A 144,179-nucleotide genomic window follows, 5' to 3' on the forward strand; every position below is an offset into this window, starting at 1 on the left:
GAAAAATATATTTGCCGTTTAGTGGTGTAGTTTTATGTTCTAAAATCTTTTGTGTTGTGTATAAGTGTAAAAGAATAAGGGCCTATTTGCAGTTCAACAGTGCAGTTATATGTTCTAAAGCCATTTTGTGGAGTGTTTAAGTGGAAAAAGGAAAAATATTTTTTCCGTTCTGCGGTGCAGTTATATGTCCTAAAGCCCTTTTGTGGAGTGTATAAGTGAAAAAATATATATGCCGTTCATCGGTGCAGTTATATGTTCTAATGCCCTTTTTGTCATGTTTTAGTGGCAAAAGGAAAATATATTTGCCATTCAGCGGTGCAGTTATATGTTCTAAAGAACTTTTTTGCAAGTATTAGTTGCACAAAAAAGTATTTGCCTTTGTGTGGTGAAGTGAGTAAATTAAAGCCATTTTTGGCGTGTATTAGTGGGAAAAAATGGGCTTATTAGCCATTGTGTGGCGAAGTGAGAAAATGTACAGACTTTATTGGGGTGTTTGAATTTTCTTATTATTAATTTATTTGATCATCAGTATGTCAGACAGAGAAGTGCCAGGCCCTGCACAGGGGAGTGAATTTTTCTGGTGTAGGCACAGGTCGCAGCAGAGTAAGGGGGCGTGGCAGCAGGAGTCACAGCGAGAGGCCTGAGCTCCACTGGTCTACTGGGCAACCAAACTGAATTTGTGGCCGTAACTAGCAAAGTTTGCCTTGGAAAATCTGTCCTGCCCGGCCAATAGTGTTGCATCAGAGCAGGTGTTTAGTGCGGTGGGGGCCATAGTTACCTTAAGAAGAACTCGCCTGTCCACCTAAAGTGTGGAGAGACTGACCTTTGTCAAGATGAATCAGGCGTGGATTAGCCAGGATTTCCACCCACCAATGCCTGATGCATGAGACTAGATCATCCATGGTGCCACACAAACACTTTGACAAAAGAGACTGGCTTCTTCTGGCTACCTGCTCTGCTACTATTCTGATGCTGCCACCCGCCTGATGCCACACATCTGATACCAAGTGCTCCTTCTTTCAACCCCCCCTCTTCAGCTCGTACTTGTATTGCCACCCACCTCCCCACTCTGTCACCGGGTTACTCTGTGGTCTCCTGATGCTGCTGCCATCTCCTCACTATGTCACCTTGCCAATCTTTGGTCTCTTTATGCTGCTGCCACCTCCCCACTATGTCACTCATTCCCTCTGTGGTCTCCTGATGCTGCTGCCACCACCATACTATGTCACCTTGCCATGCTGTGGTCTCCTGATGCTGCTGTCACCTCCACACTATGTCACCTTGCCACTCTATGGTCTCCTGATGCTGCTACCACCTCCCCACTCTGTCACCGGGTCACTCTGTGGCCTCCTGATGCTGCTGCTACTTCCACACTATGTCACCTTGCCACTCTGTGGTCTCCTGATGCTGCTGTCACCTTCACACTAAGTCAACTTACCACTCTTTGGTCTACTAATGCTGTTCATGGCACCTCCACACTGTCATTGTGCCACTCTGTGGCCTCCTCTTGATGCTGCTGCTGCCGCCACCTCAATACTCTGTCATTGTGCCACTCTATGGCCTCCTGATGCTGCCGCCACCTACACACTCTGTCATTGTGCCACTCTGTGGCCTCCTGCTGCTGCCACCACCTTCACACTGTCATTGTGCCACTCTGTGGCCTCCTCCTGATTCTGCTGCCACCTCCAGACTCTGTCATTGGCCACTCTGTGGTCTCCTCATGCTGCTTCCACCTCACCACTATGTCATAGGGCCACTATGTAGATGTCTCCTGCTGTTCCCCCCTCCCCACTTCATGACTGGGCCACTATTTTGCCTTTCAGCCTGGCTGACATCATCATTTATTTGACCCTTCTTTTTATCTGTCAGAAGCAAGGAAAAAAAAGAGACGCACAATGGATCCTGATTGTGTGCCAGCTGTAAGGCCAGTATGGTCGTATCAGAATTGGCTTGTGATTTGGTAGCCAAAAGCAGGAGTGGGTACAAAACACAGAAGACATGCAAATATTCCATTCATGTGTCATCTATGTTTTGGATCCACTCCTGTTATTTTGGCTTTAGCAATACTGATTGATTACTGACCAAATGCTGACCGAGTGCAGGCGGATGCTTAACAGACAGGATCCGTTATTTGGGGGCTATTGTTCTGATTGATCAGAGGAAGGGCAAAATAATGAGTGACGTCAACACCAACTTACTGCTGACACCCTCTTCACTCTGTTGGGGGGCTCTACTTGTATAAGCCTTTAATAGAACAGGTTCTGTAGACATCTATGTGGAATCAGCTGACGACGGTGTAAAAGGAGTGCACTTCTTTTTGGCGCTAACATCGACCTGTAAGGCTGAGATCATGCTTGAGTTATTTAGCCAGTTTTGGCCCTGTGACTGCCCAAATAAGTGAAATGTGCAGTGATTCTAATAGTGACGCCTGTCATCTGCATGTCATATTGACTCACAGTATTATTTCACTACCACAGCAGACTCCCTATGCATGTTACTGCAAGGCACAGTGTTTTACACCACTATAAAGGTTCTCTGCAGCCAGGAAATAACAGTTTTTTAACGCGATTCACCATGAATAAATTGGGATGAAGCCTAATTTTTCCGAAAAATTTGGCAAAGCGGCCGAATCTAATTTTTGAAAAATGTGCTCATCTCTAGCTACCACATCAGAATCTCTTTTGTCACATTGATGCTGTTTACTAATTTTCCCAGATTTCTATTTTAAAGTGGTTATCTCAGGGAAACAACCTCTGTTCATATACCCTATCTGGGCTTATAGATGTAATAGATTTCCCCTGCTCACGTTCCCCTTCTTTGCTTTAGAACAAAAAGTTGTGGGTTTTGAATCATCCTATAAGGCTGCAGAGGTTAATACGCCAGTGTCTAAAGCCAAACACTTCTAAATGCTGAGCTACTGTAAGCTTAACCAGAGCATGCAATCCATTTTTTAACCCACAAATCTCAATGAGCATATAGGAAGAAATATATTTAATTTTCATTATTTAAAGACATAGGGGGGGATTTATTAAACTGGTGTAAAGAAAACTGGCTTATTTGCCAGTTGAAACCAATCAGATTCCACCAAACATTTTCCAAAGGAAATCTGAAAAATTAACCCCTTAAGGACGCAGGGCGTACCGGTACGCCCTATTTCCCGAGTCTTTAAGGACTCAGGGCGTACCGGTACATCCTAACTTTAAATAGGTATTCTGGCGCCACGGGGGGTAATCACAACGGGATGCCGTCTGAAATCATTCAGCCGGCATCCTGTCACAACGCCAGGAGGGGTCATGTATCAATACAGACCTGCGGTTTGCTGCGATTTCTGCAGTTTGGATCAGAAACGTTTAAAATGCCTAAAATGCAGATTTGCACCCCTGCATGATTTATGCGGGCGGGTGGTGCAGGGGGGGTGTCGCAGGCGGTGCGGGCGTTGCGGGAGGCGGGAGGTGCGGCAGGCGGGATCGCGATCCCCCGCCCGCCTCCCCTTGAAAATTTGTTGGCTTCTAGTGGTTATACCAGGGTGTCAGCACATTGCTGACACCCTGGTATAAACGGCTGACATCTGTGCAGATGTCAGCCGTTTAACCCTTTCCATACCGCGGTCCGTATGGACCGCGGTATGGAAAAGGTTAACTGTCATCGGTCAGGGAGCTCCCTCCCTCTCCCATCTGGGGGCTGTTGTGCCTTTGCAGCCCCCCGATGGAGAGGGAGAGAGCCCCTCAACAGCCCCCCGCAGCACCCATGCTCACCCTTCCCCGTCTGCTCAGTTGTGGCAGACGGGGAAGGTTCCCATGGCAACAGGACGCCTTCTCAGGTGTCCTGCTGTCCATGGTGCTGAACAGATCTGTGCTAAAGGCATAGATCTGTTCAGTGTAAGTAAAATACAGTACATAACCCTATATGGTGTTCTGTACTGTATAATACAGACATCAGACCCACTGAATCTTCAAGAACCAAGTGGGTCTGGGTCAAAAAAATGTCAAAAAAAGTGAAAAAAGTTAAGAAAAAAAAAAAAACATTTATCACTGAATAAAAAAAAAAAAAAAAAAAATACACTACACATATTAGGTATCGCCGCGTCCGTAACGACCTGATCTATAAAATGGTCATGTTACTTTCCCCGCACGATGAACGCCATAAAAATAAAAAAATAAAAACTATTAGAAAATTGAAATTTTGCCCACCTTACTTCCCAAAAAAGGTAATAAAAGTGATCAAAAATGTCGCATGTACGCCAAAATAGTACCAATCAAACCATCATCTTATCCCGCAAAAATCCTACCCTACCCAAGATAATCGCCAAAAAACTGAAAAAACTATGGCTCTTAGACTATGGAAACACTAAAACATGAAATCATTGTGTAAAACTTACATAAATAAAAATAAAGTATGCATATTAGGTATCGCCGTGTCCGTATCGACCGGCTCTATAAAAATATCACATGACCTAACTCCTCAGGTGACCACCGTAATTTTTTTAAAATAAAAACGATGCAAAAAAAGCAATTTTTTGTCATCTTACGTCACAAAAAGTGTAATAGCAAGCGATCAAAAAGTCATATGCTCCCCAAAATAGTGCCAATCAAACTCATCTCATCCCGCAAAAAATTAGACCCTACTTAAGATAATCGCCCAAAAACTGAAAAAACTATGGCTCTTAGACTATGGAGACACTAAAATATTTTTGGGGTTTTAAAAATGAAGTCATTGTATAAAATTTACATAAATAAAAAAAATTGTAGACATATTAGGTATCACCGCGTCTGTGACAACCTGCTCTATAAAATTACCACATCATCTAACCTGTCAGATGAATGCTGTAAATAACAAAAAAAAAACGTGCCAAAAAAGCTATTTCTTGTTACCTTGCCGCACTAAAAGTGTAATATAGAGCAACCGAAAATCATATGTACCCTAAACTAGTACCAAAAAAACTGCCACCCTATCCTGTAGTTTCTAAAATGGGGTAACTTTTTTGGAGTTTCTACTCTAGGGGTGCATCAGGGGGGCTTCAAATGGGATATGGTGTCAAAAAAACTGTCCAGCAAAATCTTCCTTCCAAAAACCGTATGGCATTCCTTTCATTCTGCGCCCTGCCGTGTGCCCGTACAGCGGTTTACGACCACATATGGGTTGTTTCTGTAAACTACAGAATTAGGGCCATAAATAATGAGTTTTGTTTGGCTGTTAAACCTTGCTTTGTAACTGGAAAACAAATATTAAAATGGAAAATCTGCCAAAAAAGTGAAATTTTGAAATTGTATCTCTATTTTCCATTAAATCTTGTGCAACACCTAAAGGGTTAACAACGTTTGTAAAATCAGTTTTGAATACCTTGAAGGGGCATAGTTTCTTAGATGTGGTCACTTTTATGGAGTTTCTACTCTAGGGGTGCATCAGGGGGCTTCAAATGGGACATGGTGTCAAAAAACCAGTCCAGCAAAATCTGGCTTCCAAAAACCATATGGCACACCTTTCACTCTACGCCCCGCTGTGTGGCCGTACAGTAGTTTACGGCCGCATATGGGGTGTTTCTGTAAACGGCAGAGTCAGGGCAATAAAGATACAGTCTTGTTTGGCTGTTAACCCTTGCTTTGTTAGTGGAAAAAATGGGTTAAAATGGAAAATTAGGCAAAAAAATTAAATTCTCAAATTTCATCCCCATTTGCCAATAACTCTTGTGCAACACCTAAAGGGTTAACAAAGTTTGTAAAACCAGTTTTGAATACCTTGAGCGGTGTAGTTTATAGAATGGGGTCATTTTTGGGCGGTTTCTATTATGTAAGCCTTGCAAAGTGACTTCAGACCTGTAGTGGTCCCTAAAAATTGGGGTTTTTGTAAATTTCTGAAAAATTTCAAGATTTGCTTCTAAATTCTAAGCCTTGTAACATCCCCAAAAAATAAAATATCATTCCCAAAATAATTCAAACATGAAGTAGACATATGGGGAATATAAAGTCATCACAATTTTTGGGGGTATTACTATGTATTACAGAAGTAGAGAAACTGAAACTTTGAAATTTGCACATTTTTAAACATTTTTGGTAAATTAGGTATTTCTTTATTCAAAAATTTAATTTTTTTGACTTCATTTTACCAGTGTAATGAAGTACAATATGTGACGAAAAAACAATCTCAGAATGGCCTGGATAAAAAGTGTTTTAAAGTTATGAGAACTTAAAGTGACACTGGTCAGATTTGCAAAAAATGGCCAAGTCCTTAAGGTGAAATAGGGCTGAGTCCTTAAGGGGTTAAAGGTGGAACCTGATTGGTTTTATAGGCAACTAAACCAGATTTCCTTTTCACCAGTTTTTATAAATCTACCCCATAATATTCCTCATTATACAGTATATACAAATCATGAAGTCATGAACTTGATTTTGAAAACTGCTGAGTGACCGATTCCTTTAGTGCAGCTCAGAATTATCCATGGAAACCTGACACAATATTTTAAGCAAGAAATAATATTTTTTTTTAAATGTTGGGTCAGCGGTTTTTAAGCATCTTTAATATCTATAGAAGGACAAAGTAATTCAGCTCTTTAGTGGTCCAAGCTCACTGATTTGATATTCTTATAGGCATCTTTGAGCAAATGCTCCAGTGGCAATGCTCCATGGGAAACTAATATGCATAGTCCTATCTCCCAGAGAAAGAGAACTGTCTTTCTAGTGCCATCTAGTTAGCCAGCTAGAATCATACTCCATACCACTGAAGAGCAAATGCCCCAAAACAACAGTCTGTGAATAAATACTGCATATAGTTTAGCTATTTTTCTTTGTCATGTTCTCAGTCTTGTCCGATCTTGACTCAAAGGGAGCCAATTTTAATAGGAGGCATAAGCCTGCCTGATGCCGACGGGACTGAGGTCTGTTTTTATTTTTATTTTGCATTGCTATAGAAGCTGGAGCCACAGATGTTTCAGCAGCAAACTTTTCAGTTTTCCTGAGAAGTTGCTTAGCGATCGTGACCAAATAAATAAGGAAAGAAAACATTTAAATCAGCTCCTCTAAGTTAAAGGGTATATAGAGGAGCTGTAATCTTACCTAAAGTGTCTTTTAGTGTGTGTATTTGCATTCTTTTTAGGAAATTTAGGATATACACTGATGCTACAGCTGCCTTCCACACACACAGTACAAATCATTGAGACCCTACATCAGCTGCTTTCTTAAACTATAACAGTAGTCTAGGTCTTAAGAAAAAGGCTTGATATAACTTGGGTTGGACGGCACTCCTCTTGTGTCATTCGGTATGGTGCTCAATGGTAGTGGAAGTAATGTAATAAAAGTAGACCACGGCAACATGCTGCAAGTAACTAAGGCCGTGAACAAGGTCCCGTGTTAGGACTGAAACGTTGGCCAGTTTGCATTTATTACTCCTGGATGCTGATAAAAATGAAATGAAAATATAATATTCAAAACTACAAATACGAGTGCCGTGGTCTACTTCTATTAAGAAAAAGGCTGACATGGCAGGCTCCCAGCTTGGCGCATGTACATGATAACCGTTTTTGCGCATTCCTTCTCGTCAACAAATCCTCTTACCTATCCCAGACATCTACATTGAAATGTGTGTTTGAGTGTCTGTGTTTGTGTCTGTGTGTATACATGTATATAACTGATTTAGGGCGGGTTCCCATCAACGTTATGTATTATCAACAGAATTCATAAGACGGAATTCATAAGATGCTAAGGGGGAATCATTATAACTATGTTATAACGGTAACCAATAACGGAATTAATAACGTTGATGTGAACCTGCCCTTACCTGTCAATAATAATGTAAATAAAAGTTACGTTATATTATACATTTTATGCGTGAGGGATAGCAAGTTTTAATTGGAGGGAGGAGGTACAAAACTAAAACGTTGTGCCTGGTGAAGAAAAATCAAGGTATACCTAGTGAAAAAAAGTGATGCAGCTGTATTGAGATTTAGAAAGGTGACTGCTGAAAAACACTTTCAATTTGGTGCAATATGCAGAAATGATGATGATACTAAAGTGAATATCAAATTTATGACCAGTTCTGATTGACATATGAATGTACTCTTCTGACACTTGTTATAATATAGAGGCAGTTAAGGCTACAATAGTTGTCAGTATGACATGATTTATTGGCTTCTTTGATGGAATGAGGCAAATCAAGAAAAATTTGTGTCATTTAAATGAAGTCAAATTCTTTCTCACTGCAGAGTGACTTATATACTCTGTGTAATTATGTCTACAACAGTATCTGAACTAATAGCATGTCAACTACAGTAAGAACAGTTATACACAAATAAAAAATACACATACATAGACACGTAAGTACAGATAGGCCACATATACACATAATCTGTTATATTACCTTACTATTTTGTTTACCTTCTAGCTGACTAATATAGTGGTCCGATCTTAATTTCATTGATACAGAACTCCATATCTGCTGCATAAACCTGGATATAATGATAAAACTCTTACTCTTTTCTTACACCACTAGAGGGAGCTGATTGCATACCGTTTATATATTGAACTCAATTATAAAACATTATGCAGTTGTCTTATAAACTCCTCCTAATAATGACTGCAGGCAAGATTTTTTTATTTTTTATTTAACGGGAATCTGTCATGTCTTGCAAGCCCTATAAGGTATAGTACTACATGAAAAATATTGTTGCTGATGACTTCAGTATTGTATGACATGTGGATGCTCGCCCCTCTTTTCTTGCTGGTCCTGGTATACATTGAGAAGACTGCCAAGTAACTGCACATATTTGAGAGAGGACTCAAGGATAAGTCTTCTCAATGTATAACAGGACTGGTTTGTGGATGCACAATGGGGGAATTGGGCTGTGTATTGGCAAACAAATGAATGATCTGAAATAAGTGGCAGCAATATTATTCATATTTTATAGCACATAATAGATCTTGCGGGACCTGACAGATTCCCTTTGAGGCTATGTCTATGCAAGAGGTTTGGAGCTCTGTATTAGAAAAAATAAATTAAATGAATGAAATTAAATAAAATGAATTAGCCAAGAATCATGGAGCTAAAATAGTAGTAGTGTTTTAAAAGATAGACATTCAGCAAACTCTTTTTTTTATAACGCAATTGTGCAGCTTCTGATTTCTGTTGCTTCACCCAAGCTTGCAATGGTTGGACTGAACCACTAGGAATCAGCAATAATATAGATTTAGCATGAAACAATTCCATTGTAGGTATATCTGTTGTCATAGACCTGATTTGGTGGCATTAACAAGTCAGTTTATTTCCAGGAATCCTGTCTGCCAATCTTTGATCTTTATCACTTTTGCTAAAGATTACAAGTGCTTATGTATCATTTTTAGAGGAACCCTGTAGTTGCTTTTGAAAAGCTAAGCACATCCAAAGCTTTTATCTTTAATATCTCCGGTCTATATCGCTGCGTGTCATAGCACTTATTGATCACTGAAGTTGACAGCACTCTGAGACATGAAATGAGATGCCTATCATGGTTTGAATACAATAATGTCTAAATTTGCAGGAAGATCATTCTTTGGAGGATTCATATATTTTGTATTACCAGTAACTGAATTCTGTTCCCCAAAAGTTTCATAATATATTGCTTATGGTGAGTGATAGGTCATTGCTTGATGTTAGTTCACTCAGTCTACAAGTATTAGTACAAAAATATATTCCCATGGTCAAATAAAAATGTCAAGATCTATAAGAAAACTTTTTCATGGAAGACTGAGTTCTTTAGTACAGAGGTTATTGACTGCATTGTATTATGAGGTGGGCTGCTTTTGGAAACCCTTCTGGGGAAATATATAAAGCCTGGATTATTACTGGTTTTCAAAAACCATTGAAAGTATTATTCTATTAATTTACAAACAAAATGCAATATTTTTTTATTACTACCATGAACAGTTTCAGAATTTTACAGCACCTTATAGCTTCTATCATCCTAAAATATATACTTTTATGTTTTATTATAATTTTTACATTTTATTATTATACTTATTGTGTTGTACATGTTTCAGCTAAACAGTATACTTACAGAGGTTATCCACCCCCTATAATGACCCTTCCCCCAGTGCCCTGGCCCCTCATATACATTATACTTAACCCGCTTTCCTCCGATTACATGCACAGCCACCGCTGCATCGTGGATGACGCTAGGGAGGCCCATCCACATCGCGGCCTGCTATTGGCTGCTTCCCCCGTCACCGGATGTTTTGATGGGGAGAGGCAGAAGTGGCCATGCAGGGATCTGGAGCGATGTGGGTGTTGGGGAGCAGATAAGTATGCTCTAGAGGAGGGGCCCAGCATTCTTGGGGTCATTATAGGGGTTGGATAACCCCTTTAAATATATCACAATGGTGCTTGCAAGTTTGGGAACCATCATAATTCTTTATATTTCTGCATAAATTTGACCTAAAGCAACATCAGATTTTCACACAAGTTCTAAAAGTAGATAAAGATAACCAAATCAAATGAATGAGTCAAAGATATTTGTTCATTTATTTATTATTGAGGAAATTATGCAATATCACATGTTTGTGAGTGTCAAAAGTATGTGAACCTTTGTTTTCATCTTTCCGGTTACTGTTGATTAGTAGTGATGAGCGGCAGGGGTCATATTCGAATTCGCGATATTTTGCGAATATTTTTTAGAATATTCGTCAAATATTCAAAAATTCGAAAATTCAGGAAATTTTTTTTTCTTGAAAAAAATCGGCAAGGTAATGACTGTGTAATATGCGAATTTTAATAATTCGAATTCGAACTTAGAACTATTAGACAAAGAAGATTATAGCACTATATTAGCTAAATTGCTCTATATTCGATTTTTCGAATATTCTCTATATTGCTATAACAGTTTTTTCGAATATTCGTAATATATAGCAATATAGCGAATATTCGAAAAAAACGAATATAGAGCAATTTAGCTAATATAGTGCTATAATCTGTTTTTTTATAGTTGTAATTTTTTTCCAATCTGAACTTCAGATGAGAAAAAAATTACAACTATTAGACAAAGAAGATTATAGCACTATATTAGCTAAATTGCTCTATATTCGTTTTTTTCAAATATTCGCTATATTGCCATAACTTAGTTTTTTTGAATATTTGTAATATTCTAAAACAAGAATATATAGCAATATATAACGAATATTCGAAAAAAACGAATATAGAGCAATTTAGCTAATATAGTGCTATAATCTTTGTCTAAAAGTTTAAAAATTTGCAATAAAAATTCGAATTAGAATTACGAAAATTCGTAAGAAGGCTGCAATATACTTGACTATAGGAGTAGTGATGAGCGGCAGGGGTCATATTCGAAAATGCGCAATTTTTTTTTCTTGAAAAAATCGGCAAGGTAATGATTGTGTAAATCATTACCTTGCCGATTTTTTCAAGAAAAAAAAATTGCGCATTTTCGAATATGACCCCTGCCGCTCATCACTACTCCTATAGTCAAGTATATTGCAGCCTTCTTATTGGCCCACAAGTTAGAAGCCCCCTGCTACTCGGGGACTTCAACCTCTGGGCCAACTCCTCCCAGGACCCCATCACCACTGTCTGCATCAGCCAACTGGAAACAGTAGGTCTGCAACAACTGATAATGGCTCCCACACATGTTTTAAAAAAAAAGAAAAATCAAAATAAAATCGGAAAAAAACCCAGAATAAAATCGAATATTCGAAATATTCGAATATATATAACTCTATTCGAAATATTCGCGAATTTTTGAAGTACCTATATTCACAATAAAAATTTGAAATTCGAATATTCGCGATCAACACTATTGATTAGTCCTGCACAGCAGCTTGGAGGAGTTTTAGCCCATTTCTCCATACAAATTTGCCTCAACTCTGTTATGTTAGGCCTATTTGGTTTTGAGTATCTCAAAACCAGAATTAAACAAATATGTTTTGATTTTGCACATCAGTATGCATCAGTTCCATTAGGATGCAGTTGTGTATACCTTTCCTTTAGAATTTGCTGGTATAATTCATTGTTCCATTAATGATGGCAAGCCATCCTGGCCCAGATACAGCAAAACAGCCCAAACCATTAGGCTATCACCACCATTAGAGATTATCAAAGTTATCAAGAATTTGATTCTACTGCTTCACTGAATTTTACAAACAAATTTGATTTGTGATGAATTATCATGAAGCACATTCCTTTGTATGTAGCGGGCCATCACTGAACCCGTCAGATGTTGTGTTCATCGCTGATTGCGGCAAATTAGATTAAAATGAAGGTCTTTCAGTGGCTAATCCAGTTAAAAAAAATACTCACCCTATTCATTTTATCACAGAGAGACCATCCCGGTCATTTTTATTGAATACATGTTTCATGAATGGAATTAAGTTTTTATGCTTGAATGCCGTCTTTTTCTTTCTCTAAATATAATGGTTATTACTAGAGATAAGCAAAGTTTAGAAAAATTCTATTTGGTTCATTTGCCAAACTAAGACAAGAAATACGATTAGTTCTCAATTAATTTGTCACAAATCATGATAAATCAGGTTTACACAGGCCCAATCTCAGTGTGAAAGCTTGGAAGTTAAACTGCAGCAAAAGTGAATCGCCTTGTGCATTACTTTCTAGTGCACCCACATTCATAGTTAATCTATTCTGTAGATATTGTGCCGTCAGTAGTACAGGCAGGTGTAATTTATTGCCATCTACTTCATTGTGCAGTGCACCAAGATTCATAGCTTCACAGCCCTTCTGTTAAACACAAAGAAAAGCATACAAAGGCCTTCAATAAAGCAAAAAACAGGTATGTATCCCTGCAGGAGCTGTGTCCAAATGGCTCCTTAGTGGGAAAAAAATAAGAAACGGAGGCAGCACCAATAAAATAGTGGAGAAAAATAATTTTCTTTTAATGCATGTTGTGACAGTGCAAACATGCTTTTTTTTATAATTAACAATTTTTTATTGTTTTTTTTCAAAAAGTTGTATATATCAATACAAATAGTAGTCAAAATACAGTTTTTGCATATGAAAAATTACAAGCATAGTTGGCAGATATGTACAGTACAGACCAAAAGTTTGGACAAACCTTCTCATTCAAAGAGTTTTCTTTATTTTCATGACTATGAAAATTGTAGATTCACACTGAAGGCATCAAAACTATAAATTAACACAAATGGAATTACATACATAACAAAAAAGTGTGAAACAACTGAAAATATGTCATATTCTAGGTTCTTCAAAGTAGCCACCTTTTGCTTTGATTACTGCTTTGCACACTCTTGGCGTTCTCTTGATGAGCCTCAAGAGGTAGTCACCTGAAATGGTCTTCCAACAGTCTTGAAGGAGTTCCCAGAGATGCTTAGCACTTGTTTGCCCTTTTGCCTTCACTCTGCGGTCCAGCTCACCCCAAACCATCTCGTTTGGGTTCAGGCCGGTGACTGTGGAGGCCAGGTCATCTGGCGCAGCACCCCATCACTCTCCTTCATGGTCAAATAGCCCTTACACAGCCTGGAGGTGTGTTTGGGGTCATTGTCCTGTTTAAAAATAAATGATGGTCCAACTAAACGCAAACCGGATGGAATAGCATGCTGCTGCATGATGCTGTGGTAGCCATGCTGGTTCAGTATGCCTTAAATTTTTAATAAATCCCCAACAGTGTCACCAGCAAAGCACCCCCAGACCATGACACCTCCTCCTCCATGCTTCATGGTGGGAACCAAGCATGTAGAGTCCATCCGTTCACCTTTTCTGCGTCGCACAAAGACACAGTGGTTGGAACCAAAGATTTCAAATTTGGACTCCTCAGACCAAAGCACAGATTTCCACTGGTCTAATGTCCATTCCTTGTGTTCTTTAGCTCAAACAAGTCTCTTCTGCTTGTTGCCTGTCCTTAGCAGTGGTTTCCTTGCAGATATTCTACCATGAAGGCCTAATTCACACAGTCTCCTCTTAACAGTTGTTCTAGAGATGTGTCTGCTGCTAGAACTCTGTGTGGCATTGACCTGGTCTCTAATCTGAACTGCTGTTAACCTGCGATTTCTGAGGCTGGTGACTCGGATGAACTTATCCTCCACAGCAGAGGTGACTCTTGGTTTTCCTTTCCTGGGGCGATCCGCATGTGAGCCAGTTTCTTTGTAGCGCTTGATGGTTTTTGTGACTGCACTTGGGGACACTTTCAAAGTTTTCCCAATTTTTCGTTACTGACTGACCTTCATTTCTTAAAGTAATGATGGCCACTCGTTTTTCTTTACTTAGCTGCTTTTTTCTTGCCATATTACAAATTCTAACAGTCTATTCAGTAGGACTATCAGCTGTGTATCCACCTGACTTCTCCACAACGCAACTGATGGTCCCAACCCCATTTATAAGGCAAGAATCCCACTTATTAAACCTGACAGGGCACACCTGTGAAGTGAAAACCATTTCAGGTGACTTCCTCTTGAAGCTCATCAAGAGAATACCAAGAGTGTGCAAAGCAGTTATCAAAGCAAAAGGTGGCTACTTTGAAAAACCTAGAATATGACATATTTTCAGTTGTTTCACACTTTTTTGTTATGTATATAATTCCACAATTGTTAATTCATAGTTTTGATGCCTTCCGTGTGAATCTACAATTTTCATAGTCATGAAAATAAAGAAAACTCTTTGAATGAGAAGGTGCGTCCAAACTTTTGGTCTGTACTGTATGTGAAGGCCAGCTAGGACAGGTTTTAGTTAAATACAGTTAACAAAATAACCATAAACAAAGAGAAGACATGGGTATTTAGAATAAGCTACTATATTGAGGTTTGAACGTGTGACACAGTATGGGCCCTGTAGCATGATGCTGTAGGGGGATTATCAGAGAGGGGGGTTAGGAGAATTTCCTGTAAGTTTTCCAGGGGGACCATATCCGGAGGAATGTAGCTCTGGATCGTAGTTCCCAATGGGAGAGTTCCTCAAGCCTATATATCTGGTTGACCTTGTTAATCCAGTGTTCTTCAGTGGGGACCTCAGGGGAAAGCTGAAAGGATGGCAGAAGTATTCTGGCTGCAGCCAGTAAAATGGATAAGAGGGATGCTTTGTGTGAGTTAACTCCTCCAACTCCAAGAGTAAGCAAAGTTACCTCGGGGGTGCAGGAGAAAGAAGTCTGGCAAATTCGGTTTCAGGTGTTAGCAATTTTAGACCACCAGGTCTTGATAGGGCCGCAGGACCACCATATATGGAGATATGTACCTTTTTTCTTCTGACATCTCCAAGACATATCTGGAGAACCAGGTTTGTAAATACAAGTCTTAACTGGGGCCCTATACCAGCGTGATAATACCTTGTAACTATTTTCTTGGATGCGAATGTATCTGGAGATCTTATGGGGGGTAACTAATATTTTCTCAATTTCAGAGGTCGACAAGGATCGCTTTAAGTCCCTCTCCCATGAGCCAATGACAGCAAGTTTTGTGCTGGAAGGAGGAGTCTTAAGAGACATATATTGTGGATATTGTTTTGGGAGGGGATAGCAAATTCCCCATCAGCCTCTCAGACCAGCTGGTCTCTCCCGAGGGGAGAGTTTTTTTTTTTAATAAGCAGGAGAGTTTCTGACTTTAACTATCTCATAAGGAAATAGTTATGAGTAGGTATTTCAAGCTTTGAATAAAGTTCAGGGTCTGGTAGTATACAACCGTCTTGGTCCAAAAGTTCAGAAATGGGGATCATAGAAGACCTTAATGGGATAAGGTAGATTTCTCTCAGTTCTCTAGGAGCTAGAGCTAGGACATCCTTTACAAGTAAAAAGGGGGAGGGTAGTGTCAAAGCCTCTCTACTGGCCGAAAACCACCTCCACACTTTCAGAGTATTACGAATCATGGAATTGGGAATAGAGTTGGGTGTCTGAGGTGGCTTGTCAGCCAACAGAAGGGCCCAGACAGGGTAGGGGAAGAAGGAGTTTTCCAAAATCAACCAGGTTTTGTGGGGGGGGGCATCTGATCCAGTCAACTGCTCTGGTAAGCTGAATAGCTCTCATGCAGGTTTCCGGGTCAGGTAGCCCGATTCCTTCATAAGCTTTGGGTTTAGTTAGAGTGTCGAAAGAGATACGTGGGCTCTTCCCCTGCCAAATATATCTACGGATTAGTTTATTTAGGGAAATTAAGTAGGTATTGGGGATCTCGATAGGGAGAACTGGCATCAGGTAAGTCAATCTCAAGATTACCAGAGACATGAGGATGTTCTTCCTTCCAAACCAGGACAGGTATGGAAAGTCCAATGAGTCCAGCTGGGCAGTTATCAAAATCAATAGAGATTTTTAGTTTAGTTTAAATAAGTCTGACAAATAAGGGATGAGTTTCGCTCCAAGATATGTCAGTTGTTGGGTGTGCCAATCAAATGGGGAATTTGTCTGGAGGGAAGAAAGAGCCAGGGGGGAGAGGCCAATATGAAGTACTTGGGATTTGGAGGGATTGACTTTGAAATTTGATAGTGAGCCAAAGTGAGTAAGTGTCAGCAAGATAATATTTATAGATTTACAGGGGTTAGTTGTGAGAATCAGTAAGTCATCTGCAAAGGCAGCAAGTTTGAATTCAAGTCCATCTACCAGAAGGCCCTCAATCTCGGCATCGTGTCTGAGGGCTTGCAGGAGTGTTTCCATCACCAGGACAAAGAGGAGAGGGGAAAGAGGGCACCCCTGCCTCATCCCGTTTCTAATTGGGAAACACGGATGCCAAAGGGTGGGTATACATAGAGAATACAGAGTTAATGTAACTCTCTGTAATCTGGAATCTAGACTATGCTAGCTTGATATAGGTCCAGTCGACCCAGTTAAATGCTTTTTCGGCGTCCGTGCAAACCAGGGGGATGGATTTGTGGGAGGCATAAAATAGGGCATTTAAGACCTTTGTGGTGTTATCCTTCCCCTCTCGTCCCTTGACAAAACCTACCTGATCATGGTGGATCAGGCTGGGCAGAAGGCTTTGTAGTCTAGCAGCTAGCATTTTGGCTATAAGTTTAAGATCGACATTGGGTAGGGAGATAGGGCGATAATTAGAACAAAGGGATTGGTCTTTGCCTTCCTTGGGGATAATTGTAATGAAGGCTCTAGCCATGTCTGTTGAAACTGGATTTTTAAGCATTGTGAGGTTACATATTGGAAGTAGGAAGGGGAGGAGGGAGTCCCTGAAGGCTGAGTAGTAGGATAGGGGTAGGCCATCAGGACTGGGGCATTTAACCTTTAGGGGTTAATTTAATGGCTAATGTTAGTTCAGATATTGTAAATGGCTTAATTAGAAAACTACTTTGGGAAACTGTACGTGATGGGAGATTGAGAGAATCTAGGAACAAATTGATATTGGCCTCTCTCCCCAGGAGGGGATCCGGGAGCACCGAGGGAGGTAGGTTATATAGAGATTGTTAAAAAAGTTTAAACTGCTCAGCAATCTCCTCTGCTTTAACGAGTAGAGATCCCTGTTGGGATTTAATGCTCTGGACATAGCGGGCGTCTCTTCTCTGTTTAATTCTTTGCATCATGAATTTTGAAGCTTTGTTGCCATGAGCAAAGAATTTTTGTTGAGCGGATAGAAAGAACTTGGCTGATCTTTCATTCAGAAGGTTTTTCAATTCGCTTCTAAGAGAAGAGAGGTCCGTGAATTGTTGAGCAAGCAGGGATTGTTTATGGGCCTTTTCTAATATATGTATTTTTGACAGTAATGAAGATAGTTTTTTCTCAGATTCCTTTTTAATAAAGGAGCAAAGGCCAATTAGCCTACCTCTGATGTAGACTTTGTGGGCATCCCACAAGACCTGTGGGAACACATCTGGGATGTTGTTAATGGAAAAATATTGCATATTTGGGATTTATACTTAGCATTACCCAGCAAGGACTCATTAAACCTCCAGTTAAAATTCGTACCTGATTTGGGGGAAGGGTGAACATTGCAGAATATTGGGGAGTGATCTAAAAGCGTCAGGTCCCCAATCTCGGCTGAAGAGCAATATTGTAGGTGTTCTTTAGAGATAAAGATGTAATCTATTCTGCTATACGAGTTGTTTGCTGAGGAGTAAAAAGAATAATTAAGTGCATTAGGATTTAGGCAACGCCAAGCATCTAAAACCCCTAAGTTAAAAAGTTTGGTAGACCTGTACGCTAGCTCCGCCCCCCCCAAACATGCTTTTTAATCCCTTCTGTTAGCATCCTTTTTTTTTAAGAAAAAAATTCTGTTCTTCTGATGGATCATAAGAATAAAAAAATAAACAGTGATGTCAACACAGACAAAAATGGACAATAGTGGCCCCATAACACAGTAGGGATGGTGACCAACAGCAGTGGCAGTAACAATGAACAGGGACCAACAGCAGTGGCAGTGACACAGGCAATAGTATCCTCATGACAGAGTACGAAGGGGGGGGGGGGTCAGCAACAGTGACAATAGTTGCCCCATGACAAAGTGGGGAGGGGGGGCGGCAGCAGTGGCAGTAATAGTGACAGTAGTGGCCCCATGACAGAATGGGGGGCAACCGCAGTGACATACAGTAAAGATGAGCAAATCGAAGCTGACAGAGTGGAATTCATTTAGAACTTCAGGAAAAATGTAAGATGCAACAAATGCTAATTTCCTTGCGCTTCGTTGTAACAAATCAAAATTTTCCTAAAATGGCGACTACATGTGTGAGGACTGAGGACATGTGGCAAGGAACTCTGGGAAGGTGGGATCACCCAGGTTGACATCAGCAGGCAGCCCTGTGATGTCACAGCCCTATAAATACAGCAGCCATTTTAGATTCTACCATTTTCCAGTGTTCAGAGTGCTGGAACAGACGTGTGAAGGTGCTGGGGACAGCAAGTGGAAAAAAGATTGTGGAAAAAAAAGACAGAAAAAATGATTTATAAGTGCAGGGAAAGGATAGGGATAAATAATTTCACAGCATCTTAGTGCGGGAATAGAAGCCAGAAGGTGCTAGGGACATTGATAGGAAAGAGCAGGGAACGATTATTTGGGGATGCAAATAGTCATTAGACAGCTCTGTCATTCCTGTTATTTGTTATTGGGCTGCAAGTGTTATGTTGAAAAGCCTTTATAGGTTTATATCTTAGTATCTTATTCAGTACCACAAGAAAAATGTATACGCATTTCACTTCTGCAGTAATTTCTTGTGAAAGCATATAGGGTCGCATTTCAGTAACATAGTAACATAGTACATAAGGCCGAAAAAAGACATTTGTCCATCCAGTTCGGACTGTTATCCGACAAGTTGATCCAGAGGAAGGCAAAAAAACAAACAAACTGTGAGGTAGAAGCCAATTTTCCCCACTTTAGGGGAATAAAAAAATCCTTCCCGACTCAAATCAGGCAATCAGACTAACTCCCTGGATCAACGACCCCTCTCTAGTAGCTATAGCCTGTAATATTATTACACTCCAGAAATACATACAGGCCCCTCTTGAATTCCTTTATTGTACTCACCATCGCCACCTCCTAAGGCAGAGAGTTCCATCGTCTCACTGCTCTTACTGTAAAGAATCCTTTTCTATGTTTGTGTACAAATCTTCTTTCCTCCAGACGCAGAGGATGTCCCCTCATCACAGTCACCATCCTGGGAATGAATAGAGGATGGGATAGATATCTGTACTGTCCCCTGATATATTTATACATATTAATTAGATCTCACCTCAGTCTTCTTTTTTCTAAAGTGAATAACCCTAATTTTGACTTTAGTTGCCCTCCTCTGGACCCTCTCCAGCTCTGCTATGTCTGCCTTGTTTACAGGAGCCCAGAACTGCACACAGTACTCCATGTGTTGTTCTGACTAGCGATTTGTAAAGTGGTAGGACTATGTTCTTATCACAGGCATCTATGCCCCTTCTGATGCAACCCATTATCTTATTGGCCTTGGCAGCAGCTGCCTGACACTGGTTTTTGCAGCTTAGTTTGCTGTTTATTAAAATTCCTAGATCCTTTTCCATGTCAGTGTTACCGAGTGTTTTACCATTTAGTATGTACGGGTGACTTGCATTATGCCTTCCCATGTGCATAACTTTACATTTGTCAGTGTTAAACCTCATCTGCCACTTATCTGCCCAAGCCTCCAGTCTATCCAGATCCCTCTGTGGTAGTATACTGTCCTCTTCATTGTTAATTACTTTACACAGTTTAGTGTCAGCTGTGAAAATTTATACTTTACTATGCAAGCCTTCTACAAGATCATTAATAAATATATTGAAGAGAATAGGGCCCAATACTGACCCCTGAGGTACCCCACTAGTGACAGTGATGCAATCTGAGTGTGTACTGTTAATAACCACCCTCTGTATTCTATCACTGAGCCAGTTACTTACCCACATACAGACATTTTCTCCCAGTCCGAGCATTCTCATTTTATATACTAACCTTTTATGCTGTACAGTGTCAAATGCTTTGGAGAAGTCCAGTTATACGACATCCATCAATTTGCCGCTGTCAAGTCTAGAACTTACCTCCTCATAGAAACTGATTAAATTAGTTTGGCATGACGGATTCCCCTCACAAAGCCATGCTGATATGGCGTTATTTGCTTATTTCCGTTTAGATGCTCTAAGATAGCATCTCTCAGAAAACCTTCAAACAGTTTACCCAGGCTCTGTTTTTGGACCCTTTTTGAATATTGGCACCACATTTGCCATGCGCCAATCCTGTGGGACATTCCCTGTCAGTATAGAGTCCGCAAATATCAGAAATAAGGGTCTGGCTATGACATTACTTAATTCCCTTAGGATACAGGGGTGTATGCCACCCGGTCCCGGCGATTTGTCTATTTTAATCTTTTTAAGTCGCTGATGTACTTCTTCCTGGGTCAGACAGGACACTTTTAATGGGAAATTTATTTTTACATTCTGCATGTCATCTGACAGTTTATTTTCCTCAGTGAATACATTGAAGAAAAAAATATTTAACAGCTTTGCTTTCTCCTCGTCGCTCTCTGGGACTCCCTCCTCATTACTCTTAAAAGGGCCGACACCTTCAGATTTATACTTTTTAACATTTATATAATTGAAGAACATTTTAGGGTTAGTTTTACTCTCTTTGGCAATTAATCTCTCGGTCTCTAGTTTGGCCGCTTTTATTTGTTTTTTACATGTTCTATTTTTTCCTTATAGTTTTTCAGTGCTTCCGTGCTACCCTCCTGTTTAGTGATTTATATGCTTTCTTTTTGTCATTTATTGCTTTCTTTACAGTTCTATTTATCCACATTGTTTTTTTTTTCTTCCTTAACCTTTTATTATGTACCTCTCACAATGAGATTTAAGGATGCTTTTAAAGATATCCCATTTTGTGGCTGTATTTTTATTTTTGAGGACTTTGTCCCAGTTAGTTAGGCCTATGGTCTCTCTTAGTTGGCTAAATGTAGTTTTTTTGAAGTTTGGTATTTTTGTTCCTCCCTGTAGAAACGCTCTTTTAAATGATAATTGGAAGGTTATTACTGTATGGTCACTATTTCCCAAGTGTCCCCCAACCTGCATGTCTGTTGTTCTGTCAGGCCTATTGGTTAATACTAAGTCCAGTATGGCCGTCCCTCTAGTCGGATCCTGAACCAGTTGGGAGAAGTAATTGCCTCTGGTTATCTCCAAGAATCTGTTTCTTTTATGAGATATACAAGTTTCAGTTTCCCAGTCTATATCTGGGTAGTTGAAGTCCCCCATAATAACCACCTCATTATCATTTGCCACCTGGTCTATCTAGTTTAGTAGTAGATTTTCTGTGGACTCTGCTATACTAGGTGGTTTATAGTAAACTCCTATTAGTAATTTATTATTGTTTTTAGCTCCATGTATTTCTACCCACAGTGACTCCACATGTTCATGTCCCTCACTTATATCTTCACGGAGTGTGGACTTTAGACAAGACTTTACATAAAGGCAAACTCCTACCCCTCTCCGGTTTTGGTGATCCTTTTTAAACAGACTGTAACCTTGTACATTAACTGCCTAGTCATAGCTATCATCCAGCCATGTCTCAGTTATTCCCACTATGTCATAGTTCTCCTCACACATCACTAATTCCAGTTCCCCAGTTTTATTGAAAGCATATAGGGTCGCATTTCAGTAAAAAAAGAAAATTATATAAGCACTGCACTGTTACAGTTATTTCTGTTGAAAGCATATAGGGGCATATTTCAGTAAAAAAAAAAAATATATACGCACTGCATTGATGCAATTATTTCTGTTGAAAGGGTATAGGAGCGTATTACAGTAAAAAAATATATGCACACTGCACTCTTGCAGTTATTTCTTTTGAATAGGGGCGTATTTCAGCAAAAAAAAAAGAAAAATATATATGCACTGCTTTGTTGCAGTGATTTCTGTTGAAAGCATATAGGGGCGCATTACAGTAAAAAAAGAAAAATATATGCGCACTGCACTGTTGCAGTTATTTCTGTTGAAAGCGTATAGGGGCGTATTACAGTAAAAAAAGATAAATATATACACACGGCACTGTTGCAGTTATTTCTGTTGAAAGCGTATAGTAGTGTATTTCAGTAAAAGAAGAAAACTATATATACGCACTGCACAGTTGCAATTTTTTCTTGTGACAGCGTATAGGGGTATATTTCAGTACTTCAAGAAAACTATATACGCACTTCACTCTTTAATTTTGTCAAAGCATATAGTGGGTAATTTCAGAGCAACAAGAAATATATATTCTCAGTGCACTGCTGCAGTGATTTCTGTTAAAGAGTATGGGGGCGTATCTCAGTACTTCAATAAATATATATACACACTTCAATCACACATCTTGAATTTATTTCTGGTCAAAGCGTATAGTGGCCTATTTCAGTCCAACAAGAAAAATATATTCTCAGGTCACTTTTGCAGTTATTTCCGGTGAAAGTGTATAGGGGGCGTATTTCAGTAATAAAAGAGAAATATATGCACACTTCACTCTATTATTTGTATTCTGGTCAAAGCGTATAGTGGCCTATTTCAGTCCAACAAGAAAAATATATTCTCAAGTCACATCTTCACTTATTTATGGTGAAAGCATAGAGGGGTGAATTTCAGTACTTCAAGACAAATATATAGGCACTTCACTCTTTAATTTTTTTCTGGTCAAAGCATATAGTGGCCAATTTCCATGCAACAAGAAATACATATTCTCAGTGCACTGCTGCAGTGATTTCTGTTCAAAGCGTATAGGGGCATATTTCATTACTTCAAGAAATATATATATGTACACACTTCAATCAGATTCTTTAATTTTTTTGGGTCAAAGTGTATAGTGGCCTATTTCTATCCAACAAGAAGTATATATTCTCAATTCACTGCTGCAGTTATTTCTGGTGAAAGCATACAGGGGCATATTTCAGTACTTAAAGAAAACTATATACGCACTTCACTCTAATTTTTTTTCTTCTGTTTAAAGCGTATAGTGGCCTATTTCAGTCCAACAAGAAATAAATATTCTCAGTTCACTGCTGCAGTTATTTGTCGTGAAAGCGTATAGGGGCGTATTTCAATACTTCAAGCACTTCACTTTTTATTTTTTTTCTGGTCAAAGTGTATAGTGGCCAATTTCAGTGCAACAAGAAATACAGTGGAGGAAATAATTATTTGACCCCTCACTGATTTTGTAAGTTTGTCCAATGACAAAGAAATGAAAAGTCTCAGAACAGTATCATTTCAATGGTAGGTTTATTGTAACAGTGGCAGATAGCACATCAAAAGGAAAATCGAAAAAATAACTTTAAATAAAAGATAGCAACTGATTTGCATTTCATTGAGTGAAATAAGTATTTGAACCCTCTAACAAAAAAAGACTTAATACTTGGTGGAAAAACCCTTGTTTGCAAGCACAGAGGTCAAACGTTTCTTGTAATTGATGACCAAGTTTGCGCACATTTTAGGAGGAATGTTGGTCCACTCCTCTTTGCAGATCATCTCTAAATCCCTAAGGTTTCGAGGCTGTCTCTGTGCAACTCTGAGCTTGAGCTCCCTCCATAGGTTTTCGATTGGATTAAGGTCCGGAGACTGACTAGGCCACTCCATGACCTTAATGTGCTTCTTCTTGAGCCACTCCTTTGTTGCCTTTGCTGTATGTTTTGGGTCATTGTCGTGCTGGAACACCCATCCACGACCCATTTTCAGTTTCCTGGCAGAGGGAAGGAGGTTGTCGCTCAGGATTTCACGATACATGGCTCCGTCCATTTTCCCGTTTATGCGAATAAGTTGTCCTGTGCCCTTAGCAGAAAAACACCCCCAAAGCAAAATGTTTCCACCCCCATGCTTGACGGTGGGGACGGTGTTTTGGGGGTCATAGGCAGCATTTTTCTTCCTCCAAACACAGCGAGTTGAGTTAATGCCAAAGAGCTCTATTTTGGTCTCATCAGACCACAGCACCTTCTCCCAGTCACTCTCTGAATCATTCAGGTGTTCATTGGCAAACTTCAGACGGGCCTGCACATGTGCCTTCCTGAGCAGGGGGACCTTGCGAGCCCTGCAGGATTTTAATCCATTGCGGTGTAATGTGTTTCCAATGGTTTTCTTGGTGACTGTGGTCCCTGCTAATTTGAGGTCATTAACTAACTCCTCCCGTGTAGTTCTAGGATGCTTTTTCACCTTTCTCAGAACCATTGACACCCCACGAGGTGAGATCTTGCGTGGAGCCCCAGAGCGAGGTCGATTGATGGTCATTTTGTGCTCCTTCCATTTTTGAACAATCGCACCAACAGTTGTCACCTTCTCTCCCAGCTTCTTGCTAATGGTTTTGTAGCCCATTCCAGCCTTGTGCAGGTCTACAATTTTGTCTCTGACATCCTTGGACAGCTCTTTGGTCTTTCCCATGTTGGAGAGTTTGGAGTCTGCTTGATTGATTGATTCTGTGGACAGGTGTCTTTTATACAGGTGACTAGTTAAGACAGGTGTCCTTAATGAGGGTGACTAATTGAGTAGAAGTGTCTAACCACTCTGTGGGAGCCAGAACTCTTAATGGTTGGTAGGGGTTCAAATACTTATTTCACTCAATGAAATGCAAATCAGTTGCTATCTTTTATTTAAAGTTATTTTTTCGATTTTCCTTTTGATGTGCTATCTGCCACTGTTACAATAAACCTACCATTGAAATGATACTGTTCTGAGACTTTTCATTTCTTTGTCATTGGACAAACTTACAAAATCAGTGAGGGGTCAAATAATTATTTCCTCCACTGTACATATTCTCAGTGCACTGCTGCAGTGATTTCTGTTCAAAGAGTATAGGGGCATATTTCATTACTTTAAGAAATATATATATATACGCACTTCAATCATATTCTTAAATTTTTTCTGGTCAAAGCATATAGTGGCCTAGTTCCGTCCTACAGGAAATATATATTCTCAGTTCACTGCTGCAGTTATTTGTGGTGAACGCGTATAGGGGCGTATTTCAGTACTTCAAGAAAACTATATACTCACTTCACTGTTTAATTTTTTTCTGGTTAAATCGTATAGTGGCCTACTTCCGTCCAACAAGAATTATATATTCTCAGTTCACTTCTGCAGTTATTTATGGTAAAAGTGTATAGGGACGCATTTCAGTACTTAAAGAAAACTATATACTCACTTCACTCTTTAATTTTTTTCTGGTCTAAGATATAGTGGCCAATTTCAGTGCAAAAAAAATATATATTCTCAGTGCACTGCTGCAGTGCTTTCTGTTAAAAGCGTATTGGGGCGTATTTCAGTACTTCAAGAATTATATATACGCACTTCAATCTTTAATTTTTTTCTGGTCAAAGTGTACAATGGCCTATTTCAGTCCAACAAAAAAAATATATTCTCAGGTCACTTTTGCAGTTATTTCCGGTGAAAGCGTATAGGGGCGTATTTCAGTAAAAAAAAAAAGAGAAATATATACACACTTCACTCTATAATCTTGTTCTGGTCAAAGCGTATAGTGGCCTATTTCCATCCAACAGGAAATATATATTCTTAATTCACTGCTGCAGTTATTTCTGGTGAAAGCGTATAGGGGCGTATTTCAGTACTTTAAGAAAACTATATACGCACTTCACTCTAATTTTTTTCTGGTCAAAGTGTATAGTGGTCTATTTCCATAGGGTCGTATTTCAGTACAAGAAAAATATATTATCAGTGCATTTCTGCAGTTAATTGTGGTGAAAGCATTTAGTGGACTATTTCAGTACAAAAAGAAAAATATATTCATCGCTTTTAGGGTTGTTTTAATTTCCGTTTAATTTGTTTAGTTCAGCTACAAGTATGTAAGGCAGAGAGGTGCCAGGCCATTCACAGAGGAGTGACAGAGGCCTGAATGTTTCTGGCAAAAGCAGAGGTTGCTTAACAGATTAAGGGGAAGTGGCAGCAGGAGTCACAGTGAGAGGCCTGAGCACCCAGTGTCACCTGGCGGTCGTCTCCCACTGCTTCCATCCTGCTCTCTCATGGGCATGCTGCCACCTTTGCCCCCTGTTGAAAACATCTTCATCTACATCTCTTTGGTCATCACTTATATCACCCTCATCTGTCTCTTGCACAAGTCCCTGACCTATTGCAACATGTACTCCCACCTGACTGTCATCATCGCTAGTTGCACGCCAAGAGGAGTCCACAGTGGACCTCGCCCCCAAGTCCGCGCTGGTCTGTAACTGCATACATTACTTTGCTATCAGAAGGAGCAGCAAAACCAAGAGGCAGGTTCAGAACAGGTGAGGGCACAGAGGCAGTTCCTGGACTGTGGCAACTAAGCATGGTGTCAAAGGAACCCACTGACTTCTGGCTGTGTGTATCTGTTGTCACTTAAGATTATGTTGAAGAGCAAGTCAACCATTTCAGTACAGCTGAATTGTTGGTTAAAACACGTCTGCTGTTTGACAATGGCAGCTGTGGCCTGTTGCCATCAGCCCTTCTTCTGCTTCTACTTGTGTCTTGTGTCTTCTACAGCAACACTTTTGCCACTGCTCATTCCTTCATGAGTTCTTGCTATGTATATACCTATGCTCAACTCACAGTGAAATGGCAGAGACCGTGTGGTATGAAGTATTTGTAGGGCTGTGATATCACAGGGGGGTGGCAAACAACTGATTGGCTGGGTGGATGGCATTATGGGTGATTTTGTTTTCCCGGGCTTCTTACTTACACTGTGTAATATGTGCAGCTGCCATTGTAGAAAAAAAATGATTTGTTACCATGAAGAGTGAGGAAATTCAGATTTGTGGCAAATCAAATTTTTCCTAAACTTTGGATCGAATTCCACTTTGGATGCTTTGATTCACTCAACACTACATCTTACCAAAGTTCTATTTTGTTTCATCTGTCCACAAAACATCGTCCCAACAGTCTTCGACTTGTCCATGTGATCTTTAGCAGACTGTGGACAGGCAGTGCTCTTTTGTGATTTAGAGAATCAGCTTTCTTCTTGCAGTTCTTGCTGTTCAGTGTTTTTCTGATGGTGGACTTTGTGACCTTGCACTCACTATTAAATTGTTCCTGATGTGATCTTAGTTGGTTGGCCACTCCTGGGGATGGTAATAATTAATATGGTGTTTATGCTGTATCCGTCATTGCTATGTTTAAGATAATACAACCGGATCCTTTCATAACGGATGCAGATAGTTGTATTATCATTAACGGTAGCATTTTTGCTGATCCCTGCCGGATCAGGCACAAAATGCTAGTGTGAAAGTAGCCTTATTCTTATTCTTCTTATTCATTATATCCTTTTTCTATGGCTTATTTGCATTATTTAATATCATGTATGTTTCTTTGTATCTTGTTAAAATACTCAGTTAAGCAAACTACAGAGTATTCGCTTTGCAATTGTGTATGAACCTCTTTATTCTTGCAACACTACAATTGACTGTATAACAATTATGTTGGATAAAAAAAAAAATCCTAGATGTTAAGGCTGATGAACGTTAATGTTTACTACTACATGTAAACATGCAAGATATACCATGCTATTCACAATATTCAATATATAAATTGTTCCTGTCCCAACCCAACTATTTTGTGGGTAACACCTACTCCCACTATCTCATTTGTCCTACCAAATCATTTAAAGTAATAACATGATACGTAATGTATCCATATGAGGCTCAAAAAGAATATAACTGATCGGATGTCTTCTTTAGAGATGGAAGTATAGCGTCTCCACTTCCAAGGATGGCCGGGAAGCTAAATGATAAAAAAAAAAAAAAGGAAAATATACACAGACAATATGTAATACATTAAATATGTAAAATGTAAATACAATATTTATCGTTTCTTCTGTGGTTTACGGTCTTCATTTAGCAGGTAACAGCTCTCTGGGTTTATCAGTTAACTCTGTTAGTCCGACCACATGAAGGTATCCTATGTTCAATGATTTCTCTTTGTTTATGAAATCCAATTGTACCTGGCAATAGTAAAATGTTTATTTATGGGAGGTGGAAGTTTTACTGCTGACCTGGTATTTTCATTGTCTTCTAGTGTCCTTGGGTTCACAATTCAAAGTAATATCTGATCTTTAGTACGTAAAAAATTCAAAACAACGTCAGATCTTTACTAAGCAATTATTCATGTGTCATATCGATGGATTATCTGTCAAGAGTATTTCAAAACCCAATCTGAAGTCGATAGATAGAAAAACAGATGTAACCATTTCTGGGGAAAGCTATAAACCTGTGGGGTTGTTAATCATCTGTCCCATATGTATTGCATCTGATGATGGAATTTCTATTACTTTATAAAGCTCTAAAAGCAGAAGCTTAGCAGTTTGTGCATAATCTAGTTTTCCAGTCTACTCTAACTTCAGGTGTATATGGATATCAAGTATTTTATCAAAGTAAAATTTTAATAATCACAATAAATTAAAATTATAACATTTAGTAAAATACATATACAGTACATTAGTTGAAAAGAGAAAGGAGTGAGCACTCACAACATCTGGACCATAGGATACAGGGATATATTTGTTTATTTAGTGGGACCTGTTGTCCAATGGGTAAAACATTCACATATATACACTCAAATGCAATAAAACTAGTAGTTGGTACCAACACATAAAATACACTGATAAAAAGTAAAAGTTCTAAGGGTGCAATCCTTGTATCGTTAGTGTTCAGAATTGGCACTTTGAAACACCTAAAAACTTGCAGTAGATGAACCACTATGGGTATTGGTGGTACCGCAAACCGCAATCGGGATTGAAATGTCCCAAAAGATATCTATGTCTTCAAATGGTATTTGGTCTCCTCGTGCATATAGATGTGTATTTCAAATGCTATAGCAAGAAAAAGGTCTCTCCAAAGTTATTTTGTGTAACCGCCCAGAGCGGTAAAGTTTGTGGGCCACTTTATGCTAAATTAGCAGTTCAGGGTCCTACCTGTTTCCAAGTGTTACCTCCCACTAACACGTCCTTCCACGAGGAGCGAGTGATGCCGGCTGTTACGGCGTCTCCCGTCGCAAGTCTCGGGTTGATGACGTCACTGTATCGCGGGATCAAGCAGGCAGGAATAGTACCTTGGCAGTGGCATCTGTAACTGTATCTTGGAGCGGTGTTTATAATAGGAGATTTTCTTATCGCATGGCCATGCAATACTTTTAATCGAGGTCCAGTGGATTAAATGGGCGCTTTTTTTCCTGTCACCAGACGCGTTTCGGGGCGTCTACACCCCTTCCTCAGTGGTTAAAGCGCAATTCCTCCATCTCCACCTTTTATAGTCCATTCGGTAGTCTAGAAAATCTGGATTCTGGATTATTTAAGTATAATTACTCCATTGCGGTTTTCATGCGGTATAGTTGCGTTTTTTCCGACCTAGTTGCGTTTTTTTTAAAACTAGGCTGGAACATTGCAGGGTTGTACCATACCGGGTTTTTAGATTAAAATAACACTTTAATGAACATAAAAACGCAATATATATAGAAAGACACAGTATATGTAAAAATATAAATAAACATACATCTCAATCATACAAATTTCCCTGTATTCAATCGGTCGAAAGGTCTATATTTCTGTTACAAAATATTAATTACATAACTATATAAAACCTAGCAGCAATATTAAGCAACAATGTCAGATTATAGGGTTCAGAGGGTAGGGTTAGTACATTCATTGTTTAAAAAGTTAGAGATTAGCAAAGTTTTGAAAAATTTGATTCAGCAGCTTCGCAGAATTTTGAAAATAAATTTGATTAATTACAAATTAATTTGTCATGAATTGTTATGTTAAAACCCCATTCAGCCTACCAATCAATAGGACTGTTTTTAATAGCCTCTTAGACATAAGTGCACTTGTCTAACTACCGTTAAAAACAGTAATGCGATGACATCACCACATGATCATGCTTGGAGCATGCAGTGCACAGGTCCTTCAACAGGTCATTTCCACTCAAGAGAGGAGTGAACTGTCTCTGCGAGAGCAAGTGGATACGTTTTTTTTTTCTCTTTCTAAGACAACTTTAGCCACCATTTTAGGGAAAAAAATTTGGATCGAATTCTGCTTTGACTTGCTCAACGCTACTTAGGAACAAAAGGAAGTAAAGAAAAACACATTCCACTTGCATAGAACATTGTTTCACAACCTTTTTCAACACTGGGAAACCCCTGGACAGAATACATGACACCTACAATCATTGTTGTACCAAAATTTTACTATAAAATGAAAAAAAAAATATGACTTTTTAGTGTGAACCCTGAGCTTTCTTCCTCTTGCACAAACTTTTAACCTGTGGACTAAGGCTAGTTTTGCATCTGTGGCACGTAGATCTGGCTGCCTGATCTGGTAGACAATGCTGGGAATCTCCTGGACAAAAAGCGCGTCTCCTCATTTTTACTGGAATGCGGCCGGATCTCTGCCAGACCCTATAATATTGAAAGGGGCTGGCGAGCATTCAGTTTTTATCTGGCAGTGCCTGATCTGGAGAATTCTGAAATTATTTTCTCTGCTGGAACAGCCTGCCAGAATACATGCCGCATATATGAAACTAGCCAAGAAAACTCTTTTAAATCCCAGATCAACCTAATAAAATCCCTATTAACAGATCAGACCAATAACAACCTCACTAACATATCAGAGCCCAGATAAAGCCAATAAAAACGCCACTGACATATCAGACCCCAGGTCAAACCAGTAAAAACACTACTGACATATCAGATCTAAGAGCAGGATCCGACCCACCTAGAAGTACTGTATCACACCTCAGATCAGAATAAAAAAACAAAAACATATAGCTACCTAACTTCTGCTATCTCTCAATCCACTTCCCCTCTTCAGAGTTGCTCCCTAAACAATTAAGTGGTTACCTGGATTGTCAAAAACAGTTTTAATTTTATTTTTATTTTTTGCTGAAGCAGCAACTCTTTTCCATGATCTATGTCAGTGTCAGTATTGTAGCTTAGGCTACTTTAACATATGTTTTGCTATCCAGTTTTGAGATCTGGCACTGGCATCGGATCTCAAAGCACAGCAAAATGCATCAGTTTGAAAAATACAACCGGCTACATCCGTTCAGAACAAATGCAGTTGTATGATATAGAAAATGAACATGCTAGCACTAAAACCATTGTAAGTCAATGTGCGCCAGATCCGCTTTTTTCGCATCTGAAAAAACAGGATCCCGTACCATTGACTTGCATGTTTTTTGGTACCAGATCCGGCATGTTCAGTTTCTCATGCTGCAAAAAAAAAAAATGGTGCTTCTAGCGGTTTTGTGTCCGGTGTGGGAACGCAATAAATCGGAACAGAATGCATTCTGGTGTACTCCTTCCCATTTTGTTCAATTTTGTCCCTATTGACAATGGGGACAAAACTGAAGTGTTTTCCTCTAGTTTTGAGATCCTCTGCTGGATGTCAAAAACGGAAAGGAAAACGCAGATGTGAAAGTAGTGTTATTCAAATTTAAGTGAGCAGTAATACTAGACACAATACAAAGGGGGGGGGGGGTTTATCAAATCTGATATGTCAGGTTTGTAGTATAAAAATCACTGCAAGCGATGTTGCGTGCAACATTTTGTGCATTTTTTTAGACTTTGGTGACATTTTGCAACTTTTGAGGAGTTTCACCACTTTGAAAAGAGGAATCAAAAGATGGTTAGGATTACAGATGAGAATACTTCTACACCTCATCTATGATGTGCGAAAAGTCGCAAAAAAGTTGTATCTCTGAGCCAAGCAACCCTCTGGCATGCCTTAACTGACATTGGCGAAACCACATCATACTTGTGAAAAATTTTATGAAACCAAAAGCCATCTTCAGAAATGTGGGCAAAGCAACACTAGCCTAAAAAAATAGCCGCAAACACACCTACAATGATAATCCCCCAGCCAAAGTGTTTTCTCTAATTCTGGAAGAACTGTGTAGATCAAGATCTAAGCTGAAATTGCAAGGAATTAGAGCCCTACAGGTGTTCATTCCAGTATTACCTCTGTTCTCTACAAAAAAGTAATAAAACATCAAGCACATTTCTGCTTATAAATATATGATAATTTTGGCTGTAGTATCAGTTTGGTTTTTGTATTTAAAACAAATATATTAAATTTGACAGTGACTGTCGGCTTATTAGTGCTAAAAGCCTTTTGTAGTTATTCATTATAACACCTATTCTAGTCGCTCATTTACATACTGAAATTACATATCACACATATTTTAATGCGTAAAAGACTCCTCTTATTCTAAGACTTTGCTGTCTTACGGTATACAGTACTAATTCTTCACATGAATAGAGAGGTTAAACCATAGGAAAGAATAAAAGCACTTATCAGACATAAAAAAAAAAAAAATATTAGAAACATCATTCTTGTAAAAATGCTATAATGTTCTTTATTTGTGTGATTTATGGTGGATATCTACTGTCAGGAAGCATGTGTATATCTATAGAAATAGAATGTTAAAAAAACGCATGCGCTAAATAATTTGTTCAAAAAATACATTTAAAGTTTTAAATAGGATCCCTAAATATGAAAACCTGAAACTCATGACTTGATGTTATGGAAACAAGTAAACAATTCATAAACAGTGTGCACGTGGTGCACAGATTCAGGTATAGTCACCCGATGTCCATAATTGTATTCTAGTTATATGAAGTTCATGTTGTTTAAAGATTTCCGTTGAATAAAAAGTAATATTAATATCGTAACATATAAAGAAACAAAATTACAATGATGTGTTTGTAAAAAACTGTTAAATTCATAGTCTTGATTACGGCCCATTGGTTCCAGGTTCTGAAGCCTGTGGATACAGTAGGCCTCCTGCTTTCTTAACAGTTTGTTTCTGTCCCCTCCTCCGAGCAGTTGTGCGACATGCTCAATAATTTGAAAAAGTAGTTGTGCAATTGTGTGGTTGGTGTTGGCGGGCTATTTAAATGTTCATTGCATGGTACGGATTGTAAATGTTTAAGGAAGGCTCAGGTTTGACATTATTGACAATACAGCACAATATGCATCATTTATACAGGTGAGTGCCGGTCTTTCATGTTACTGTCTGCACGGGACACCTTCCCTAAGACATGAGCACCACGCCATTGCACACCGGAGTGCTGACTGATTCACACAGAAAACTATTGTAAGGTTTTCAGTATGAGCACACATGGACCTCTGTCACACAGACTAAATGAGCACCTTTGCTTACAATGGGGATCCCATCCGGTGAATTTCGAAGTAGGAATTGGAAGAAAATCAAAACACCTGGTATCACTGAAAATGCACTCTGGAACCTTAGCAGAGTATCACCGAATGCAGAGGATACCACATTGCTTACATGTCAACTTGAGACCAACTCTATTCAGGGATAAGCTGGACAAACCTTATCCTTCATCCTTTTTACTTTCACCTCTTCCTGTACCCTCTACATTGGGAAAACAGCTGATTCATGTGACTATCTGCCACAATCCCATAGACTTTGAATGTACTAATCAGTGAGACCCCTTGCAATTTTACATTTATTATCTATCTTGTTGATAAGCAATAAATGCACTTTGTGGCAAATTCCCTTTAATAGTTTACGGAAGTTTTGTGAAACTAATTTTTATGTATTAAATATAATGATATTCATTACAGAAATGCATATAATTTTATTTTAAGAATTATAAGTAAAATGTAGTCTATCTGTAGTATGGCAAATAAAACATATTTGGATGAGTTACTTAAAAGTATTTTTATTGAGTGTACCATAATAATAGTATGAAAAGAAGGTAGGCTCAAATTTAAAGATGGCTGGCTTAGAGTCTGTGATCATTTTGTGGCTTAGAAAAAAAAACCTCACAAGACTTATGATGGTCTTAGGGTACTTTCACACTTACGACAGACGAATCCTGCAGGCAGTTTCGTCACCAGAACTGCCTGCTGAATCCGTCAAAACGTATGCCAACTGATGACATTTGTAAGACTGATCAGGATCCTGATCAGTCTTACAAATGCATTGAAATGCCGTATCCGTCTTTCCGGTGTCATCCGGAAAAACGGATCAGGCATTTGTTTTTTTCAAATTTTGTTCAGTCTGTGCATTCAAAATGCTGCAATGCTGGTTCCAGCACTAATACATTCCTATGGAAAAAAATGCCGGATCTGACATTCCGGCAAGCGTTCCGGATTTTTGTCCGGAGATAAAACCGTAGCATGATGTGGTATTATCTCCATCCTGAACAGTCAAAAAGACTGAACTGAAGACATCCTAATGAATCCTGAACGGATTTCTCTCCATTCAGAATGCATGGGGATAAAACTGATCAGTTATTTTCCAGTATAGAGCCCCTAGGACGGAACTCTATGCCGGAAAAGAAAAAAGCTAGTGTCTGTGAAGGTTCTCATTTATCCAGGTCATGGTATATATCTGTAAAGAATAAATCAAGGCAACTGGACGTACTGTAGATTTCTTGAAAACGTTTCACTCGTTCTTCCAACGAGCTTTCTCAATTCTGAGTGATTGTACAGCATTATACGTGGCAGACAATAGATGTCTAACCCCCCTATTGTCTGCCACGTATAATGCTGTCTTGACACCTTTTTCTGGGAAGTCTTTATCACCTACTGACTCAAATTAGGATAATGGAATCAACACCTTTGACCCAATGCTGGGTCTAATTACCAGATGTGGATTCAGTTACATATTTATTCCCAGAATTTTTTGTACAATCACTCAGAATTGAGAAAGCTCATTGGAAGAACGAGTGAAACGTTTTCAAGAAATTTACAGTACGTCCAGTTGCCTTGATTTATTCTTTACAGATAAAAAAGCTAGTGTTTAAGTACCTTAAATCAGAAGAGTAGAATTACTGAAACTCACAAATATTAGCTATTATAAGAGATGAGCGAATTTCCCAAAAATTGGATTAGATCGGTCCACCAAATTTTCCCCAAAAATTCTGTTTGATACAAATTTATTTGTGTCGAATAGCATTAATAAAAACTGCTATTTCCTGGATGCAGAGAGCATTTAGGGTGTTGAACACTGTGCCTTGCAGTAACATGCACAGGGAGTCTGCTGTGGTAGTGAAATAATACTGTGAGTCAGTATGACATGTAGATGACAGTTGTCGCTCTTAGAATTACTGCCCACTTCACTTATTTGGGCAGTTACAGGTCCAAAACTGACCAAATAACTCAAGTGTGAACTCAGTCTTACAGGTCAATGTTAGTGCCAGGTATAAAGAACTGTGCAGAGGCCCAAAATCCTACTATAGTATGAAAAAGTGCACTTCTTTTACACCAATTCACTAATTCCACATACTGTAGATTTCTACAGAACCTGTTCTATTAAATGCTTATACAAGTAGAGCCCCCGACAGAGTGGAGTGGATGTCAGAAGCAAGTTGGTGTTAACATCACTGATTATTTTTCCCTTTCTCTGATCCATCAGAACAATAACCCCCAAAAAACAGATCTTGTCTGTGGATCATCCGCCTTCACTCGGTCAGCATTTAGTCAGTAATCCATCAGTATTGCTTGTTCTGTCTTCAAACACATTCACACAGTGTGCAGTCTGACATTCAGCATAAACAATTCCTGTCTTCCAAATAAGAGGACTGTTCTTTGTAGTCTAACTTGTTTATTGGCAAAACAGGAGTATTTGATGGTAAAACTATAAGAATACAAATAACATGAATAAGTGTATAGCATAGCATGTACTGTACCATTTGCATAACACTGAAGCACATGGTAAAATGGCTGCCTAACATAAGATTGCATGGCTAGCTAACAGAAGTAACTCCCTGAGTGACAATTATAACTAACTAAACAGCTCTGCATAACATAATGTCCCTGAAACAAAGATAGATCTCTCACCAGTAGTTTTGATCAAGCACCAAAGTGCTCGGATGTTCGGGTCGAACACCTCGGAATGCTCTGGTGCTCGGTAGGATGTCAATGGGAGAACCCAAGCATTAAACCAGGCACCCCCTGCTCTGAAGAGGGAAGGGTGTCTGGTTCATAGGAAAAGGTCAGAAATTGATGAGATGCATCTTGGACTCCCAGGTCGTTGCTGGGAACGATGTTGTGTGTCGAGTAGTATGCCATTTTTACAGACTGACAATAATACGCACAAAACTGAAGATAAAATCAATTTTAGAGGAAAAATTGTTAGGAAACATTCTTTTCTGTATATTTACTTCTATATAAAGTGCAAGTGCTGCCAAAAATTACAAGGAAGAGGCACTGTGATACAACCTGTATATCACATAATGGAGGGCCTCATTCACATTGTGGTGCAATTTTTCAGGTAGTGGGACTCTTACGCTCATAAAGCCTATGCACTAAGTGAAAGGACTTCCAAAACATTCAAGGAACCAGTGCTCCAATACACCCTTTATTACACATAAAGGAGGGCATCATAAACCCTTGAAAAATTATGATCGATGGCCTGCTGGTGACCCTCAAAATATTAGGAGCAAGGGCCTGCTAGTGACCCTCTAAAACAGGCATCTCCAAAGTCCGGCCCTGATAAGGCCCCACAGATATGTTGCCCAAATATAGATCTTACGGCCCCCCCAGTGAGTCCCCAAGCACGGCTCAGGACTCCTGGGATCTCTCCCCGAGGGACTTGACGTCATCAGCCGGCGCTGGGAGAAGGAAAACTGAAATCCGAGATCTCCCGAGATTTGGGCTTTCCTTCTCCCTGCGCCTCTCTAAGTGACTCTCACCTGCGTTACATTTTGCGCATCAAAACTACGGCCTTTGAACCAGACCTAGTCTATGTGCTGCAGTCCAGATCTCAGTTTCACCCTTCACATTATTGCAGGCAAGTTTTTTTGTAAATTAAGATGAATACATTGTAAAATCTCAGTTAATGTCAGTTGATCTAAATCAATTATAAATATATTTGAACACATGCATACTTGGTGTTATGTTCCTGTTCACATTCTTTTACTTAAAAGTTGACAGACAACCTTTATTACTTTGTGCAATGTACTTTACAATGTTCCTGACATATTTCAGCTTCCTGTTTTTTTAAATATTAAAGGCATAGTGATTTAACACCTGTTTAGATTTTTCTGAAAATGTAAAGTATAACTTTGCATAAAATAATTAATTTGTATTTAATTTTAATGGTTCAAAGAATGTCAGGCAAAATGGTCAGCCCGCGCACATGTTCACTTCATCAAATCTGGCACACTGACCATCTAAAATATTACGGGTGAGAGTCTACTGCAAAGCTGACGCTAAAACATTAGAGGCGAGTGCCTGCTGCTGATCTGAGCATCGAAAAAATTATGGGCAGGTGCCTGCTTCTGAGCTGACCATTGAAAATGAAAAAATTATGGGGAAGTGCCTGCTGCTTAGCTAACCATTGAAAACATTATAACAAACACATAGTGCAACAGCACTCTGTGTTTGTTAGATGTATATTTGCAGCCACATTAGCAAAGTGCACCTGCGCATTGGGATTTGCTGACCTCTCCCCCCCCTTTTTTTGTGTTTGTAGTATTATTTTATATGAGTAGTGGCTGACTCCTATATACTGGGTCGTGCAGTCCCTTAGCCTCTTCTGCCTCACAGGCTGATTTTAATTAGCATGAGTATATAGTCTGCTCAGCATGCATGCTGGTATTTATAGTCCTTGGATTCCATGAAGGCCATTTTGGCTCCACACAGATATGAATCAACAGGGGCCCAGCATGCATGTGGGACCTGCACGTCCTGGATTTCATGGTCGCTGTTATGGCACCCAACAGGTGAGATTTAGTGTTAGGACCCGTCTTAGAGATCGCCTTGGCGTGCGGCAGACGGGCTCAAATGATTTTGTACAAAATGTATTTGCTAAGCATCTCTAAGTTATTCGCATAGCATTTACTATGTAATATACTTTTGTACTGCACCTTTGGTTTGTAGAGTGCTGTTGCACTATGTGTTTGTTAGATGTATATTTGCAGCCACATTAGCGATGTGCACCTGCGCATTGGGATGTGCTGACCCCTCCCCCCCATTTTTTGTGTTCATTGGAAACATTATGGTTGAGGGCCTGCTGGTTAACTTAGCCTCAAAAACATTATAATAGAGGGCATGCTGATGAACTGACTCTCTAAATGATTGTAGCTGAGGGCCTGCTGGTGAGCTGACCCTGTAAAACATTATGGTTGAAGGCCTGCTAGTGAGCTGAGCCTCTAAAACATTATATTTGAGGGCCTGCAGGTGAGCTGACCCTCTAAAAGATTGTAGGTGAGGGCTGCTGGTGAGCTGACCTCTACAACATTAGGAGCGAGGGCAGACTAATAAGCATGTTGATATGATGGAAGAGGAGGAGGAGGAGAAGGACGAAAATAAGAAGATTGAACCATATACCCTTTTATGTGGTGGAAGGGGTGCATAGGAATACAGTGTATTCAGTACATTATAAAAAACTAATTTGAAGTGCCGTAAAAGGCTTTAGGATGATCGTAACCATAGATGCCTCAAAGGCTTTCGATACTATAGAATGGCCCTTTTTGATTGGTACATTGTGGAAAATGGGATTTGGTGACAGCTTTGTTTCTTGGATAAAGTTATTATATACGGAAATTTCCGCAAGGGTGATAGTAAATGGAGAATATTCTGATAACATATATATTGGTAGGGGGGTTAGACAGGGATGTCCCCTTTCTCCTCTGCTATTTGCTATAGTTATGGAGCTGCTGGCCGATATGATTAGGCAAGACAAAGATATTGCAGGGTTTAGGTATGGTACTTACGATGAAAAAATTGCCCTGTATGCGGATGACATCATGCTGTTTGTGGGTTCACATGGAACGCTTTCTAAGATTTTTCAAGTATTTGATCAGATTGGCAAATATGCTGGTCTTAGAATAAACTGGTCTAAATCAGATTGTGTCCCGATTGATCCTCTGAACAATTTTAGACCGGGGATGCTGGAAATCAAGATGATTAATGAACCGGTTAAATATTTAGGTATCCAGATCACCCCAAATCCTAGGGATTATGTACTGCTGAATCTGGTCCCAAAAATACAAGAAATGAAGAAGAAAATAGAGGTTTGGAAAAGATTGAATGTCTTGATGGCTGGTCGTATCTCTCTGGTGAAAATGTGTTTACTACCCGCTCTGAATTATATTTTGTGGAATACACCGGTCATGATCCCCAAGAGATTTTTTAAAATAATAACTAGTTTATTAACAGATTTTATATGGCGTGGGAAAAAAACGAGGATAAAGGCACAAATATTCAGGAGAAGGAGGGTGGATGAGGCTACTTTCACACTAGCGTTCGGGTTTCCGTTCGTGAGCTCCGTTTGAAGGAGCTCACGAGCGGACCCGAACGCAGCCGTCCAGCCCTGATGCAGTCTGAATGGAGGCGGATCCGCTCAGACTGCATCAGTCTGGCGGCGTTCAGCCTCCGCTCCGCTCGCCTCCGCACGGACAGGCGGACAGCTGAACGCTGCTTGCAGCGTTCGGGTGTCCGCCTGGCCGTTCGGAGGCGTGCGGATCCGTGCGGATCCGTCCAGACTTTCAATGTAAGTCAATGGGGACGGATCCGTTTGAAGATGCCACAATGTGGCTCAATCTTCAAGCGGATCCGTCCCCCATTGACTTTACATTGAAAGTCTGGACGGATCCGTCCCAGGCTATTTTCACACTTAGCTTTTTTTTGCTAATATAATGCAGACGGATCCGTTCTGAACGGAGCCTCCGTCTGCATTATTATGAGCGGATCCGTTCAGAACGGATCCGCCCGAACGCTAGTGTGAAAGTAGCCTTATCAGTACCAGATTTGGAACTCTATTTTATTTCTAGTTATATACAAAATATGATAACATGGAGCAACATGCAAAGATACAAGAATATAATAGCAGGGATTAATAAAAGATTGGAAAAATGTAATATTTTTCAAATACTGGAAGCAGGTACTCTGATGCAACAGGACTGTAATAAGACACCTCTAATTGTGTTGATGGCTATAATTTGGAAACTGATAAGATGCTAGGAAAAGGGGCACAAATAACCGCCCTACCGCAGCCCTTAGATAATATTATCAAATTAACACCAGGGAAGAAATTGGTTTCAAGAATATATCAATGCTTGCTACACCAAATGACCAAGAGAAGAGCAATTGATAGTTTAAGGTATAACTGGCAAAGTGACCTATATCTCAACGGGAAGACTTTTGGGAACTGGCCATACAGGCCAAAATAAGGTCTCAAGGAATTTTTCTCATAGAATTATTCAATTTAATATACTGTATCGCCTATATTAGTCTCCTAAGATGTTAATGAAGTGCTATAAGTCCAAAAAGTTTAAGTGTCCAAAATGTGTTGAGGTAGGAGCGGATGATATACATGTATTATGGACCTGCGTAAAAATCCAAGAGTACTGGGAAAAGGTATATGTAAAAATAGAGGAATACCACAAGTTTAAAGTGCCAAGGCAATTAGAAAAATGTATCTTGGGGGTGATGGAAGGAATGGATGTCCCTCAACACCGAGAGCTAGCTTCCAAACTGCTATTCCAGGCCAGGAGGTGCATTTTTGGATGCTGGGGGGGGGAGTGCTGCTCCCACTGTCAAAGAGTGGGAGGGCTCCATTGGTGTTTCGCTTGCCAGGGAGGAATTTCATTTGGTAGGAAAGAAAAAAATCTGATTCGCTAGCTTATGGCAGAAATGGTTAAATAAAAACTGACATGTCTTGGGGCGGATGAGTAGGGACCGGGGGCTGTGGGGGAGGTGGGGTGATAGAGGGTGGGGTGATGGAGGATAGGTTGCTCTTGGAAGGAGCAAGCGGCGCGCAAAGGGTGTGTGTGTGTGTGTGTGGTGGGGTAATATATATAAATGTAATAATTGAATATGAACAAATTTTGTTATGGATGTAAAAATGCTATCTATTGTTCTAAAACTATAAATGGTTGAAAAAATGTAATAAAAATGTGTATATATAAAAAAAAAACGCTTTCCTCTGGTGGAGTAGAGAAGTCAGGGGCAATCCAGGCCTTGTTCATTTTTATAAGAGTCAACCTGTCAGAATTATCAGTTGACAGATGGATGCACTTATCAGTTATTATGCCCCAAGCAGCACAAAATACCCCCTCTGACAAAACGCTGGTGGTAGGGCAGTCTAGCACCTCCAAGGCGTAAAGGTCAAGCTCAGGCCATGTGCCCAATTTGGAGAAACAGAAGTTGAAGGGGGAAGACCCATCAGTCAGTACGTGTAGGCGCGTGCACACATACTGCTCCACCATGTCGCACGTTCCAGTGATGTCCACGATCCAATTGGATATCTTTGCTATCAACTTTCGATGTTCTTTTATGTGCCTACCATGGTGATCATGGATAACGGGGAATCAGGGTTCCACGCCAGAGAGGGAGCATGAGAAAGGGATACCACTTCCAAGGGAGGTCAATGACTGAAATGTGATCGAGCAGAACTGTAGGACAAGTTATTGAAGCAGAAGCATCCAAGTAAAGGAGGGGGCGAGCTGCAATTACCCACTCCCAACTCGGGGAGGTAGTGACGATAAATAACAATACAGGACTCTTAAGATGCCCTGTTATTGGAATGATTAATAAAAAATTACAGGGAATGTCACTGGGGTACTTTGGATTTGAAAACATTAGACAGGAGAGGCCCTGCTGCCGCTTTGTCGACTCTAGATAACTTCTACCTGATAGCACGTCCCGTGACATCCACGATCCAATTGGATATCTTATCTATCAACTTTTGATGTTCTTTTATGCGCCTGCCATGGTGACCATGGGTGATGGGGAATCAGGGTTCCATGTCAGAGAGAGAGCATGAGAAAGGGATACCACATCCAAGGGAGGTCAATGGCTGAAATGTGATTGAGCGGAAATGTGGGACAAGTTGTTAAAGTAGAAGGATCGAATAAAGACAAATTTTTGAAATTTAAGCCCCTGTCACCTATGCAGAGCAGGGGTTTTTCATCGGCAAAAGTAAGTTAATGTCACCCACCAATGGAACAGACAAATTTTAGAAATTTCGGTCTCTGTCAACTATGCAGAGCAGGAGTTTATTCACTGCAAAACTGTGTTCATGTCACCCAAGAATGTAACAGACGCTTTTGCACCCTGCTCCCTCTTTTGCTGTGCTTGTGACTCTGTGCGACCACCGCCTCTTCCTCCAAACTGCACACGTCACTCGCATGACCTTGATTCTATGTGGGGTCTAGTACCTCATTATCCTCCACATCATCTTCTACCCGCTCTTTACCCCTGCCCTCCTTGTCAGTCTGCAGACTGCAGAAAGCCACAGCAGTTGGCACATGTGTTTTGTCATCATCCGAGACGTGCTGCAGTGGTCCTCCCATGTACTCATCCTGAAATATAAGTGGTTGGGCATCGCGGTGCACTCAATCTCTTCCACTTCTGGGGCAGGGCTATGTGGATGGCCCACGGAAACTCTGCCAGCAGAGTCATCAAAAAGCATAAGAGACTGCTGCATGACTTGGGGCTCAGACTGCTTGGCTGATTTGCAAGGGGGTGAGGTAAAAGACGGATGGCCATGGGCTGCAGGTGCCAACTCTGATCTTTCAGCAAGGGACTGGGTGGGAGACAATGTGAAAGAACTGTAGGCACTTTCAGCCACCCAATCTACTATAGCCTCTACTTGTTCTGGCCTCACGATTCGTAGAGCCGCATTCGGCCCTACCAAATAACGCTGAAGGTTCTGTTGCCTACTCGCACCTGAGGAAGGTGTTTCACTTGTGCATGTAGCTGGCACAGATCGACCACGTCCTCTACCTGCAACAGGAGCTCCACCAACACCAGCATCACCACGACCGGGGCCACGTCCCTTATTTGACTCTCTCCTTATTCTTTGCGCTCACCCACGAAACTAATAGATGGTTTATGTCAGGCGACAATGTAACCGCCAATAGTCAACAAATAAGTTCACTGACAGTAAGGTAGTGGCGGTATCATAAAGAGGAAAAAAATTCTTGAGGTCACACAACAGTGTGACAGGCGAATTTTATACAATTACTTCACAGTCCCAAAAATTTTTTGTCAACCAACAATGTAACAGCAGTATTGACTGTTTGTATTGGAATGTCAGAAATACAGCAAAGGCCCCAAATGTAGTATCTTGCACAACATGGTTGTTTTTAAAAAAAAAAACTGAATCTAACAGCAGTATTTACCGCTTGTATTGGACTGTCACAAATGCAGCAAAGGCCGCAAATGTAGTATCTAGCGCAAAATGGGTGTTTTTTTTTTAAACCAGAATATAACAGCAGCATTTAATGCTTGTATTGGACTGTCACAAATGCAGCAAATGCCGCAAAGGTACTTTATGGAAAAAAAAAAATATATTTTTTTCACCCACAGTGAAAGAGATGGATTTACTGATTCTATTTCACTATCAGATTTGCAGTGCAGGCCGCAAAGTTATTTTATGGAAAAAAATATATATATTTTTTCACCCACAATTAAACAGATGGATTTAACAGATTTTCTTTCACTATTACAAATCCAGTGCAGGGTGCAAATGTTATTTTTAGCAAAAAAAAATTATAATTTGTCCCCACAGAATCTAACAGATGGATTTACTTGAATTGGACTTTACAGAAGAAAATGTGAATATGTCACCCCCTGGGTCCCTGAACTCACAGACGGATTCCTTATATTATTTTCCCTTACCCTGGCACATATGCACTGCAGGTGCACTTAAAAAATGGGTATATGTTGCCACTGAACTAAAAGAACAGGGTTAAATTATTGTCCCTGGCACATATGCAGTGCTGGTGCACTGAACTTGCACAAAATGGCGGCTGACGCCCACCTAACAGATGGATAAAACGTATTTTTCTGTGTCCACCCTATTCACCATACAATGGCAAATACTTTTTTTGTGTGCCACTAATACACACCAAAAAGTGCTTTAGAACATATAACTGCACCGCTGAACGACAAATAATATATATTTTTTTGTTACTAATACACGCCGAAAAGACTTTAGAACAGATAACTGCACTGCTGAATGGCAAATAACAATTTTTTTTCTGCCTCTATTACACCCCAAAACGGAACAGCAAATAATATATATTTTTTTGCCACTAATACATGCCAAAAAGGGCTTTAGAACATATAACTGCACCACTGAACGGCAAATAGGCCCTTATTTTTGGTCCACTAATAAATGCCACAAAAGACTTTTGAACATATAACTGCACCGCTGATTGGCAAATAATATATATTTTTGTGCCACTAATACACGCCAAAAAGGGCTTTATAACATATAACTGCACCACTGAACGGCAAATTATATATTTTTTTGCTACTAATACACGCCAAAAAGGGTTTTAGAACTTAGAACTGTGCGGCTGAGTGAGTGTAATCAATTAAGTAAATCCATCTGTTATATTCTGGAGGGACAAATACGTTTTTTTTTGCTAAAAAGTACATTTGCGCCCTGCACTGCATTTGTGATAGTGAAAGAAAATCCGTTAAATCCATCTTTTTCACTGTGGGTGAAAAAAAACATCATTTTTTTCCCCCATAAAGTACCTTTGCGGCCTGCACTGCAAATCTGATAGTGAAATAAAATCAGTAAATCCATCTGTTTCACTGTGGGTGAAAAAATCAAATATATAAGGGAACGCTTCCCTTCTGACAATTTCTAGCAGCAATTGTACAGTCTAATACAGCCTTAAGTCTCCTCTTCATCTCTATCAGTCTTTCTTGGCAATCAGAGGGTCAATCTCAACAGAGGCAACTCTTGTTAGACTGGAGCCACCACTGCAATCACTAGAAACTTCTGGCAAAGCAGATTTTTCGAGGGTGAAACCATGTCAACCATGACTTTGAGACAGTCAGCCTCTATAGAAATAGCACATCCCAACAATATTGGTGACCTTATGCTCAGATCTTCTACAAAAAATTTAGACTAGAACCTTCAGAAATCACAGGTGCATATCCATGAAGCTCTTATGCTCAGATCAACACTTGAAACCAATCATAGAAATACAAAATATTTGCAATACAGCAATATTCATCCAGATCTAATAAATCTCTTTATTATTACAAATTAAATACAAAAAGACCATCATAGGTAGGGATGAGCGAACCCGAACTGTATAGTTCGGGTTCGTACCGAATTTTGGGGTGTCCGTGACACGGACCCGAACCCGAACATTTTCGTAAAAGTCCGGGTTCGGGTTCGGTGTTTGTCGCTTTCTTGGTGCTTTTTGAAAGGCTGCAAAGCAGCCAATCAACAAGCGTCATACTACTTGCCCCAAGAGGCCGTCACAGCCATGCTTACTATTGGCATGGCTGTGATTGGCCAGTGCAGCATGTGACCCAGCCTCTATTTAAACTGGAGTCACGTAGCGCCGCACGTCACTCTGCTCTGATCAGTATAGGGAGAGGTTGCAGCTGCGACGTTACGGCGAGATTAGGCAGTGATTAACTCCTCCAAAAGACTTAATTCAGTGATCGATCTACAGCTGTGGATCATTTAACTGCTGCTATTCAATTGCTCACTGTTTTTAGGCTGCCCAGAGCGTTTTTCAGTCACTTTTTTCTGGGGTGATCGGCGGCCATTTTGTGTCCTGTGGTGCGCCAGCACAAGCTGCCACCAAGTACATTTAACCATCAATAGTGTGGTTATTTTTTGGCTATATCCTACATCAGGGGCAAGCTGTCACCAAGTGCATTTAACCATCAATAGTGTGGTTATTTTTTGGCTATATCCTACATCAGGGGCAAGCTGTCACCAAGTGCATTTAACCATCAATAGTGTGGTTATTTTTTGGCTATATCCTACATCAGGGGCTTGGCTGTGCTTGCTATTTTATTGAGGGGTGAAATACAATTGCCAAAATAGCAGTACTCTAAATCTGGTGTTTCAGCTGTGGCCAGCCAATTGTAATACCGTCTGCTGTCTGGCAAAGGATATATTTTTGTTCAGGGTTGAAATACAATTCCCAACTTAGCAATTTCCTAAATTAGTGGTTTCTGATGTATCAGGGCTACTTTAAATCTATTCATTAAAAGGGTATATAAGATTCAAGGTGCAGATAAGGTCATTCTCAATAACTTCACACACGCTACTGTGCAATTCCAAGTCTAATTCTGTGTGTAAACGTATACCTGTCACCCAGCGCCTAAATAATAGGCCTCAAATTTATATTCATCTAAATCTGTGGTTATTGCTATGGCTGTTCAAGTTATTTAGTGTCCGTCAAAGCAAAGTTTTTGTTCTGGGTTGAAATACAATTCCCAATTTAGCAATTCTCTAAATTAGTGGTTTCTGCTGTATCAGGCCTACTTTAAATCTATCCCTAAAAGGGTATATTAGATTCAAGGTGCAGATAGGGTCATTCTCAATAACTTCACATACACGCTACTGTGCAATTCCAAGTCTAATTCTGTCTGTAAACGTATACCTGTCACCCAGCGCCTAAATACTAGGCCTCAAATTTATATTCAGCTAAATCTGTCGTTACTGCTGTGCCTTTATTAGTGTAATACGGTACCTAAATAGATAGCCAGATAGTGTTAGGTGTCTGTAAAAAAAGGCCTGAATTTGAATTCAATACATCGGGCCAAATAATATTTTTCTTATTGTGGTGAACGGCAACAATAAGGAAAACATCTAGTAAGGGACACGGACATGGTCGTGGTGGTGTTAGTGGACCCTCTGGTGCTGGGAGAGGACGTGGCCGTTCTGCCACAGCCACACGTCCTAGTGTACCAACTTCCTCAGGTCCCAGTAGCCGCCATAATTTACAGCGATATTTGGTGGGGCCCAATGCGGTTCTAAAGATGGTAAGGCCTGAGCAGGTACAGGCATTAGTCAATTGGGTGGCCGACAGTGGATCCAACACGTTCACATTATCTCCCACCCAGTCTTCTGCAGAAAGCGCACAGATGGCGCCTGAAAACCAAGCCCATCAGTCTGTCACATCACCCCCATGAATACCAGGGAAACTGTCTGAGCCTCAAGTTATGCAGCAGTCTCTTATGCTGTTTGAAGACTCAGCTGGCAGGGTTTCCCAAGGGCATCCACCTAGCCCTTCCCCAGCGGTGGAAGACATAGAATGCACTGACGCACAACCACTTGCGTTTCCTGATGATGAGGACATGGGAATACCACCTCAGCACGTCTCTGATGATGACGAAACACAGGTGCCAACTGCTGCGTCTTTCTGCAGTGTGCAGACTGAGCAGGAGGTCAGGGATCAAGACTGGGTGGAAAACGATGCAGGGGACGATGAGGTCCTAGACCCCACATGGAATGAAGGTCGTGCCACTGACTGTCACAGTTCGGAGGTAGAGGCAGTGGTGAGACCCAGCCAACAGCGTAGCAAAAGAGGGAGCAGTGGGCAAAAGCAGAACACCCGCCACCAAGAGACTCCGCCTGCTACTGACCGCCGCCATCTGGGACCGAGCACCCCAAAGGCAGCTTCAAGGAGTTCCCTGGCATGGCACTTCTTCAAACAATGTGCTGACGACAAGACCCAAGTGGTTTGCATGCTGTGCCATCAGAGCCTGAAGCGAGGCATTAACGTTCTGAACCTTAGCACAACCTTCATGACCAGGCACCTGCATGCAAAGCATGAACTGCAGTGGAGTAAACACCTTAAAAACCAGGAAGTCACTCAGGCTCCCCCTGCTACCTCTTCTGCTGCTGCCGCCTCGGCCTCTTCTGCTGCTGCCGCCTCGGCCTCTTCTGCTGCTGCCGCCTCGGCCTCTTCCTCCGCCTTTGGAGGAACGTTGGCACCTGCCGCCCAGCAAACAGAGGATGTACCACCAACACCACCACCTCCGTCACCAAGCATCTCAACCATGTCACACGCCAGCGTTCAGCTCTCCATCTCACAAACATTTGAGAGAAATCGTAAATTCCCACCTAGCCACCCTCGATCCTTGGCCCTGAATGCCAGTATTTCTAAACTACTGGCCTATGAAATGCTGTCATTTAGGCTGGTGGACACAGACAGCTTCAAACAGCTCATGTCGCTTGCTGTCCCACAGTATGTTGTTCCCAGCCGGCACTACTTCTCCAAGAGAGCCGTGCCTTCCCTGCACAACCAAGTATCCGATAAAATCAAGTGTGCACTGCGCAACGCCATCTGTGGCAAGGTCCACCTAACCACAGATACGTGGACCAGTAAGCACGGCCAGGGACGCTATATCTCCCTAACTGCACACTGGGTAAATGTAGTGGCGGCTGGGCCCCAGGCGGAGAGCTGTTTGGCGCACGTCCTTCCGCCGCCAAGGATCGCAGGGCAACATTCTTTGCCTCCTGTTGCCACCTCCTCCTTCTCGTCTTCCTCCTCCTCTTCTTCCACCTGCTCATCCAGTCAGCCACACACCTTCACCACCAACTTCAGCACAGCCCGGGGTAAACGTCAGCAGGCCATTCTGAAACTTATATGTTTGGAAGACAGGCCCCACACCGCACAGGAGTTGTGGCGGGGTATAGAACAGACCGAGTGGTTGCTGCCGGTGAGCCCCAAGCCCGGCCTGGTGGTGTGCGATAATGGGCGAAATCTCGTTGCAGCTCTGGGACTAGCCGGTTTGACGCACATCCCTTGCCTGGTGCATGTGCTGAATTTGGTGGTGCAGAAGTTCATTCACAACTACCCCGACATGTCAGAGCTGCTGCATAAATGGCGGGCCGTCTGTTCGCGCTTCCGGCGTTCACATCCTGCCGCTGCTCGCCTGTCTGCGCCTAAGCGTAACTTCGGCCTTCCCGCTCACCGCCTCATATGTGACGTGCCCACCAGGTGGAACTCCACCTTGCACATGCTGGACAGACTGTGCGAGCAGCAGCAGGCCATAGTGGAGTTTCAGCTGCAGCACGCACGGGTCAGTCGCACTGCGGAACAGCAGCACTTCACCACCAATGACTGGGCCTCCATGCGAGACCTGTGTGCCCTGTTGCGCTGTTTCGAGTACTCCCCCAACATGGCCAGTGGCGATAATGCCGTTATCAGCATTACAATACCACTTCTATGTCTCCTTAAGAAAACACTTAGGGCGATGATGGAAGAGGAGGTAGCCCAGTAGGAGGAGGAGGAGGAGGAGGAAAAGGGGTCATTTTTAGCACTTTCAGGCCAGTCTCTTCGAAGTGACTCAGAGGGAGGTGTTTTGCAACAGCAGAGGCCAGGTACAAATGTGGATAGCCAGGGCCCACTACTGGAGGACGAGGAGGATGAGGAGGAGGTGGAGGAGGATGAGGATGAAGCATGGTCACAGCGGGGTGGCACCCAACGCAGCTCGGGCCCATCACTGGTGCGATGGCTGAGGGGAAACGCAGGACGATGACGATACGCCTCCCACAGAGGACAGCTTGTCCTTACCTCTGGGCAGCCTGGCACACATGAGCGACTACATGCTGCAGTGCCTGCGCAACGACAGCAGAGTTGCCCACATTTTAACGTGTGCGGACTACTGGGTTGCCACCCTGCTGGATCCACGGTACAAAGACAATGTTCCCACCTTACTTCCTGCACTGGAGCGTGATAGGAAGATGCGCGAGTACAAGCGCACGTTGGTAGACGCGCTACTGAGAACATTCCCAAATGTCACAGGGGAACAAGTGGAAGCCCAAGGCCAAGGCAGAGGAGGAGCAAGAGGTCGCCAAGGCAGCTGTGTCATGGTCAGCTCCTCTGAGGGCAGGGTTGGCATAGCAGAGATGTGGAAAAGTTTTGTCAACACGCCACAGCTAACTGCACCACCACCTGATACGCAACGTGTTAGCAGGAGGCAACATTTCACTAACATGGTGGAACAGTACGTGTGCACACCCCTCCACGTACTGACTGATGGTTCGGCCCCATTCAACTTCTGGGTCTCTAAATTGTCCACGTTGCCAGAGCTAGCCTTTTATGCCTTGGAGGTGCTGGCCTGCCCGGCGGCCAGCGTTTTGTCTGAACGTGTATTCAGCACGGCAGGGGGTCTCATTACAGACAAACGCAGCCACCTGTCTACAGCCAATGTGGATAAGCTGACGTTCATAAAAATGAACCAGGCATGGATCCCACAGGACCTGTCCATCCCTTGTGCAGATTAGACATTAACTACCTCCCCTTAACCATATATTATTGTACTCCAGGGCACTTCCTCATTCAATCCTATTTTTACTTTCATTTTACCATTATATTGCGGGGCAACCCAAAGTTGAATGAACCTCTCCTCTGTCTGGGTGCCGGGGCCTAAATATATGACAATGGACTGTTCCAATGTTGGGTGACGTGAAGCCTGATTCTCTGCTTTGACATGAAGACTGATTCTCTGCTGACATGAAGCCAGATTCTCTGTTACGGGACCTCTCTCCTCTGCCTGGGTGCCTGGGCCTAAATATCTGACAATGGACTGTTCCAGTGTTGGGTGACGTAAAGCATGATTCTCTGCTATGACATGAAGACTGAGTCTCTGCTGACATGAAGCCAGATTCTCTGTTACGGGACCTCTCTCCTCTGCCTGGGTGCCTGGGCCTAAATATCTGACAATGGACTGTTCCAGTGTTGGGTGATGTGAAGCATGATTCTCTGCTATGACATGAAGACTGATTCTCTGCTGACATGAAGCCAGATTCTCTGTTATGGGACCTCTCTCCTTTGCCTGGGTGCCTGGGCCTAAATATCTGACAATGGACTGTTCCAGTGTTGGGTGACGTAAAGCATGATTCTCTGCTATGACATGAAGACTGATTCTCTGCTGACATGAAGCCAGATTCTCTGTTACGGGACCTCTCTCCTCTGCCTGGGTGCCTGGGCCTAAATATCTGACAATGGACTGTTCCAATGTTGGGTGACGTGAAGCCTGATTCTCTGCTATGACATGAAGACTGATTCTCTGCTGACATGAAGCCAGATTCTCTGTTACGGGACCTCTCTCCTCTGCCTGGGTGCCTGGGCCTAAATATATGACAATGGACTGTTCCAATGTTGGGTGACGTGAAGCCTGATTCTCTGCTTTGACATGAAGACTGATTCTCTGCTGACATGAAGCCAGATTCTCTGTTACGGGACCTCTCTCCTCTGCCTGGGTGCCTGGGCCTAAATATCTGACAATGGACTGTTCCAGTGTTGGGTGACGTAAAGCATGATTCTCTGCTATGACATGAAGACTGATTCTCTGCTGACATGAAGCCAGATTCTCTGTTACGGGACCTCTCTCCTCTGCCTGGGTGCCTGGGCCTAAATATATGACAATGGACTGTTCCAATGTTGGGTGACGTGAAGCCTGATTCTCTGCTTTGACATGAAGACTGATTCTCTGCTGACATGAAGCCAGATTCTCTGTTACGGGACCTCTCTCCTCTGCCTGGGTGCCTGGGCCTAAATATCTGACAATGGACTGTTCCAGTGTTGGGTGACGTAAAGCATGATTCTCTGCTATGACATGAAGACTGAGTCTCTGCTGACATGAAGCCAGATTCTCTGTTACGGGACCTCTCTCCTCTGCCTGGGTGCCTGGGCCTAAATATCTGACAATGGACTGTTCCAGTGTTGGGTGATGTGAAGCATGATTCTCTGCTATGACATGAAGACTGATTCTCTGCTGACATGAAGCCAGATTCTCTGTTATGGGACCTCTCTCCTTTGCCTGGGTGCCTGGGCCTAAATATCTGACAATGGACTGTTCCAGTGTTGGGTGACGTAAAGCATGATTCTCTGCTATGACATGAAGACTGATTCTCTGCTGACATGAAGCCAGATTCTCTGTTACGGGACCTCTCTCCTCTGCCTGGGTGCCTGGGCCTAAATATCTGACAATGGACTGTTCCAGTGTTGGGTGACGTAAAGCATGATTCTCTGCTATGACATGAAGACTGAGTCTCTGCTGACATGAAGCCAGATTCTCTGTTACGGGACCTCTCTCCTCTGCCTGGGTGCCTGGGCCTAAATATATGACAATGGACTGTTCCAGTTTTGGCTGACGTGAAGCCTGATTCTCTGCTATATAGAGATAATCCACGGCACTCCAAATGTTCTTTTTACTTTGCAAATTTATTGTAAGTACAGAAGATTCAGAAAAGTTGTCAATATATGACTAGTCGCGCCATAATCATAATATAAGCATATATAACGTATATTCGCAGGCCATAGTGTGTCCCGACGTTTCGGTCCTCAAGACCTTTCTCAAGGGATCTGTGAAAGAGTTTAAATGTAAAATTTTTATATCACTAGCCTATGAATGCAGCGACCGTAGTATGTTATTGACACATAATAAGGAAGAAAATAAAGGAGAAGGAATTACATATATATAACGAGTCTCAGGTAGATGACTTTAGTATAAGGAGAGTAAAGGGTAGGTAAAGTAAGGAGGATATGAGACTGGTTAAGCAGATACCATCTATAATAGAAAGGTGACATAGTAGTCAGAACAAGATTATAGCATGAACTATTTCTATTACTTCATTAATTAATCATGGATTTGAGTCAAAAATCATTACCAAGGATAAACTTGAGTAGTAAGGTAAGTATAGGAATGAAGATCAATTAAAGTGAATCAATCAGCGGAATGAAATAAGGGTATATTGTGAGTATATAGTGCATGAGCTTACCGTGGCCAGGCTGTAATCTGCGTAATGCAGGCGCTGTACTTGTGTCTGCCTCTCTGCAATTTAAGCCGTGGGGCCGGAAGTCATATGAGCGCTATGGCCTATGCCTGGGTTCGGCGGGTCACATGATCGCCAGGGACGTCATGTGAGCCGTGCGATCGCAGAACCCAGTATGCGCATGCGCACTAGAAGCTGAGACAAGGAAGCGATGTGTTGCCACTTGTCTACAATGTTTATACCTTTCAAACGGGAATACTAAATAGGGATCAGTCCGCTGGTTGATTTTATGAAACAAAGGGAAGGTTATATCAATGATATAACATTACATTACACTAGCAACCATTCAAGAGCTACCAAAGCGTCACTTCCCAAATCTCAACTAACAAGGCTTGAAAGAATAGTAACAGACCCATCAACATTACACCAGAGACAATTAGACATGAAATCAAAATTCAGACAAAGAGGCTATCCTGACCAGTTGATTACCAATAAATCAACAATACCCAAGAAGATTACTCCACAAACTACCATTCCTACACCCCGTATGCCATGTATCCTTACATATCACCCTCTTGCTCCGAAAATTCAACAAACAATTAGAATATATCCTGCGACTGAAGTCCTCTGCGAGCACCCTCCACCATAACAGGTGTACGGACTCCACAATTTCCTTTAATTGATTCTCTGCTATGACATGAAGACTGATTCTCTGCTGACATGAAGCCAGATTCTCTGTTATGGGACCTCTCTCCTCTGCCTGGGTGCCTGGGCCTAAATATATGACAATGGACTGTTACAGTGGTGGCTGACGTGAAGCCTGATTCTCTTCTATGACATGCAGACTGATTCTCTGCTGACATGAAGCCAGATTCTCTGTTACGGGTCCTCTCTCCTCTGCCTGGGTGCCGGGGCCTAAATATATGACAATGAACCGTTACAGTGGTGGGTGACGTGAAGCCTGATTCTCTGCTATGGGACCTCTCTCCAATTGATATTGTTTTTTGTTTTTTTTATTCATTTCCCTATCCACATTTGTTTGCAGGGGATTTACCTACATGTTGCTGCCTTTTGCAGCCCTTTAGCCCTTTCCTGGGCTGTTTTACAGCCTTTTTAGTGCCGAAAAATTCGGGTCCCCATTGACTTCAATGGGGTTCGGGTTCGGGACTAAGTTCAGGTCTGGTTCGGATCCCGAACCCGAACATTTCCGGGAAGTTCGGCCGAACTTCTCGAACCCGAACATCCAGGTGTTCGCTCAACTCTAATCATAGGCAAACAATTAAAAGAAATAAAGACAAAGGGGTCCAGGGTTATACCATGACAAATGGAAAGGTTTAAGGAGGCCCAAAGAATGGTGTGACCCAAAAGAGTAAAAGTTACAGTATTTGAAATACTAACAAAGCTGAGAAATAGTTATTCACAGAAAATGATGACCACCACCTCAGTATCCCAAACCATGACTGCAAAAACCCTAAGGCCTCTTTCACATGAGTGAGTTTTCCACGGGGGTGCAATGCGTGACATGAAACGCATAGCACCCGCACTAAATCCATTTCAATGGGTCTGTCTACATGAGCATTTTTTGTTTTTATGCATCAGGTCTGCGTTGCGTGAAAAACGCAGCATGTTCTATATTCTGCGTTTTACACAGAGCCCTGGCCCCATAGAAGGGAATGGGGCTTCAGTGAAAAACACATTGCATCCAGAAACAAGTGCGGATGCAAAGCGTTTTTCACTTTTGATTGCTAGGAGATGTTGTTTGTAAACCTTCAGTTATTTATCATGTGTGTGAAAAATGCATCAAAACGCATTGCACTCGTGCGGAAAAAACTAAACAACTGAACTCGATTGCAGACAAAACTGACTAACCTTACTTGCAAAATGGTGCGAGTTTCACTGAACGCACTCTGAACGCATCCGGACCTAATCCATCACACTCGTTTGAAAGTCGCCTAAGGGTATGGCCACATGTTCAGGTTTCTGCATGCAGATTTGGAAGCCAAAGTCAATAGTAGATCATAAAATGAGAGAAAGCATACAGGACAGATACAAGTTTTTAATTCACTGCTGACTTCCAAAACTACATTCTGAAAACCGACAGTGAAGCCATACCCTAACTCTCCCTTTATTTGTACTGTGAAGGGATTTAGTTGATTCAATGTATACCTGTATCTAAAGAGCTATAGGCTGTGTGCTGTATAGGTTACATAGTCCCCGCTAATAACTAAATGTTCTAGATCACAGTTTTTTGTAATTTAAGACATAATAAAGAAAAATACTTATGCTATGTGAAACATGTTCAAGGTACACAAAAAATATACATATCACAGTAGGTAGGTAAGCAGGGAAATAACCAAACACAGGGAAAACAAACAGAATAAATGACTAGGCCCAAAAGCTAGGGAGAAAAGGGTCACCTCCTAGCGATCCCTAAGGCTTTCCGTAAACTGCTTATGGTCCCTTAAACTCCAAATGGTGGATATGCACATGCTTTCGTGCCTAAGTCTATACACCCTGGGCAAACCCTAAGCAGTAGGGAAAAGGGAAGAGGCGACCTGCTTCTTCAAACCAGAGGGAAGCAAGCATCTCCCTAGAGCCCTAGATAAAAGACACAATGGGAAGAAACTGAGAGGACTTATCTTGAGCTGAGCTGTAGCAGACCATCCACCACACAGCCAAAGTCCACAGGAACAAACAATAAACCACAGGGGGAAGGAGGAATAAATAGACTCACTAACAATCAACCCAGTACACCTGGGGGAAGGTGGATCGAGCTGAAACCCAAACCAAAACAAACAGAGGAGTCAGACATGTGTAGCCAGTCTGACAGATCTCCGCACATTCACAGGGCAAGGCGTGACAATACAATGGTAAATTGATAGATTATACTAAATGTAAGAGCTGTATAGAAAACATTTTTTTTAAAGTTTTCTGGACAACTGTTATCTTAAAGTTATCTTTTCTATACTTTTAATTTATTTAATTTAATTTATGAGGAAAACCCAGATTACATACATCTCATGCATGGCAGTGTAAGTAAAATATGGCAATGCCTGCTATGGATTCATGAACTCCATAAAAAATCAACTGAAATGCAAGAAAACCAAAATAAGTGTTTGCAATAATAAAAAGAGAATTAGCATTTTTCCGTTTGCTGCTTTCCCAGAGACTTTCAGGAGAGAGGTTTTCATCACAAAATTATGGTATTTGTGTGTCAAGTGTAAATTATGGCAGAAATGCATGCAAGGAAATATCTGTTTGATTTTGAAAATCTTGACATGGTTCAATGTTTTATGGAGTTAATATACTCAATTAAAGTCCTCATGAAAAGCCTCTGCAGATACGCAATAGTAATTTTTTGTGTCACAACTGTTTACTACTGTTCTCACAGCCTGGTGTCATTTTTATCAAATATTTTCCGTTGGTCCGACTCCTAGAGATGTTCCCTGTGGATTCATTGCCATAATGATATCAAACGGCCAAGTTTCTATACTAGCATCTGAAGATTAAGTGATTTCACAAAGCATTAAAACCAGGCTTAGAATGTTCACATATGCTCAAATGCATCTACTTTGATTTAAGAATATCACCACTTGCATAAAGGTTGTTTAAATATATTGAAAATATGCTCGTATTTGCTTTAAGATCTGGACTGCCCAAGGTTATACTGAACCAAAATCTATGGTTTGCTCAAACTTAGACCTATTGTATGTACTGTCAAATATGCTACTTTAAAGATAATGAAGGAGACGATAGCAGTGTGACCAAGTAAGAGGTATATTGATTGTACCCTCCAGAACTGTAGCTCAGATTAGTACTTGGACAAAACTTAATGTTGCTTGGCACCTTTGGCTTTAATGTCTCCTTAGCTGTCCCAGTGTGTGGACTACGTATTCCATATGAACTTTCTATGGAGCCGTCTTCCACATGCTTGGGCAGTTGAACAGATTTGATGAAAGCTGAAGGTGCAGAGTGCTATAAGCAGCATTTCCTTTGTGTTTTTTTTTTAAACAAAGTTTTAGTTACCCTTTAAAGGGGGTATGTGAAATGAGGAAAGTGGATATTATTATGTCCTGTCCACATTATGAAGTACAATTTTTGCCTTTAGTGGAGAAATTATTTTTGTATTTACTGCCTCCAATATCCAATACTGCCTCCAATATCGGACCAGTAGATAATCAGTCATTTCAGGCTGATTAGGTCAACAGTCTGTTCCTGCCACACTCCTCATCATTTTTCCCAGCCCCATTCTCTGCAGGTTGTGCCTTCACACATCCTTCCAGACTGCCAGTATCTGTGCTCTTAGGGTGGTCACAGGTCACATGTCTGGTCTCCTGAAAGGCCAGTGCACTTCCCAATTCTTCACCAGCCAATGGCTGGGGTCTATTGGTATTTAAGGCACCCTCCCCAGTAGGAGGGTGCCAGACCTTTACGTTCCCTGGTGACCAGCAAAAAGTGTTTGATAGTCTAGTGTTATTGAAACTTACCTGTATTTATCCTGTATTATTTCCTATTGTGCTACAGTCCTGTTCCTGCACTTCCTGATTCAGTTTCTGTCCTGTTCATGTTCGTGTTAACCCTATCCTTCTGCCTTTTCTGGGTTCTTGCCAAGTACCCAGCCTTATGCTCTAGCTGTATCTTTAGCATGCAAGCCTAAGTAACTTTTCATATTTCTCCTAGTGAATACCAGAGGAGTACCAGAATATCACCCTTAAGGTTAGCCCAAAGTCAAACAAGTTAGTAGACACAGTGGGTCCACACTCACTGATCTGTAGCACACCATATTTAATAAAGCCCAACAATAATCCCCTTCGTGATGAAATAAAGCACAATATTGATGTGCTATTGATGACAAGTCAGTTGCAGCTACATCCAAGTTGGACAGTGCACCGACCCACCACTGCTTTATTTGTATTTCAAAAGCAAAAATGCAACAATAAGTGCATTTGACACTTAGAAGCCAGATCCAGTTTAGACATGGGACTTTATTCAGATCATAAAAAAAAACTGTAAAGATGAAGGATGTAAATAGTCCACCATATTGCCAGAAAACAACAGGCTGTAATGTTATGCATTAATTCAGTGACAAGATGCTTAACCAATCAGTACTCAAGATATGACTGCCTAACAGTTATGCATAATAAATGCATGCACAAAATACATTATGGCAATAAAACACATTTAACAAGTTGAAGATATTGTTCTAAAAAAGTGTTAGGGCAGTCACTATTAAAATAAGAATTTAACAGGCTTATTTAGGCTACGTGGTTGTAAGCTCGAAAGACAGCTATATAAATCCAAAAGTTTCCTCTTTGTCTAAGTTTAACACAGTTATTTGGGAGCATACTATTGATCTGATGATTGTTGAGACAATTAAAATCATGTGGAAATGGTAGTGGGCATATTGTGGGGGTGATATTTGTATAGTCGTGTCATTGGTAATATTAGTCTTTTCACAGTATGTCTTGTTCAATAACAATATGAAGTTAATAGTTAATCACTGTATATTGGCAATATTTGGTCCAGGTATAGTGGTGTTACTTGTTTATTATATGCATGCATTTATACTGTATTTGTGGTAGGGGCTGAGGTGTACATTGGCGTGGAGTCGGGAGGGATGCCTATCACCCTCCAAGATCTATCTGGCTGAACTGTGCCTGGAGCCAGTGCAGGGTAGGCCTGAATAAGTGGGCCACCCAAAAGAGTGGAATGAAAGAAGAAGGGTCGGGAGGGTGGGGCATGAAGCAACCGTCCTCAGGGTGAGGACGCGTGAGAGAGATATAGTCAGCAGCCCCGCCCACAAATACAGGCTGTAACCAGCCTTAATACTTGTGGTAGGGGCTGAGGTGTACATTGGCGTGGAGTCGGGAGGGATGCCTATCACCCTCCAAGATCTATCTGGCTGAACTGTGCCTGGAGCCAGTGCGGGGTAGGCCTGAATAAGTGGGCAAGAAGACTACCCACGCTGTAGGAGGGAAATAGTTAATTGAACCGAACGACAAGGGAGGTAACAAGGGCCTGAGTGATTCAGGCCGGAGCTGGGCTGTTAAATGACCTGAGCGATTCGGGAAGGCACTGGGTAGTTAGTGACGTGACAGTCCAGGTGACGGCGGAAGAGCAAGCTTGGGTGATCCAGGATGAGAGAGGCACTGTGGGACTGGGCGATCCAGGATGAGAGAGGCAACGTGGGCCTGGGCGACCCAGGATGACTGAGGTAGAGCGGGCCTGGGCGACCCAGGATGACTGAGGTAGAGCGGGCCTGGGTGATCCAGAATGACAGAGACAGAGCGAGCCTGGACAACCCAGAATGACAGAGACAGAGCGAGCCTGGACAACCCGGAATAACCGAAACGGAGCGAGCCTGGGCGATCCAGGAAGACCGAAACGGAGCGAGCCTGGGCGATCCAGGAAGACAGAGGCAGAGCGAGCCTGGGCGATCCAGGATGACAGGAGCAGAGCGAGCCTGGGCGAACCAGGATGACAGGAGCAGAGCGAGCCTGGGCGATCCAGGACGACAGGAGCAGAGTGAGCCTGGGCGATCCAGGACGACAGAACGAGCCAGGGCGATCCTGGATGACAGGAGCAGAGCGAGCCTGGGCGATCCAGGATGACAGGAGCAGAGCGAGCCTGGGCGATCCAGGATGACAGGAGCAGAGCGAGCCTGGGCGATCCAGGACGACAGAACGAGCCAGGGCGATCCTGGATGACAGGGGTAGAGTGAGCCTGGGCGAACCAGGATGATAGAGACAGAGCGAGCCTGGGCCAGCCAGGATAACCGAAACAGAGAGAGCCTGGGCGATCCAGGAAGACAGAGGCAGAGCGAGCCTGGGCGATCCAGGACGACCGAGGCAGGAGACCTCAGATGACGTGGGAGTGTGTCAAGAAGCAGGGAAGACAGACAAAAGGCGTATGCATGATACCTGAAGAATCCGGGAAGCTGATGAGCAGCTACTTGGCTGATCGGGAGGACTGAAAATAAGACAGCACCGCAGCCCTGTTTGTTTTAAGAAAAGATTGCCCAAAATGGTACATTAGGAAGCCGGAAAATGGCACGGCAACAAAACCCCACGACTAAAACAACATTCATGGAGTTAGCTACCCCAAAGGGGATAACTTGTGTTACATCTGGTAGCAGCAGTGGAAGGTGCAGTTTCTGGTTCCAGTCGAGGAGGCATAGAGCGATTGTGCAGCAATTGATAGGCACTTGTGGGAATAGGGGCCCACTGGAGGTTCGAACCTACTTAACATGGGCCAGCGGTAGCATAGACGATGGGAACCAGAACAGCAGTCCCAGGCCCCGCAGCAGCGTACGCAAGGCAGCACCTTAATGATCACACCGGTGTCTGGTCCCTCCGCTGCGTTCCTGAAGCTTCTTTTCTCTTCCCCTTTTTTTTTTTTTAACCGGAATGGAGAAACAGGCCGGCCAGCCCCGTGCCTGCCAACCATGGCTTCTCGGCTGGAATGTACTGCAAAATAAATGAAAAATAGAAAACAATACATGCAATTATACCTAATTACAGTTGTAGATACCCCCAGGTCCAGTGTACTAAAGAAGAACTTGTACCAATTAGATTTATTATAATCATTGTTCTTAAACACCGCCTTAGGAAAGCAGGGAAGAGAAGGAAGATGCGGGACCGGAGGACCGGGCGTGGAGCAAGGAAGGATGACAGAGGCAGCGTGGGCCTGGGTGATCCAGGATGACAGAGGCAGCGTGAGCCTGGGCGATCCAGGATGACAGAGGCAGAACGAGCCTGGGCGATCCAGGATGACAGAGGCAGAACGAGCCTGGGCGATCCAGGATGACAGAGGCAGAACAAGCCTGGGCGATCCAGGATGACAGAGGCAGAACGAGCCTGGGCGATCCAGGATGACAAAGGCAGAACAGGCCTGGGCGATCCAGGATGACGGAGACAGAACGAGCCTGGGCGATCCAGGAAGACTACGGATGATGTGTGAGAGCGAGATAAGAAGCATGGAAAACAGACAAAAGATGTGTGCGTGATAGGAAGTCTGGATATAAGATGGTACTGCAGTCCTGTTCATGTTTGGAAAAAAACTTATCAGCACCTAAGTATAGACAACAAGCAATAATCAGCACCCAGGTGTAACACGGCGGTGCCACACGCATGTGCACAGGAGGGCGGCGCGGGACAGCTTGTGCCAAACCTGAGCATGCGAGGGCGGCACTACCGCGGTGCCAGACGCATGTGTCCAGGAGGGCGGCAGACACAGCCGCCAGACACGTGTGCACAGGAGGGTGGCACCACGCCACTGCGCCATAAACAAAAGCACCGGGGGCGGAAGACATATGGTGTGATGCACAAGCACGGAAACAAGGGTAGAATTCCTGGTGGGGGGTGACCATGTAGACGGGTGGACTGGGGGACGGGGCCCCCCCGTCCCAAGTCGCAAGGTGAGCAGGAGACCCGGATGTAGGAGCAGGTATCGGCGTGCGTTCCACGCTGGAACGCACGCTGATCCGACCACAAGAAGCCCGGAACATGGGGGCCCGGACAGGATGCTTCTGTAATGAGGGACCCGGTGGGGACAGAGCTTACCTGCCCTGGAGCCGCTGCCCTGGAGTCATCTGGCCTGAGTGAGAGATCCGGCGTGCGCTCCACACTGGAACGCACGCCGAGCAGGTGACCATGGGCCCGGGCGGATTCCGGCGTGCGCTCCAAGCTGGAACGCACGCCGATCACATGACCGGAAGCCCAGGCCCGGCCGAGAAGCTCCGGCGTGCGCTCCCCGCCGGAACGCACGCCAGCCTGGGACAGCGCCCAAGCCAGAGGACGGATGAGAACCTGAGGAGGGGGTAACCCGCAGGCCGGACCCTACCCGTCCCGCCGTCGCATGAGGGAGGCGGAGCGCTCGGGTCCGGAGTGCATATCGAGCCAGGAGTAGGTGACCGCCGCTCAGAGGAGCCCCGGAAGTGACGCACCGCGAACCGGAAGTGACGGGACAGACTGAGGAAGCAGGCATGAAGCAACCGTCCTCAGGGTGAGGACGCGTGAGAGAGATATAGTCAGCAGCCCCGCCCACAAATACAGCCTTAATACAAATCATTTTTTTTGTGTGTCTGAGGGCATATGTCTTGGGCTCTGCCCCTGATATTTTAAAGCCCTAGTAATTCCTCTAGAATGGGATTTTTGCACTTGGGAGCTCATTCAGAATTTTCTCCAGGGCCCCAATTCGTCTAAAATAGAAAAAATCTACTTTCATTTGATCATAATGGAGCATGAATGAGCTTACAAGAGATGGCATGAGCTGCTGTAGATCAAGCCATCAACCAGCCCCACCAGTGAATTCCGCAGTGAAGGACATCCTGTAGGTATACATTCAGGTTACAATATAAAAACAGTTCAACATTTTCAGCAAAAACCAAAAACAATATATATTGTTTTTAATCCCACAATGCTAGCGTCCATAGCCTTTAAGTAAGTCTTATAAGTTATGAGGGCCTCCATAGATTGGTCTTTTTTTGCACATCCCCAGCTCTTGAACTGTATGTTATGATGTTATGTTCCTCAAACAATTCCTGCACAATTTTGAAGTGTTACAGGGCATATTATCCTGCTGAAAGAGGCCAATGTCACTAGAAAATACCATTATCATGAAAGGGTGTACTTGGTCTGTACAATATTTAAGTAGGTGGTGCCAGTCAAAGTAAAATTCACATGAATGTGTGGACTCAATGTTACCCAGAAGAACACTGCTCTAAGCATCATACTCTATACTTTTTTCCATGGTACATTCTGATGTCATCACCTCCTCAGCTAAGCCATGCAAGACCACAATAATGAAAAAGGAAACATTATTCATCAGACCAGGCCACATTCTTCCATTGCTTCATGCTTAAGCTCTAACGCTCATATTAGATGGTTTTGGTGGTCAGAAGTTGGCATAGGCATTCTGACTGGTCTGCGGTGACAGAGCACCATACACATAGGGCTGTGATGCACAGTGTATTCTGAAGAGCAAATCAAATGAAGTGGAATTCGTTCTGAATTTCAGGAAAATTCGATTCACACCAAATGCAAATTTCCTCGTGCTTCGTAATAACGAATCACATTTTTTCCTAAAATGACTGCTGCATGTGTAAGCAAATGGAGAAAGGAACACTGAGAAGGAGGGATCATCCATAATGCCATGCATGCAGCCAATCAGCAGCCAGCCCTATGATGTCACAGTCCTATAAATAGCCTCAGCCATCTTAGATTCTGCCATTTTCCAGTGTGCTTAGTGCAGGGAGAGATGTCAGCAGGCACTAGGGACAGTGTAAGAAAAAACTTAATTGTGCTAAAAAAACGAATGATTTACAAGTGCAGGGAAAGATTATTCAAGGGAAAAGATAGGGAGGAATCATTCCACAGCATTTCTGTTGAACATGCTTCGGTAGGGGAGGTTACAGCCTGGGTAATAGGAACATTCCTATTACAGCTTGCAGCACTGACTGGGGACCCAAATTTCCATTATACAGCTCTGTAATTCCATCAAATCGTTCTGATTAGGGAGCAAGTTCTGTTTGATACAGGCATTAACAGGGGTTATTACAGTACGGTGCAGTTATATGTAGTGATGGAAGAACATCGGCTGGGACGATTCATGAACGCGATCGCGCAAACTCGATCAAATGTTCGCAAACCGCAAGTTTGCGGCGGGCCCCATTCTCTTTAATGGCAGGCGAACCTGAAAAACCTTAAGGTCATATTTTCAGCCACCAAATACTTACTAGAAGTGCACCAATAGTCCCACAACAGGGACAGTCACATACTAGAGGGGGATCAATGACAAAAATTCCCACAAAAAATATGTAGTTTAATCATGGGCCATTTTTTGCGTCTTAAAGGGAAATTTTCAAAAATCTGCCCTGCTGGAGCCTAGAAAATTTTTATTTTAGGCCACGGGAGTAGAGTTGAGTGAACCCGAACTGTAAAGTCTGGGTTCGTACCGAACTTTACGATTTTTGCCACTCGAACCCGAACATTTCCGCAAAAGTTCGGGTTCGGTGTTCGACGATCTCTTGGCGCTTTTTGAAAAGCGTTTAACTACTTTGCCCTAAGAGGCCATCACAGCCATGCCTACTAATGGCATGGCTGTGATTGGCCAAGTGCAGCATGTGACCCAGCCTCTATGTAAGCTGGAGTCACATAGCGCCGCACGTCACTCTGCTCTTGTCAGTGTAGGGAAAGCTGCTGCTGCGAGGGTCAGATTAGGGCAGAATTCTGGTGTTGTACAATCTGCAAACTACAGCGATAATTGACGGTGCTATACTACAATATTGTACCCAGCCCTGAGCCCAGTGATACTCCTAAATAATTTTTAATCCATCTGTTAATGAGGGCGGTGTCAGCGGCCATTTTGTTAAATGCAGTCACCTTGAAACTGCATGTTACCTGGCACACAGGGACATTAGTCTACTTATGTTCTGGTAGCTCAGTGTAGGTGAAATTCCCTTTTTTGGCAGGTCAAGTACCCATACAGCCGGCAGTGCATAACTGGCATTGAAAATTATTCAATTACGTTATTCTGTCAGACTGTCACACATTTTTGTGACCTAAAGCAAGTTTTTTTTATCTGTCAGCTACAGGCACTGCATATCTGACAGTTCAATAAAACCGGTAAATAGTGCCGTTACCTTGCTGCTGTAAAAAAAGCACAATTTTTGTGCTAGATAGCACTTTTGCATACAGCGCAGTATTACCTATTTCATAATTAAGCAGTGAAATAGTGATTTTCTATAGTTTCTTGCCAAAAAAACTGTTCTAGTGCCACAGTGCACTTCTGTGTACACCTCAGTATAAATACCTATTTTATAAATAAGCAGTGAAATACTGCATTTATATAGTTGGTTGCCAATAAAAGTGTTCTAGTGCCACAGTGCACTTTTGCGTACACCTCAGTATTAATTCCTATTTTATAATTAAGCAGTGAAACACTGCATTTCTATAGTTGGTTGCCAAAAAAAGAGTTCTAGTGCCACAGTGCACGACCGCAGAGTTGCCCACATTTTAACGTGTGTAGACTACTGGGTGGCCACCCTGCTGAATCCCCGTTACAATGACAACGTGCCGTCCTTAATTCCCTCACTGGAGCGTGATAGGAAGATGCGCGACTACAGGCGCACGCTGGTAGGTGCGCTCCTAAGAGCATTCCCAACTGACATCGGGGGGGGGGGGGGGGACAAGTGGAAGCACAAGACGAAGGAGGAGGAGGAAGAGGTCACCAACACAGCTGGGTCACCACCAGCACCTCAGAAGGCAGGGTTAGCATGGCCGACATGTAGAAAAGCTTTGTCACCTCGCCACAACAACCGGCACCACCAGCTGATATGGAGGCAGCATTTGAACAACATGGTGGAACAGTACCTGTGCACACACCTACACGTACTGACTGATAGTTCTTCTCCATTCAACTTCTGAGTCTCCAAAATGTCCACATGGCCCGAGCTTGCCCTTTATGCCTTAGAGGTGCTGGCCTGCCCTGCAGCCAGTGTATTGTCTGAATGTGTATTTAGCACAGCAAGGAGCATCATTACAGACAAACGCAGCCGCCTGTCCACAACCAACATGGACAAGCTCAGTTTGATTAAAATGAACCAGCCATTGTTATACTACAGCACAATTGCTCTTTGCATTTTTGATATTTCCCACTCTTTTGGGTTGTACCTTAATAAAAAATAAAAAAAATGTGTTGGCTACCTCGTCCTCCTCCACCGCCGCTTCCACCTACACCGCTACGTCCACCACCTCTTCAACCTCCTACTCCATATGGAGCTCCAACTCATAAATCAAGATAATTTTTTTTTATTTGTACGTATTTGTCACGGAAGGTGTACAGGAAACAAGACAACACAAAATGAATATACGACTCACTGGATCCAAAACTAAGGAACAAAAAGGGAGACCCCTGCATCAGACCTGGCACTCTCCCTGACTGCTCAGCCTATGCGAAAATCCCAATGGTAGATGATCGCATATCCTCGTACCTCGACTGTATAACACCTGAACACCCTATAATAGTAAGGGGACACGACCATCGGCTCCCTACACTAGATACGGAGGGAGTCAGGGTCACCTGGGATCCAGCAAACAGAAAATCACAAATGAATGCACAACACTTATCTTGTAGAAGACTGGGAAGTAGGATCAGCATGCACACACACTCCAGGAAGAACTATAAACCGCACACTGATGCACTCTGGGGAGGAATTTAAAGGGATGCAATCAGTACAACTACATGACAGCTGAGAGAGGCTAACGAGATGAGGAACTGAAAGCAAAACAGAGCTTCTCAGATGTCTGGTGGTGACAGTATTTTAGGCTGTAATATAACCCTGCTCTACCTAGTAGACAGGTAAAAACATTTCACTAATTTGTCTGTTATATTCTCTGGTGAAATTCACCAATTTTTGGCTGTAATATACCACTGCTATACCTAGTAGACAGGTAAACAAATGTTACTAATTTGTCTGTCACTTATTCGGGTGAAATTCACAAATTTTTGGCTGTGATATACCACAGCTATACCTAGTATACAGGTAAACAAATGTCACTAATTTGTCTGCTACATATTCGGGTTAAATTCACAAATTTTTGGCTGTAATATACCACTGCTATACCTAGTAGACAGGTAAACAAATTTCACTAATTTGTCTGTTACATTTTCGGGTGAAATTCACAAATTTGTGGCTGTATTATACCGCTGCTCTACCTAGTAGACAGGTAAAAACATTTCACTAATTTGTCTGTTACATTCTCGGGTGAAATTAACAAATTTGTGGCTCTGATATTCCACTACTATACCTAGTAGACAGGTAAACAAATTTCACTAATTTGTCTGTTACATTCTCAGGTGAAATGAACACATTTTTGGCTGTTACATTCTCGGGTGAAATTAACAAACTTTTTGCTGTAATATAGCCCTGCTCTACCTAGTAGACAAGTAAAAACATTTCACTAAATTTGTCTGTTACATTCTCTGGTGAAATTCACTAATTTTTGGCTGTGATATACCACTGCTATACCTGGTAGACAGGTAAACAAATATCACTAATTTGTCTGTCACATATTCGGGTGAAATTCACAAATTTTTGGCTGTAATATACCACTGCTATACCTAGTAGACAGATAAACAAATTTCACAGATTTGTCTGTTACATTCTCGGGTGAAATTAACCAATTTTTGGCTGCTATACCTAGTAGACAGGTTCATAAATTTCACAAATTTTTCAGTTACATTCTTGGGTGACATTTTACAATTTCTGCCGTGAATAAACCCCTGCTCTGCATAGGTAACAGGTCCCGAAATTTTCAAAAATCATCTGTTCCATTGGTGGCTTATATTAACCCATTTCTGGCAGTGAGAAACCCTTGCTCTGCATAGGTGACAGGTACAGTTGAGTGAACACCTAGATGTTCGGGGAGACCCGAACTTGATCTGAACTTGGACCCGAACCCGAACCCCATTGAAGTCAATGGGAACCCGAACTTCACTTTATTATTTTCCGTTATAACATGGTTATAACGGAAAATAATAGTATTAGCATTTTCATATCTGAGTTTTCACGATCGGGGACGCTTCAAGTTAGAATATACTAAGAACTCTGTACATAACTGCCCCCTGCTGCCTGGCAGCACCCAATTTCTTACAGGGGGCTAAGATTCGCACAATTACCCTCTCAGGTGCTGCACCTGAGGGGTTAATTGTGCGGATCTCAGCCCCCTGTAAGAGATCGGGTGCTGCCAGGCAGCAGGGGCCAGGCCCCCGTCCCTTCCCAGTATTAAAATCATTGGTGGCCAGTGCGGCCCCCCCCACCCTTCCCTATTAAATTCATTGGTGGTTAGTGCGCCCCCCTATTAAACTCATTGGTGTCCAGTGCGGCCTCCCCTCTCCCCCCACCCCTAATTAAAATCATTGGTGGCAGTGGCCACAGGTTAACAACCCCAGCCGGCCACAGACAGAGCATATAAGTATAATGCTGCTAAAAGTGCTAAGTGACCATGGCAGCCAGGACCGCAGTAGCGTCCTGGCTGCCATGGTAACCGATCAAAGCCCCAGCGATTAAACTGGGACTCCGATCGAAACTGCCGCTCCGCTGCCACCAATGATGGGGGGGTTGTTAAACAATGATTTTAATTAGGGGGGGAGGGGGTGAGGCCGCACTGGACACCAATGATTTTAATAGGGGGTGGGTGGGGGTGGGGGGCTGCCCTAGCCACCAATGATTTTAATAGGAGGTGGGTAAGGGTGGGGGGCGGCACTAGCCACCAATAATTTTAATAGGGAGGGGGGCCGCACTGGCTACCAATGATTTTAATACTGGGGAGGGAGGGAGGGAGGGGAAGCCGCACTGGCCACCAATGATTTTAATACTGACAAGGGAGGGGGGTCTAGCCCCCTGCTTCCTGGCAGCACCTGATCTCTTACAGGGGGCTGTGATCCGCACAATTAACCCCTCAGGTGCGGCACCCGAGGGGTTAATTGTGCGGATCACAGCCCCCTATAAGAGATCAGGTGCTGCCAGGCAGCAGGGGGCTGTTATGTCCACAGTTCTCAGTATATTCTAACTTGAAGCGTCCCCATCACTATGCAGTGGCGGATCCAGGGGGGGGCAACGGGGCAATTGCCCCCCCCCCCCGAGCTGGTGGCGGGCGGCAGCGGCTGGGCACAGGGAGATGAGCGCTTCCATTGTGGAAGCGCTCATCTCCAGTCATCTGTATCGCCGTCCTCAGGACAGCGATACAGATGCCTGCCTGTGCTGCGGTAGGGGAGGGAGACGCGTGTCCCTTTCCTTTCCTCTGTTAGGTTGCCGGCCTAGTGCCTGCAGCCTATCAGAGGCTGGCGCAGGCGGTGCGATGACGTCATTGCGCCGCCTGAGCCATACAGCATGGGACACAGGCAAGAAGAGGCCTGCATCGCATCACTGACATGAAGGTAAGTATGTGTTTTTTTTATTTTATTATATACAATACTTTTACTGGCGGGGGGCTGTTATTACTGGCACCTGGGGGCTGTTATTACTGGCACCTGGGGGCTGTTATTACTGGCGGGGGGCTGTTATTACTGGCAAAGGGGGGCTGTTATTACTGGCAAAGGGGGGGCTGTTATTACTGGCAAAGGGGGGCTGTTATTACTGGCAAAGGGGGGCTGTTATTACTGGCAAGGGGGGGGGGGCTGTTATTACTGGTACCTGGGGGCTGTTATTACTGGTGGGGGCTGTTATTACTGGCAAAGGGGGGCTGTTATTACTGGCAAAGGGGGGCTCTTATTACTGGCAAAGGGGGGGGCTGTTATTACTGGCAAAGGGGGGGCTGTTATTACTGGCAGGGGGCTGTTATTACTGGCAAAGGGGGGGCTGTTATTACTGGCAAAGGGGGGGCTGTTATTACTGGCAAAGGTGGGCTGTTATTACTGGCGGGGGCTGTTATTACTGGCAAAGGGGGGCTTTTATTACTGGGGGCTGTTATTACTGGCAAAGGGGGGCTGTTATTACTGGGGGTTGTTATTACTGGCAAAGGGGGACTGTTATTACTGGGGGCTGTTATTACTGGCAAAGGGGGGATGTTATTACTGGGGGCTGTTATTACTGGCACAGAGGGGCTCTTATTACTGGGGGCTGTTATTACTGACACAGAGGGGCTCTTATTACTGGGGGCTGTTATTACTAGCACAGAGGGGCTCTTATTACTGGGGGCTGTTATTACTGGGGGCTGTTATTACTGGCACAGGGGGGCTGTTATTACTGGGGGCTGTTATTACTGGCACAGGGGGGCTGTTATTACTGGGGGCTGCTATTACTGGCATAGGGGGCTATTATTACTGGCAGGGGGGGTTGTTAATACTGGCACATAGTTGGGGGCACTATAGGGGCATCTACTGAGGCCACAAAGAAGGGGTATTTTATAAGGGCTCTCTGTACAGTACAATTTTATACTGGGACACATTATGGTGGGTACTATGGGGGAAGGGGGAGAGGAGTACTATGGGGTCATCTACGGGGGGCACTAAGAAGGGGTATTTTATACTTGCAAATTATGGGGGACACTGAGGGCATCTACTGGAGCATTTTATACTGGTACATTATGGGGGGCACTAGGAGGAAGGAGGGTGTGGAGCACTATGGGGTCATTTACTATGGGCACTATATAGGGGTATTTTATACTGGCACATTATGGGGGCACTATGGGGACATTAGCTCAACTGGGGGCATTACAAGGGGGTATTTTTTGCACTGTCACATTATAAGGAGAATTATTACTACTGGGAGGGGGCATTATGGTGGGCTTTATTACTCCCCCATGGTATGACCCCATAGTAGCAGCACCAGCCTCTCCCTGCTCTGCTATCCCTCTGCCCCTTCTCCTAATCCTTATTATGAAATCTTTCTCATTAGGATAAAACAGAACATCAGCTCCGCCGAGCCCCCGGCCAAAGTGTGGAAGTGGCGTCCGAGATCCCCAAGGGCCAAGCCAAGTAACTGTAAGTTTTCATGTGAAATATGTTTGTTATACACATATAGCCTACACTGTGGAGTCTGTTCTATAAGCACCATTGTTTTGTGGCGGCGGACAGAAAATAATCTGAAAGTGCCCCTCCCGAGACCAGGCTCTGGATCCGCCATTGTCACTATGGGAGCGCCTCTGTGTTAGAATATAATGTCGGATCTGAGTTTTTACGATCTAACTCAAATCCGATGGTATATTCTAACATAGAGGCGTTCCCATGGTGATGGGGACGCTTCAAGTTAAAATATACCATCGGATTGGAGAAAACTCAGATCCGATGGTATATTAATATTACCCGAACACCGAACCCGAACCCGAACTTTTACTGAAAGGTTCGGGTTCGGGTGCCGAACACCGTAAAGTTCGGTACGAACCCGAACTTTACAGTTCGGGTTCGCTCAACCCTAGTGATAGGGACTTAAATTTCTAAAATTCATCTTTAATTGGCCCTTTCATTCAATCCTTCTGCTTCAATAGCTTCTCCCACATTTCCGCTCGATCACATTGCAGCCATTAACCTGCCTTGGATCTGGTCTCTTTTTCTCATGCTCCCTCTCCGGCGTGGAACCCCGATAACCGTGATCAACATGGTGACAGGAACATAAATTTTAAAAAAATCGTTTGTTACATTGTCAGGTGACATTTTACCAATTTTGCCGGATAGAAACTATAATTAAATCAAAAAAAATCTTCTTTAATTGATGCACGCCACCTCCTTTCCTTCAATGCTTAAACTTTAACAAGTAGTTCCACATTTGCGCTTTAATAGTTTGTCCCACATTTCCACTCTGCTCTTTCATCCTCACATGCTGCCAGCTATGCTGTTCACTTCCTGGTTTCCTGCTGCTAAGGCTGGGCGGGCTTAGGCCGTTTGAGTGAAGGCCGGCCACGCCTCCTTATGACATCACACTGAGAATTCAGTCCTTGCGTGCTAGTTCATGTGAAGAGTATTGTCACGAGGGTGTCAAGAGCCACGCCTGACTCCGTTGTACCCGGGGTCAGGAGCAGCGGTTGGCTGCACGCTCTATGTCAGATAGGGAAGTTTCCTTAATGTAGCTTTCTGGGTTTGCTTTACAAACCCTTTTGGCTCACTCAGGGATCCGTAGCTCCTTCTCTCAGCAGTTCCTTGTCCAGCTCTCCCAATCCTCCTTATATTCCCCTCTCACACTTCTCTGGTTGCCAGATATAGAGCTTCCTGCCTGGACATCTATTCTGACCCACTGGAGCTGTGTTGCTGCGTTCTCTGAGTGTTGCCTTAGAACGCTACCCTCCGGATCCCTGTTGGACCTTTGTGGACAATTGTTGCCGTCCACCTGGGTGTTTGTGTTTGTCTGTGTTTGTCTGTCCTCTCCCTGGTGTTTCCCTCTTAGTGCAGTGGTGAGGACTAGCGATCCCACCGGCCCGTTCATTATCTAGGGCTCATTTCAGGGAAAGCCAGGGTTTAGGCACGTGATCGCCGCACGGGTGAGGAACCCGTCTAGGGACGTCAGGGCAGGGAGGTGCCAGCTGCAAGGTGAGTTAGGGGTCACCACCTTTCCCTCTCCCTTGGGCAGGGCTTTCCCTGTTTTTCTCCCTGTGCGTGTTGCCGGTCATTACAAGTATGAGTCATCAGTCTGGCAGCCTGCAGTGTCTGTGAGGCCCCTCCCCCCTGCTGGGGAATCATCACTCAGAGAGCCATGGTCAGTGACCTCAGTAGACAGTAAGAGTCCATTCACACGTCCGTAGTGTATTGTGGATCCGCAATACATACCCGGCTTGCAACCCCATAGAAATGCCTATTTTTGTCCACAATTGCGTACAAGAATAGGACATGTTCTATTTTTTTCCTGAGCCACGGACCGGAAGATCGGCAGCACGCTCCGGAAATGCGGATGCAGACAGTACACTGTGTGCTGTCCGCATCCATTCCATCCCCATAGAGAATGAATGGGTCCGCACTCATTCTGCAATTTGCAGATTTTAAGGATGCGGACCCATTATTACAGACGAGTGAATGGAGCCTTACATGTTCTGTCCTGCAGTCTAAGGGTCCATTCACGCGTCCGTAATTTGGGTCCACATGGGGCTGGAACGGATGGGAAGCCGCGTTTCCAGGATCCGCATCGGTTTTTTCGGGATCCGTTTTTTTGTGACCCGCAATAGCGTTCCTGAAAAAAATAGAACATATCCTATTCTTGTCCGCAATTGCAGACCAGAAAAGGCATTTTCTATTATAGTGTCTGTGATGTGCTGTCTGCAAATTGCGGATCGCACATTGCAGGTGTCCGTGTTTTGCGGATTTGCAAAACACTTACAGACGTGTGAATGGACCCTAATAACGTTTTACACACAGAACCTGTCTTATCTTTTAAAAACCCATTCTGTGCAGCTAAACAATAATTCACTACTATACATTAGCTCAAATTAGCTCAAAAGCTTGTCAGCCAGTAGCCGTATGATCTGTGCTTTTGACGCCTGTAAAACATGACCATCCCCCACTGACGCAGATTTTTATCCAATACAGCTCTACTGCAGTTATGAATAAACCTTAGACCTTTTATCTCTATAAATGCATATACGACTTTGCTCTGTCTTCCCTGAATCTCTTCTCTTACAGCTCTGCTACATCTGTATTAGTTACCAATATCAGCACTTTGTTAGAATCACTTCATATACAGCTCTGCTACATCTGTCTGTTTCTCTCTCCCACCACCACTGTGCCTGAGCCACCTCCTATACAGCTCTGCTACACCAGTCTTCCCTAAATCGCTTTATATACAGCTCTGCTACACCAGTCTTCCCTGAATCGCTTTATATACAGCTCTGCTATATCTATCTATCCTCCCCCACTAGCACTGTGGCTAAACTGATTTACATACAGCTCTGCTACATCTGTCTATTTCTCTCTCCCACCACCACTGTGCCTGAGCCACCTCCTATACAACTCTGCTACACCAGTCTTCCCTGAATCGCTTTATATACATCTCTGCTACATCTGTCTTTTCCTCCCCCACTAGCACTGTGGCTAAACTGATTTACATACAGCTCTGCTACATCTGTCTATTTCTCTCTCCCACCACCACTGTGCCTGAGCCACCTCCTATACAGCTCTGCTACACCAGTCTTCCCTGAATCGCTTTATATACATCTCTGCTACATCTGTCTTTTCCTCCCCCACTAGCACTGTGGCTGAATGATTCACATATAGATATGCTGCATCTGTCTTTCTCTCCACTACCAGCACTGTGTTTGAATTACTTCATATACAGCCATACTACACCTGTCTTCCCTGAACCGTTTTATATAGAGTTCAGCTACATCTGTCGTCTGTGCACCCCGCATCACGGACTCATTCAATTCAATGGGTCCGCGATCCTGGAGATGCGGTGCACTGAGTGAAACCCCACGGAAGTGCCTCAGAGTGCTTCCGTGGTTTTTCTGGCCGTGCCTCCGCACCGCAAAAAAGTAGTGCAAGCACTTCTTTTTTGCTGAACGGATGGCTAATGGACCCATTCAAGTGAATGGGTCTGGGATCTGTCTGCAGCAGCCGCACGGATGTTGCCCATGCATTGGGGACCGCAAATTGCAGTCCCCAATGCATGGAACGGCCGGCACACATTCGTCTGCATGAGCCCTAACAGAGAGATGGCGGGGCATTTATCTGTGAAGAGAAAGCAGAAGGGGGGAATGGGAAATTCTTGCTTTGTAAAGTCTCAAGTACACGCTTTGTGCCGCTATATAGTTTTATATAGGACCATAATTAAGAAGTATTCTCTCCTAGAACAGTCCATAATGCAATTAGAGGCATGCAGAGGTAGTGTATAGCCCCATAGACTTCTATTGGAGCCATATTGCAGTTCTGTTCTCTGTGTGCTGTCATATGGTGCCATTATATGGCACTATGATACAGAAGTGCCGCCATATAGTGCAAATATAGGACTCTTCTATCCAGCAGTATTCTCCCCTAGAACATGTCACAATGAAAGCAGAGGCATGTGGAGCTGCAGTGTGGCCCCGTTGACTTCTCTTGGGGCCACATTACTATTTTATACAACTTGCAGCTTGTGTGGGGCAGTTGGACATCAGCCCATGATAATGTCAGGAACTCCTGCTAATGTCAAGAAGCGCAAAGCAGGGGGCACCTTATCAGAGAAGGAGTGGGACCAGCTGTCATGTGACCTTTAGTTCAAGGTGCCAGTGACAAGGGGACAGAGCACAATAGCGAGGTCTGCTCAGGGAGAGAGCTTGAGGACGCTGAGCACATTCTTTCACTACACCGCAGAGCAGAGTCTAATCTGACACTACTCCAGCATGTCCTCGCTCTCTCCCAAGTCTGCACAGGAAACAGAGCATGCGCGGCTTTGTTTCAGTAGCAGCACAAGGCAATAAAGAACAGCCGGGCGCCGTGGGCGTTCATGAAAGAGAGGAGAGGCCAGCCACTGGATCGATGTGGTTACTTTGTGCATGCGCGGCCCCTGTATTCGGCAGGCGAGAGGTGGCCGTAATTAGTGGAGACACAATGACAATACTGAGGTAGGAGGGGAAGAATTTTATCAAAAAGGGAGGGAATTGGCTAATACATTATATTTACAAAAATGATCACTGTCATATCATTACCAGATTAAACAGTGATCATTGGGATGGAAATACCCCTTTAACCTCCCTTGGATGTGGTCTCCCTTTCTCACGCTCCCTCTCCGGCATGGAACCTGATTCGCCGATAACCATGATCAACATGGTAGGCGCAGAAAAGAACATCGAAAGTTGATAGAGAAGATATCCAAATGGATGGTGGATGTTACAGGGGCACCTCTGCATAGGTGACAGGGACATAAATTTCAAAAAATCGTCTGCTACATTGTCTGGTGACATTTTACCAATTTTGATGGATAGAAACCCCTGCTCTGCATAGGCGACAGGGACTTAAATTTAATTGGCCCTTTCATTCAATCCTTCTGCTTTAATAACTTGTCCTATATTTCTGCTCCATCATATTGCAGTCATTAACCCCCCTTGGATGTGGTCTCCCTTTCTCATGCTCCCTCTCTGGCGTGGAACCCTGATTCGCCGATAACTGTGATCAACATGGTAGGCGCAGAAAAGAACATCGAAAGTTGATATAGAAGATATCCAAATGGATCGTGAACATCACGGGAAGTGAGACATGGTGGTGCAGTAAGTGTGCACACGCCTACACGAACTGACTGATGGGTCTCCCACCTTCAACTTCTGGGTCGCCAAATTGGGGCACATGGCCTGAGCTTGCCCTTTACTCCTTGGAGGTGCTGCCCTGCCCTGCAGCCAGTGTATTGTCTGAACGTTTGTTTAGCATGACTGGAGGGAGTTATCACAGGTTATATTTGCCAATGTTTTGTGGTCTACCCAAATTTAAACAAAAAAAAAATAAGTAAACCAACAAACAGTGTAGGCTACCTCCTCCTCCTCCACTGCCGCTTCCACCTACACCGCCACATCCACTGCCTCCTCAACCTCCTATTCCATATGGACCTCATCCTCCTAGATCAAGATTATATTTTTTTATTTTTAACTATTTTATGTCATTTCCCTATCCACATTTGTTTGCCATGCTCGTAACCACATTTCGCTGCCATTTGCAGCCCTCTAGCCCTTCCCATGACTTTTTAGAGCCATTTTAATGCTCAAAAGTTCGGGTCCCCATTGACTTCAATGGGGTTCGGGATCAAGTTTGGGTCAAGTTCGGGTCCCGAACTCAAACTGTTTTGTGAAGTTCAGTTGAACCCGTAGAACCCGAACATCCAGGTGTCCGCTCAACTCTACACGGGAGTATGGGCCCTATAAACTAGGCATTCACCTGACAAAAAAAGTTTGTGATTATGTGGCTCGAGGTATAGTATGCGGTCACTGAATAACAATTTTACTGTAGCCCACTGGAGTACAGGCCCCAAACATTAGGCATTCACCTTACAGAAAATATCAAGTGATTATGTGGCTGGAGGTATATTAGACGGTCATTGGATATCAATTTTTCTGCAAGCCAGTGGAGTACAGGCCCCAAACATTAGGCATTCACCGGACAGAAAACATCAAGTGATTATGTGGCTAGAGGTATATTAGACGGTCAATGGATATCAATTTTACTGCAGGCCAGTGGGTTACAGGTTACAAACATTAGGCATTCACCAGACAGAAAACATCATATCGTATAACAATTTTACAGTTGGCCAGTTAGATTACAGGCCCCAAAAATTATGCATTCACCATACAGTGAAGATCAAGTGATTATGTGGCTGGAGGTATATTAGACGGTCATTGGATAACAATTTTACTGCTGACCAGTACAAATACATGTCAAATATATACGTTTAAAAGAGCTAAAAATATAAAAATGAGTTAAAAACATGGCTAACAAAATCTCCCCTCTTGAATAAACCCCAAAATGTTAATAGGTGAAATTTGATAATACATGGTTATCACAGGTGTTGAATTCCTCCAACGCCCCAACAATTAGGCATTCACCGTACAGAAAAGATCAAGTGATTATGTGGCTGGAGTTATATTAGACGGTCAATGGATATCAATTTTTCTGCAGGTCAGTGGAGTACAGTTTCCAAACATTAGGCATTCACCATACAGAAAAGATCAAGTGATTATGTGACTGGAGGTACATTAGGCGGTCACCGTATAACAATTTAATTGTGGGCCAGTTAGATTACAGGCCCCAAAAATTATGCATTTACCATACAGTAAAAATCAAGTGATTATGTGGCTGGAGGTATATTAGGCGATCACCGTAAAACAATTTTACTGTTGGCAAGTTAGATTACAGGCCCCAAAAATGATGCATTCACGGGAAAGAAAAGATCAAGTTATTATGTGGCTGGAGATATATTAAACGGTCATTGTATAAAAAAAATTCTGGAGGCAAGTACAAATATATGTCAAATACATATGTTTAAAAGAACAAAAAATATAAAAATGGATTAAAAACATAGCTAAAGAAATACCCCCTCTTGAATAAACCCCAAATGCTAATAGGTTAAATTCGATAACACGTGGTCGTCACAGGTGTTGAATTCCTCCAAGGCCCCAACAATTGGGCACTCACCGTACAGAAAAGATCAAATGATTTTGTGGCTGGAGGTATATTAGACGGTCATTGGATACCAATTTTACTGCAGGCCAGTGCAGTACAGGTCCAAAACATTAGGCATTTACCTGACAGAAAAGGCCTTTTATGCCGCTGTATTTACATAAGACAGTGACCATTCTTTGTTCTGGGTGATGGCAAATATGTGTGGGCTGTTATGAGAAAATTCAATTAAAAGTGGTTGTCACAGGTATTGAATTCCTCCGAGATCCATGCCTCATTCATTTTTAGAAATATGAGGTAGTCTACACTGTTGTAAGCTTGGTGAGTGCGCTTATTGGTCACAATCCCCCCTGCTGTGCTGAACGTCCTTTCGGACAGAACACTAAACGAGGGGCAAGCCAAGAGATCCAATTGTGCCAGCTATGGCCCCAGGTCAAGCCTGCACACCCAGTAGTCCAGGGGTTGCTTGCTTATCAGAGCGTCCACATCGGCCGTTAACCCGATGTAGTCGGAAACCTGACGGTCTAGGCCAGTGATGGCGAACCTATGGCACAGGTGCCAGAGGCGGCACTCAGAGCCCTCTCTTTGGGCACCCGCACCCTGGAAAAAGCCAATGGTGTACCAATAAGCCTTAGACTTTTCCTGCCATTCATCAGCGAAGGGCGCGCTACGAACGGCACAGGCAGTTATTATAGCTAAATGATAAAGTAAATTAAAGATACACTTAATTGGTATTCAGATTAAATTACCGTGTTGGCACTTAGTGATAAATAAGTGGGTTTATATTGCAGTTTTGGCACTCGGTCTCTAAAAGGTTCGCCATCACTGGTCTAGGTGCTCCCTGTCAATGGGTTGGCTGCAAGAATGATCTCATATCTAAAGTGACCATCGCATCTTCAAACCGCCCTCTTTTTGCATGCATGGTCGGATTGGTCCACGCAACTGTTTCTCTGGGGGTGGAAATTCCTCTGCCAGCACCAACAACAGCAAAATGCAGCATCTCTCACAGCAAGGCCTGGAAATGCTGCATTCTGACAGCCCTCTGTGATGCTGGTAACATGTCCGCCATTTTGTGTTTGTACCCGGGATCTTAGTACATTGCCATCCAGTACTGGTCCTTGCCCTTTATGCTTTTTATACGGGGGTCCTTCTTCAAACAATGGAGCTTGAAGGCGCCCATTTGCACTAAATTGGAAGTGGCAGAGCCGCCTGAATTCTGCTCATCACCCAGGAGAATGTCATCCTTGGCCTCCTCCCCCCATCCAAGGACAACACCAGGGATCCTAGAAAAGTTTAAAGCCTGCTTTTCTTTCTCCTCCTCCTCCTCCTCCTCCTCCCTCCAGGCACCATCCTCCTCTGACTCCTCTTCAGACTCCTTAGAACTTGTCTCAGATGGAGTAGCCCCCCCTGGGAATTCATTCAGCATTGGGACTTCCTCATCTTCCAGCTCCTGCTCCTTGACGGCTTGATCAATGACATGACGCAATGCATGCTCCAGAAAGAAGGAGTAAGGTACAATGTCAGTGACTAGTTTGGGCAGCCACTGGTGCGGTGAAAAGAAACCAAGCTCCCAGAACTTGTCCTGCTGCAGAGTTCATGCAGGTAGTCATTAATGGCACCTTGCTGCTGGAGCAGCCTATCAAGCATATACAAGGTGGAGTTCCAGCATGTCGGACTGTCACAAATCAGGCATCTGACAGGCAGGTGGTGTCGCCACTGAACGTCAGCAAGGCGAGCCATGGCCGTGTAAGATCTTCTAAAATGGCCAGAGATTTTCCTGGCCTGCCGCAAGACGTCCTGGACCCCAGGGCATTTGGCAACGAGTCGCTACACAACTAAGTTCAGGGTATGTGCCATGCATGGCATGTGTGTTGTTTTGCCCTGTTTCAGCACGCTCAGCAGATTGGCACCATTGTCGCACACCACTTTACCAACAGTCAAATTGAGCGGGGTTAGCTACGGATCGGCCTGTGACTGCAGAGCTGAATGCAGTGCAGGATCGATGTGGCTCTTGACTTCCAGTCACATAAGCAGAAGCACAGCATAGCAATATTTCACCTGGCACATGGAATAGGTTCTGGGGAGCTTGGGGGTGCAGTTGAAGAGGCGGTAGCAGTGTAAAAGGAGGTGTCAGCCGAGGAGAAGGAGGAGGAGAAGAAGAGGCAGGCCTGCATGCAATCCATGGCGGTAACACCAAAGCCACACGGGTGCCACGGGTTGCATGCTTGACAGCCGTCAGAAGGTTCACCCAGTGGGCAGTAAAAGTTATGTACCTTCCCTGCCCCTGTTTGCTAGACCACATGTCTGTGGTCAGATGTATCTTGGCACCGAGACTGTGTGACAAAGATACATTCACTTACTGCTGAACTTGGCCATACAGTATAGCTCTTGGATGCCCTTCTGGGAGAAATATTTCCTTCCTTCCGTGGACCTTCCATTGTGGTGTGGCAATGACCAAAGATTTTCTAAAGGTCTCAAAGTCCACCAGTTTTTATGGCAGTAGTTGGTGGGCTAGCAGTTCCGACAAGCCAGCTGTGAGCCGTTGGGCAAGAGGGTTATCCGGCGTTATCAACTTTTTACGTTCGAACATTTGGGCCTTTTGCCAGATGAACTCGATAACGGCATGGTGGAAAGTGGAGTGGAGGACAAATGGGAGGAGAAGGAGAAGAGGCAGGACGTGGAGCGCCGGGAGCGTGGCTTTGTGGGTTCTTACGGTGTTGCTCCCACTGGGCTCGGTGATGGGAGGCCAGATGCCTTCATAAGGCAGTCGTCCCTAGGTGAGTGTTGGGCTTACCATGACTTGACAGCACAGACTGAAGATGGAAACACTATTGTCAGCAGCTGACACGTTAAAAAAAGCCCACACTACGGAGCCATTTGCCGGCGCCCTGGGAGCGCCAGATGTGACCGTGCATGATGGATGGCTAGCTCCAGATACATTCGCAGTCTGCTTTTTGCCTCCTGTACACTGCGGGCTCTACCTACTTCTCCTCCTTCTATCCCCTATTTGCTGCTCTGTCTCTCCGTCTGAACTCTCCTTCTCTTTCTCTCTTATGGACACCCACGTGACATCCATCGACACATCATATCCTCCACCACCTCTGACAGTAGAAATCTCGGAGTAGGCAGCAACAGCGGGGACCTCTGTCCTTGGGCTGATCTGGGTACTGTCGTCAGACCGCTGGGTGGCGGCTGTTGCTACCTCCTCTTCCTTATCCTATGCCAAGATGGCTGCGCATCGGTAAGGTCTGGAAATGGATGGGAAAATAATTCCTCTGACTCGAGTGGAGGAGCTATGGTAGTGGTAGTCGTGGTGTCTTTGGGGGTGCAGACAGCAGAGAGTGAGGAGGGTGCAGATAGAGAGGATGAGGAGGGTGCAGAAGCGGAAGGCTGAGTGAACCACTGAAGCAACTCTGGTGCATCCTTTGACGTAATTGCATGCACCTTCTTCAACTTCCCACTTAGGCTCGGGCCTGGTGCACCTGCCCGACCCCTACCACCCCTGCGGAATGGCCTGCCTCTCCCTCTGCCTGTCATTTTCAAATTGACCCTGTGACAAAGTCCCTGTAGGAGAGCAGTATTTGTGGAAGCAGGTATATTGCAGGCTTCCACTTAATGAGTATTTGCTGGAAGTTGGTATATCAAACCCCTTAATCAATATTTGGTGGAAGTCGGTGTATCGTAGCCCTCCGTCAATATTTGGTGGAAGCCGGTATATCAATCCCCCTCTATCAGTATTTTGTGGAAACAGGTATATAGAACCCCTTAATGAGTATTTGCTGGAAGCTGGTAAATCAAACCCCCTTAATCAAACTTTGGTGAAAGCCTGTGTATCGCTGGCCTCAATCAATCGTGGGGAAGCTGGTATATCAATCCCCTCTATAAATATTTTGTAGAGACAGGTATATAGAACCCCTTAATGAGTATTTGCTTGAAGCTGTTATATCAAACCCCTTAATCAATATTTGGTGGAAGCAGGCTTCCATCAATATTTGGTGGAAGCCGGTGTATCGCAGGCCTCAATCAATTTTTGGTGGAAGCCGGTATATATCAATCCCTTTATCAGTATTTTGTGGGAACAGGTATATAGAACCCTGTGATGGACTTAACCATCAATGGAGCTGCTGGAGAAGACTGAGCACTAGCCTCCTTCCTAAGGACTATTGACCCAGAAATATGGAGACCCCCCTCAGACTTCTTGGGGTTACAAGGAACTATTATCCCTGATTTATGTGTTGAGTTATAGGCCACATTGCCCATTAAAGCTGCAGGGTGTGAATCCCGCAAAAGAAAAAGGGTTAACTCTGCACTGAGACTCCCAATGAATGTGTTAGTTTAATTGTCCATTTGTTCTATTGTGTTAGTGATGGGATTAAGACTCTAGGAGTAGCCGACACTAGTGTAGAGGAGTAGATCACCCTATGATACACTCATGAGATAATCCCATCACATGTGTCTCCACTCTCCCTCTTTCATTAAGACACTGGGGAGGGAATGTCTGTTTGCATGCATGTTTGATTTAGTTATGTTGTTAGACATCTTGAACTGTATATATACTGAGTTGGTCTTTAATAAAGAGAGTTCTTGATTTGTTTCACACTCACCATAGAGTCTCATCTCATGTGTGGGGGAAATAGCTATATTTACTCTGGGGATTGCTATCAGTATTATACTCCCCTGGGATTACAACATGGTTCTGCCCACTGGAAGCTGGATCCTGGTCTTGGGCCCAGGGTGGGTGGAGGACAACAAGACCCTAGCCAAGCTGTAATGCTGGAAGTGGGGACTACAATGCTGATGGTGTCCGGTAGAGTGCTTTGAAGTACTCGGTGAGCACTAGGAAGCATCGATTGGAAGAGGCACCCAGTTGGGGTGCCAAGCGGTTTGTCACATTGGTGGCAGCAGTGCTATGGCTTCCTAGGAGTATAGAAGCATCCTGGAGACACCGTTCATGGATTTATATTTGGGGCAACACTAGTACCCGTACAGTACCCCTGGATACAGCAGTATGGATTTAGCTAGTTCCCAAACAGCGTTCCACTACGAGGAGGAGGATGACCCGGACTGGAGGGATGCAGTCTAGAAAGGTGTCTGGCACAAGGCCCTGGAGGACGTACAGCGTCGGCAGTGCGAGAGCCTACCCAGTGAGGAGCAGTGGTTGCAGATGCGAGTGGCCCTGCAAATGAGAGCAGGCCCTGGATGAGTGGGTGACAGAACTCTAGAGCCTGTTATGGAAGGAGCTTTGGCTAGACGATGCCTACCAGGCACTCTGGTGGTACTCGATTCAGCACTCCCCCTGGATGGCTGAGCACAACAGGCCCGAGGGTGAGGATTACGATGGCCCTGGCCTGCTGTTTGAGGCCTTCGCAGAAACAGAGCTCGGAGATGCTGGAGAGTCCCGGTTCTGAGATATCTATGACTACAGGGAGGGTATGCATGATTGGGCTACAGCGAGAGAGGTGAGACAAGACCTGGCATCTCTAGTGACAATGAAATGGGAACCAGAGCAGGATTATCAATACCTCTTCAGCTCAATTTGTCCCCAATATATACTGCAGGAGAGCTGGTTGGCAGTCCCAGACCTACAACCCTACAGCTGGGAAGACCTGACTAAGGTATCCCCTGCTTCAATACCAGCTGTGGAGGTAGGGTACCTCATAGACTGTTCCTGGGAGGACCCCCAGTCGACAGCTGGAGATGGGACTGAGGGACTGAGGTCTCTCCACTGCACCTACAGGGATGCTGGGCAGCTGGCCCAGATCCCCAGCTACAGCCAGAGTTCATGAGAGTAGGGACAGTCAGTCCTAATCCCCAGCGGCCAAGTATGTTCTTGTCAGAGCAGACAACCGCTCTCTCGGCCCAGCAGCAGTCAGCGTCACAGGGAAAGGAGATTCTAGGTCCCTCGTCTCTGCAGCAACAAGCATCACTGAGAGTGGAGACGAAAAACAAATGAACCAGCACCTCCATAATAAGTAAATTTGACAATGCAGGTGCACGCTACCATAGGCTGAAACACAATGGGATTTGTAGAACTGCAAGTAACAGCACACTGCTAGTCAATTGCACAAAGATATACGTAAATATTGAATAAAAATAGCGGCTTGGTGGCCATACTTACTGCAGAAAGCAGCTAGAAGCTCTTTGCGCATATAATAGATCAAACATATGTCGAGCCCATCTACCAGACGACAAGGTGGCTTCTAATTAGATGGGGCCTACTCTAACATGCCTCTCCTGGGCTTACAGCCTACAATCTAGGCAAAGTAGCACCCAGCTATATCCTATACATGCCTCTCCCAGGCTGTCAACCTGCAATATGGGCAAGGTAGGATACAGCTGTACAATCTATCTTATTAAAAGCACATGGTAAATGGGCAGGAGGTGCACGGTTCAAACTCACCACCAGGGGACGCCCCCCCCCCCCCCAATTGCAGTGACAATAGGGAAGAAAAATAAACGAACCAGCACCTCCATAATAAGTAAATTTAAGAATGCAAGTGCACGCTACCATGGCTGAAACACAATGGGATTAGTAGAACTACAGGTAACAGCACACTGCTAGTCAATTGCACAAAGATATACGCTCAGCGATAAATTCTAAAGCCCAGTTTGCAGTTTGTTAGTGGCAAAATAAAAATATATTCGCCTTTCATTGTTGCACTTATCTGTTAAAAAGCCTTTTGTGTAAAAGTAGAAAAAAATTAGGGCCTAACTGCCATTCTGCCGTGCAGTGAAATAATCTAAAGCCAGGTTTGCTGTGTATTACTGGCAAAATAAAAATATATTTGCCTTTCAGCATTGCAATTATCTGTTGAAAAGCCTTTTGTGTTGTGTAAAAGTAGAAAACAAAATGAGGGCCTAATTGCTGTTCTGCGGTGCAGTGATATTTTCTAAAGCCTAGTTTGCCGTGTTTTTCTGGCGAAATAAAAATGCATTCGCCGTCCTACGTTGCACTTATCTGTTGAAAAGCCTTTTGTGTTGTGTAAAAGTAGAAAAAAAAACTAGGGCCTATTTGCCCTTGTGCTGTACAGTGATATACTCTAAAGCCCAGTTTTCTGTGTATTAGTGGCAAAATAAAAATATATTTGCCGTCCAGTGTTGCACTTATCTGCTAAAAAGGATTTTGTGTAGTGTAAAAATAGAAAATAATTAGGGCCTAATCGCTGTTCAGCGGTGCAGTGATATACTCTAAAGTCCAGTTTGCTGTGTATTAGTGGCAAAATAAAAATATATTCGCCGTCCAGCGTTGCATTTATCAGTTGAAAAGCATTTTGTGTAAAAATAGAAAAAATTTAGTGCCTAATTGCCGTTTAGCTAAATTTTACAGCCTACTTTGCCATGTATTAGTGGCGAAATACAAATATATTTGCCGTTCATAGTTGTACTTATCTGTTGAAAAGCCTTTTGTGTAAAAATAAAAAAAATTAGGGCTTATTGCCGTTTAGCGGTGCAGTGATATATTCTAAAGCCCTGTTTGCTGTGTCTTATTTGATATAAAATTTGGTTATTTGATTTAACAGTATGCCAGACAGAGAAGTGCCAGGCCCTGCACAGGGGTGTGGCAGAGGCCTAAATGTTTCTGGCGCAAGCAGAGGTCGCAGCAGAGCTAAGGGGCCGTGACAGCGGGGGTCACTTAGAGAGACTGGAGCTCCCAGTGTCATCTAGGCGGTCATGTAGTGACCAGCAACCCAGTGGTTCTTGAATGGCTGACTCGTTCTTCGACTTCGTCGCAAGTGACATCAGACACCCCCAACCAAGAGTCGATGGGTTCTTCAGACACAACCCATAGTTGGTATTGCCCAGGAGCAGGCCCTGTGCCGTCCCCTGTTCTCAACCTGCCTCTGTCCTTTTCTGTTCCCTCACCGCGAGAAGTATCATATGATGTAGGCTCGGCTCCACTTTTCAGCGAGGAAGATATACTAGAAGACAGTCAGCAGCTACTGCCCAGCAAAGATATGTTGGAGACATCCGCCACTTCCTCCACTAAGTGGGCAAGTAGTGATGAGAAGAGTGGCGTGGGAGCTGGTATTGAAAGTGGTCAGGCTCCTGACCTAAAGACGGCTGAGGAGGACATCAGTGACGTGCAGACAGTACTTGACGATGATGAAGCTTATCGCACTAGGAACCGTGTGACAAAGGGGCTTCATCATCTTCGGGAGAAGAGGGTGGCAGCTGGCCCATGAGCCAGCGGCAGAGCCAACAAGTCGCTAGTGTGGGAGGTAGTCAGCAGGGTGGCAGCAGTGGGAGGTTGGTAGCTAAACATGCCCGGGGTAGACCACCCTCTTCGCGGGAGCCTACCTGCCCAGGAAGTAGCGGTGCAGGGGTTCAAGGAGGCAGCAGTGGTAGCAGTCAGTCAGTGCATAGTATTGGGGCTAAAATCACCTACTCGGCGGTGTGGCAGTTTTTTTTAAGCTGTTGGAGGAAGTGAATGTGGCCATATGTATAATCTGTGGGCTGAGGGTGAAGGGTGGCCAGGTTGCCAATGTTGGCACTACGGCCCTGCGTCAACATATGCAGCCTCGCCATAAAGTGGCCTTGGAGAACCATGGCTTTGATGTGGCGGCCCAGCCTGCCGCAGAAACCACTGCATCACCCACTGGCATGCACCCAGTTATTGGCAGTCAAGGATCCACCACCTCAGCCGAAGAAAGCTGTCTGTCTTTCCCATCATCTGCTGGTCCTGATGCTCCTGCTCTTCCTCCTCCTAGTCAGTCATTCAGTCAGCAATCGATCACCAAAGCAATTGCCAAGAGACAACAGTATGATTGCATTCATCCAACGACGCAAAAGCTGAACGTGCTCCTGGCCAAGTTGCTGGTGCTGCAGTCCCTCACTTTCCAAGAGGTGCCGAGCTGAGGTGGAGAGCCCCAAGCCGTAATTTCTTTGCCAAAAATTTAGTACCAGCCTTGCACAAATATGCAGAACAGAAAGTAGTCCTTGAGCCTGTAGGTGTCTGCCAAAGTGCAGCGCCGATGTGTGTAGCTGTAACTACAGTGAGGGACAGTACATGTCCTTTATGGCCCACTGGGTGAATGTGGTTCCTCCACAGCCACACCAGCAACTTGGCCAGGTGACACCGCTTCCTTCTCCACGTTGACACGCCATTGGTCCAGCGACAATATCCACCTCTGCCTCCTCATTCTGCAACGTGTCCACAGCCTACACTGCAAGGACAATTCACAGTTCCCCTCCAGCATACCACATGTGCAGGGCTCGGCGGTGTTATGCTGTTCTAGACCTGTTTTGCCTTGGCGAATGGAGTCACACAGGGGAGGAACTGCTCTGTGTGATGCATCAAGAAATCGACTTTATTATGCTATCGCTTGGCCTTATATAGGCAGTAGAAAAGTGTGCCTAACAACAGCGTTAAACCAATTATAATGATAAACATTGGTGCTCATACAGATACTACTGGAACATCCTTATATGGTATGTGTATGTGCAGTAAGCAGAAAAAATTGGTTTTAATCAGTCACTTATAAGAATGTACGCAGTTGTGCTGAATGGCCCTGAATAAGGCAAGAACGTTTGTGCTAGTTCTAGGAGATTCACAGAATCTGTCCTGGGACAGATAAGAAAACCTAACTCACAGCGGGGGAAAGTGAAACAGTGCGTGGGTGAGATGTTATAACAATTCTTTGCATATTTAGAGAAGACAAGATGGAGTCACATTTCTCTTCAGATCCACTCCTCTTTTTTTTTGGGCATTAGCAATACTGATGGATTACTCACCAAATGCGGAATGAGTGAAGGCGGATGCTCCACAGACAGGATCAATTTTTTGTAGGTTATTGTTCTGATGGATCAGAGGAAAGACAAAATAATCAGTGACGTCAACACAAACTTACTGCTGACACCCTCTCCACTCTGTCGGGGGTTCTAGTTGTATAAGCGTTTAATAGAACAGGTTCTGTAGACATCTTTGTAGAATCAACTGACGACAGTGTAAAAGGAGTGCACTTCTTCTTGGCACTAACATCAACCTGTAAAACTGAGTTCATACTTGAGTTATTTGGTCAGTTTTGGCCCCGTGACTGCCCAAATAAGTGAAGTGTGCAGTCATTTTAAGAACGATGCCTGTCATCTGCATATCATACGGCAGACTTCCTATGCGTGTTACTGCTAGGCACAGTGTTCTACACCCCTAGAAAGGCTCTCTGCAGCCAGGAAATAGGCATTTTGTTACGTAATTCGCTGCAAATAAATTTGGATCAAAAAATTCAGCGAACCGGTGAATCAAATTTGAAAAATTCACTCATCTCTATTTATATCATAGTCAGCATTAACTTTTTCATCAAATTATGCTACAGATGCTACAGGAGCTATGGAAGTGGACCAAACTGGCTAGCCTTTGATCCCTTCGAACTGTAATCGCCCTTGTCCCTGTTGGCTGTTCTCCTTCCTTGGAACACTTTTGGTAGGTGCTAAGCTTTGTATACTGGAAAGCAAACTACAAGACCTGCTCGACACTTGCTAATTATTCCTGCTTCCAACACATTAAGAACATTTGCGCTTGCTGACTAATTTGCCCCATCCCTTGATGCATTTGTCACAAATAATTATTGTTATTCCTCTCACCTGTCATTGGTTAATGTTATGGCTGAACAGTGCATGTGTATTATGTGTATGACCAGTAAAAAAACAATAATGCACTCTTTGTCCTTTTTTTCCAGGGCAGAAGTGTGTAACTCAGTACAACAAGCAAAACACACTGCACAGAACTCAGACCAAATGCTATAGCCTGCCATCATATTGCTGATGGTATCACTCTCATAAATCTGTGGGTTACATCTCTCATTTCCTGATTCTTGCTGTGTGATGCTCAATCTGACATTTGTCTTTCGACAGAGCAAGCTGCAAATTTGTACCATTTCTGACCCTTCAGTTGGGCTTTTCTTGTACCTTGCTGACACATTATTATTGCCTTTGAACTTTTCATTTAATTGTTTTTTTATGGTTGTTTGAAGAAAATCTTCCATGTTAACACATAAATTGGATATAGTAACTTGCTGCAAGGGTAAACAACTGCTACTATTGTACAAAAATGTAAGAATATTTTATTTTTCTCTACTTTCTTATCAAAATGCTTTAACAGCATATTGTACATTAATGGTACAGATTCAGTCTCCTTAAATTGTAACTGCCATTTCACTACCAAAAATGAAATTCCTAACATATGTGATGCTGAAGGGAAGATATTCATGAGCTTTATTTTTCAGTTAATTTTACCTTTCTGATGTCTGTATTCATTCAACCCTTAGCAACCATATTTCTCTGTGCCTCTATTTTAGCAACTTCCTAAGATGGCCTCTGCTGCACTTCCTGTGGTGATCTTTGCCATGTCCTTGAGGCCATCCTGTATTTCCCTAAGTTCCTATAACCTATTGCTCTCCTCACATGAACTAGCAGGACCAATCAGAATGCAGATAACCTCCCCCACAACAGTGTGTATCCTTTCACATACAGCTAACCATATATATAGATAAAAGAAAAAGAAAAACATACAGCTCCTCATGTGCAATATCGCCTTTAAAGATGTGCAATTATAGTAATGTATATGCGCTTATCAGATGCTATCATGGCTTCGCTGGTTTTTAATCCTTAACAGCATAAGGTGATGCTGTGCTGCTGCCCAGGTTCCCTCCTTCCTGGATCGAATGAAAGAGTACCAGGATGATTTTGCAGATAATGTGAAGAAAAGAATGGAACCCACTGGTCGGCACTGCCAGCAATATGGATGGAGAAGAAGTGTTCTTTAAATGTTCTTCTTTATTTAACAAAATATATATGATAAACGGTCAGCGTGATTATGGGACGGACCGTCCCCTTCATCAGGACAATAACAAAGGGACATACACAAGGAAATTTAAAAACACTTTTGGCGGGCTGGCCAGGGGGCAGGAAGGGGATTGGAGCAACAGAGGCGTGATCTGCTTAAATAACCAAGTCCATAATACACTGTATATAGTCCATGGTATAAGGTTCATTTGTAGTAGTCAGCATTTACATATTTCATGCTTGTTTTATTAGTTTACAGTCTTACAAGGAGCGCTTCCAGGGAACAGCTAACCAGAGACAGACAAGACCAATCAGAATGCAGATAACCTCCCCCACTACCCCAGTGCAGTGTGTAGCATCTCACATTCAGCCTACCAGAGACAGAAAAGACTAATTAGAATGCAGATAACCTCCCCCATTCCCCAAGAGCAGTGTGTATCTGTCACGGCTGAGGATGGGGAACCCCTCAGCCGTACGATGCCCGAAGATGTTAGTGGCTGCTCGGCCAGAACGAGTTAGGGAGCAGGTCACCTCCTAGCCCATCCCTAATCTGACCCTGACTCCTAGCTGTATGAGCCGACCTTGATGGTAGGAGGGCTCATGCTCAGGAACCTCGGATCCCTACTGACCCTCCGCAGAAATCTGAGCTAGGAGCTGGGTAGACAGCCCATTCCTCCATGACGCGGAGAAACAGGAGTCTAAAGTGGCCAAGCTGCAAGGGGATAGGAACATGAACAGCCTATGGATATGGCAGGGGAGTGAAAGACTTCCACCTCTACCTGCCACAGACACACTGACTGGATCCCTGGACACAAGTGCTGAAGTCCACACACAGACATAAAAGGACACAGAACACAAACACACAGGAACCCAGAACCATAGCTGCAATAATAACAGACACCACATAGACATAAACTTAACATCACATATAACGTTTTATGACCACAAGGGTGGCCTTAACTGGCAGATGGTATTAGAGACCAGGAGGGTGCCTCCAGCTTACTACAAGGCTGGAGTACCCCTCAGACATCAGGTCTCAACTGAGGTTAAATAGCCCATGTAGCCACACCCACACAGACACACCCAGTGCACACTCAATAGGAAGGAAGTTAACACTTCCAACACCAGGGAAGGGAAGGAAGCCACTTAAAGGGGATGTGCACCCATAAATAAACCTCGTGCACAGAAACAGAAACAAGGCACACCTAAATAGACAGTTTGCCAGGTGCAACCGCATGCACATTGCAGCAAGCTGCCTAGCACCAGCTCAGGCTGCTATGCTGCAACATACAAAATAACAACCCATTGCCCGCGGCAACCACAAGTTAGGCAACATACTAGCGGCCCTCACCTGTGGTTGAACAACCAAACCAAACCGCAGGAAACAGCCTGCGGTTCAGGAGTCACGACCATAACCATGGTCGTGACAGTATCCTCTCACATACAGCTAACCAGAGACAGACAAGACCAATCAGAATGCAGATAAACTCCCCCACTACCCCAGAGCAGTGTGTAGCCTCTCACATACAGCCTACCAGAGACAGACAAGACCAGTTAAAATGCAGATAACCTCCCCCACTACCCCAGTGCAGTGTGTATCCTTTTTACATACAGCTAACCAGAGACAGACAAGACCAATCAGAATGCAGATAACCTCCCCCACTCCCTGAGAGCAGTGTGTATCCTCTCACATACAGGTAACTAGTGATAGAGATGTGGATATCATTCTTGATTAAATAAGATGGCCCCTATATTCCCCAGTGTCTCCAGAGGCAACAGGACAGCTGGATTCAAAGTATTACACCTTTGGACAGTAACATTGTCAGGCAACAAAATAGAACACGGCATTCTCAAATGGCAGGCAACAAAAAGATTTTTGGGTTGTACTTTTATGATGAACAAGTACTGTCACTTTTGTGGTTAAGGACTATCTTAGAGCTTTGATTGTATAACTGCTACAGCTCTGATGCAGAAAGGGGCACCTCTGGCCATGGGTCAAGTCTGGTTGAATAATATGCCACAGGGCATTGTTGCTGGCCTTGCAGTTGGGTGAGGACAGCTGAAGCATGGCCATTTACTTCTGTACAATACAAACCAAATGTAACAATCTGATAGGCCCAGTGTGGGGAGAGTACATATTTTCCAGGTTTAGGGCATTAAAGGTATCTACCACCTCATCTGTAAGGTGGAAGGGACTAAAAGACAAACAATCATAAATAAGCTGCATCAAACTTGCGTATCCAAGGTCTACAATAAGGAACAAGGCCCAACAATGTCCTCAGTGCATTCATGTTTCTGGACAAAGGGGTGTCCTCCACAGCCTTCTTACATTCAGGGGTGAAATGAAGGTAACAGTAATGCAGCAAAACTGAAACTTTGTAGACTACATTCAACTACCCAAGATGGGCATGTATGAGTATGTATTGGTGTGTGATGACTTGTTTTCAGGTAGACCAGAAGCATACCCAGTAGCTAAGGCCACAGCCAAGACCACAGCAAAGAAAATTATGGCTGAAGTTATATGCAGGTATGGGATACCTGAGACCATTGAAAGTGACAGAGGTGTTCACTTCACAGGAGAAGTGATGCAGGAGATGATGAAGGTTTTGGGTGTAGTACTGGCATTACATGCTTCGTACCATCCACAAAGCAGCGGTAGGGTAGGAAAAAAGCCGGTAGCCCTCTTTTCAGTAAGGTATACCCCTAACTGTAAGACAGGCCTTAGTCACTATAAGGTTCTTTCTAGGTCAGCCGCTAGGATAGGATTGTATTTCCCACAGCGGCTCCAGATGCAACTTAGTTGTCTGACAGATTATGTGAACAGTTTGCACAAGCATTTGACTGAAATACATTCTCAAGTCTTTGCTTCACTTCCAGATCTTGATAAAGTACCAGGAACCCACTTGTGTCTGGAGACTGGGTGCTGGTTGGTACCTCAACCATTTTGGGGTATATATAGTGTATTAATAGATTTTTCTTAATTTATTTTTAGGGGAAAGATAAAAATAAATGTAAAAAATGTGGGTATTGATGATAATGTCACACACATTTCCATATATTTTTCTGAACTTCTGAAGCTGCTCCCTCATTCTCCTCAACACTGACAGGAAGGGGGGACTGGTTTAACTGATTACATCTCCTGGGGGGCAAATCCAGTCAAGTGGCCCATTTTAGCCATGCCCATAATTAAAAGCCCCTTCTACATATAATAGGCCACTCCCAACAAACACTGTACAGCTGAAATTCCTTTGTTGAGGCCTGTCCCTACACATCATACGGAGAGGGGAGAGCCTGTCCTCCGCTCTCCTCCCTCCCCAGATCCTGCTCAAGGCTAGAGATGTAGCGAACATAAAATCTTCCGTTCGCGAACGCAAATTTCCTCAAATGTTCACGAACTGGGGCGAACCGGGTGAACCGCCATAGCCTTCAATAGGCAGGCAAATTTTAAAACCCACAGGGACTCTTTCTGGCCACAATAGTGATGGAAAAGTTGATTAAAGGGGGCTAACACCTGGACTGTGGCATGCTGGAGGGGGATCCATGGCAAAACTCCCATGGAAAATTAAGTAGTTGACGCAGAGTCGGGTTTTAATTCATAAAGGGCATAAATCACCTAACATTCCTAAATTGTTTGGAATAACGTGCTTTAAAACATCAGGTATGATGTTGTATCGATCAGGTAGTGTAAGGGTTACGCCCGCTTCACAGTCACAGACCAAACTCTGACAGACCAAACTCCCCGTTTAACGCACCGCAAACAACCGTATACAGTCCATTTGCACAATCGCAAAATCTCCATTTGCATAAGGTTGGATACCAAGCTAGCCATGTCCCGTTCCTTGTCCTCACTGACGTCATTAAAGGTCTCTTCCTCCACCCAGCCACTTACAACACCAAGGGTCCCCGAAAGGTGACAGCAAGCCCCTTGGGACGCCTGCTGTGGTTGGTCTTCCACCTCCTCAAAGCCACCTTCCTCCTCTGACTCCTCTTCTTCAGACTCCTCTCTCTGCGTTGCCGCAGGTCCAGCAATCGACGACGACAAGCCTGCTTCTGGTGGTGATGGTGACAACGACTCTGTTTCTTCATGCTCATCTACGGCCTGATCCAGCACTCTTCACAGGGCACGCTCCAGAAAAAACGCATATGGGATGAGGTCGATGATGTTGCCTTGGGTTTGACTGACCAGGTTTATTACCTCCGCAAAAGGACGCATGAGCCCACAGCCATTGTGCATGAGCGTTCAGTAACGCGGCCAAAAAATACCCAGCTCCGCAGAGGCTGTCCTCTTTTTTTCTAATTAAAAAAATCTGTTCTTACCAGTTTAATCTCGGTTTTGTCCCCTATGGAATAGGGTGTATGGAATAGATTTTAGGAACCGGGAGATGGAAAAAGATGCTTGGTCAGTCCTCTTACTTCCAATTTGGGGCACTGCGCGTGCACCGTGCAGTGTACTGTGCTACCCTATGTGAGTGGTATGTTAAGTAGTACTATTCCAATCAGTTTAATCCCTGTTACGTCCCCTATCAAGTGCCGGTGTATGGAATAGATTTTAGGAACCAGAAGATGGAAAAAGATGCTTGGTTGGTCCTCTTACTTCCAATTTGGGGCACTGCGCGTGCACCGTGCAATTTACTGTTCCACCCTAAATGAGTGGTGTGTTAGGAAGTACTATTCTTATCACTTTAATCCCTTTTACGTCCCCTATCAGAGGACGTGTATCGAATAGAGTTTAGACAACCGCAAAGAGTTGTCAATAGTTGACACACTCATGACATAAATTCTATTCTTCTATGCGTCAATCTTGGTGTAGTGATGACTGTGCTCGTGCGCACGTTTGGGAGATTGCAGGCGATGGCGGTTTTTCAAAGCCTATGGTTTTGCTGAGGTAGTTCAGTGACAGTTAAGTGACCCAGAAAACAATAATGATTCTGCAGTGTGGGCCCATTGTTGGCCTAGTAGGCTTTAATGATCACCTTAGATGATCACAAAGAAAATTAAAGTTTTTTCTATGCAAAATTATCCAGCCGATCGCTTTTGGTCTGTTCACAATGAAGCAACGACCTTATCATCTGGGGTGTGCCAACATTGCCATTGCCAACACACTCATAGAAGTGATCGCTTCATTGTGATACGCAAGCCCCTTCACCACAACAAGGTAACGATCACGAAGGGGAATTGACACTTGTATGTGCCTCTTTTTTTTTTTGCAGTCACAGTGCAGCACCAGAGGCCAGAAAAATTAGGCATGTACACATGCCTGAAAAATTTGGTATTGTTGCAGCCGGAAAAATTTATGTTTTCCAGGCAGAAAGTGCACTAAAACATTGCGTCTTGAACCCTAGTTGGTGGCGGAGAAGTCACGCAAGTCATCCGGCATGCAGAGATTAAATACAGCAGCGTGTGGACCATTTTTAGCCCAAGGCATCTCATCAGGCCTTTTTTAGTCAAATGCATCCCCCACTGTCAGTCCCTTCGGGATCCATGCCTCATTCATCTTAATAAAGGTTAGGTAATCTAGACTTTTTTGACCTAGGCGACTTTTCTTCTCAGTGACAATACCGCCTGCTGCACTGAAGGTCCTTTCTCACAGGACACTTGAAGCGAGGCAGGCCAGAAGTTCTATCACAAATTGGGATAGCTGAGGCCACAGATCAAGCCTGCACACCCAGTAGTCAAGGTATTCATCGCTCCTCAGAGTGTCGATATCTGCAGTTAACGGCGAGGTAGTCTGCTACCTGTCGGTCGAGTCATTCTCTGAGGGTGGACCCCGAAGGGCTGTGGCGATGCGTAGGACTTAAAAAGCCCTGCATGTCCTCCATCAACAACATGTCTGTAAAGCATCCTGTCCTTGCCGACGTTCGGTAACATTTCAGCCACTTTCTGCTTATACCGGGGGTCTAGTAGCGTGGCCACCCAGTACAGGTCGTTCTCCTTCAGCCTTTTTATACGAGGGTCCCTCAACAGGCATGACAGCATGATAGACCCCATTTACACAAGGTTGGATGCTGAGCTACTCATTTCCCGTTCCTCGTCCTCACTGATCTCATTGAAGGTCTGTTCTTCCCCCCAGCCATGTACAACACCACGGGTATCAGATAGGTGACAACGAGCACCCCGTGATGCCTGCTGTGGTTGGTCTTCCTCCTCCTCAAAGCCACCTTCCTCCTCTGACTCCTCTTCCTAAGACTCCTTTTCCAGTGTTGCTGCAGATGCTGATAAGGCGGTTTCTGGTGGTGATGGTGACCACAACTCTTCCGCTTCACGCTCATCTACGGCCTGATCCAGCACTCTTCGCAGGGCATGCTCCAGAAAGAAAACAAATGGGATGATGTCGCTGATGGTGCCTTCGGTGCGACTAACTAGGTTTGTCACCTCCTCAAAAGGACGCATGAGCCTACAGGCATTGTGCATCAGCGTCCAGTAACGTAGCAAAAAAATTCCCAGCTCCGCAGAGGCTGTCCTAGCACCCCGGTCATACAAATACTCGTTGACGGCTTTGTCTTGTTGGAGCAGGCGGTCGAACATTAGGAGTGTTGAATTTCGACTCTCTGCTTTCAAGCAAGTCAACCCCAAGACGGCGTGACACTGTCGTATCCGGGATGTGGAATAGCCCCTGGGGAGCTGGGGGTGCAGTTGATGTGGAGCAAGACGCAGCAGCAGAAGAGGACTCAGCCGAGGAGGTTAGCGAAGAGGATGGAGTAGGAGGAGTAGAGGAGGTGGCAGCAGGCCTGCCTGCAAGTCGTGGCGGTGTCACCAACTCCTCTGCAGAGCCACACATTCCATGCTTGGCAGCCATCAGCAGGTTTACCCAATACGCAGTGTACGTGATATACCTGCCCTGACCATGCTTTGCAGACCAGGTATCAATGGTCAGATGGACCCTTGCCCCAACACTGTGTGCCAGACATGCCATAACTTCCTTTTCCACAATAGACTACAGATTGGGTATTGCCTTTTGTAAAAAAAAAAAAAAATAAATGGGCTGGGTACCTTCCCCTGCAGTGTCCCAATAGCTACAAATTTTTTGAAGTCCTCAGACTCCACCAGCTTGTATGGTAAAAGCTGGCGGGTTTAGAGTTCCGACAAACCAGCTGTCAGACGCCGGGCAAGGGGGTCACTCTGTGACATTGGCTTCTTACGCTCAAACATTTCCTTGACAGACACCCGACTGTGGGCAGATGAGCAGGAACTGCTGAAGGTGAGAGGCGGAGTGGCGGAGGGATGAGAGGGGGCAGGGAGGACAGCAGTGGTTGACATGGCTGAAGATGCTGGACCAGGAGGAGGATGCTTTCAGTTTGTATGCTGCTTGTACTCATCATGTGTTGATCCCATAGGCGTTTGTGATATGAGATTGTGTGCCTTTGCAAAGCAGTTGTACCTAGGTGGCTGTTGGACTTCCCACGACTCAGTTTCTTTTGGCACAGGTTGCAAATGGCATCGCTGTTATCAGAGGCAGACACACACAAAAAAATGCCACACTGCTGAGCTTTGCAATGATGGCATTCTGGTGGAGGCAACAGCATGCGTTGATTGGCGTGCGGTCTGGCTGACCCCGGGTGCCGATACATGCTGTCTGACTGTGCCACTTGATCCTTGCGACGACCTCCCCCTGCTTCCAACTTGTCTCCTCCTCCTCTCTGTCTCCCCATCTGAACTTTCCCCCTGTTCTTCTTACCTTCAAGCGGGCACCCACGTGACATCCACAGAAACATCGTCAACCACTTCACTTGTATCTGACAACTCAGCAAAGGAAGCAGCAGCAGGTACAACATCATTATCATCACACTGTACGTCCATGTGTGTAATGCTGCCTGACTAAGACATATCCCTGTTATCTACATCCTCTGGCAATAATGGTTGCGCATCACTCATTTCTTCCAACTGATGTGTAAATAACTCCTCTGACAGATCAAGTGAAGCGGCTGCGGTGCTAGTGTTGGTGGTGGCGGCAGGCGGGAGAGTAACTTGATAGGTGCCCGAAGCTGAGCTGGAGGAGGATGGTGCGTCAAGGTTCCGAGTGGAAACTGTAGAAGATTGGGTGTCCTGTGTTAGTCAGTCAACTTTTCGAGATCAGGGTACGTGGCCTCTGAACACTGGGCATTATTCTAGGGCCAAAGGAAATCACAGCCCCACGACCAATATGGCACCTGCTGGGTGGCCTGCCTCTGCCTGTCATTCTTTTTACATTATTGGTACTATGCGTGCAAGCTATTGTGCCACCAGATATGAGTGGTGGGCACTGGCAGTGGGCACAGTACACTCTGTGGGCCTGACACACGCTGGCAGGCAACTGCAATTATATTACAGAGAAAAAATTGTTTTACTGTTTTAAATGCAAGCTACTGTGCCACCAGATATGAGTGGTGGGCACTGGCAGTGGGCACAGTACACTCTGTGGGTCTTGTACACGCTGGCAGGCAACTGCAATTATATTACAGAGATTTTTTTTTACTGTTTTAAATGCAAGCTACTGTGCCACCAGATATGAGTGGTGGGCACTGGCAGTGGGCACAGTACACTCGGTGGGCCTGACACACGCTGGCAGGCAACTGCAATTATATTACAGAGAAAAAATTGTTTTACTGTTTTAAATGCAAGCTACTGTGCCACCAGATATGAGTGGTGGGCACTGGCAGTGGGCACAGTACACTCTGTGTGCCTGGCACATGCTGGCAGGCAACTGCAATTATATTACAGAGAAAAAATTGTTTTACTGTTTTAAATGCAAGCTACTGTGTCACCAGATATGAGTGGTGGGCACTGGCAGTGGGCACAGTACACTCGGTGGGCCTGACACACGCTGGCAGGCAACTGCAATTATATTACAGAGAAAAAATTGTTTTACTGTTTTAAATGCAAGCTACTGTGCCACCAGATATGAGTGGTAGGCATTGGCAGTGGGCACAGTACACTCTGTGGGCCTGACACACGCTGGCAGGCAACTGCAATTATATTACAGAGAAAAAATTGTTTTACTGTTTTAAATGCAAGCTACTGTGCCACCAGATATGAGTGGTAGGCATTGGCAGTGGGCACAGTACACTCTGTGGGCCTGGCACACGCTGGCAGGCAACTGCAATTATATTACAGAGAAAAAATTGTTTTACTGTTTTAAATGCAAACTACTGTGCCACCAGATATGAGTGGTGGGCACTGGCAGTGGGCACAGTACACTCTGTGTGCCTGACACACGCTGGCAGGCAACTGCAATTATATTACAGAGAGAAAAAAAAATAAGCAGACTGATGTACTAGCCCTAAAAAGGGCTTTTTGGGGTGCTGTCAGGATGCTGTCCTTACAGCAGATCAGATGAGTTTTTGAGGACTGGAGTGGACACAGAACACTGGCCTAGATAACGATTTCCCTATTAAATCAGCAGCAGCTACACTCTCCCTGCTCTCACTAACACTACAGCTTCAGAATGAATCTAAGATAGATGCTGTCCTTGCTTTTTGATAGGACGTGGGATGGTCTTGGAGGGAGGGTATGCTGCTGATTGGCTGGAATGTGTCTGCTGACTGTGAGGTAAAGGGTCAAAGTTTGCTCAATGATGACGTATAGGGGATGGACCGAACATCGCATATGTTCGCCCGCCGCGGCGAACACGAACAAGCGATGTTCACCGGGAACTGTTCGCCGCCAAATAGTTCGGGACATCTCTACTCAAGGCTTGTGGTTCCCCCCACCATTTGCGACCTGCCCTTGGCCTGCCGCCCCCCTTGGCTATCCTCACCCAGCTCTGAATCCTGCTTCTGCAAATGGCAGGGGGGGAGCCGGAGCATCTCTTCTCCTACATAGCGCCCCATACCTTTTACATCCAGTGATGTCACCTTTGTTGTAGACGTTCTCTTTCTTCATCTTCTCTATTCAGACCAGACCACCATGATGATTTTTCAGCCATCTCCAGTCTCTGCAGAGATTGACAAACATTGACAGATATTAGTTTCCCACATTTCCATCATCTTCACATCTTCACATCTTCTGAACACCCTTTCCTGCCACCCCCAATACTATACTGCAGAAACAGTCCCCCTGGAAATACTACTACCACACAGATAGTGTCCACTTCAACAATTATTGGCACACAGTGCTCTAAAAAATAACTGCGCCCAGACACTAATAGTATAAAGATAATGTCCCCCAAAAATAATTGTGCTAAGCTGATACTGTGCCGGGGTGCCCCCCAAAGTAACAGTGCTCCCCAAAATCCCACCAATAGAAATAATTATCTGCCAGAGCACACTTAGTAGTAATAATGCCCCTATAGTGCCCATACTAGTAATCATGTTCCTCATAGCCCCCTAGCAGTAGTAAAGCTTCGCATAATACACCCTAGTAGTTAATAATAATAATTATCCCTACAATATGACAGTACATGAAATACCCCTGCTTAGTGCCCGCAGTTGAGCTAATGTCCCCATAATGTATGCCAATATAAAATACCCCTACATAGTGCCCCAGTTAATGCCCTCATAGTGCTCCTCTCCCCCTTCCCCATAGTGTCCACCATAATATGCCAGTAAAAAAATGCCCCTTCTTAGTGCCCCCAGCAGATGCCCCTATAGTGCTCCTCTCCCCCATAATGTGCCAGCAAAAAATGCCCCTTCTTAGTGCCACCATATGCCCCAATAGTGCTCCACTCCGCCATAGTTCCCCTAAATAATGCCCCATAGTGCCGCTCTCCTCTAAAGTGCCTCCCATAATGTGCCAGTAAAAAATGCCCCCTTAGTGCCACCAGATACCATAGTGCCCCCCATGATGTGCCAATAAAAAGGCCCCTTTAGAGCCCCATAGTGCCCCCAAATAATGCCCCTATAGTGACATCAGATGTCCCATAGTGCCGCTCTCCCCTATAGTGCCCCCAATAATGTGCCAATAATAAAAAAGCCCCTTTAGAGCCCCCAGATACCCCCATAGTGCTCATCTCCCCATGGTGTCCCTTCATAATGTGCCAGTAATAAATGCCCCCATAGTGCCCCCCAAATAAATAAATAAAGAAATGACCCCAGAATGCCACCCCCAAAAAAATGGGTCTGTAAGAAATGCCAGCTCCCCCATAGTGCCAGCCCCCCCATAGTGCCAGCTCCCCCCATAGTGCCAGCCCCCCAATAGTGCCAGATTCCCCCATAGTGCCAGCCCCCCCCATAGTGCCAGTTCCCCCTCATAGTGCCAGCTCCTCCCCATAGTGCCCGCCCCCCATAGTGCCAGCTCCCCCCCATAGTGCCAGCTCGCCCATACATAGTGCCAGTTCCCCCACAGTGCCAGCTCCACCCATAGTGCCAGCTCCACCAATACATAGTGCCAGCTCCCCCCACAAAGAAAAAATAAGAAAAAACGAATACTTACCTCCATCAGCAGCAATGCAATGCAGGCCTCTTCCGGCCTGTGTCCCGCACTGTGTGCTGCCCAGCTCAGGCGGTGCGATGATAATGACGTGAGCCGGCCTCTGATGGCCTGCAGGCATTAGTACCTGCGGCCTATCAGAAGAACGGGGAGGGAGATGCCTCTCCCTCACCTGCCCCACAGCACAGCCATCTGTATTGCTGTCCTGAGGACGGCGGTACAGATGAAATTGGAGATGAGCGCTTCCATGGAAGTGCTCATCTCATACTGCCCACCACCACCCCAATTACATCCAGCGCCGCACCGCCTGTCGTGATCGGCGGTGCAGCCCTGAGACATTTATTTATTTGTTAAAGACTGCCCAGCGTCCGTTTTTATAGGGCGGCCTGAGTGTAAATGCCTCCCTGCCCCCCGTCCCAGCCCGCCCCTGCCAGAATGACAGCAATACATTCAGTACAGGGGAAGATATCACTGATAGAAATCGTGATTCTATGAATGAAGCTGAAATTGAAAGTAAAAGCTGATTTTACGTGCGATTATTGCCGACTCGATTTCTAAGAGTGATTTCTCCTTTGTTGCTTGGACTTTAGCTGTCAGGCTGGAATGTCAGCTTTCAAACAAGACCAGTTGCATGTTTCTAGCTGCTACCATTCAGAGAAAGCAACATCTAAAGCAGCCGTCCCCTCCACTTTCTGCCCGAGCAAGGCACTCAGGGCTGTGCTCCTCCTCCCAGTGCTCTCCCCGTCTCTTGTTTATAACACAGAGGAGACGGACTGAACATGACAATGCTGTGAAGAGAGGCTGTAGAATAGGAAAGCAGCACACATTTGTGGGAGTTATTATCAGGTAAAACTGAAAATGATTACATTTTAAAGCACAAAAGCACTTATACAGCAGGGTGTACTATACCATTAGGGTATAAAAAATGAAACGTCAGTTACACTTTAAGTTATATAATATAATAGTGCCCAACTGATTTCCTATACTGATGGTCCATTTTTGGCACCCCTTACAAGTCTCTGCAATTAAACTCACTCTAACCACAACTTAATATCTGAATGTTTAAAAACAACAGTTACCTTTTAAGATCCCTTACTGAGCCACAATAATTTAGGCTTTGATCACTTTTAGGTTGAATACAGAAGCCATGATTCCAGATTCCAGACTTTTGCTGCTGGATTGACGGGTCAAATAGCACTGCATGCAGTACTGTTATTCCCATCATAAATAGCCAGATGTGAACATTGCCAAATTCTCAGATTTTCAAGAGCAAAATATGTTGGAAAAATATCTCATACTTAGGACTCATGCACACAACCTTATGCATTTTGCAGTCCGCAAAACATGGATCCGCAAAAAAAATGGATGCCGTCCTTGTGACATTCGTATTGCATCTTTTTTTTTTTTTGCAGATCCACTGTAACAAAGTCTATTCAACTGTGTCAACTTTAACATCTATTTTAATCCTTTCCCAACCGCCCAATCTAAATTTATGTCAGTGCCTCCTTGCGTGTGCAGAGGGCATCATCGTTTTAAACAGCAGGCACTATTGTCCATGACTGGTGGAAATGCTGGTGGCAAACTTTTGACCCTTCAGGGGCCGTAGTCAAATGTTACCACAGCATCTGGATGCCCTAAAATCCGGAAGGGCGTGCTTGTGTGACAGGAGCCTGCTTTGTATTATTTTCTATGGAGCCAATGGAACATGGCAAAATTCTCATAGACTCCAATGCTAATGCATTGGAGTCTATGAGAGAAGAAACCTGATGATTGCTTGTTATAGTTCCCTATGGGAATGTAAAAAAAATAAAAAAATAAAAAATTCTAATCACCACCACCTTTCCCCAAAATGTTAATAAAAATATGTAACCAATAAAAAAGTACACATCATGGACTTCACCAAGTGTGAAAATGCCCATACTATTAAAATATAAAAACATTTTTCCATTACGGCCAATGGCAAAACGGAGAAATAAGTAAAAATGCCCGATTTTCCGTTTGTTGGTTGCTTCACCTCCAATTAAATAACAAGTGATCATACACACCCCAAAATGGTATCACTGAAAAATACAGAAAGCCCCTTCAAAAAAGGAGCCCTCAGCAAGCTCTATACACATGACTACAAAAAGAGGGATCAGAATATGGCGATAAAAAGAAAAAAAAAAAGTTTTCAAAGATTTTTTTTCAGTATTAAAATGCAGGTAAAAATATACATGTGGTATCTAGGGATGAGCAAATCGACTTCGGATGAAACATCCAAAGTCAATTCGCATAAAACTTTGGTCCAATACTGTACGGAGCAAACCCGAGTTCGGGAAATGTTTTTTTTTTACAGTAAAAATTATTCAGCGAAGTTATTATGCAAAGTCACGCGAGACTTTGCAAAGTAATAACTTCGGCTCATCTGTCACGACCCTTGGTAAAGTCGAGACTCTGTGTCTACACGTGCGGTTCCCGTTGGCAACGGTGTTTGCATGTGAGGCATTTTCCCTGGGTTGTGGTGTTTCCCCATTTTTGGTTTGCACAGGGTTAATGTTCTGTGGTGGGTGTGACCTCTGGCCTCTTTATATGTTGGTGTGTTGCTGCCTGAGGTCAGAGTTTGCTTGTTAGCCTGTGTTGGAGCTTTGCTCCCTGGCTGTATGTTTGATGTCTGTGTGAGCCACCCTTATCTGTGATTCTGTTTCCTTTGCTGTGTCAGTTTGTCCCCTGGTGTGCTTCTGTTATTCCTCCCCCACCTGGTGTATGTAGTTTTGGTGTGGTCCCTGTTTGGAGGTTCACATGGTGGTGTGATTTCTCCGGAAGGGGCTTGCTTTCCCAGAGGGGTTTAAGCAAAGGCAAGACTGTGGGTTTCCAAGCCTGGAGCCTCCGTCCATCTCGGCTGCGGCAGGTAAGTGATTATAGCATTGTTATGTTGCTGTGTGACTTACCTGCCGTACTGCTTCACCCATAGTCTTGCATCCTGTCAGCTACTGGGCCTCTGTCATCCGTATCGTGGATGCACAGGAATTCTCTGCCCTGTCATCATCTGTAGGGCAATGCAGGGATTCCTAGGTCTCTAGGCATGTGGGTATGAGTCCTCTTACCACTGAACAGGGCTCATACAGTTAGGAGACTAGGGCCTGTTGAGGGAAGCGTTAGGAGGTGACCAGCTCCCTTTTCCCTGCATTGCAGCCTGGTAGCCAGAGCATTGTGAGATGGGGGTTTCCCCCACTCCCCGTCGTGACATCATCTGAGCCAATAGAATCGACTTTGGATGTTTCATCCGAAGTCTATTCCCTCATACCTAGTAGTATTGCCGTAATCATACTGACCTGGAGAATAAAAGTAACAGGTCAGTTTTACCGCATAGGAAATGGTGTAAAAAAAAAAAAAAACATAAAACTGAGGCAGAATGGTATTTTTATTTATAATTCCATCCCATTTGGATTTTTTGCCTGCTTCCCACCACATTTTATGCAACTATATATGGAGCCATTAGAAAGTGGATCTTGTCCCACAAAAAACAAGTCCTCATACAATTATGTGAATGAAAAAAAAAAAAAAAAAAAAGTTATGGCTTTGAGAGGCCTGGGAGTAAAAAAATAAATAATAAATTAAAAAAAATCCTGGTCATTAAAGGGTTAAGCCAAATTAGACACAAATCGGACATTGTTTATGGAAAGGTTTATATATGTTCATTGTTATATCTATCTTTACTACCATCAAATTCAGGCATGCATATTATAACACGAGGCTGCCATTTTGCTTTGGGCAATATGAAAGTGTTAAAAATTCTCACTCCACCCAAATCACGTTGTGAATTAAATAGATACTGTCAAATTAGACAATTAATGATTACTACTTTTATCTTCATGCATGCTTTCTGCATGGGAGATGCTGTTATCCACCTATCACTGGTATTTTATGTACAAAGCAAGCTGCTACCTATAACTGACCTTCGTAGTGAACAGACTGAAACACTGAATGCTGTATGTATGTATATATATATATATATATATATATAAAATATATATTCTTTTTCATCAAAATAAAAGGCATATTAAATGTATATATTTATTTTCAAATGTTTACCCTCATCTCCTAACCAAAGTGAAGGACTACCTTGTGTACCACCCCCATTTCTTTATAGACTGTAAGCTCTTGTGAGCCGTGCCCTCAATCCATTTGTTTGAATTGTTTATACGTGTGTTATGTCAGATTTTGTTTGTATATATACCTTCTGAAACGTAAAGTCCTGAGGATTATGTTCCTGCTATATCAGTAAATATTATTATGTTGGCTTAAAAAAGCCTGTAACATACTGTTATTCGATTGTTTCAGCTAATTATTCCGTTTTATTAGTATTCTCCGCACCCCCTTTCTCTATACGCTACTCCTCCAACAGTTTTGGGGTTACAAACGCCAATCTTTCCACACTTCTTCGACCCATAGTGAGGTAAGTTGCTTGTGCTTTAAAAAGTGATCCCACCCTCTGGGCCCCTGCGGCAGGCCACCGAAGACCCCTTTTTTGCCGTTGACTTTGACAGGGAAAATTAAAAAATTGCTCCCACTCGCACAGTTTTTAAGCTACACTTCCCAAATTCGGACCACTTATTGTTGGTGTCACCCCGAATAAAAGGGTACATTTTGAGGGGACACCCCAAAGTGGGCGGAGCTAGCAACGGCCAATGAAAATGTAGCCATTTTCTATACGCTACTACTCCCACAGTTTTAGGAGTACAACTACCAAACTTTGCAAATTTTTTCGGCACATACCCGAATAGGCTGCTTGTGCTTTGTTTACCGATCCCACCCTCCGGGCCACTGGAGCGGCCCCCTGAAGACCCCACTTTTTGTCATAAACTTTCATTGGAAAATTGTAAACTTTTGCCACTCGTTCAGCTTTGAAGTTAAACTCCCCAAACTTGGATCACTTAGTCATGTGGTAAACCTGAAAATTTCTGTCACATTTTGGGAACTCTAAAAAGTGGACAGAGCCGCAAACAACCAATCAGATTTTCCCTATTGACTTCGATGAGAAAATTTAAATTGCTGTCATTCTCACAGTATTTAAGCCAGAATACTTGGCAACGTGGGTCACTGGGTGACTGGGGTTAAAATTTATAAAAATTAGGTGGAGTCTACAACGGCCAATTAAATTTCAGCCATTTTTTAAAGTAGAAAATTTTTAATTGCCGTTGCTCTTAGACTGTTAATGGCAGGGTCCTCAAACTTGGCACAGTTGGTCACTGGAGGACTGGGATTAAAATTCAGATTCTTATTTGATTGATTTAAATGGGAAAAACTAAAAATGCTGCCATTCTCACATTATTGATGTCATGGACCTCAAATATCACAAATGTGGTCATTGGGTGTTTCCACTTCAAAGTTAGAAAAAGTGGGCGGAGCCACCAACAACCAGTTACATTTCATTCATTGATTTTCAATACAAAATAATAAAACTGCTGTCATTTTTACACGTTAAATGCCATAATTCCCAAGCCTTATAGTGTTAGTCACTAGGTGACTGTGGTTCACAATTAGGAAAAAAAAGGATGGGGCAACAACAGCCAATCATATTTCAGCCATTAATCTTAATGAAAACCAGATAAACTGCTGCTATTTTCACAGTATAAATGCTAAGTGTCCCAAACTTAGCACAATTACTCACTGAGCGACTGCGGTCAAAATTTAGGAAAAGTGGGTGGACCCTAAAACAGCCAATCAGATTTCCCCTATTGACTTCAATGTAAAACTTTCAAATACATTCTCACAGTTTTAAAGCTAGAGGTCCCAATCTTGGCACATACCATGACTGGGTGACTGGGATTAAAATTTTGAAAACTGGGCGGAGCTTAAAACAGCCAATCAAATATTACCTAGTGCTATTCAATGGGAATATTTAAGTTGCTGCCATTCTTACACTGTTAATGGCAGGATCTTCAAACTTGGTACATTCGGTTACTGGGTGACGAGAATTCAAATTAAAAAGTGGGCGGAGCCACAAACAACCAATCAGATTTTCTCTATTGACTTCAATGAGAAAATGTAAAAAGCTGTTATTCTTACAATATGAAAGCCAGAGTCCCCAAATTGGCACCATGGGTCACTGGGTGAGTGTGGTTAGAATTTAGGAAAAGCCTAAATTTTGTTTTGTTTTATATGGGAAAAAATTTAAATTACTTCCGCTCTTTGACTGTTAATGGCAGGGTCCTCAAATTTGGCACAGTCATTGGGTGACTTGGGTTCAAATTTTAAAAAGTGGGTGGAGCCACAAACAGCCAATCAGATTTCAAGCCAACATCCTGTGGTTTCTTCAGAAACGACACAATCTAGTTATTATTGTCATTACTAGTAAGCGCTGCTAGAAGGATCCTCTCTTAGGGCCATTTTTACATGGGACGAAGACTATCCTGTATTTTCCATGTTGCACCGAACATATTTGTTTGTTGGCAGCACATCACCCCATAATAATCTGGGATGTGCTGCCGACTATATGCAAACTAAGGCCTCTTTCACACTACCGTAGGGATATCTCAGTGTTTTGCAGTCTGTTTTTCACGGATCCGTTGTTCCTTTTTTTTTGTTTCCGCTGTGTTTCCGTTTCGGTTCTGCTTTTCCGTATACCAAATACAGTATACAGTAATTACATAGAACAAATTGAGCTGGGCATAACATTTTCAATAGATGGTTCCACAAAAAACAAAACGGATACGGAAGACATACAGATGCATTTCCATATGCATTCCTTTTTTTTGCGGACCCATTGACTTTTAATGGAGCCACGGAACGTGATTTGCGGCCAAATATAGGAAAAGTTCTATCTTTGCACGGAATGGAGATACGGAAACACGGAAATGGAATACATACGGAGTACATTCCGTTTTTTTGCAGACCCATTGAAATGAATGGTTCCGTATATGGACCGTATACGGACCACAAAAAATGGCCCGCAAAACGGTAGTGTGAAAGAGGCCTAAATGTAAATAAATATACAAACATTCAATGTGCATTGGGCTAAGTAAAGTAAGTGCTGATTGATATTGTTGATCATGCTTGTTGCCTCATGAAAAACTGTTTACTAAAGGTTTTAGGCCACCATTGTAACTTTTTAAGCTTCTCACCACTATTCAGATGAAAACTTACCATGTGTGACTAACTAAGTCAGAAAAACGTGGCAAAACAAAAGGGAGCAGGTGATCATAGGGTGATAAGTAGTGCCATTGGATTTTAAAACCAGATTATTGAAGGGGTTAACCCATCATAGACAATGGGGGCATATCGCTAGGATAAAAGGGGAAAGGCCTCCATTAATTTCTATGGGGCCGCCGAAAATAGCAGAGTGTTGGCTCAGCTATTTCCGTCGGCCCTACAAAAATGAATGGGAGTGGTGGCCGCACAAGCGGATCCGGCAGGCTGTTCCCCTGCCAAAACAGCCTGCTGGAAAAGGCTACCGCAAATGTGACAGTAGCCTTAGATGATCGTATTCCACATGATAATTTCAAATGTGGTAATTGTACTAGTTGTAGTTTTTTTTTTTAAGCTTCATAATTGGCTGCTATCTTTTGCCCCTGTGACTTCTTCTATATAGGTATAACTATACGCCAATTGTGCATAAGATCCAAAGAACACAAAGAATTCTATTAAGACCTCATGCACACGAACGTATTTTGTTTCCGTGTCCGTTCAGTTTTTTTTTGAGGATAGGATGCGGACCCATTTATTTCAATGGGTCCGCAAAAAACGCGGACAGCACACCGTGTGCTGTCTGCATCAGTATATCCGTTCCGTTGCCACGCAAAAAAAATTGTGCATGTCCTAATTTTTTCTAGTTTGCGGAGAAGGATAGGCATTATTACAATGGATCCGCAAAAAAAGGATCCGCAAAAAAAAAAAAAACGGATGCCATACGGAACATCATCCTTTTTTTTGCGGATCCGCAATTTGCGGACCGAAAAATACATACGGTCGTGTGCATGTAGCTAAAACAGAAAAGTGCTATCAGCAATTAATTTCACATATAAGGGAATGTCATGACGGTAGAAGTAAGGCTGGTTTCACACGGGCGTTGCGGATTGGGGCCAGATGCGTTCAGAGTGCATTCAGTGAAACTCGCACTACTTTGCAAGCAAGTTCAGTCAGTTTTGTCTGCAGTTGCATTTAGTTGTTCAGTTTTTTCTGTGCGGGTGCAATGCATTTTGATGCGTTTTTCACGCTCGTGATAAAAAAACTGATTGTTTACAAACAACATCTCTTAGCAACCATCAGTGAAAAACTCATCGCACCCGCACTTGCTTACAGATGCAATTTTTTTTTTACGCAGCCCCATTCACTTCTATGGGGCCAGGGCTGCGTGAAAAACGCAGAATATAAAACATGCTGCGATTTTCACGCAACGCAGAACTGATGCGTTAAAAACAACGCTCATGTGCACAGACCCATTGAAATGAATGGGTCAGGATTCAGTGCGGGTGCTATGCGTTCACGTCACGCATCATACCCGCGCGGAAAACTCGCTCGTGTGAAGGGGGCCTAAGTGATGCACGAAAATCACTGCTCATGTGCACAGCCCCATAGAAGTGAATGGGTCCGGATTCAGTGCGGGTGCAATGCGTTCGCCTCACGCATTGCACCCGCGGGTAAATCTCGCCCATGTGAACTCAGCCTAAGGCCCCTTTCACACGGGCGAGTTTTCCGTGCGGTTGTGAAGCGTGAAGTGAACGCGTGGCACCCGCACTGAATCCTGACCCATTCATTTCTATGGGGCTGTGCACATGAGCAGTGATTTTCACGCATCACTTGTGCGTTGAGTAAAAATCGCAGCATGCTCTATATTGTGCATTTTTCACACGACGCAGGCCCCATAGAAGTAAATGGGGCTGGCAGAAAAACGCAGTACATCCGGATACCATGCGTTGCGTCGCGTTTTTCACGCTTGCAACTAAGCAACACTTCAGAATTTAAAGACAGGAAGTAGGCGTTTTTTAGCGTCTGTCTGCATCTATCTGCGTCAGTTTGGTGTCTGAGAAGAGGGAGAAAGTTTGCTGCCAAACTTTTCCAGCCCTTGCGGAGTGAAAAAATGCCCAAATCACCACACGTCATTGAAGTTGAAAAACTGATTGTCCTGGTGCAGGAGAGGCCCTGCATCTGGGATCTTCGGGCTGCGGAGTACCAGGACCGCTACAAAAAGGATGCTGCCTGGATGGAAATTACCCAGGATCTTTTTGCCCCAATCTGGGAGAAAACACAAGGTCCAAGTAGAAGGAATTTAAGTAAGTACACAATGTATACCATGTTTGAGCCTTTCAGTACTCCCTAGTATATAGACGTAGTTATACGTTATTGTTCCTAGTATATAGACGTAGTTATAGGTTATTGTTCCTAGTATATAGACGTAGTTATACGTTATTGTTCCTAGTATATAGACGTAGTTATACGTTATTGTTCCTAGTATATAGACGTAGTTATAGGTTATTGTTCCTAGTATATAGACGTAGTTATACGTTATTGTTCCTAGTATATAGACGTAGTTATACGTTATTGTTCCTAGTATATAGGCGTTAATTGACTATTTTTTATGAATAGATGTAGATATTGATACCTGTTCCTTTCATGTCTTTGTATTACCAGTTGAGGAGGTCAAGAATCGTTGGCGGAGCTGCAGGGACCAGTTCCGCAAAGAAATGAAACATCGTGGGCGGAGCGGGTCTGGTCCCCCCAAGAAAAGGCCCTATATTTTCAGGGAGCAGCTGATGTTCCTGCGCGATGTTATGGAGCTGCGTCCGTAAGTTCATTTTATAGTCATACTGAAATGGTCATTTGAGTTGTATTTATGGTATGGACATATAGGTTACAGATGTAGCAAGGTAATACACATGCTTTATGTGACATGTGATGCAAACTAAATGCTTATAAATGCATTATGCAATAGCTTATCGCGCCATTTTGCTTAAAGATAACATGATTATTATAGACATTCAAGTTAAAGAGTGTGTGTGTTATTCCTGCTAACTCTGTATTTATAATGTAACTAAAGTATTGAAATTTCAACATATGTTTATTAATTTTCTACTGTTTTTAGAACTGAAGACAACCTAGAGGAGGAAGCTGATGAGTCGGGCCCACACCAATCAGGTGCATGTGAGGAGGACACCACATCAGCCCAGCCTGAAAGTGGAGCTGGACCAAGCACAGCACCATCAAGGCCTCCTGCAGCATCTGGTGACGAGTCCCCCACCTCCCCTCTGGCTCTACCCAGCAGGGCCAGACGACGGGCAATGCCTCCTGCCGAGTCTAACATCGATTTGCAAGTTCTAGATTATTTATCTAGAGCACGGCAGGAGGATCATCACGACATGTTTGCCCGTAGTCTGGCCCATTTTATGCGTCAGCTACCTCCAGAACGACTACTGCGAACCAGAACTGCATTAGAAATAGTTCTGGAGGTAGCTAATCGCCCCCAAGAGCCGACTGAAATGTTTGATGCACTCGAAAGCCTGCGCTGTCATGGCAACATATTTAGCCCCCACCACCCCGCAGGTAGTCAGCCCTCACAGGGCCCCCAACAATTTCAGCCCCAAAGGGATCCCTATGGCCCACCAATTGCCCCATATGTGCCACAGTATCAGGGGGAACCCAGTTACAGTCAGCAGGGCCCATCGTCCAGCCAACCTGGCCCAAGCCAATACTCTGGACCCCCTTCCCAGACACAATTTCATGGACCACAATATCAGGGCCCATCATCCAGCCAACCTGGCCCAAGCCAATACTCTGGGCCCCCTTCCCAGACACAATTTACTGGACCCCAATATCAGGGCCGATCGTCCACTCAACCTGGGCCTAGTCACTACTCCGGGCCTCATTCACAGCAACAAATTTCTGCCCCTCATTATCAGGGAGCCTCGTCGCCATCAAGACGTTATGTAAATTTATAATTTATATTTGTTCCCTGTTTATTTTTTTTGAAAAGCCAGAGTATACTGGAATATAGTGTGCAATAAAACACGTTTATTTTTCAAGTTTATAATTGTTAACTTTGGTGTTTATTTTGCACAAACACACACAATACAATATAGATTTATGATTTGTGGAAAACATCATTAGCCACAAAAGATCCATACATTTTAAAGTTTTTATTCACAATCTGTAAACACACATTCATGTATTGGATTTTTGGCCTATAATTGAAGAACTTTGGAGGGTGCGCACGGAGCTCAGCGTACAAGCCAAAAAAGAGTCCTTTGCTGGGCCTCTGCGAAAGTATAGGATGCACCCACATACGCTTCTTCCGCGGCTCCTCCTCAATCATTTCTGGCTGCTCCCCAAAACAACGGGACACCAGCCAGTGCAAAAAGACATGGTCAGTTGATGACCGGGTGAAAGTGGATATCCTGCAAAGGATAATCCAATAACAAAGACACACGTCAACCACACAAAAACCACTCCACCAAAAAAATGGAGCTGTCCAACAAAAACACTGCATGCTGGGGCTATTTATATTGTCTTTGCATTACAGGTGAATCTAGTGGATGGATCAGTTTTTTTTCACGCGCATGAAAAACGCATGCCACACGCGCGTGAAATGCGACGCAATCGCATAGTAAAATTACAGCACTCGCTAGAAAAATCGCAAGCTTTTCACTGAACACATCCTGAACGCATCCGGCCAAAAAACATGACGCCCGTGTGAAAGAGGCCTTATGCGTTGCGTGAAAATCGCAGCATGCTCTATATTGTGCATTTTCCACGCAACGCAGGCCCCATACAAGTGAATGGGGCTGCGTGAAAATTGCAAGCATCGGCAATCAAGTGCGAAATAGGTGCGATTTTCAAGCATGGTTGCTAAGATGACAGTCTGTTCACTGTATTATTTTCCCTTAAAACATGGTTATAAGGGAAAATAATAGCATTCTTTAATACAGAATGCTTAGTAGGTGGTCAATTGAGGGTTAAAAAAAATAATAATAATTAACTCACCTTCTCCTCTTGATCGCGTAGCTGCCGGTCTCTTCTTACATCTTTAATCATGAGCTGCCGGCTAAAGGACCTGTGGTAACATCACATCACATGGTCCAATCACGTGGTGATGGACCATGTGATTGGAATATGTGATCTGACGTCACCGCAGGTCCTTTAGCCGGCAGCTCATGATTAAAGATGTAAGAAGAGACCGACAGCTACGCGATCAAGAGGAGAAGGTGATAATAAGTTAATAATTTTTTAACCCTCAATTGACTACCTACTAAGCATTCTGTATTAAAGAATGCTATAATAACATCTACACAACACCCAACCCAAACCTGAACTTCAGTGAAGAAGTTCGGGTCTGGGTACCACAGTCAGTTTTTTATCACACGCGTGCAAAACGCATTGCACCCGCGCGATAAAAACTGAACAACGGAACGCAATCGCAGTCAAAACTTACTGAAATTGGGTACCTACTCGCGCAGGTTTGCCGCAACGCATCCGGACGTTATCCGGACACCCTCGTGGCAATATATTTTGATCAAAACACATCTATGCCTGTCTACCTGCACCAAGGTGGTCTCAGTCAGGCAGGTCCTACTCTAAACCTACCTATGTTGTATGGACATTTACATTAAGGAGAGTAGACCCTACAGATTTGGCCAGTATAAATCTGCAAACATTCCCAGTGAGCCGATGCCCAGAGGCTGCCAGCTGGGTACATAATTAAATTATCTGAAGTTCTCAGAATTAATTAATGCTAGAAGCTTCAGGTACTTAAGCATCTGGCTAGCAGCCACAGGTGCCCTCCTAAATTCAACTGTATCACAATTCTTAGGACGATAATACAGTTGAATAGAGCAGCAAGGATGCCAGTATTTTGTGCTGCACTGCCATATTGTGTTTTAGTGAGGCAATATTTTGTTCTACACTATTATATTGGGTTCTACTGGGGTGGTATTTTGTGTTGCACTACAATATGCTGGCCCTGTATTATTTTCCCTTATAACCTGGTTATAACGGAAAATAATAGCATTCTGAATACAGAATGCATAGTCAAATAGTGCTGGAGGGGTTAAAAAAAAAAATATTATTTAACTCACCTTAGTCCACTTGTTCGGGTAGCCCGGCATCTCCTTCTGTCTCCTTTGCTGAACAGGACCTGGGGTGAGCATTCATTACATGAACAGGACCTGTGATGACATCACTCCGGTCATCACATGGTCCGTCACATGATCTTTTACCATGGTGATGGATCATGTGATGGAACATGTGATGACCGGAGTGATGTCATCACAGGTCCTGTTTATGTAATTAATGCTCACCCCAGTTCCTGTTCAGCAAAGGAGACAGAAGGAGATGCCAGGCTACGCGAACAAGTGGACTAAGGTGAGTTAAATAATTTATTTTTATTTTTTTAACCCCTCCAGCGCTATTGTACTATGCATTCTGTATTCAGAATGCAATTATTTTCCCTTATAACCATGTTATAAGGGAAAATAATAATGATAGGGTCTCCATCCCGATCGTCTTCTAGCAACCGTGCGTGAAAATCGCACAGCATCCGCACTTGCTTGCGGATGCTTGCGATTTTCACGCAACCCCATTCACTTCTATGGGGCCTGCGTTGCGTGGATTATCGCACCGCAACGCACAAAGAGGAGCATGCTGTGATTTTCATGCAACGCATAAGTGATGCGTGAAAATCACCGCTCGTGAACAGCCACATAGAAATGAATGGGTCGGTGTTCAGTGCGGGTGCAATGCGTTCAACTCACACATTGCATCCGCGTGGAATACTCGCCCTTGTGAAAGGGGCCTAATTTGTATGTCTCTATGTGCGACTGCTCTGTTGTAGTGATGGGAATTGCTGCCCTTCCAGAGTTTTGTTATCATGTCACAATATTGTATTGAATTTGTTTCATGAGAAATTGGAGCCTTAGAGCTAGAATACAGGTGCAAATTAGTCTTTGTATAGTTGTTTTCATAGAGAAATACACATTATAAGTTAGGCTACTTTTACACTCGCGTTTTGGCTTTCCGTTTGTGAGATCCATCTAGGGCTTTTGCCCTAATGCTTTCTGAATGGAAAAGGATCTGCTTAGAATGCATCAATTTGCCTCCGTCTCCATTCCGCTCTGGAGGTGGACACCAAAACGCTGCTTGCAGCGTTTTGCTGTCCACTTGATGAAACTGAGCCAAACGGATCCATCCTGGCACACAACGTTAGTCAATGGGGACGGATCTGTCTTCTCTAACACAATCTGTCACAATAGAAAACGGATCCGTCTCCCATTGACTTTCAATAGAGTTCATGACGGATCTGTCTTGGCCATGTTACAGATAATACAAACAGATCCGTTCATGATGGATGCTTGCGGTTGTATTATGGTAACGGATCCGTTTTTGCAGATCCATGATGGATCAGCCCAAAATGCGAGTGTGAAAGTAGCCTTATTTCTATAAATTAATATGATAAAGCACTGCACTATATATTCCTCTATATTCTTTTGGTCATCCATGTTCACCTCAACTTAAGGACATAGAGCACACAGAATGAAAGTCACATACAGTAGGTTAATTAACCTCTTTAATCTTGTACACTGTGTATGGATGCACATATTTTACACCTTAATAATATTCCTGAAAAATGTGTCATTGCATCAGAACAATTAGGTCAGGGTGTTGTCTGCAGATCAGTTTTTTTTTAGCATTTACGTAAGATTGATTTTCCACTATGGAAGCAAACATTATATTGTCATTGAGTTCATGACACCATTTTTTATATCAAATTATAGTAATTTTTTATCATGAGGATTTGGTTCCATATATCAAAAAAATATTTTTAGCAAACCTTATCATATGATAAAGATTACTGTTATGTGTATATCTCGATTGGCAAAGAAAACACTAACAAATAAAATTGTCGTCTTCATGGCAACACTTTCTCAATAAGCATGTGGACAGTGTTGTTAATTATTTGAATTGACCTCATTTATCAAAACGGGTTAGTTTGTCAATAGTAGCCAATCACAGTGCAACTTCCAATTTTCTAGCGCAGCTTATGAACTCTGAGTGCGGTTCTAGTTGCTGTGGTCAACAGTTTTTAAAAATGACCAAATGTCCTTATGATAACAGTCCACTTAACAGGCCAAACTTGCCTTGTCTAGGAAAATAAAATGTGTCCATCACCCCACAGATAGGGTTGCAACCTGACTTGTAAATCCTTGTAAAGCCACCAGTCTACCTGGAAGACAATGCTGTAATTTTGTTTTTACCAGCCTATTGAATCCCCAGTAATTCATCTCCATATGATGCTTAGGAGTTCCTGTACTGGCCTAGGATTCCCTACTATGCTCTATAGAGTCTGCACCTTTTTGCTCAAGAGTCCCTGCTCCAGGAGGACTGTGCTTTTTGTGCTAGCTCTATTGAGTCAGGACTATTACAATTAACTAGGTACTTTAGTTCGGTCTCTTCTTTTAATATTGTCACTGCTGGATCTTGAACTCAGGACCTTCTTTATGGGAGACAGAAACTATAAGCAATGAGCCACAAAGCCCAATGTTATTGTATTGCATGGTTTATTTTAAACGGATAAGGCAGAAGTACAATTTTTAGAAATTGCAAAAAATGTAATGACGCAAAATCAAGTAATCACAGCACTGTTCATAATAGAAGGGTAACAATGAAAATAATGATAGTTGTTACCATCACTCAACGGAAATTATTGCCACCTGATGGACTATACTGATTGTAATAAGATCTGGTTTCCATTAGATAACCTGACATTTTATCTGACCAAAAAAAGCAGCATGCTGCACTATTTTTTGTCCTGTGAGTTTTATAGAATCTGCAACAGAGACTCTTGACATCCTCTATATCAGATGTAGGTGAAACCTGACATCTGACTTTAGGGCATGTAATCAATCCCCCCATCAGTCAGATGATATGTGTAAGACATGCCCCCAAAACCACACACCCTCTTTTAGCCTTGTAAACTTGGCTGGTATTTTTTGTTGCGAAAGGTGGCATCTCTACCCACATGAGTATTGGAGGTTTTGGACTTGTAAGATGAAACACATAACTTGTTTCATTGTCTCATAAAGGCAATAAAGACAATCCCTATTTAAATAGAAACTGGCTTCTCTATTTATCTACCCTCTGTTGTTCGGCCACATTTGGATATATATATACTGTATACAGTGGGGAGAAAAAGTATTTGATACACTGGCGATTTTGCACGTTTTCCCAGCTTACTCCCAAACATGCGCCAAGACTACATGAAGGGGTAAAATCAGTGACATTTTATTAGCAGTTGAATAATTTCTTTTATGCCCTGCTCCCATGCAAGGGAGACACCCACAACAAATATACATTAACCAATAACACAAAGGCTACAACCCACATAGAATCCCCCCTCTGCCTGTGATATAATCATGGTACACCATGGTTAACATAATCATCACAGGCAGGAGAATACACAATGTCCTCTGTCCTGGAGACAACCGAGTTGCAATTCAATTATCTCTCAGGACAGAGGGCAATCGCCAATACACACAAAGAGACAATCGAACAGACCTCACTACTCAACGTATACAATATCCCACCCTTTACAATACACATAGACATTTAACATCCCAACATAGCACAAATTAGTTGTAAAAGTCTCTTGGGCCTGGCTGTACTCATGGCTTTACTGTCCAAAACCGGTTCTACACAGTCTTTTGGCCTGGAGACAATTGAGAAGTGATCCACTTATCTCCCAAGGACAGAGGCCAGACTCCATTAGCCACATGGTAGCAAAAGACAGCAAAATACATGAACCCACATAACTATGCAGCCATTGCACAAAATCGGTGCATTCAACATAGGACCGTAATCACACGGTTTAGTGTTTTTGGGCTCTGTTCATCTGGATGATTGGTTGGCAATAGCAGGGCAGGAACTCACGAACGGAGTTAAATTCGCATAGAACAAGTAAAAGTAAGCAGAAACCACCCTTTCTCCACACCCACCTACAAAGAATGGAGAGGTCTGTATCAAATACTTATTCTAATGCAATAAAATGCAAATAAATTATTTCATACAATCATACAATTATTTTTTTTTAATTCTGTCTCTCACAGTTGAAGTGTACCTACGATAAAAATTACAGACCTCGCCATTCTTTGTAGGTGGGAAAACTTGCAAAAGTATCAAACACTTATATTCCCCACTGTATATACATATATATATATATATATATATATATATATATACACATATACATATATATATATATATATATATAGAAAAGAAAAAACCACAGGCGGCACCACCTAGCGTACAAAGTGGGTGCAAAGTCCAAGCATGGCAGCAGGTGCTTACCCAATGGTAGAGTTGAAAAAATTGGACTGCACTCCAAGCGTATCCTCAAACAATATGTGTTTATTCACCCATATATGGCAAAGCGACGTTTCGGCTCCAACTGAGCCTTTCTCAAGAAAGGCTCAGTTGGAGCCGAAACGTCGCTTTGCCATATATGGGTGAATAAACACATATTGTTTGAGGATACGCTTGGAGTGCAGTCCAATTTTTTCAACTCTCTATATATATATATATATACACACATATACATATATATATATATATATATATATATATATATATATATATACATACACACTGCTCACAAAAAGTTAGGGATATTTGGCTTTCAAGTGAAATTTATGTAAAACGTAAAAAGTTCACGCTACAGTGATATGATTATATCATGAAAGTAGGGCATTTAAGTTGAAGCATGCAATGGTAATTTCTCATCTCAAACAATTCATTGAAACAAAAGCCAACAACAGTGGTGGGTATACCCCCACAAAAAATGTCATGTGGCCTTGAGCATAAATTACAGCTTGACAACAATGTCTCATGTTGTTCATAAGTCGACTTATTGTCTAGTGAAGCAAGTTCATCCCCCCCTTTTGAAGGGTGGCCCTCAGGTTATTGAAGTACTGGGTACAGAGTTACGAGCCTCTACACAGCGGCTTAGCTGATCCCATAGGTTTTCAAGTGGATTTAGGTCTGGAGAAAGTGCAGGCCACTCCATTTGAGGTACCTCAGTCTCCAGTAGCCGTCCAGGAAATTAGGCCTGTGTTGTTCCTGCAGAGGCACAATGACTGGATTAATGATGTTATTCAAGTAGTATGGGCTTGTCACTGTACCATTCATAAAGTGTAGGGCAGTTCTGCATTGACTAGGCACATTTGACCACACTGTAACATTACCACCACCAAAGGCTCATTTGGTGACAACAGTGGCTGATGCATAGCGTTCTCCTTGACGTCTCCGCCATCAATGCTGCTCAGCATGAATCAAATTTCATTAGTGAAAAAACTGAGGCCCACTGGTCTCTCATCCAGAGTAGATGCTCCCTGGCTCATGCAAGACAATGACACCTGTTGTCAGGTACACTTGCAGGTCATCTAGTTCGCACACCAGTCTGATGTACAGTAAATGGTTTTGAAGGGTCTGATGTAACGCTTGGGAGCTGATCATCTTCCTTAAATGTGCCTGGAAATGTGTGGCATTCATCATCTGGTTACACAGGGCATTGTTCACAATGAAGCGGTCACCAGTGTGTGATGTGAAGAAAGGACCTCCGCTTCTATTCCTTTCTGTGACTCTTCCGGTCTCTCTGTATCTCTCCTGCAACCTGTTGTGGCACTCTAAGCTTAGTGGTCACTTCTGTCTGAGAACATCCTGCTTGAAGCCTTGCAACACCGAGGTACTGTTGATCAATTGTTAGGTGTCATCTTCTTTTCATGATGTCAAAATGTGAACAGTACAATGAGGAGGACTGTTTAAATGCCTATTCTAATTGAACCAGAAAATGTATTGGGCGATTCGTGGATCAAACACATGTTGTGAATTTTTCCGTTTAGCTCCTTGTTTGAGAACAGAAAGTTGTGGAAAAAGTGCTGAAAAATTGAACAGTAGGACACGTGCATTCAGAAGTTTAGAGAAGGTCACATTACATTATACTCTGTAGAGAAACTACTCTTTGGAAACTTGTTTTTAAAGTACATTAAATTATCTTTAGAGAGGTTTTTCAAGAGCATAACATTGATAAACTATTATTTTAAAATCAAGATCTGATCCTGGGGGCTGAAGCATTCCCATAAAATCCCTGTAATAGAACTTTTTGGAAGTTATTATTTTTCAATAAGTTACAAAGCAGTGACACGTGGGTGTTATGTAATGAAATATTTCACAATTTCTATTTTTCCACCTAAGTTCCACAAATTCTTATTTTTGCTCAGGTTGTTGTAGGAGGCAAAATATAAAATGGTCAGCTCTACTTCCTCAAATTAGACATTGAAAAATGCACTGTATAAATGACAAAATGCTGCCCAGCCTCTCTGCATCATAAAATATTTCTTCTAACCTTACCTCATGGGTGGTGTACCCTTCCTTATCAGTAGAGTTGAGCGAACACCTGGATGTTCGGGTTCGAGAAGTTCGGCCGAACATCCCGGAAATGTTCGGGTTCGGGATCCGAACACGATCCGAACTTCGTCCCGAACCCGAACCCCATTGAAGTCAATGGGGACCCGAACTTTTCGGCACTAAAAAGGCTGTAAAACAGCCCAGGAAAGAGCTAGAGGGCTGCAAAAGGCAGCAACATGTAGGTAAATCCCCTGCAAACAAATGTGGATAGGGAAATGAATTAAAATAAAAATTAAATAAATAAAAATTAACCAAAATCAATTGGAGAGAGGTTCCATAGCAGAGAATCTGGCTTCCCGTCACCCACCACTGGAACAATTCTAGTAAGAAGCAGGGCGGCAATACCAGAGGGTTAGATGGATCGTTAGTGATAGGGATATGTGTCAAACAAGATTAGACGATATGACCAATAAATTTAGAGAGCGAGGCTACCCCCCTGATCTATTGAAAATACAGCGTAATAAAGCTGAGATTACACCACCAGATAGAACTAAGAAAGAAACAAGGATCCCCTTAGTGATTAAATACCATCCCTGGTCCCAGCGCCTTAGGACTATTGTTAATCAACATTGGCACATATTATCTAAGTCCTATCCACGGATAGGAGAGTTCCAGAGGCCACCCATGATATGCTATAAACGGGCAGAAAATATTAGGGATAAAATAGTCCGGGCGGATGTGGGAAGTAATAAAATAGAAAGAGGACAGAGTACTTTATCTACACCTAGACGGGGCACTTTTCCTTGTTTAAACTGTGTCAATTGTTCCAGCGTTATAAAGGGTTCATGTTTCTCCCACCCTCACTCAGGTGAAAATATTCCAATAAGGGGCACGTTCACTTGTGATAGTAGATTTGTGGTTTACATTCTTAAATGTCCATGTGGATTACTATATGTGGGGGAAACCTCAATGAGAATGAAGGACAGACTAAGTAAACACAAATCTACTATCCGTAAACAGAATTTATTACTCCCAATACCCCTTCATTTTTATGATAAAAAACACAACATCTCGCAGTTGAGGTATCAGATTATTGAAGGTGTATCATTACCCCGTCGAGGGGGTGACAGAAATAAATTGTTATTGAAAAGGGAGGCTTACTGGATCCATCGTCTTCAGACAATGGAGCCCAGGGGCCTCAATCGTGAGTACAATGTGTCCTGCTTCCTATAAGGCATTCGGCCTTATGCAATCTGATAAATATATTTCTTTTTTTCTTCAGCGTGATTAATCACTGCAAGAATGGACTATGTGACTGAAAATCTTCGCCAGTATAGAGTGGATATGTTTTTTGCGAATTTTCAATTGCGAATTTTCAGTTGCGAATTTTTAGTTGCGAATTTTCAATTGCGAATTTTCAATTGCGAATTTTCAGTTGCGAATTTTCAATTGCGAATTTTTCAATGCGAATTTTTCATTGCGATTATTTGATATGCGAATTTTATTTAATGAGGGAGGCGGAGCTTCTTTGATGATGTCAGTTCCTTTGTGTTTCATTTATGTATAAATAGCTGGAGTGTAAGATGTTTTATGCAGTCTGATGAAAGCACATCTGTGCTGAAACGCGTCACTATGCCATTTTGAATATGTGACTGAATAAATCTACATTGTGATCTACATCAGCGAAGTGCCGGTCCTTTCCTTTGAAACCACCACTGGAACAGTCCATTCTCAGATATTTAGGCCCCGGCACCCAGGCAGAGGAGAGAGGTCCCGTAACAGAGAATCTGTCTTCATGTCAGCAGAGAATTAGTCTGCATGTCATAGCAGAGAATGAGGCTTCACGTCAGCCACCACTGCAACAGTCCATTGGCATATATTTAGGCCCAGCACCCAGGCAGAGGAGGGAGGTCCCGTAACAGAGAATCTGTCTTCATGTCAGCAGAGAATTAGTCTGCATGTCATAGCAGAGAATGAGGCTTCACGTCAGCCACCACTGCAACAGTCCATTGGCATATATTTAGGCCTAGCACACAGGCAGAGGAGAGGTTCATTCAACTTTGGGTAGCCTCGCAATATAATGGTAAAATGAAAATAAAAATAGGATTGAATGAGGAAGTGCCCTGGAGTCCAATAATATATGGTTATGGGGAGGTAGTTAATGTCTAATCTGGACAAGGGACGGACAGGTCCTGTGGGATCCATGCCTGGTTCATTTTTATGAACGTCAGCTTGTCCACATTGGCTGTAGACAGGCGGCTGCGTTTGTCTGTAATGACGCCCCCTGCCGTGCTGAATACACGTTCAGACAAAACGCTGGCTGCCGGGCAGGCCAGCACCTCCAAGGCATAAAAGGCTAGCTCTGGCCACGTGGACAATTTAGAGACCCAGAAGTTGAATGGGGCCGAACCATCAGTCAGTACGTGGAGGGGTGTGCACACGTACTGTTCCACCATGTTAGTGAAATGTTGCCTCCTGCTAACACGTTGCGTATCAGGTGGTGGTGCAGTTAGCTGTGGCGTGTTGACAAAAGTTTTCCACATCTCTGCCATGCTAACCCTGCCCTCAGAGGAGCTGGCCGTGACACAGCTGCCTTGGCGACCTCTTGCTCCTCCTCTGCCTTGGCCTTGGGCTTCCACTTGTTCCCCTGTGACATTTGGGAATGCTCTCAGTAGCGCGTCTACCAACGTGCGCTTGTACTCGCGCATCTTCCTATCACGCTCCAGTGCAGGAAGTAAGGTGGGCACATTGTCTTTGTAGCGTGGATCCAGCAGGGTGGCAACCCAGTAGTCCGCACAGGTTAAAATGTGGGCAACTCTGCTGTCGTTGCGCAGGCACTGCAGCATGTAGTCGCTCATGTGTGCCAGGCTGCCCAGGGGTAAGGACAAGCTGTCCTCTGTGGGAGGCGTATCGTCTTCGTCCTGCCTTTCCCCCCAGCCACGCACCAGTGATGGACCCGAGCTGCGTTGGGTGCCACCCCGCTGTGACCATGCTTCATCCTCATCCTCCTCCACCTCCTCCTCATCCTCGTCCTCCTCGTCCTCCAGTAGTGGGCCCTGGCTGGCCACATTTGTACCTGGCCTCTGCTGTTGCCAAAAACCTCCCTCTGAGTCACTTCGAAGAGACTGGCCTGAAAGTGCTAAAAATGACCCCTATTCCTCCTCCTCCTCCTCCTCCTCCTGGGCCACCTCCTCTTCCATCATCGCCCTAAGTGTTTTCTCAAGGAGACATAGAAGTGGTATTGTAACGCTGATAACGGTGTCATCGCCACTGGCCATGTTGGTGGAGTACTCGAAACAGCGCAACAGGGCACACAGGTCTCGCATGGAGGCCCAGTCATTGGTGGTGAAGTGGTGCTGTTCTGTAGTGCGACTGACCCGTGTGTGCTGCAGCTGAAACTCCACTATGGCCTGCTGCTGCTCGCACAGTCTGTCCAGCATGTGCAAGGTGGAGTTCCACCTGGTGGGCACGTCGCATATGAGGCGGTGAGCGGGAAGGCCGAAGTTACGCTGTAGCGCAGACAGGCGAGCAGCAGCAGGATGTGAACGCCGGAAGCGCGAACAGACGGCCCGCACTTTATGCAGCAGCTCTGACATGTCGGGGTAGTTGTGAATGAACTTCTGCACCACCAAATTCAGCACATGCGCCAAGCAAGGGATGTGCGTCAAATTGGCTAGTCCCAGAGCTGCAACGAGATTTCGCCCATTATCACACACCACCAGGCCGGGCTTGAGGCTCACCGGCAGCAACCACTCGTCGGTCTGTTGTTCAATACCCCGCCACAACTCCTGTGCGGTGTGGGGCCTGTCCCCCAAACATATGAGTTTCAGAATGGCCTGCTGACGTTTACCCCGGGCTGTGCTGAAGTTGGTGGTGAAGGTGTGTGGCTGACTGGATGAGCAGGTGGAAGAAGAGGAGGAGGAAGCCGAGAAGGAGGAGGTGGCAACAGGAGGCAAAGAATGTTGCCCTGCGATCCTTGGCGGCGGAAGGACGTGCGCCAAACAGCTCTCCGCCTGGGGCCCAGCTGCCACTACATTTACCCAGTGTGCAGTTAGGGAGATATAGCGTCCCTGGCCGTGCTTACTGGTCCACGTATCTGTGGTTAGGTGGACCTTGCTACAGATGGCGTTGCGCAGTGCACACTTGATTTTATGGGATACTTGGTTGTGCAGGGAAGGCACGGCTCTCTTGGAGAAGTAGTGCCGGCTGGGAACAACATACTGTGGGACAGCAAGCGACATGAGCTGTTTGAAGCTGTCTGTGTCCACCAGCCTAAATGACAGCATTTCATAGGCCAGTAGTTTAGAAATGCTGGCATTCAGGGCCAGGGATCGAGGGTGGCTAGGTGGGAATTTACGCTTTCTATCAAATGTTTGTGAGATGGAGAGCTGAACGCTGGCGTGTGACATGGTTGAGACGCTTGGTGACGGAGGTGGTGGTGGTGGTGTTGGTGGTACATCCCCTGTTTGCTGGGCGGCAGGTGCCAACGTTCCTCCAGAGGCGGAGGAAGAGGCCGAGGCGGCAGCAGCAGAATAGGCCGAGGCGGCAGCAGCAGAAGAGGTAGCAGGGGGAGCCTGAGTGACTTCCTTGGTTTTAAGGTGTTTACTCCACTGCAGTTCATGCTTTGCATGCAGGTGCCTGGTCATGCAGGTTGTGCTCAGGTTCAGAACGTTAATGCCTCGCTTCAGGCTCTGATGGCACAGCGTGCAAACCACTCGGGTCTTGTCGTCAGCACATTGTTTGAAGAAGTGCCATGCCAGGGAACTCCTTGAAGCTGCCTTTGGGGTGCTCGGTCCCAGATGGCGGCGGTCAGTAGCAGGCGGAGTCTCTTGGCGGCGGGTGTTCTGCTTTTGCCCACTGCTCCCTCTTTTGCTACGCTGTTGGCTCGGTCTCACCACTGCCTCTTCCTCCGAACTGTGAAAGTCAGTGGCACGACCTTCATTCCATGTGGGGTCTAGGACCTCATCGTCCCCTGCATCGTCTTCCACCCAGTCTTGATCCCTGACCTCCTGTTCAGTCTGCACACTGCAGAAAGACGCAGCAGTTGGCACCTGTGTTTCGTCATCATCAGAGACATGCTGAGGTGGTATTCCCATGTCCTCATCATCAGGAAACATAAGTGGTTGTGCGTCAGTGCATTCTATGTCTTTCACCGCTGGGGAAGGGCTAGGTGGATGCCCTTGGGAAACCCTGCCAGCGGAGTCTTCAAACAGCATAAGAGACTGCTGCATAACTTGAGGCTGAGACAGTTTCCCTGGTATGCATGGGGGTGATGTGACAGACTGATGGGGTTGGTTTTCAGGCGCCATCTGTGCGCTTTCTGCAGAAGACTGGGTGGGAGATAATGTGAACGTGCTGGATCCACTGTCGGCCACCCAATTGACTAATGCCTGTACCTGCTCAGGCCTTACCATCCTTAGAACGGCATTGGGCCCCACCATATATCGCTGTAAATTCTGGCGGCTACTGGGACCTGAGGTAGTTGGTACACTAGGACGTGTGGATGTGGCAGAACGGCCACGTCCTCTCCCAGCACCAGAGGGTCCACTAACACCACCACGACCATGTCCACGTCCGCGTCCCTTACTAGATGTTTTTCTCATTGTTATGGTTCACCACAACAACAAATATATTATTTGGCCCAATGTATTGTATTCAAATTCAGCGGGATATAAATTTGAGGCCTAGTATTTAGGCGCTGGGTGACCGGTATGGATTTAGTGACAGAATTAGACTTGGAAATGCACAGAAGCGTGTGTGTGTGAAGTTATTCTGAATGACCCAATGTGCACCTTGAATATTATATACCCTTTTAGGGATAGATTTCAAATAGCTCTGATATAGCAGAAACCACTAAATTATGAAATTGCTAAATTGGGAATTGTATTTCAACCCAGAACAAGAAATTTGCTTGAACGGACACTAAATAACTCGCCCAGCTACAGCACTAACGAGAGATTTAGCAGGATATAAATTTGAGGCCTAGTATTTAGGCGCTGGGTGACAGGTATGGGTTTAGTGACAGAATTAGACTTGGAAATACACAGTAGCGGGTGTGTGTGAAGTTATTCTGAATGACCCAATGTGCACCTTGAATATTATATACCCTTTTAGGGATAGATTTCAAATAGCTCTGATATAGCAGAAACCACTAAATTATGAAATTGCTAAATTGGGAATTGTATTTCAACCCAGAACAAGAAATGTGCTTGAACGGACACTAAATAACTCGCCCAGCTACAGCACTAACGAGAGATTTAGCAGGATATAAATTTGAGGCCTAGTATTTAGGCGCTGGGTGACAGGTATGGGTTTAGTGACAGAATTAGACTTGGAAATACACAGTAGCGGGTGTGTGTGAAGTTATTCTGAATGACCCAATGTGCACCTTGAATATTATATACCCTTTTAGGGATAGATTTCAAATAGCTCTGATATAGCAGAAACCACTAAATTATGAAATTGCTAAATTGGGAATTGTATTTCAACCCAGAACAAGAAATGTGCTTGAACGGACACTAAATAACTCGCCCAGCTACAGCACTAACGAGAGATTTAGCAGGATATAAATTTGAGGCCTAGTATTTAGGCGCTGGGTGACAGGTATGGGTTTAGTGACAGAATTAGACTTGGAAATGCACAGAAGCGTGTGTGTGTGAAGTTATTCTGAATGACCCAATGTGCACCTTGAATATTATATACCCTTTTAGGGATAGATTTCAAATAGCTCTGATATAGCAGAAACCACTAAATTATGAAATTGCTAAATTGGGAATTGTATTTCAACCCAGAACAAGAAATGTGCTTGAACGGACACTAAATAACTCGCCCAGCTACAGCACTAACGAGAGATTTAGCAGGATATAAATTTGAGGCCTAGTATTTAGGCGCTGGGTGACAGGTATGGGTTTAGTGACAGAATTAGACTTGGAAATACACAGTAGCGGGTGTGTGTGAAGTTATTCTGAATGACCCAATGTGCACCTTGAATATTATATACCCTTTTAGGGATAGATTTCAAATAGCTCTGATATAGCAGAAACCACTAAATTATGAAATTGCTAAATTGGGAATTGTATTTCAACCCAGAACAAGAAATGTGCTTGAACGGACACTAAATAACTCGCCCAGCTACAGCACTAACGAGAGATTTAGCAGGATATAAATTTGAGGCCTAGTATTTAGGCGCTGGGTGACAGGTATTGGTTTAGTGACAGAATTAGACTTGGAAATACACAGTAGCGGGTGTGTGTGAAGTTATTCTGAATGACCCAATGTGCACCTTGAATATTATATACCCTTTTAGGGATAGATTTCAAATAGCTCTGATATAGCAGAAACCACTAAATTATGAAATTGCTAAATTGGGAATTGTATTTCAACCCAGAACAAGAAATGTGCTTGAACGGACACTAAATAACTCGCCCAGCTACAGCACTAAGGACAGATTTAGCTGGATATAAATTTGAGGCCTAGTATTTAGGCGCTGGGTGACAGGTATGGGTTTAGTGACAGAATTAGACTTGGAAATACACAGTAGCGGGTGTGTGTGAAGTTATTCTGAATGTCCCTATGTGCACCTTCAATATGATCTACCCTTTTAGGGATAGATTTCAAATAGCTCTGATATAGCAGAAACCACTAAATTATGAAATTGCTAAATTGGGAATTGTATTTCAACCCAGAACAAGAAATGTGCTTGAACGGACACTAAATAACTCGCCCAGCTACAGCACTAACGAGAGATTTAGCAGGATATAAATTTGAGGCCTAGTATTTAGGCGCTGGGTGACAGGTATGGGTTTAGTGACAGAATTAGACTTAGAAATACACAGTAGCGGGTGTGTGTGAAGTTATTCTGAATGACCCAATGTGCACCTTGAATATTATATACCCTTTTAGGGATAGATTTCAAATAGCTCTGATATAGCAGAAACCACTAAATTATGAAATTGCTAAATTGGGAATTGTATTTCAACCCAGAACAAAAAATGTGCTTTGACGGACACTAAATAACTTTCCCAGCCACAACAGGACAGCGTTAACGAGAGATTTAGCAGGATATAAATTTGAGGCCTAGTATTTAGGCGCTGGGTGACAGGTATGGGTTTAGTGACAGAATTAGACTTGGAAATACACAGTAGCGGGTGTGTGTGAAGTTATTCTGAATGACCCAATGTGCACCTTGAATATTATATACCCTTTTAGGGATAGATTTCAAATAGCTCTGATATAGCAGAAAACACTAAGTTACGAAATTGCTAAATTGGGAATTGTATTTCAACTCAGAACAAGAAATGTGCTTGAACGGACACTAAATAACTCGCCCAGCTACAGCACTAAGGACAGATTTAGCTGGATATAAATTTGAGGCCTAGTATTTAGGCGCTGGGTGACAGGTATGGGTTTAGTGACAGAATTAGACTTGGAAATGCACAGTAGCGGGTGTGTGAAGTTATTCTGAATGACCCTATGTGCACCTTGAATATTATATACCCTTTTAGGGATAGATTTCAAATAGATCTGATACAGCAGAAACCACTAAATTTTTAAATTGCTAAATTGGGAATTGTATTTCAACCCAGAACAAAAAATGTGCTTTGACGGACACTAAATAACTTTCCCAGCCACAACAGGACAGCGGTAACGAGAGATTTAGCGGGATATAAATTTGAGGCCTAGTATTTAGGCGCTGGGTGACCAGTATGGATTTAGTGACAGAATTAGACTGGGATATGGCCAAAAAATAACCACACTATTGCTGGTTAAATGCACTTGGTGATGGGCGCAGCTTGCCCCTGATGTAGTATATGGCCAAAAATGAACAGACTATTGCTGGTTAAATGCACTTGGTGTCACAGCTTGACCAACCACACTACTGAGGGTTAAATGCACTTGGTGACGGGCGCAGCTTGCCCCTGATTTAGTATATGGCCAAAAAATGAACAGACTATTGCTGGTTAAATGCACTTGGTGTGATAGCTTGACCAACCACACTACTGAGGGTTAAATGCACTTGGTGTGACAGCTTCACCCTGATGTAGGCTTTAGCCAAAAAACAACCACACCATTGAGGGTTAAATGCACTTGGTCGCAGCTTGTGCTGGCGCACCACAAGACACAAAATGGCCGCCGATCACCCCAGAAAAATGTGACTGACAAATAGAGTTGAGCGAACACCTGGATGTTCGGGTTCGAGAAGTTCGGCCGAACATCCCGGAAATGTTCGGGTTCGGGATCCGAACCCGATCCGAACTTCGTCCCGAACCCGAACCCCATTGAAGTCAATGGGGACCCGAACTTTTCGGCACTAAAAAGGCTGTAAAACAGCCCAGGAAAGAGCTAGAGGGCTGCAAAAGGCAGCAACATGTAGGTAAATCCCCTGCAAACAAATGTGGATAGGGAAATGAATTAAAATAAAAATTAAATAAATAAAAATTAACCAAAATCAATTGGAGAGAGGTTCCATAGCAGAGAATCTGGCTTCCCGTCACCCACCACTGGAACAATTCTAGTAAGAAGCAGGGCGGCAATACCAGAGGGTTAGACGGATCGTTAGTGATAGGGATATGTGTCAAACAAGATTAGACGATATGACCAATAAATTTAGAGAGCGAGGCTACCCCCCTGATCTATTGAAAATACAGCGTAATAAAGCTGAGATTACACCACCAGATAGAACTAAGAAAGAAACAAGGATCCCCTTAGTGATTAAATACCATCCCTGGTCCCAGCGCCTTAGGACTATTGTTAATCAACATTGGCACATATTATCTAAGTCCTATCCACGGATAGGAGAGTTCCAGAGGCCACCCATGATATGCTATAAACGGGCAGAAAATATTAGGGATAAAATAGTCCGGGCGGATGTGGGAAGTAATAAAATAGAAAGAGGACAGAGTACTTTATCTACACCTAGACGGGGCACTTTTCCTTGTTTAAACTGTGTCAATTGTTCCAGCGTTATAAAGGGTTCATGTTTCTCCCACCCTCACTCAGGTGAAAATATTCCAATAAGGGGCACGTTCACTTGTGATAGTAGATTTGTGGTTTACATTCTTAAATGTCCATGTGGATTACTATATGTGGGGGAAACCTCAATGAGAATGAAGGACAGACTAAGTAAACACAAATCTACTATCCGTAAACAGAATTTATTACTCCCAATACCCCTTCATTTTTATGATAAAAAACACAACATCTCGCAGTTGAGGTATCAGATTATTGAAGGTGTATCATTACCCCGTCGAGGGGGTGACAGAAATAAATTGTTATTGAAAAGGGAGGCTTACTGGATCCATCGTCTTCAGACAATGGAGCCCAGGGGCCTCAATCGTGAGTACAATGTGTCCTGCTTCCTATAAGGCATTCGGCCTTATGCAATCTGATAAATATATTTCTTTTTTTCTTCAGCGTGATTAATCACTGCAAGAATGGACTATGTGACTGAAAATCTTCGCCAGTATAGAGTGGATATGTTTTTTGCGAATTTTCAATTGCGAATTTTCAGTTGCGAATTTTTAGTTGCGAATTTTCAATTGCGAATTTTCAATTGCGAATTTTCAGTTGCGAATTTTCAATTGCGAATTTTTCAATGCAAATTTTTCATTGCGATTATTTGATATGCGAATTTTATTTAATGAGGGAGGCGGAGCTTCTTTGATGATGTCAGTTCCTTTGTGTTTCATTTATGTATAAATAGCTGGAGTGTAAGATGTTTTATGCAGTCTGATGAAAGCACATCTGTGCTGAAACGCGTCACTATGCCATTTTGAATATGTGACTGAATAAATCTACATTGTGATCTACATCAGCGAAGTGCCGGTCCTTTCCTTTGAAACCACCACTGGAACAGTCCATTCTCAGATATTTAGGCCCCGGCACCAAGGCAGAGGAGAGAGGTCCCGTAACAGAGAATCTGTCTTCATGTCAGCAGAGAATTAGTCTGCATGTCATAGCAGAGAATGAGGCTTCACGTCAGCCACCACTGCAACAGTCCATTGGCATATATTTAGGCCCAGCACCCAGGCAGAGGAGGGAGGTCCCGTAACAGAGAATCTGTCTTCATGTCAGCAGAGAATTAGTCTGCATGTCATAGCAGAGAATGAGGCTTCACGTCAGCCACCACTGCAACAGTCCATTGGCATATATTTAGGCCTAGCACACAGGCAGAGGAGAGGTTCATTCAACTTTGGGTAGCCTCGCAATATAATGGTAAAATGAAAATAAAAATAGGATTGAATGAGGAAGTGCCCTGGAGTCCAATAATATATGGTTATGGGGAGGTAGTTAATGTCTAATCTGGACAAGGGACGGACAGGTCCTGTGGGATCCATGCCTGGTTCATTTTTATGAACGTCAGCTTGTCCACATTGGCTGTAGACAGGCGGCTGCGTTTGTCTGTAATGACGCCCCCTGCCGTGCTGAATACACGTTCAGACAAAACGCTGGCTGCCGGGCAGGCCAGCACCTCCAAGGCATAAAAGGCTAGCTCTGGCCACGTGGACAATTTAGAGACCCAGAAGTTGAATGGGGCCGAACCATCAGTCAGTACGTGGAGGGGTGTGCACACGTACTGTTCCACCATGTTAGTGAAATGTTGCCTCCTGCTAACACGTTGCGTATCAGGTGGTGGTGCAGTTAGCTGTGGCGTGTTGACAAAAGTTTTCCACATCTCTGCCATGCTAACCCTGCCCTCAGAGGAGCTGGCCGTGACACAGCTGCCTTGGCGACCTCTTGCTCCTCCTCTGCCTTGGCCTTGGGCTTCCACTTGTTCCCCTGTGACATTTGGGAATGCTCTCAGTAGCGCGTCTACCAACGTGCGCTTGTACTCGCGCATCTTCCTATCACGCTCCAGTGCAGGAAGTAAGGTGGGCACATTGTCTTTGTAGCGTGGATCCAGCAGGGTGGCAACCCAGTAGTCCGCACAGGTTAAAATGTGGGCAACTCTGCTGTCGTTGCGCAGGCACTGCAGCATGTAGTCGCTCATGTGTGCCAGGCTGCCCAGGGGTAAGGACAAGCTGTCCTCTGTGGGAGGCGTATCGTCTTCGTCCTGCCTTTCCCCCCAGCCACGCACCAGTGATGGACCCGAGCTGCGTTGGGTGCCACCCCGCTGTGACCATGCTTCATCCTCATCCTCCTCCACCTCCTCCTCATCCTCGTCCTCCTCGTCCTCCAGTAGTGGGCCCTGGCTGGCCACATTTGTACCTGGCCTCTGCTGTTGCCAAAAACCTCCCTCTGAGTCACTTCGAAGAGACTGGCCTGAAAGTGCTAAAAATGACCCCTATTCCTCCTCCTCCTCCTCCTCCTCCTGGGCCACCTCCTCTTCCATCATCGCCCTAAGTGTTTTCTCAAGGAGACATAGAAGTGGTATTGTAACGCTGATAACGGTGTCATCGCCACTGGCCATGTTGGTGGAGTACTCGAAACAGCGCAACAGGGCACACAGGTCTCGCATGGAGGCCCAGTCATTGGTGGTGAAGTGGTGCTGTTCTGTAGTGCGACTGACCCGTGCGTGCTGCAGCTGAAACTCCACTATGGCCTGCTGCTGCTCGCACAGTCTGTCCAGCATGTGCAAGGTGGAGTTCCACCTGGTGGGCACGTCGCATATGAGGCGGTGAGCGGGAAGGCCGAAGTTACGCTGTAGCGCAGACAGGCGAGCAGCAGCAGGATGTGAACGCCGGAAGCGCGAACAGACGGCCCGCACTTTATGCAGCAGCTCTGACATGTCGGGGTAGTTGTGAATGAACTTCTGCACCACCAAATTCAGCACATGCGCCAAGCAAGGGATGTGCGTCAAATTGGCTAGTCCCAGAGCTGCAACGAGATTTCGCCCATTATCACACACCACCAGGCCGGGCTTGAGGCTCACCGGCAGCAACCACTCGTCGGTCTGTTGTTCAATACCCCGCCACAACTCCTGTGCGGTGTGGGGCCTGTCCCCCAAACATATGAGTTTCAGAATGGCCTGCTGACGTTTACCCCGGGCTGTGCTGAAGTTGGTGGTGAAGGTGTGTGGCTGACTGGATGAGCAGGTGGAAGAAGAGGAGGAGGAAGCCGAGAAGGAGGAGGTGGCAACAGGAGGCAAAGAATGTTGCCCTGCGATCCTTGGCGGCGGAAGGACGTGCGCCAAACAGCTCTCCGCCTGGGGCCCAGCTGCCACTACATTTACCCAGTGTGCAGTTAGGGAGATATAGCGTCCCTGGCCGTGCTTACTGGTCCACGTATCTGTGGTTAGGTGGACCTTGCTACAGATGGCGTTGCGCAGTGCACACTTGATTTTATGGGATACTTGGTTGTGCAGGGAAGGCACGGCTCTCTTGGAGAAGTAGTGCCGGCTGGGAACAACATACTGTGGGACAGCAAGCGACATGAGCTGTTTGAAGCTGTCTGTGTCCACCAGCCTAAATGACAGCATTTCATAGGCCAGTAGTTTAGAAATGCTGGCATTCAGGGCCAGGGATCGAGGGTGGCTAGGTGGGAATTTACGCTTTCTATCAAATGTTTGTGAGATGGAGAGCTGAACGCTGGCGTGTGACATGGTTGAGACGCTTGGTGACGGAGGTGGTGGTGGTGGTGTTGGTGGTACATCCCCTGTTTGCTGGGCGGCAGGTGCCAACGTTCCTCCAGAGGCGGAGGAAGAGGCCGAGGCGGCAGCAGCAGAATAGGCCGAGGCGGCAGCAGCAGAAGAGGTAGCAGGGGGAGCCTGAGTGACTTCCTTGGTTTTAAGGTGTTTACTCCACTGCAGTTCATGCTTTGCATGCAGGTGCCTGGTCATGCAGGTTGTGCTCAGGTTCAGAACGTTAATGCCTCGCTTCAGGCTCTGATGGCACAGCGTGCAAACCACTCGGGTCTTGTCGTCAGCACATTGTTTGAAGAAGTGCCATGCCAGGGAACTCCTTGAAGCTGCCTTTGGGGTGCTCGGTCCCAGATGGCGGCGGTCAGTAGCAGGCGGAGTCTCTTGGCGGCGGGTGTTCTGCTTTTGCCCACTGCTCCCTCTTTTGCTACGCTGTTGGCTCGGTCTCACCACTGCCTCTTCCTCCGAACTGTGAAAGTCAGTGGCACGACCTTCATTCCATGTGGGGTCTAGGACCTCATCGTCCCCTGCATCGTCTTCCACCCAGTCTTGATCCCTGACCTCCTGTTCAGTCTGCACACTGCAGAAAGACGCAGCAGTTGGCACCTGTGTTTCATCATCATCAGAGACATGCTGAGGTGGTATTCCCATGTCCTCATCATCAGGAAACATAAGTGGTTGTGCGTCAGTGCATTCTATGTCTTTCACCGCTGGGGAAGGGCTAGGTGGATGCCCTTGGGAAACCCTGCCAGCGGAGTCTTCAAACAGCATAAGAGACTGCTGCATAACTTGAGGCTGAGACAGTTTCCCTGGTATGCATGGGGGTGATGTGACAGACTGATGGGGTTGGTTTTCAGGCGCCATCTGTGCGCTTTCTGCAGAAGACTGGGTGGGAGATAATGTGAACGTGCTGGATCCACTGTCGGCCACCCAATTGACTAATGCCTGTACCTGCTCAGGCCTTACCATCCTTAGAACGGCATTGGGCCCCACCATATATCGCTGTAAATTCTGGCGGCTACTGGGACCTGAGGTAGTTGGTACACTAGGACGTGTGGTTGTGGCAGAACGGCCACGTCCTCTCCCAGCACCAGAGGGTCCACTAACACCACCACGACCATGTCCACGTCCGCGTCCCTTACTAGATGTTTTTCTCATTGTTATGGTTCACCACAACAACAAATATATTATTTGGCCCAATGTATTGTATTCAAATTCAGCGGGATATAAATTTGAGGCCTAGTATTTAGGCGCTGGGTGACCGGTATGGGTTTAGTGACAGAATTAGACTTGGAAATGCACAGAAGCGTGTGTGTGTGAAGTTATTCTGAATGACCCAATGTGCACCTTGAATATTATATACCCTTTTAGGGATAGATTTCAAATAGCTCTGATATAGCAGAAACCACTAAATTATGAAATTGCTAAATTGGGAATTGTATTTCAACCCAGAACAAGAAATGTGCTTGAACGGACACTAAATAACTCGCCCAGCTACAGCACTAACGAGAGATTTAGCAGGATATAAATTTGAGGCCTAGTATTTAGGCGCTGGGTGACAGGTATGGGTTTAGTGACAGAATTAGACTTGGAAATACACAGTAGCGGGTGTGTGTGAAGTTATTCTGAATGACCCAATGTGCACCTTGAATATTATATACCCTTTTAGGGATAGATTTCAAATAGCTCTGATATAGCAGAAACCACTAAATTATGAAATTGCTAAATTGGGAATTGTATTTCAACCCAGAACAAGAAATGTGCTTGAACGGACACTAAATAACTCGCCCAGCTACAGCACTAACGAGAGATTTAGCAGGATATAAATTTGAGGCCTAGTATTTAGGCGCTGGGTGACAGGTATGGGTTTAGTGACAGAATTAGACTTGGAAATACACAGTAGCGGGTGTGTGTGAAGTTATTCTGAATGACCCAATGTGCACCTTGAATATTATATACCCTTTTAGGGATAGATTTCAAATAGCTCTGATATAGCAGAAACCACTAAATTATGAAATTGCTAAATTGGGAATTGTATTTCAACCCAGAACAAGAAATGTGCTTGAACGGACACTAAATAACTCGCCCAGCTACAGCACTAACGAGAGATTTAGCAGGATATAAATTTGAGGCCTAGTATTTAGGCGCTGGGTGACAGGTATGGGTTTAGTGACAGAATTAGACTTGGAAATACACAGTAGCGGGTGTGTGTGAAGTTATTCTGAATGACCCAATGTGCACCTTGAATATTATATACCCTTTTAGGGATAGATTTCAAATAGCTCTGATATAGCAGAAACCACTAAATTATGAAATTGCTAAATTGGGAATTGTATTTCAACCCAGAACAAGAAATGTGCTTGAACGGACACTAAATAACTCGCCCAGCTACAGCACTAACGAGAGATTTAGCAGGATATAAATTTGAGGCCTAGTATTTAGGCGCTGGGTGACAGGTATGGGTTTAGTGACAGAATTAGACTTGGAAATACACAGTAGCGGGTGTGTGTGAAGTTATTCTGAATGACCCAATGTGCACCTTGAATATTATATACCCTTTTAGGGATAGATTTCAAATAGCTCTGATATAGCAGAAACCACTAAATTATGAAATTGCTAAATTGGGAATTGTATTTCAACCCAGAACAAGAAATGTGCTTGAACGGACACTAAATAACTCGCCCAGCTACAGCACTAACGAGAGATTTAGCAGGATATAAATTTGAGGCCTAGTATTTAGGCGCTGGGTGACAGGTATGGGTTTAGTGACAGAATTAGACTTGGAAATACACAGTAGCGGGTGTGTGTGAAGTTATTCTGAATGACCCAATGTGCACCTTGAATATTATATACCCTTTTAGGGATAGATTTCAAATAGCTCTGATATAGCAGAAACCACTAAATTATGAAATTGCTAAATTGGGAATTGTATTTCAACCCAGAACAAGAAATGTGCTTGAACGGACACTAAATAACTCGCCCAGCTACAGCACTAACGAGAGATTTAGCAGGATATAAATTTGAGGCCTAGTATTTAGGCGCTGGGTGACAGGTATGGGTTTAGTGACAGAATTAGACTTGGAAATACACAGTAGCGGGTGTGTGTGAAGTTATTCTGAATGACCCAATGTGCACCTTGAATATTATATACCCTTTTAGGGATAGATTTCAAATAGCTCTGATATAGCAGAAACCACTAAATTATGAAATTGCTAAATTGGGAATTGTATTTCAACCCAGAACAAGAAATGTGCTTGAACGGACACTAAATAACTCGCCCAGCTACAGCACTAACGAGAGATTTAGCAGGATATAAATTTGAGGCCTAGTATTTAGGCGCTGGGTGACAGGTATGGGTTTAGTGACAGAATTAGACTTGGAAATACACAGTAGCGGGTGTGTGTGAAGTTATTCTGAATGACCCAATGTGCACCTTGAATATTATATACCCTTTTAGGGATAGATTTCAAATAGCTCTGATATAGCAGAAACCACTAAATTATGAAATTGCTAAATTGGGAATTGTATTTCAACCCAGAACAAGAAATGTGCTTGAACGGACACTAAATAACTCGCCCAGCTACAGCACTAACGAGAGATTTAGCAGGATATAAATTTGAGGCCTAGTATTTAGGCGCTGGGTGACAGGTATGGGTTTAGTGACAGAATTAGACTTGGAAATACACAGTAGCGGGTGTGTGTGAAGTTATTCTGAATGACCCAATGTGCACCTTGAATATTATATACCCTTTTAGGGATAGATTTCAAATAGCTCTGATATAGCAGAAACCACTAAATTATGAAATTGCTAAATTGGGAATTGTATTTCAACCCAGAACAAGAAATGTGCTTGAACGGACACTAAATAACTCGCCCAGCTACAGCACTAACGAGAGATTTAGCAGGATATAAATTTGAGGCCTAGTATTTAGGCGCTGGGTGACAGGTATGGGTTTAGTGACAGAATTAGACTTGGAAATACACAGTAGCGGGTGTGTGTGAAGTTATTCTGAATGACCCAATGTGCACCTTGAATATTATATACCCTTTTAGGGATAGATTTCAAATAGCTCTGATATAGCAGAAACCACTAAATTATGAAATTGCTAAATTGGGAATTGTATTTCAACCCAGAACAAGAAATGTGCTTGAACGGACACTAAATAACTCGCCCAGCTACAGCACTAAGGACAGATTTAGCTGGATATAAATTTGAGGCCTAGTATTTAGGCGCTGGGTGACAGGTATGGGTTTAGTGACAGAATTAGACTTGGAAATGCACAGTAGCGGGTGTGTGAAGTTATTCTGAATGACCCTATGTGCACCTTGAATATTATATACCCTTTTAGGGATAGATTTCAAATAGCTCTGATACAGCAGAAACCACTAAATTTTTAAATTGCTAAATTGGGAATTGTATTTCAACCCAGAACAAAAAATGTGCTTTGACGGACACTAAATAACTTTCCCAGCCACAACAGGACAGCGGTAACGAGAGATTTAGCGGGATATAAATTTGAGGCCTAGTATTTAGGCGCTGGGTGACCGGTATGGATTTAGTGACAGAATTAGACTGGGATATGGCCAAAAAATAACCACACTATTGCTGGTTAAATGCACTTGGTGATGGGCGCAGCTTGCCCCTGATGTAGTATATGGCCAAAAAATGAACAGACTATTGCTGGTTAAATGCACTTGGTGTCACAGCTTGACCAACCACACTACTGAGGGTTAAATGCACTTGGTGACGGGCGCAGCTTGCCCCTGATTTAGTATATGGCCAAAAAATGAACAGACTATTGCTGGTTAAATGCACTTGGTGTGATAGCTTGACCAACCACACTACTGAGGGTTAAATGCACTTGGTGTGACAGCTTCACCCTGATGTAGGCTTTAGCCAAAAAACAACCACACCATTGAGGGTTAAATGCACTTGGTCGCAGCTTGTGCTGGCGCACCACAAGACACAAAATGGCCGCCGATCACCCCAGAAAAATGTGACTGACAAACGGTCTGGGCAGCCTAAAAACAGTGAGCAATTGAGGATCAGCAGCTCAATGATCCACAGCTGCAGATCGATCAGTTAATCAAGTCCTTTGGAGGAGTTAATCTGCCTAATCTCGCCCTACTGTCGCAGCCGCAACCTCTCCCTACGCTAATCAGAGCAGAGTGACGGGCGGCGCTATGTGACTCCAGCTTAAATAGAGGCTGGGTCACATGGTGCTCTGGCCAATCACAGCCATGCCAATAGTAGGCATGGCTGTGATGGCCTCTTGGGGCAAGTAGTATGACGCTTGTTGATTGGCTGCTTAGCAGCCTTTCAAAAAGCGCCAAGAAAGCGTCACAAAAGCGCGAAGAAAGCGACGAACACCGAACCTGAACCCGGACTTTTACGAAAATGTCCGGGTTCGGGTCCGTGTCACGGACACCCCAAAATTCGGTACGAACCCGAACTATACAGTTCGAGTTCGCTCATCCCTACTTATCAGAGTTGTTGAGATGAGCCTAATCTGCTTGGATAGATTTAGGGGCAGCTTAATGAAGGTTGTTGCTGTTGCACAGAAACATCATTTTGGGCTTGAAACACCTTTGGTTCCTTTAATAGTGAATTCAGAGATTCATATTTAGTGATCTTCCAGCCTACAATGATTAGCTGGGTTCAATACCCCTACCATATCATCAAAGAATAATATGTTAAAAAAAAAAACTGTTACGCCTGCCTGTAAATTGTCTTCCCTCTAAGGGTGCTTGCCATAAGTTTAGAGTGCTACCACACAGTCAGATTTTTTTATGCAGTTTTTGAAGCCAAATCCAGGAATGGAGTAAAAAATTATGAGATCATATCTATCTTTAATACATTTTGTCCTTTTATGATCCACACCTGATTCTGTCTTCAAAAACTGCATCAGGTAACCTGAATTTGTGGTAGCACCCTCAGGCTTTTTGATGTCGTTTTTGAAGCCAAAATCAAGAGTGGATCATAAAAGGAGAGACATTATTAAGGGTTACAACCTCTCCACTTTTCTAAAAATGTTCTCTGGTTCATCTGTGTAGGACATAGCAAAATATAATAATTTGAATTGTTCTTTTTTACTTTTTTATTTTTTATTCTGCTTTGATTATTTTTATTATTATTATTATTATTATTATTACTCTTACTCTAGTGAATTTGCCCTTTCTGAATATATGTACAGTCATTTTATATTTAGTACAAAATTGATATCAATGTTTTCCTGGACATTAATTATTGCTTTGTTTAGCGTTTGGCCAAGAGAGCAAAAATAACATCTAGTTTCACTAACAACCACACAGTGAAGGGCTGTTATTTAGAGTGAACATTAATATTAGAGTATTTAGGCACAAAAATCACATTTGTTTTAATTTGGAAAAATAATTGTGTGTAATTATGGCTCTAGTGGAAGACAAAATCATTAGTGATAAAAGTACCATTATTTTGTTTGTGGAGGTAGAGTCCAGCTCTTAGCATATTTAAGATCGTAGAAATGTGGTTTGTTTCTAGGGTGACAATTTGTTTCTAATAGGTAAATTAAATAAATTGTATAAAGTGACATACACAGAATTTGTATGATGGGGTCAGGACACCTTAGCATAATATTCAGTATTATTTATTAATGTACTTTGCTGTGAGTACAACTGTTTGGACTGACTATTAGCTGCAATACCACATCAGCTATTAAGCTGTGGATCAACAGATGTATTGTGGGTAAACAGTTCCAGGGAATCTTTCATTCCCCTTGAAAGGGTCAGAATATGACCTATTGTTGAAATCACATTTGTAATTTAAGAATTAATATTGATGTTTTTTTTCCCCCAACGGTGTTATCGATATTAAACAAAAAAAAAAAAAAAAAAGAAAAGAAAAATACTGTCACATTGGCCATTAAACCTTAAAAATAGGCAGCACTTCCTGGTCTGTACAGATCAATTTATTGCAATATCTGTTTATCATTACAGGCAGGATTCAGATATTACCTAGATAGATATACAGACATACAAGTAGACAGAAAGATAAATAGTTGGCTCAGGATTCACTATTCACAATAGGTCAGAGAGCATGCCTAGAAAACTCTCCATGTTCACTGCCCCAGTGAAACAGAGCTTGACCAGCTTGATAGACTGCCACCAGTTTCTCATTTGATATAAGTCAGGTCTGGTAACGGGATTATATAGGGTGAGAAACCAACCCGCAGTAGCATATAACTATGCCAAAACACTAATGTAGGAATTTGTGGACAGAGATACAAGGACAGCACAAGATTAAATTATATATGTAATTGCCTTATGGGCACTGTAGACATATTATACACAGAGAATATTAGATCATGGCTAGAATTAGATCATAACACCACATTCCTCACACATCACCCCCCCCCCCCCCTAGAGGGCGCTAGTGGGCAGCACATTCCTGTGTTTTCCCTGGCGCCCATCTGCACCCTCTCCTTGATGAAGTTTTCAGAAATGCTACCAGTGCCACGAGTGTCACTAGAGAGACAGCGAGAGCTTGGGAGTTAAATAAGTGGCTCAAAAGCTGGTGCAAGAAGGAAGGGTTTTGGTTCATGGGAAACTGGGACAACTTCTCTGTTAGTTACAGGTTCTACAATAGGGATGGGCTTAATGGGGAGGGTGTAGCTGCTCTGGGGGAAAGAATGGTTAGAAGGCTGGAGAAGCTTTTAACTAGAATCTCTGGTGCGGGTGGGAGGTCATACTAATAAGGGGGAGATAGTGGATATAGGATGGAGACAGTGGGGATTTAGTGGGGGCTGGTGTTAGTTGGGAAAGTAGAGAGGTGACTGGGCTGAACTGTACACTAATGAAAAATATAGCTATATCAACAAAGGTACACAAAAATCAACAAAGGTACACAAAATACCTTTGTTAAAAAATAGAGCTATATCAACAAAGGTACACAAATATCAACAAAGGTGCACAACAAAATCTGACGTTCACTTTACAGGAACTGAATGTGAGAAATTCAAAATGTATTTTTACAAATGGCATAAGTCTAGCAGCAAGCAAAGGGGGGGGGGGTGACACTGGAAGCTATGGAACAATAGAAACACATAGATATAGTTGGTGTGGCTGAGACTTGTTTGGACTCTTCACATGACTGGGCTGTTAATATTCAGGATTTTACACTATTTAGGAAAGACGGGGTGAAAATAAATGGCAGTGGTGTGTGCGTGTATGTGAGGAGTGATATGAAGGCAAGTGTGAAAGAGGCAAAGAGGCAATTGTAGGTGAGGATGGTGAGGATGTTGAAACCTTATGGGTGGAATTACAAAGGGATATAAGCACAACAAAAAAAATAACACTAGGTTAACATCACAGAGTAGATAGCAACTGTATATAGCAACCAGGCTAGTACAGTGGTAACAATGGGAGATTTTAACTTCCCAGACATTGACTGGGGTCATGGCTCTTCCTCAATTGCAAAGGGGAGAAGATTCCTCACCTTGCTGCAAGGCCCAGGACTATTTTATGGGCTAGTTTGTAGAAGATCACACTATGGGTGATGCTCTGTTGGATCTGGTAATTCCTAATGATGCAAAACTTGTTGGAAATTTTACTGTTCGAGAAACACTAGGTAATAGTGACAACAATCAATATAATTATGTTCCTGCTGAACTATAAGAAGCAAACTCTCGCTGGTAGAGCAAAAACACAGAATTTGAAAAAGGCCAATTTCCCGGGGTTAAAGGCAGCATTTCAGGGCATAGACTGGGAGAAGATACTGTCACATAATAATACTGAGGATAAATGGGTGAATTTTAAATCCATATTGAGTAATTACTAGTGTTGAGCGCGAATATTCGAATTACGAATTTTTTTCTCGAATATCGCAATTTCGAGATTTCGCGAATATTTAGAATATCGTTCTATATATTCGCGAATTCGAATATTCGTATTTTTTTTTTTTATTATAATATTTTTTTTCTTTCCCACTTCTCTAAAGTTGTTCTTACCTGTCCTTTGGATTCCTGGCTTCCTGGCTGCTCCAGTCAGTGGTGTTTTCAACTTACTGCTATATTCCATATTAGCTAAATTACAATCTAATCTATATGTGTATTTTACGAAATTTCGCAAGTTGCGATGCGAGTAATATAACACGAAATAATCGCATGAAGATTTCAATTTAGCACTGCTATATTCCATATTCTAGCCTAATATGGAATATAGCTGTGCTAAGTTAGCACTGCTGTATTCCATACTAGGCTAGAATATGGAATATAACAGTGCTAAGTTGAAATCTTCATGCGATTATTTCGTGTTATATTACTCGCATCGCAACTTGCGAAAATTGCAAATGTTCTTAATATTGCTCTAACTTCGTCTTTTAGAATATTACGAATATTCTAAAAGACGAAGTTAGAGCAATATTACGAAATTTCGTAAAATACACATATAGATTGTAATTTAGCTTATATAGTGCTATAATCCCTTTTTTTTCCTCTAATTTTTTTTGCCTCTTCTGAACTTAAGTTTTGTAAAATATGTACACTGTTAAAAAATATTACTATAGCAGTATATTAGCTTAAATACAATCTATGTGTATTTTACGAAATTTCGTAATATTGCTCTAACTTCGTCTTTTAGAAATTTCGTAATATTGCTCTAACTTCGTCTTTTAGAATATTCGTAATATTCTAAAAGACGAAGTTAGAGCAATATTAAGAACATTTGCAAAAGCCGAAATTGCGATGCGAGTAATATAATACGAAATAATCGCATGAAGATTTCAATTTAGCACTGCTATATTCCATATTCTAGCCTAGTATGGAATATAGCAGTGCTAACTTAGCACAGCTATATTCCATATTAGGCTAGAATATGGAATATAGCAGTGCTAAGTTGAAATCTTCATGCGATTATTTCGTGTTATATTACTCGCATCGCAATTTCGGCTTTTGCAAATGTTCTTAATATTGCTCTAACTTCGTCTTTTAGAATATTACGAATATTCTAAAAGACGAAGTTAGAGCAATATTACGAAATTTCGTAAAATACACATAGATTGTATTTAAGCTAATATACTGCTATAGTAATATTTTTTAATAGTGTACATATTTTACAAAACTTAAGTTCAGAAGAGGCAAAAAAAAAATTAGAGGCAAAAAAAGGGATTATAGCAGTATATTAGCTAAATTACAATCTATATGTGTATTTTACGAAATTTCGTAATATTGCTCTAACTTCGTCTTTTAGAATATTCGTAATATTCTAAGAGACGAAGTTAGAGCAAATCACGAAATTTCATAAAATACACATATTAGCCTAGCCATAGTCAATTAGCATAGGAACGTTGCCTTATACTATCAAGATAAATAATCGCAATACGCGAAAAAAAAAAAATATTCGTATATTATTCGCGATAATTGGAATAATTACGAATATTCGATTTCGACGAATATAACACGAATATTCATTCGAATATTCGCGAAATATCGCGAAATCGAATATGGCACCTCCCGCTCATCACTAGTAATTACACTACAAAATGCATTCTTTTAGGTAAGAAGTATAAACAAACCTATAGAACCGACCTATCAGGGCCACATGAAAATTATACAAGACCTACAGCTACATGTGCATACCCAGGTCATGTAAATACACACGACCGTGTAATTGACAAAAAAATCTTTATTGAATACAATTAATAAAAGGCATGCAATGGAGTCTGCATGATTCAGTGGAATAAAAACATACACAGTGGGCTACCAATGGGAGA

This window comes from Bufo gargarizans, chromosome 3 (assembly GCF_014858855.1).
Source record: "Bufo gargarizans isolate SCDJY-AF-19 chromosome 3, ASM1485885v1, whole genome shotgun sequence".
Classification (NCBI taxonomy): domain Eukaryota; kingdom Metazoa; phylum Chordata; class Amphibia; order Anura; family Bufonidae; genus Bufo; species Bufo gargarizans.